Source organism: Mustelus asterias, chromosome 25, assembly GCF_964213995.1.
Source record: "Mustelus asterias chromosome 25, sMusAst1.hap1.1, whole genome shotgun sequence".
Taxonomy (NCBI): Eukaryota; Metazoa; Chordata; class Chondrichthyes; order Carcharhiniformes; family Triakidae; genus Mustelus; species Mustelus asterias.
In genome coordinates this window covers 30,352,113-30,469,041 of record NC_135825.1, presented here as the reverse complement: position 1 = coordinate 30,469,041, position 116,929 = coordinate 30,352,113, and the positions used below count along the sequence as shown (strand labels likewise).

Below are 116,929 nucleotides of genomic sequence, written 5' to 3'. Positions count from 1 at the left end.
GCTCTGAGGTAAACCCATGTAATTGGAACAATGTAGAAAGAGCATCACAGTGCATCTTCACTGCAATTCATAACCTAGAAATGCTGATACTGGCTCTGCATAGCAAAAGTGATCATAGTGCTGATACATTAAGACATAATGGAAATCTGATCGGCGACCTTCAATACCCATGACCATTTAAGCAACCAGCAGCAAAGTGACAACACAGATAGCTCCCAAACAGAGCAAGTGAGTTTATATTTACAAGTGCCAAAAGTCTATACAGTGGTTGGACAGCCTTTGCCACCAATGTGTCTTCAAAACTTCTCTTTTTTTTTCTAACACTACACTGAGGTACACCCCCAACAACCACAACTAAGGTGGAGGCAGCCTACTGACTGCAATGCCCTGTTGATTGGGATGACTTGGATGGGCATCCTCAGGTGGCCTCGGCCTAGAGATCCTTGGCCTACTAAGGTACACCTTCCTCAGCCTGAACTGCTGGAGGCAATTGAGTCACTTGCAGAGGGGAGATGGAGCAGCAGGTCTTTCTTGGATAGTCCTGGGATGAAGCCCCCAGGGTGCCTTGCATTCCACCTCCCTGTCAGTGCCTGATGGCACCTCCCTGACTCCTTTAATTAGAAGTAGCACATGGAGAGATTAAGGTGTCCTGTCCCCCTCTAGCCTAGCTACTGTTCAGCTGCACTCGTGGCTAGAGTGATGAAGTACAGGGCCAAGCACATATCTAGCTGCCATTGTGTTCTCTTCTGGGTCTCCAAGGTGGCACCACCCTTTCCACGGAGATGGCCAACTGCCCACAAGTCAGAGCCATAGCAGCAGACCAAAAATGGATGGACTCCTCCAGCGCGTTCTAACCTGTGTATGATCTCTGGCACCTTTGCCTGATATTCCCTTGCCTACCTCTGCATCTCCAACAGGTCTCACAGCTGAGTCTAGATGCTTGTCGTCACATAGAGTTCAGCAGGACCCTGGTCTCCAGCAGTCCTCCAAATGTCAGAGACTTTGTCTATCACTATCTCCGTCAGCTGCAATGTCCTCACCAGATTGCGAACCTGAGCCTAAATATCTCCGTGCTGGTGGAGGGTGTAGTTGAACGCTGTGATGATGCAATTTCTGAGGCATCCTCCTCAAAGATGGAGCTAGTGGTGGGCTACCTTAGCTTTGGCCTGCTTGCTGGTACCTGAAGTGGAGAAGAGAGATTCAGCTGATGCTTGTGCAAACTCCCTTATCTAAACAATGTCTCACTTTGTTGGTGCATCTGAGAACTACAGATTAGAGACATCCTCACTAGCTTCCTCCGAAAGTCCTATCCTTCACCACAGGCCCAGTCCTGTCTTCCCTAGCTCCCTACACTCTCCATTTCAAATGGGATGATGATCTGAATATCCAGCACTCGACTGCAAATCTGATACCGCACCCTCTTGTGCATGTTTTTGTCCTGAGGACAGACAGAAAGTTTGACTAACTTCCCAATGGATGCATGAGCAGTTTAGGAGCATGCATGCCAATGACAACTGTCTTGTCTGCTACCTACCTCCATATTAAGTTGATCTTTCTCTACATCCTAGCTATAGCTGTAACACTACACTCTGCACCGTCTCCTTTTCTTCTGTATGTATGGTTTGTATAGTGCGCAAGAAACTATTCTTTTCACTGTATACTAATACATGTGACAATAATAAATCAAATCAAATGTACACATTTTGGAATCCAACGATTTATTGAATATTCCATTGCCTTATATATCCTCTCCAAATGCATTACCTCACAGATTGAATTCCATTTGCCATTTTTGTGCTCACCTGATCAGTTATAAGAACATAAAAACTAGGAGCAGGAGTAGGTAAATTTATTTCCTGCGCTCTACACTATCAACCACATGTCTAATTTCCACATAATTTGCAAACATCTTAATCATACCCTACCCCCTACATTTAAATCAAAATAATTTACATCTAGTAAAAACAGCCAGGGACCCAGTACTGTGCTCAATGGAATCCCACTTGAAACAATTTTCCAGTCAAAAATGCCCATCAACTGTAACCATTTATTGAGTCAATTTTGGTTCTAACTTGTCACCTTTCCCTGGAACCCACAATGTTCAATTTTCTGCCTAATCTGCCATGTGAGATCTTGTCAAATGCCTTGTTAAAATCCACATGGACTACATCAAATGTGCTACCCTCATTGATCCTCCTTATTGTCTCCTGAAAACATTCATTAAAGTTAGTCAGACATGACTGTTCCTGAACAAAGCAAACTTTAATCGTTTTTATTTATTTATTATGGCTTATTAAAAATTAGCTGTGGATGAAAAAGCAAATTTGCCCATTTGTCTTCCAACTTGCATTGCACTAGTTGGCATTGAAGCAGATTAAGAGTCATTAGATGTACTATTCAGAGAAGAACAAGATGTAATGTGAAGAGTAATTCAATTAATTTAGGTGCAATAGCATTGGTTTATCCATAATACTCGCCAATATATTTATTGAATGTATTGGCGAGTAAGAATGAGAAGCATTGGGGACAAATTAAGTCTGAGGACATAGGAGAAGGAATGTCATCATTCACTCATACCTCAGGTAAACTGTTTATTACCTGCCGCAGAATGTGCTTGATATCACTTAGAAGCTACATATAAGGCTGCATCTTTCTAATAAAGCCATATATGAATTATTCAATCACCTGCAACCAGATTTACAACTGAGGAGCAACATTGATACCATGTACAAACAGCTGTAAAATTGATGCGGGAACTCAAATTCTTTCAGCTTGAATTTGATGTGGATCAGTTAGTGTTTCATCATTGAATTGCTTAGAGCAGGATGTACTGTTTCCCCATATTGATGAAAACATTGGACTTAGTACGAGAGATTGACAAGGTTTATATTTTCAAAGAAGTGCCATTCCCAGGGTATAGGGTGTTTTGGAATTTTTATACCACAGGGTGAATTTTCTGACTTTCGCTCTACTGAAGTGCATATGACAAATTCAGGTTTGCACTGCCAAGATTCTGGAACCATTCATTTAAATGGTTGGAAAATCATGTAGGATATGTTCCCACATTTCCACCGTGCAAACCCTTTTGGGGAAATTCCTCGCTCCATGCACAAAGCCAGAAAGTTATCCATTAGATATTCACGTTGGAGATTACTTGTTCACACATGCACATGATTGCAAAGATGGAAAGAATTCTTGATGCAAAGTGTCAGGTTGAAATCATTTGGTGTTTGGTATTGACAAAACGCAGTAACAATATTATCAATAGAATGCCACATCGCAGTTCAATAACTTGCCTTTGGAGATTCTCTGGTACACCGTACACATTGATGGAAGACAGTGTGCCGAAAATTGAAAAACCTGCTTCACAGATCCTGAAGTCGAAGAATTGTTCTTGAAATTCCTTTCTCAGCTCAACAACTTGCCCATTTGTGGCACTTTTACATTGAGTGGGGCTGTGTTATTTAGAATTTCATTCAGGGAAATATGGTAAATTAATCTGGTTGTTACTTCTCCCACAACTGAAAGATTCAAACAATGGCATTGTATTCTGTCACCAACTGATGGCACTCCTCCATTCTCCTGTTGAACAAACTAATGTGCCCTGCAATATCCACCCTGCAAGCGAAGTCTTAAAGTGACTCATTATCCTGCAAGTGAGTAATATTTATCCATTTCTGTTCCTGGAACAGTGAGGTCTTGTCATGCAATTCAAAAAGGCAATTGGACACGACTTCACCAAACTACAGTGTGAAATGGCAGTCCATGGTGAATGTCACATTTTTCTAACGGCTAGCTAAACTGCCAGTGGATGAGAGCGGCACTTTAAATAAAAATTACAGTTTTAATCACAACATGCATAACATAATTCATTTTCCAAGTTTTACCACACTGTGCTTCTTGATGTAAAACGCAGTAAAAATTAGAAAGCTACAGGTTTGCTTTTGAAATTTGTTTTTTTAAAAATACAGTTTAAGCTTTTTTGCTTACCTTTTTGCGTAACTAACTTTCAATGACCTTCACAGCCCCTTTTTCAATCCATGTAATTAACCCCTATGGTGATGGCAAATGGTTAATGCCATTGCTTCATATTAATGACTGCCGATAAGCATATGGTGAAGCAGTATACAGCATAGGATAACTATAATAAAATAGAAAAAGCTGAAACAATTCAGATTTCCAGAATCTGTGGTATTTTGTATTTTTTTTGGTACAGTATTTAAAAATGTACTAGAAGAGGGCAGCACTGAGTATACAGTATTGCGATAAAATGAAATCTTCCTAAATCTTGCCGGAAGTATATACAGCTGTTTACTTCTGCCACATTAATCAGACCTACATTATTGACATCATGTAACTAGACAATGAATTAAACATTGAGAATTTTTTTGCAGTCACCCTTAAAAGTATTATTTCACAATGTTTCTTCAATAATTCTTCCTCCAAAGAATAGTTTTCACTGTAAGTACCAATGTTTAAACGAGCAATAAACTGTGAATAACACAACTAGCAGCTTGATCTGTCATCTTTAATATTATTGAGAGTTTTCTGCCCTGTGAACATTGACTTTATTAGCATTAATATTCTGGCATTAATATCCTACAAATGATGAACAAATAAGCTTGTACTTAGAGTCATAGAAAGTTTATGGCACAGAAAGAAGTCATTTGGTCCATTGTGTGTGTTCTCAGCTGAAAGACGAGCTACCCACTTAATCCCACTTTGCAACATTTAGTCCGTATCCTTACAGGTTGTACCCCTGGAGGTGCAAATCCAGACACCCGTTTACTGAGTTGAGAGTTTCTGCCTCTACTACCCTTTCAGGCAGTGAGTTCCAGACCCCCTCAATCTTCTGGGGGGAAAAGTGTTTCCTCATCGCCCTCTAATCTTTCTACTTTAAATCTGTGCCCACCAGTCACTGACATATCTGCTAAAGTCCAGCTCCCCATCACATGACCATACTTGCCAATCATCCCAATGAAGCTCCACTCGGTAAAACCAACATTCTAGCCATTAGAAACAACTAGACTTCTGCTACAACAATGCAAAAGACTGGAAGACATTATGGCACCGATATAATACCAGGGACTGCTCAAAACATCCTGCAGAGAAACATGATTAAAATACATTTCTTAAAGGCACAGTGGGCAGGGCTGTGGCACAGTGGTTAGCACTGCTGCCTCATGGTTCCAGGGATCCGGGTTCAATTCCTAGCTTGGGTCATTGTCTGTGTAGAGATTGCACGTTCTTCCCACGTGTGTGGGTTTCCTCCCACAGTCTGAAAGGCGTGTTGGTTAGGTGCATTGGCCATGCTAAAATTCTCCCTCGGTGTACCCGAACAGGCGCTGGAGTGTGGCGATAAGGGGATTTTCACAGTAACTTCATTGCAGCATTAATGTAAGCCTACTTGTGACACTAATAAATAAGCATAAACTTTTAAACTTAGCAATCAAGTTTTGTCCTGGAAGTTGTTGCACTTCTTCAGTGTTTTTGAAAGTTGAGATGTTGCTCCTCAAGTTTACGTTGGGCCTATCACTGGAACACTGCAGTAGGCTAAGTACAACAAGGTGGAGAATTAAAATGATAGGCTTGCAGACTGAATGCAAGTGCTTCATAAAATGGTAATTCAAGCTGCGTTTGGTCTCCCCAATATAGAGACAACATTTTGAGCAACAAATACAACTAACTCCGCAAAAGCCACCTCCCTGAAAATAGACTGGATGTTGGAACATGCTGACAGACCTGCACACTAGCTAGTGTCAGAATATGCCAGTATGCCTGCCTCAGGGGTAAAAATTCTATCCATTGGTTTATGAAGAAAAGTCAACCACTGGCAAATTAGTTGAGAGATGTGGCCACTTTGAACTTCTCCACTTTGAAATGTTCCATTGCCCAAATAATTTTTTTGAGGTATCAAACGGCTGTACAAATATAGAACCGACTTAACATTACTGTTATCACAGCTTTTAGAAAATTGCCTCGGAGAATCAAATGAATGCTGACACAAACCTTGTTCCAAATTTACTGAATGTATTTTTTTCTAATGGTGATTTAGTGCAAGATTGTAGGAAAACAGTTGTCAAGATGTTTTGTACTGAACATTTATAAATGCACTTTTAAAAGATGTCATGAATGGGACAAGGTTGTTGGAAAGAGCAAGATTTATTTCCTACCTGTAGTTGTTTTGCTAACTGAGTGGCTTGCTCAGCCTCTTCAAAAGGGTGTTAACCACACTGCTGTGGAACTAGGTTATAAGCAGGCCACAGTGTTGACCACATTGTGACTTACAAATATAAACCTGTTAAGGAATAAAAAGTAACACATCAATGAGTTGGACAATCTAAGTATCATGTGTAACATGTATGCACAATTTGTGATGAACATGGTACTGGAAGATGTAAAGGGCAATGGAATTCCTTTTTTTTCATGAAAAACTGAACAATGGTTCATTCAAGGGAACCACGGGCAGAGGATATATATAATATGATGTGCTAGATGGGGATGGCATTCTTGGCCATTCTTAGATGAGGGTATGGACGAGAATATCATATCAGTGGTATTGGCATGACCCTTGTTGGCAAAGAATGGGAATCAAACTTGGAAAATGTATCAGCTAGTCTCTGGCAGAGGCCTGATTGGAATTCTAGCACATAGGCCCAAAACTCACACATTATGAGGACTGGCTGCTTTATCTAATTAAGAATGATGACACTTAGATTGCATTAGACATGAAGTGTTGCACTCTGAAAGGAACCATGGGGACTTGTAGATGTGACATATAAAGGCAACAAACTATTAAATCCTCCAGTTGTATGGATGATGACCCCCCACCCCCTCCCAAACCTGTAATATTGGCTTGGAATTAAAGAAAGGGAGGACAATGAACACAATGGCTGAAATTTTCTGATCTCGTCCGCAGCTGCTGTGAATGGAGATTTGGCTGAGTGCCAAATTCTCCACTCTCACTGGCAGTGGTAGTGGGGCATGCAAGTCTGGAAAACTCCAGCCAGTATGTAAAGGCAAATGAAAGAGCAGTCAGTGTGATGGTGGGTACAACTGATTGTCCCACACAAACATTACGTAGCGGGTGGGGGGAGGGGGTTGGTCGGTGGTGGCAGGGGTGAACAGGCCTTCAGCATCCCAATGTCTGGCTTCCAGTTTCAGAGTGGGTCCAGCTGCTGTGAATGGCGATTTAGCTGAGTGCCAAATTCTCCACTCACTGGCAGTGGTAGTGGAGCATGCAAGTCTGGAAAACTCCAGCCAGCACGTAAAGGCAAAGGAAAGAGCAGTCGGTGTGATGGTGAGTACAACTGATTGTCCTCCCACACGAACATGATGTAGCGGGGGGGGGGGGGGGGGGGGGGGTGAACAGGCCTTCAGCATCCCAACATCTGGCTTCCAGTTTCAGAGTGGGTCCAGAGGATGGGCCCCAATCACATTAGGGCACTTCCTGCAGGGAATTTAAGTCCCTCCCCACCAGCAGAGATTGTCGAGCTGGAAGAACACAGGGCATGGAATTCAGTCAGTCCCGGAGTTCCATTTGGAACAAAAGCCCAAGTCTTTGGCAAGCCCTAAGCCCAGAGCGTGGGTCAGTTGATGAGAGCTGGAGGCGAGACCTGAGCTGGGAGCACAGGCTGGAGGACAAGAAGAGACCAGAGGCCTCACAGAGGGAGAGAGCAGGACTACAGCCGGAAACTGGAGTCGCAACTTAAGACTGATGAATCACTGTGTTTGAGTCTGAGACCATGAATAGGGCAGGAATCTGCAGCATTGGGCATGAATATTCGCTGTACATCATTTGTTCTTTGAAGTTAAGCTTCTCCTTGAGAGCTTATACAGCTTTGATGCCAGTGGTACAGGAGTGGTCCTGGCCTAAGACAGAAAGGGAACTGCGTAGTTTTCTTGATCTGGCTGGCCATTATAGGAGGTTCGTGCAAAGCTCTGCCCAGTTGACCACCCCACTTCACAACTTGTGGAGGAAACTAAAAAAAAACAAGGTCACGGGGGTGGGGGAGAAAGGATACACAAGGCATGGTACTGCACAAACTGTCACATGGAGGTGGACCCTGGAATGTGAAGACTCCTTATGCACTCTCAAGCATAAGCTCACCTCAGCACAAGTCCTTGGCTACCTGGGTTTCTATCTCCTTTTTGTATTGGAAACCAATGCCCGTTTCCTTGTCCTCGGAGCTGGACTGTCACAGATTCAGGGGCAGAAAAAAGTTATCGTTTATGCCAGTCAGAGCCGCAAGCTGAACAAGAGAACGTGCTAACTGTTGTAGTTTAATCGAACATGCTGATCACGTGATTACATAGCAAACAGTCAGCATGTTACGTGTGTAGTTGCTGGGGAACAGCATTCAAGCAGGGAATTGTGTAGTGGGGGAGGTGAGCAAGTCTTTGACCTCCCAACCTCTAGCTTCTGACTTGAGACCAAGGCTGGAGGACGGGCCACACCCATTGCTGAGCATTCCCTGAGGCCCATGCAAGTAGAGGATGACAGTCTGGGAGGATGCCGGGTGGGGGATTTGGTCAGCACAGGACTTCCCCTTGGAAGAAAAGCCAATGTCCATGGAAAACTGGGGATGGAGCCTCTACTCAGAGTGCAGACTGAAGAGAGCTGGAGGCAGGGCCTGAGAAGAAAAGGAGGCACCAGAAGCCTTGTGGAGAGAGAGAAGAGCATGACTGCAGTCAAGAGCTGGTGCAGCAGTTCAAGGCTGGTGAGTCATTTCAGTGAGAAGATGCAACCATGAATAGGCAGAGAGCTGGACAACAGTTTGTTCCTTGAAGTTAAACTTTTCCTTGAGAGTTTATATAGCTTTGATGCCAGTTGAATAAATGAACCATATTTTATAACCTTTGTGCAGTCCTTGTGCTTGAATCTTGTGTTGCAATTGTTTTGTATACACCTTAAGAGGAAAATGGTGGTGTTGGTATACCATCACAAACTAATAGAAGTACAGAAGTCATTGCACTGGAGGGTGAAACCATGAAGGTACTACCACATATCAGGCATTATATACCTCCCTCATCAATTACTTTGAAGTTAATAATCTACAAAACAAGAAGCTTGCTCCATAATGGTAATGGGATAGAGGAAGACATTAAAATTCTAGATCATAAATAGAACCCACTAGGTATGGAATTATACCCATGAGTTAGGTTTTTTCAGATGGGATTAGTGATACCGCAAGTGCTAGAACCAGTAATTTTAAACACTGCATTATACTATGTAAGGAAGGCAATATGAAATAGGGAAAATATAAGGAAAGATAAGGAGATAGCCAGGGCACTGAAAGAACGCCAGGATTATTAATTATAAAGGGGGGTATAAATCACTCTAGTGAAAGGAAGTTTAAGTAAACAACTCAAATGTTAAAAAGTAGGGCCTATTGATGTACAGGAGGCAGTTACGGAATATGGATATTAGTCTGTGCTGCTGACTAACTAAAGCAAAAGCAGAAGAAGATGTTACCCTCTAAGCAACTATCACTTAGAGTGTGTGTGAGAGAGAAAGAGAACTCAACCTAGCAACAGCCAATGTATTTAATATTCAGCCATAGAGACAAGATTTGAAGTCTTGCCAATAAAAATATTGTCAAAATAGTAACAAAACAAGGAGATTTAGACTCAAGTGACCTGCTGACAATGTTGATGGCCATGGATGAATGTTGATCGTAGAAATATTTAAACTTGTGTGCTATTGATAAACACTTATTGAAGTTTACTCAGAATTAAACAAATGATTACCATATGAGGCAATGCCAGTTCCAATTTGATAAAAATAGTGTATAAGAGTCATTATTCTTTTGTTCGACAGGCACGAAAGGAATGCATGCCTACATTCAAGTGTGCTCTATCTTTTAACAACACTTCATTTTTAAATTGCTTTCATTGCTGTTGGAAGAATTAGAAGTATTGAACCTCTCCGGTTGTTTTGGCACGACTCATGTAAAAGGAAAATCTCCATCTTTTTAATAATAGGTTTTTAATTAGGAGTTGCAGTAGGCCAATTTGGTTCCTTGAGCCTGCCCTGTCATTTGATAAGATCATGGCTGATTTGATTGTGGCCCCTACTTTCCTGTCAACCCCTTTTACCCTTTGACTCCCTTGTCAGTCAAAAATCTATTTGACTCAGCCTTAAAAACATTCAATACCCCAACCTTCAGTACTCTCTGGGGAGGAGAGTTCCATAGATCAACACAGATTCTCTGACAGAAAAATATCTCCTCATCCCTGTCTTAAATCAGAGACCCCTTAATTTTTTAAACTGTGTCCCTCAGTCTCGCCGGTAAGGAGAAATATCCATTCAGCATTCACCCTATTGAGTCCCTCATGGTTACCATTACTGATACCAAAGCTGGGATTTCCCAGTCCCATGATGGGTGGGACCGGAAAGTCCCAGCTTAGTTTTTAACTCCAGATTTTATTTATTTAATTATTTGAATTTTAAGTTCCCCATTTTGATTTAAACTCACGACTCTGCATCATTAGTTCTGAAGATTATTAGTCTAGTAATATAGCTACTAAGCTACCATACCCCAGACAAATTGGGTGCGAGCTTCCATAACTCTGTCTACAGTAGGCTTCTTCCACTGTTTAGCTTGCATCCCATCCTGTGTTGTAGCTTTGCCATGCTGGCACTTCATTCTTAAAAACACCTGCAGCTTATCCTGGCGTGCTTTTCTACACTCTTAACAAACCAGAGTTTGTCCCCTGGTTTGATGGTCATTGTAGAGTGAAAGGTATGTCAGCCATGAGGTTACAGATTGTGGAAGAATATAATTCTGCTACTGCTTATGGGCCACAACATCTCATGGATGCTACCAGATTTGCAATGAACCTATTCCATTTTGCCTTCAATTCATTTTAATTCAATGGAGGATGTCCTCAGTGCGGAAAATCATGAAACCATTCAGCCTATCAAGTTTGTGCAGGCTCTTTAAGTTGGTCCCTTTCCCTGGTTCTTTCTCCACATCTTTGTAATTTTTTTTTCTTAAGTATTGGTCAGTACTGAAGAAGCAGTTAGGGTAGCAAGGACATAGAATCTACTTTGGGTGGGGACCTTTAAAATCCACCACTAAAAGTGCCTTGGTAGTGACACTACTGATTGAGTTGGCTGAGTACTGAAGAATGCACTACCAGATAGGGCTTGCAGCAGATAGTGAGAACCAATAAGAGGAATAGGTCTACTTGAGCTCATCATCACCAATCTACCAACTGCAGTTACATCTGTCCATGACTGTATTAGTAGGAATGATGACCACACGGTCAGTATGTAGACCAAGTTCTGTAGATTGGAGCTTTTAAAGGGAATTGGATAAATGAACAGTCAAGAAGAGTGAGGAAGAAAAGTTTACCTTTGCCATAGTCAAAGAAGATGTAATTTGTGATATTGATAAGAATCATGTCGATACTGTGCAAGGGCGAATGTGAATAGATTTGGGAGGTGACAGCACATTCAAATAATTTGAAAAAGAAAGGAAAATTGGAAATGGGGCTCAGGCTTAGGATGGTGGAATCTGTTTGGCTTCTGAAATGCAATCGTGTACTAAAGATCCTAGCTGGCTTGCCATAGTAATGAGACCTCTGCCATGAGGGAATGTCTGAGGGCAGCCATATTACATTCAGTTCAATAAAGACATTAAATTAGAAGGATTATAGTCTTTGAGTTCATAACATGGTGTCAGAAGTGGAGCTGAGATTGAGTTTTGAAAATCTGTAAGAGAAGCCACAGCTACTGAAATGTTCCAACCTACTAAAAGCTGCTGGGAAACAAAACACAGACAAGGATAAGCTGACACAAGCCAAATGTTGCAGGTTGAATATTCGGTGAGACAAAAATGGTTGTAAATTCTGCACTCCCAGCTCCTGCCAAAATGGAAGGAGATACATGGCAGAACTGGCAATTCTTCCACTTGCAATGGCAAAGCTATGAGATTGCAACAGATTAACAAGCCAGACTGATACAAGCAGCAATCCTTCTAACTTCTCAATAGAGACTGCTACAAATTGTTTTCCAGCCTAAATCTATTTGAAGAAGAGAAACAATAGCCGATAGACATTTTAAAAGCTTTGACAGCATGCTTTGAAACCCAATTGAATGTAATTTATGAATTAAATGTGTTCAACATTAGGGCTTTAGGTGAAAGAATCCATTGATCAGTATTTGACTGTAGTAACACAGCTTGCGGAATCATGTGAATTTGGGCAACTAAAAGGTCATCTCATTAAGGTATTGTCTCAGGCATAGGAGATCTGACAGTGAGACCAATTCTACTGAGAGAGGCAAAACTTACTCTCAAGGAAGTAATAGACGTGTGTAGAAAGACAAAGGTTGTAAAATGTCAGCTAGAGCACATGTATAGAGGGAACTGATTATCTTGTCATTGCAGACTACTATTGTGACAATGGGAGGCAAACCAGCTGACTTCCTTAATGACAGGATAGATAGTAGAATGCTTGAAAGCATTCTTCAGCCATTACAGCATTCCAGACTTTGTGATGAGTGACAATGATCCTTAGTTCACAAATGAAGAATTTTGCTGCTTCACAAAGGATTGGGAAATTCAACACTATATAATCATCTCCACACTATCCTCAATCAAATGGAAAGGCTGAGGCAGCAGTGAAAATCACCAAAGGAGTCATCAAGAAGTCAAGCAAATCTAGCACAGATGTATACAAAACAATCCTGAAGTGGAGAAACACACTGAATGAAGGCATGAAAAGTAGTCCAGTCTGAAGACTAATGTCATGTTGCACCCAAGCTATCCAGTAGCAAAAAAACTACTGAAGCTGTGACATTAGCGTGTCTTTAAGAAAGTTTTTTTAAAAAGTAATCATGATTTTTTGCAGCTCTCACAGCTTCAGTGGTTTCTTAGCTCACAACTTCAGTGAAGTCATTGTCGCCAGCTTGACTGGAAATGTCCTTTTATTGCTACTTAAGTGGCTTAAATGGGGTTGATTGTGTTTACTCTGGGATTCGTTTTACGATCCTGTATTGTTAGGGGGACGGTCATGTATTTTTGGACAGTTTTCTTTTCATTTCCAGTATGGAGCTGCAGGTTTGAGTTTTCATTTTAGAAGGGACAGCAAGCTAAAAAGAAGTATTTTCCCTCTCTCCCTGGTGTAATGAAAATTCTGTTGGTTAGCTGAAACAAGATCTTATTTTCCTGAAGTGTTAAAATCTGCTGTTGTTGGAGACTGGACCAGAGTCTCTCTGGTGTTTTGGGAAGCTGTTATGTCTTCAAACTGTCAGGAGTGAATCCAGAGAACTGCAGACTTCAACCAAAGGACTCAATTTCCAGTATCACATGAGCATTAGTCTATGCTGTGTTAAACCTGTGAAAACAGTCTTTTGTCTATGGGATTGGTTTGATTGGAACATTGTAGATGTCTTTGTTAAGAGTTATACATTATCATGATTGTTTCTTGTTGTAATTGATAAAATTCTTGCTAATTTTCTTACTATACATGTTAACTATATTCTTAAATAAACTTTGTTTATTTGATAAAAGCTCCCTAGTGGATCATTTGAATCATACCTGAAGTGAAACATATCATTCTTATCCTAGCCAAATTCAAGATGCAAAATTTATGATCCAGGTGGGCTCCACAGAACACTTTGGAATTTCTGAACTGAACCATAACAAAACCAAACTTAGCAACAGGTGAAATCAAGATGAAACGGCAGAAAGCCAAAGTTCATTTCACAAAACTGCCAAACCTTTGGCAGAATTGAGCATTGGAGAACCAGTCAGGATACAAAACCTTCAATGCTCTCAAGAGGGGTCAGCAACTTGGGACATGTGTAGATTAGTTGTCACCTCAATTGTACACTATAGAAAGGAATAACCAAATATACTGGCATAAATGCATAGCTAGTAAAGTTATTCCTTCACTGCAAACAGCCGATCAGGAAGATAAGGTCTCATCAGCTGCACAGGGTACAGGACAACCATCACTGCCAGAGATCCACAGCAACAGAAATGGGCTAACAACAGTTACAACAAAGCCCACAGGAACAATATTCCCTGGGGAACGAACATCGTCCAGATGAACAGCCGATGACAACATACACACTTATCATTAAGAGACCTGCACAATTTAATAACTTTGTGTGCAATGCACATATAGAGACCGATGCGAATAACAAATAGTTGGATAATGCATGTGAAAGGGTTAAACAATTTACTAAAAGCGTTAAATTATTTTAGTTGAAAAGTATCATTTAGCAAAATAAAACGGGCAAAACGGGCAAAGGCAGAATTGATTGAATTAGAAGGTGCGCTCAGAAGTTAATTGCTTTTAATAAAACCAAACAAGAAAATAATTTGTTAAAAGTGTTTCTTGGCACCAAGTGGTGAAAGGCAGAATCAATGGGTAGCAAATGTGTTTTAGTCAAGATAAGGAGTGAGACAAACCAGTTCAGCAGCACAACGTCAGGGCTTACAAGAAAGGGTGGCCTTCATTCCTGTGAATAATGCCTAAAGCATTCAATCACAAGAAACGACAATTAAGTCGGAGACATATGATTCGCATATGATTGCAAGTAAAAGATTAGCAATATGTGCACGTGACTATGTATAAAGGAGGTGACTTTAATGTAAACATCTGAGTCAGTCTTGGATGGTCTGAAATTGTCCCTCCCTTCGTACGTCAGAATAAAAGCTTTGAAATCTGATCCTGAGTCTCTCCTGGTGGTGATTGAACTGCCCCACAACAGTTGTGGCTCAGTTGGCTGGATGCTTGTATCGACTAATTGGATCGGCACTGCATATTAGTGAGTATATTTATTTATCACCCGGCCTATCCGAGTAAAGGTCTGGCCGAGTATCAAAGAATTTAAAGGAGGACTCAGGACAGGAGGCACACAGTGAGATAGAACTGGATGGGGGGAACAAACCATATGGGCATGGTGTATCACCGTGTGGGGGAAACCAACTATACAGTGGGTCACAAATTGACATGGACTAAGATGGAATTGTGTTGGGGAGTCAAACGATCGGTGGGGGAGTCTCAAATAGTCTTGAAGTAAGATAGAACTGTATTGGGGAGCGAAACCATATGGGGAGTCATGGCTATGACATGAGACAGAACCAGACGGGTCTATCAAGCCATACGGTGGGTCACATTGACAAGACTGTGATAAGTAATGTTTTGAGACAAGAAGGAGGAGGGGCAAGATACCATGGACCTTGATTGAGGGCCGGGAGCGGGGGGAGTACCATTTTGAGGTTCCTAGCATTACATCAAAAGATTAAAAGTAAAGATGTGCAAACAGCAGATGCTGCATTGGGCTAAAGTGTATGGGAGTGTGCAATGAAAAATTTCTTTGTGTGAACTTTAATCTGTTCATTGTTCCCCTATATTTCCGCACTTTGAGTTAAAACCCTCACAATGAGGATTATGAGTTGGACGAAAGGAAAGTGTATGCAAACAAAGCAATGTTTGAGTAAGAAACTAGTCTTTGTACCATTCTCTTTCTGTGAAAAGTATTTTGTGGACTTTAAACTAGGTCATTGAGAGCTGGAAAGCAGGTTGATAAGGAAAAGTACACTTCCTTCTGTGGTTACCAGGGGAAACCCAGTCCTTGGTCTGTCCTAAAACCAGTAATAGAACCCAGCACTCTCGTAGCCCCTTCAGCCATGTATTCCCCCCTTTCCATCTGAGAAGACACCAGCGCCTGTCTCCATAGTATCTGGACATTCCTGTGAAATGACACATGAGAAAACACAGACGCTGGCTGGGATTTTCCAGCCACGCTCACCCCAAGACCAGGAAATCCTGCCTGAGGAAAAATGGACATTTGCATGGTCCGCCCTCGCCTGGTACAATTCCCAGGCAAAACAGGAAAATTCCGCCCTCTTAGCCAATGGGCAGACTTGTATCACGGAGTCAGGAATAGTTCAACTCAATCACTCTTTTGAGGTGAATAAGAAATGGGAGATACATCAAGTGGAATGAAAAGATTCAAATCAAGATTGAAAAATATTGATTTTAAAAAGGACTTGGAGAGATCATGGATCAGATTCTTTACATTTGTGTTTAACTGAGATTGTTGTAATTGCTGAATCAGTTAAAGTTAAAATGTAGCAAATTAGTTGAATGTTTTCTTTTTAGGCAATTGCTAGTAAAAGTTTTATATTTGTTATGTTGAGTTCCTTAGGAAAAAATTGTAGAAATTAGAATGGGAGAGAAAAGTATAACATTTAGATCTTTAAAAATATCATACTAAGTTGCGCAACTGCGTACCTCCAAGAATATTTAGCTCTGCCCCTGCAGGTGCTGCAGGAAAGTTAACTCTTTCCGATAGCTGTCAGACTGCTGAATTATATCATTTTAAAGTGGAAAGAAAGGCACAATTTAGCAGGTAACTTTTGAGAAAATTAAAGGTTTAAGGGGAATAAGACAAAGAAACAAAGCGTGTTAGTGCCTGGAATCAAATAAAAATGTTTGATTTCAGTTTTTAAAATATCATGAGGATACTTTATGGACTGTAAAGTCTCTTCAGACAAACGGAATCAAAAAATATGGTGACTATTGCAGATTTAAAGTGGCATGAGGAAATAAGGAACATAGAAGAAAAACAGACACAACATATGAACTTTTAAGAGAACAGAATTCGATAATCTGGCTCTCACCTGAGACTTTGGAATTAGAGAATTTAAGCGAATCTTAAGATGATCATGGTTCAAGAAAATGATAAAAATTAAAGTTATCAGCAAGAGGCCAATGGCAGCAACTGTCACAACAATCGATGCTAAACAAAAAGGGCATTTGCCAAAAAACGCAGGAATGCCATAATTGTAAAAAACTGGGCCACTGCAGTCTTGATTTTTGGCTGAAGAGGAGGGATAAGGAGCACCAAGGCCCATGATCATAGGCTTAATAGAGGAACAGGTTCAAGAAATGGACTGACAGAACAACAATTCTAAGAGTTTTTCCTGGGGCTGACTCAGAAATAGTAAGGACGCCCCCCCCCCCCCCCCACTCTATGAGACCATTATTGCCAGATATTTTAATAGATCCGGGGGCATTGGTCTCAATAATGGATTTTGAACTCCAGGCCACCTCACAGAAAGAATACTCTAATGGGGAGTACCCTTGCAAATAGATAGTGATCAGGGAACACACTTTACCGGCAAGGCAATGAAAGTGGAATGCCAGTAGTTAGGGGTCAAACAAAGGTTCCATATATCCTACCATCTCCAGAGTTCACAAACGGTGGAGAGAATGAACAGAACTTTGAAAAAAGCTGTAAATAGCTAAAAATGAATGGAGGGGTGGATTGCTTTCTGCCATGTTCATGCAACTTAGAGCAATAATTAACAAGATGATGGGCATTAACCCACATGAAGGTCAGAGGCGTGAGTTGGCTAAGATAGATTGGAGAATGAATGGCATGATAGTGGATAGACAATGGCTAATTTTTAAGGAATAAATGTTGCATTGCAACAGTTATACATTCCTCTCCAGTGCAAAAACACAAGAAAAGCGGCTCAACCATGGCTTACAAAATAAATTAAGGATGGCTTTAGATTCAAAGAGGAGTCATGTAAAGTTTTTAGAAAAAGTAGCAAGCTTGAGGATTGGAAGCAGTTCAGAATTAAGCAAAGAATGACAAAGAGATTGATTAAGAAGGGGAAATAGTAAGTATGAGAGTAAACTTGCAAGTATATAGTGCTGCAGAAATTAATGGGACTGAAATCCAATGAATGCCAGGGTCTGTGTGGTGTCTGCATGTTCTCCCCATGTCTTGTGTGGGTTTTCTCCAGGTGCTCCAGTTTGTTCTGACAGTCCAGTCCAAAGATGTGCAGGGTAGATGTATTGGCAATGATAAATTCTCCCTCAGTGTACAGGCTTCGGAGTGTGGCAATTCAGGGATTTTCACAGTGGCTTCATTGCAGTGTTAATGTGGGCCTAACAGCGACACTTATGAATAAATTCAAAAGAGGCTTCAGGGTGATTTGGACAAGTACATGGCAGATGCAGTGTAAAATGGATAATTGTGAAGTTATCCACTTCAGAAGGAGAAACAGAATGTATTATTTAAATGGTAATAGATTGGGAAATGTTGATGTACAAAGGGATCTCAGTGCCCTAGTAAACAAGAAAGCAAGTATGCAGGTACAGCAAGCAGTTAAGAAGGCAAATGGTATGCTGACCTTCATTGCAAATGGACTTGAGTACAGGAGCAAGGATGTCTTATTGCGGCTGTACACAGCCTTGGTGAGGCCAAACCTGGAGTACTGTGTGCAGTTTTGATGTCCTTATCTAAGAAAGGATATACTTGCCATCGAGGGAGTGCAGCAAATGTTAACCAGACTGATTCTGGAATGTCAGGAAAGATTGGGTCGAATATAGTGTTCAATTCTGGTTGCCACACTACCAGAAGGATGTGGAGGCTTTGGAGAGGATACAGAAAAGATTTACCAGGATGTTGCCTGGTATGGAGGGCATTAGCTATGAGGAGAGGTTGGAGAAACTTGGTTTGTTCTCACTGGAGCGACGGAGGTTGAGGGGAGACCTGATAGAAGTCTACAAGATTATGAGAGGCATGGACAGAGTGGATAGTCAGAAGCTTTTTCCCAGGGTGGACGAGTCAATTACGAGGGGGCTGATGCACTATCAATTAGGCAAAAGACTACTTGTGTGCCAATACAACTGTAGGCTTTTATTCGTTACAGAACCAGGAGCACATCCCAACAGATAACCGACCCGAACTGAACAAGGGGGAGGAAACAGCCACCTTTATACTAGGTGACAAGAGGAGGAGCCGGCAGGGGATGTGTCCAGGCATGACAAACACACAACGGTGGTCCAGGCAGGACAAAGGCACAACTGAAGTCCACCACAGGGGCATAGGTTTAAGGTGCAAGGGGCAAGTTTTAAAGGAGGTGTACGAGGCAGATTTTTTACACAGAGAGTGGTGGGTGCCTGGAACTCGTTGCCGGGGGAGGTAGTGGAAGTGGATACGGTAGTGACTTTGAAGGGGCGTCTTGACAAGTACATGAATGAGATGGGAATAGAGGGATATGGTCCCTGGAAGTGTAGGGGGTTTTAGTTAAGTCAGGCAGCATGGTTGGTGCAGGCTTTGAGGGCCGAAGGGCCTGTTCCTGTGCTGTAATTTTCTTTGTTCTTTGAATGGGACTGTATTCACTGGAATTTAGAAGAATGAGGGGGAATCTAATTGAAACATATAACATTCTGACAGAGCTGGACAGACTAGATGCAGAGATGTTGTTTCCTCTGGCAGAGGTGTCTAGAACAAAGGGTCACATTCTCAGGATACTAAATAGACAATTCAGGACTGAGATGAGGAGATATTTCTTCACTCAGAGAGTAGTGAACCTGTGGAATTCTCTACCACAGAAGGCTGTAGAGGCCTAGTCACTGAATACAAGTAGGAAAGAGATAGATTTCTGGACTCTGAACGTGTCAAGGGATATGGGGAGAGTGCTGGCATGTGGAGTTGAGATAGTGGACCAGCCGTGATCATATTGAATGGTAGAGCAAGTTCAAGGAGCCAATTGGCCTACTCCTATTTGCAATTTTTATGTTTTCATGTTTCTATGTAACTGATGACCAGGAGAGCAATGCGACTCCCAGACAGAACACAGATGGGTACTGACGATATAGGATCTACTAAATTCAGGGTCAGGAAATAATGAAGGAACAATTAAAATTCCTTGAGACAAGAAGTGAAAAAACAACAGAACATAGAGGAGTACAGAACACAGAATCAAACAGCTGGGGAAAAAGAACCATAAAACCATAGAATACATAGAATCAATTCAATAAAGACATTACACTAGAAAGACTGTAGTCTCTGAGCTTGTGCCTTTAAAAACTGAATATTATTCATGATTCTTGTGCAGGATCAGTTTTTTATTACCGATGCCATTTTGTTTATATCCAGCAACCCTGTATTATTCAGCAGCATAATTGCTTCTAATTACTAGAATGTTTGTTTTAATCTGGACTAATGCTGCTCTGTTGTTTTTAATTGTTCCTTCAGGGTTTTGCAGAGTAGGACTTGATTAGGTAAGGTCATATGACTGGATGGAGCTTAGACCTACACAAAGAATTCAAGCTTAGTTGCTATTTAGATGATGCTGCTTTGAGTTGAGAGAGAGCTGTACCTTTCTTTTCCCCTCTCTGAAATCGAGTCTGCACCCACTCTCCGTTAGAGCATCCCACCCAGGCCCTCCCCTCAACCCTATCCCTGTATTCCTGTACCTTTATCATGGTCAATCCACCTAATCTACAAACCTTTGGACGCTATTGGGTAATTTACCATGGTCAATCCACCTAACCCCTGCACATCTTTGGACTATGGAAGGAAACTAGAGCACTTGGAGGAAACCAACACAGACATAGGGAGAGCATGCAAACTCCACACAGACAGTCACCTAAGGCCAGAATCAAACCTGAGTCCCTTGCGCTGTGCTAACCACCGCGCCACTGCTGCCCCAGGCAAATACTCACTGTAGGAGATAGGATGATGATTGAAATTGAACACAAGTAAAACAGTTTATTACCTGATTTCTTTACTTCACACGAGCAGCAGGGAGAACTTTGGAAACTAACTATATCATTACAGGTTAAAATATGGGCCCCGACACATGGATCATGGAATGCATTGGAGTACTGATCACATTGGTATCCGCATACACCAGATGGTTTGGGGAGGAACAGAAGACAACACAACACGGGACCTAACAGATGAACTGTGCTACCCTGCCTGAAACTGGAGCAGGTCTGGTGACCAGATTAGTGTCAGTAAGAGAAAATAAAGTCTAACAGGATAATGTACACCATGAACTGGCACCCGTAGTCCTAAATATTTAAGATATAGGCTTATCACTTTGGAGTTCAGCGCAGTTTGGTAAATGACTTGATTGGTTTGTCCAATGTGAACTACAAAGTCCATAAATTAAGTCCTCAATGTTGAAAATTATTGCATAAGGAAGAGAACATCTAGATCGGACAACTCAGTATGGACTGAGACCTGGCCAGGACAGTGCAGGCCTTGGCAACCATGTGGGAAAGTCACCCATGGAACCTTAATGAATTAATTAATATAGGACATAATGCCTCATAGAAGACAGCCCAGAATGATATGTGCAGCACCTATATATCATGGATGCTTGAGCAGACACAGGAAAACTTGAGACAAATCCATGAGGGAGAGGTGCCCCCGTGGATAACAAATGCACACTTGTTTAACCTATGGCGACACAAAATTATGGTTTGACTGATTGCTAACTCAGGGGTCTAATGGGTATGTAGAAAACTGATGCTAAGTGTATTTTCAATAATAATATGTTAATCAGCATTATTATAGCAATCCCAGTCATAACAAAATTAACACTCATTAAAGCATTATATAGAGTAGAAAATAGCGGGGTAATTAGGTGGAATTATTATGAGAAATTTAACATACCACCATATATGGTAGAATGGTGGGACGATGGTGGGACTACTTTAGATAGTTGTAGTATAGAAGCATCTGCATTTGTTTGTCCACATCTAATATTTAATTCAAGAGGCAAGGTGCAGGTTTAATACAGCAGCCACGTGCGCTATGGAAGGTTTATGGGCCACAATGGAACTAAAGTGATCCCACAACTGCCAGATTATGGTTATCCTTGAAGGGGTGCAATGAGTGCATAGAATGCACAACACATTACTGCAGCAGGTTATAACAATGATGGATGATAGCAAACAAATTGACAACACCACATGATGAGAAGACTTGTGGAATCGGGGTTGCAAGTGCACTCATGGATTAGGATCTCCCCCAAGTTTAAGTTATCGCCCAGTTGGTATTGGTTCTGTACCTAACGTACTTGGTTTATTGCACCAGAAGGTCACAGAAGAATTGGCAGAAGAAGGGGAATTTTGGCAATGTGGGGAATAAACAAAAGGGGCAAGGACCCATACTACCAGGCCAATTCATAGAGATGGTGTAACTCTTTACAACACTCGATACCTGGCCAGTATCCATAGGCAGCAGAGCCTAAGAGAAAGGACAATATGACTGAGTTGGCTACTTTGGGCTAGGCCAAGGGCGAAAAGGGAGGATTGAAAGGGTTAAATAATTTACTGAAAGGGTCAAACCGCTTTAGTTAAAAAGTAAAATTTTAAAAATAAAACAGGGGAAAAGGCAGAATTGATTGAATTAGTAGGTGTGCTAATATGCCAATTGCTTTTAATAAAATAAGAAAAGTGTTAGCCGAAAAGTGTTTCTTAGCACCAACTGGTGAAAGGCAGAATCCATGGGTAGCAGATGCACTTTTGTCGAGATAAACGCCAAAATCTTCTGGCCCTTCCCGCCAGTAGGATCTTCTGGTTCCGCTGATGGTGACCCCTGTGGCATGTACCCTGGTGGCGGGGAGTGGGGGGCACATAAAACCCCATAGACATCGGCGGGACAGGAAAATTCCACCTAAGGCGGCACAAGGTCAGGGCTTGCAAGATAGGAGGGCCTCCATTTGTGTGAACAATGCCGAATGCATTCAATCACGAGAAACAACAATTAAATCTGAGGCATATGATTCACACATGATTACCTCTCCTGGTGGTAACTGAATTGTTCTAGAACACATGAAAACAGTTGTGGGATAGTGGGTAACTCAGTGTTCGTGCACATAATAATGCATGCAAAGTTGTCTGCTGTTTGTTACAAAAAGTGGGATGTTTTGGTTTTGAAATGCAAACATGTACTAAAGATCCGACTTGGATAGCCATAGTCATGTGACCTCTACCATAAGGGGGCAGCCATGTTACATTCAGTTCAATAAAGACATGACACTAGAAAGACTGTAGTCTTTGAGCTTGTGCCTTTAAAAACTGAATTTTAGTCATGATTCTTGTGCAGGATCAGTTTTTTATTACCGATGCCATTTTGTTTATATCCAGCAGCCCTGTATTGTTACTTCAGCAGCATAATTGCTTTTAATTACTAGAATGTTTGTTTTAATCTGGACTAATGCTACTCTGTTGTTTTTAAATTGTTCCTTCAGGGTTTTGCAGAGTAGGACTTGATTAGATAAGGTCATATGACTGGATGGAGCTTAGGCCTACACAAAGAATTCAAGCTTAGTTGCTGTTTAGATGATGCTGCTTTGAGTTGAGAGAGAGCTATACCTTTCTTTTCCCCTCTCTGAAATTGGATACTGCAATCTTCTTGGAGATAAGTCTCTTTCTCGGAGATTGTGTTGTTTGAGCATGGATCTTTTTTTGAAAGTTGCTGTCTGGAAGCTGCAGAGATATTCTTTTCTGTCTCTGAGATCTGGAGACTGGGAGCTGCCAGAGACTAGGGGCCCGATTTTACCATTGCGTCGTGCTCATTTTCGGGCGCAAAAACTCGGGCGTGAGGCGATCCACACCTGCATCCACGCAGATGCCAACTTTACCAAGGCCCGAAAATGGCCGTGATCTGAACCACACCCGAAATGGGCGATTTAAATGCATTTGCATGCATTTAAATTGAATTAATTGGCTGCCCGCCCAACTTTACCAGCATTTCCCCCTTTACCATCGCGTTCGTGCATCCAGATTCGGCGTGAAACTGACATGCTCGGCAAAGGTCTGTTTCGGGCGCTCCAGCTTCTGAAGAGGTAAGTTCAGAGCTTCCAGTGGCTCTCTAACTCAGATCGGTGTGGGGGGGGGGGGGGGGGTGGGTGGGGGTTGGCGGGGAGGCGGGGGGGGGGGAGGCAGGCCAGATCATTCTCTGGTGGGAGGGGGGCCTGATCATTCTTTGGTGGGGGGGAGGAGGGAGGCCAGATCGTTCTCTGGTGGGGATGGGGGAGGGGGGGGGGGGAAGGCCTGAATGCTCTCTGGGGGGGGGGGGGGGTGGGGAGGGAGGCCAGCTGGATCTCTGGTGGGGGGAAGGGGGGGACCGCTGCCACTCTGTGGGCGATCGGTGGGGAGGAAGGGGGGAGAGGGTTGCGATCAGTCTGGATAGAGGGATGGGGAGGTGGGTGGATAAGGGGGACAGTGATTTTGTGGGGGTGGGGTAATGTCTGTGGGGGCCATCACTCCCGCTTTTTGCTCCTGGGCCGCTTTATCTGCTTTTTGCGGCCCGGGAGCAATGTGACAGGGGCGTGTTTTAAAATTTTTTTTTCACTGCGCATGCACAGTTCAAAGCTCCGCTTGGAGCTGCAGCATTTTAGGCACTATAAGCTCTGCCCACAGTGCAATTCAGACCCGCGATTATTTTTCAGGCTAAGTGCGTATGGGGGCGCCTGAGAGCAGTTTTCCAAGTCGGATCTGAGTTGCACCCAGATTCAGCACTTAGAATCAAAATAGTAAAATCGGGTCCTAGGTTTACTTCTCTGAATTTCTGCTGTTTGAAGATATATCCTTCTCTGTAAACTGCTGTCTGGATCTCTGTCCTGCAGTGTTAAAAGTCTAGAAATCTAATACCCACATAAGCACCTTTGGTTTCTGTGCTGACTGGATCTAAAGAAGCGATTTATGTCTATGGGGGATATTGCTAAATTGGAACAATAGAGAAAGCTAGCTGTTAAGAATTAGACTTTGTCATGTTTAAGTATTTTAATTGGTAAACTTTATGCCATTTCTTTTTGTTATATTCTGCATTCTTAAATAAAGTTTGTTTTAATAAAAGCTTTCTAGTGGATTTCTTGAATCATACCTGGAGTGAAACACCTTATGCTCATCCTAATGCCTAGGCTAACTGCATAATATACCTTGAAGTTTCTAGTCTGGTCCCTAACAAGATCAGTGGTTTTTGAGGAGAGGGTGATTTTAAGGAGAGAGGGACAGTACCTGAATAGAGAGAACCGTTTACAATTATCAGCTAATGTGGGAGCCAAGAGGGGAAGTTGGGTGACCACCAGTTTAGTAGGAATAGGATTGAGTGAACAGTAGATGGCTCTCATGGACAAGCTTGGCTCAGAGCGGAAATGAGGGAGTCAGAGGAACTAGAGAAAGATGCAAGTTTCAGGATTCGGGCAGGGGAGAATATTAGAGAAAATTTAATTAGGTGGGCTAGTGGAAGGGAGGGACGTGGGAGAGGTAGAGGATCAGACTTAAACTTAGGTTTTGAGTTTTATTGCACTTTCATAGAGACTCTTTTTACAAATACTTTGTAGACTACTGCAGTGCACTGTTCAAGTAGGCACTGGTTCCTGTGAAGTAAATGGATTTTGTTTGCTGTAAAGTAGATGATTTTCTGTGTGTCCTGCCCTAAGTCTTATCTTGCCTCCAGCTCATTGGCTGACATAGTGCAAATAATTGGCTGACACATGATTTCAATAAAGACACTGGCATGTTTGAACAATTCAATGAAGACAAGTTATTTAATTCCCAAACGCCTCGCCGAAAGATTGAATATCTGTGAGCAACATGATACGAAGACAAGTAACAAAACAATTTGTTTTGTATTTCACACGAGGTTCTCGCTTTCAGGGCGAACCAAACTAAATCCTTTTGGAAGCTTTTTCTGTATTAGAGCAGCAAAAGCTCCAGAAATGCTTTAAATTAATTGTAATAGATAAAGAATTCCTAACGGTGGTGTAGAAATGTTTTAGCTGTTGTAGCACAGAATATTACATTATTTTTTAGAATGTTTACATTTGAGAACATTTTCTGAAGGGGCCTCTCAGGGTAGGTACTGAAAGTTTGTGCTGAATTTTACCAGATTTTAGAGGATGGGCTTGGAGACATGAAAGCTGGTAAAAAGGAGGGTGGTGGACTGCCTTCCCTCCTTTAGTCTAATTGAGCCTCTTTAAAAGTAAAGTTTATTTATTAGTCACAAGTAGGCTTACATTCACACTGCAATTAAGTTACTGTGAAAATTCCCTAGTCACCACATTCCGGTTCCTGTTCGGGTACACTGGAGGAGAATTTAGCATAGTCAATTCACCTAACCTGCACATCTTTGGATTGTGGGAAGAAACTGTAGCACCCGGAGGAAACCCACGCAGACACAAGGAGAATGTACAAACTCCACACAGACAGTGACCCAAGCCAGGAATTGAACCTGGGTCCCTGGTGCTGTGAGGCAGCAGCGCTAACCACTGTGCCGCCCCTCTTCCTGCCTCTGCTGACATTCAACCAGCATTGTAAAGCCCTCTGCCATGTAGGAGAGACCACCAGATAAACCATGGTAGCCTCCAGGCAGGCTTCAGATGTGGGAGCCCTTCTTGTCGGGCACTCAATGGCTGCCAACATGTCAATGGCAGCACCAGCCCTTGGCGAACCCTTCCCCACTATTTCTCTGGCAGCTGCCTGGCTTGTCCGAGGATCCCCAGATCCCATTTACCTGACTTTGAATGCACACGCCCATCAATTTGTCCTCAGCCTGCAGGTGCAACACCCAGCGGGGTCAATGCTGATGGTGGTCCCTTTGAATTGGCCAGCAATCTTTGGAGGTAAGCCACCTTTCTTAATAGAGACAGCAGTCCTGGTAGCAGCCATTTAATTGGCTGCAGCTAAGAAAATACAGCCTCAGGTCTGGCTGATTATCAAAGTGTGATCACCCTCACCCAACGACCAGCTTTCGAACCCGACAGCGGGACTGCTGCCTAAATAAAATGCAACTCATTGATTACCCTGGCTGGGGAATTTGGTAAGAAGTCTCACAACACCAGGTTAAAGTCCAACAGGTTTATTTGGTAGCAAAAGCCACTAGCTTTCGGAGCGCTCGCTGCTCCTTCGTCAGGTGAGTGGGAGTTCTGTTCACAAACAGGGCACATAAAGACACAAACTCAATTTACAAAATAATGTTCACATTGTCTGTACCTTTAAGACTTGATTACCTGTAAAGACTCGCATTCCAACCATTATTTTGTAAATTGAGTTTGTGTCTTTATGTGCCCTGTTTGTGAACAGAACTCCCACTCACCTGATGAAGGAGCAGCGAGCGCTCCGAAAGCTAGTGGCTTTTGCTACCAAATAAACCTGTTGGACTTTAACCTGGTGTTGTGAGACTTCTTACTGTGTTTACCCCAGTCCAACGCCGACATCTCCACATCATGGGGAATTTGGAACATAGAATCCTTATCCTAATGCTGTGCCCTATCATTTAGGACTGAGATAAGGAGAAATTCCTTCACTCATAAATGTTTGTGGATGCTGCATCGTTGAGTAAATTGATGATGGAGGTCAATAAATGTTTCGACCTCTCCGGGAATGAAGAGATATGGGGAGGGTGCAGGAAAGTGTAATTCAAGTAGAAGATCAAGCCGTGATTGTATTGATGGTGGGTCATGCAGGCTTGAGGCGCTGAATTGTTCTACTGCTACTCCTATTTCTTACGTTCTTACATTTCTATCAACAAGCGATTTGTCGGATGATGGAGTTTCGTCTAGGTTTTGGCTTCCTACAGACATCCCAGCTCTAAAATCTGGCAAAATCTGTGCTGAGCTACAAACAGACTTTGAAAATGATTCATCAAGGCAGAGCCAAACTGGTTATTCTTGCTGACAAAGCTGTCCAGCCTTGAGAAAGTCAGAGATTGAGTACTGTGCTATGTTAGCAAAACCTGGTGCGCATCAATACAGTGGCAACAACTTTGAACTGGGTACAGTTTGTGGTAAATACTACAGAGTGTGCACACAGGCTGTTACTGACCTTGGTGATTCTGATACCATCGGGAGCATGCTGGAGCAAATCAGCGAGAAATAAAGCCAGCAACAGTGAAAATATTTTACAAATAAAATTATGCTCTAGAAAGAAAATCTGGCACCTATAGGATTGGTTTATTTGGTAGCAAATGCCATTAGCTTTCGGAGCGCTGCTCCTTCGTCAGGTGGAGTGGATATCCACTCCATCAGACGAAGGAGCAGCGCTCTGAAAGCTAATGGCATTTGCTACCAAATAAACCTGTTGGACTTTAACCTGGTGTTAAAACTCTTACTGTGTTTACCCCAGTCCAACGCCAGCCTCTCCACATCATGACCTATAGAATTCTCAGGGGGCTTGACAGGATAGATGTTGAGAGGTTGTTTCCCCTTGTGGGAGAGAGTGGAACCAAAGGGCGTAATCTCAGAGTAAGAGGTCACCCATTTAAGACAGAGATGACGAGGAATTTCTTCTCTCAGTGGGTAGTGAATCTGTGGAATTCTTTACTGTAGAGGCCGGGTCATTAAGTTCGAGGCTGAGGTAGTTAGATTTTTAATCAGTAAGGGAATCAACGGTGAAGGTTGTAAGGCAGGAAAATGGAGGTGAGAATTATATCAGATCAGTCATGATCTAATTGAATGGCAAAGCAGACCCGATGGGTCAAATGGCCTACTTCTGCTGCTACATTTTATGGTTTCACAGAAGTATGTCAAAAAATATTGTTTGTCCGGAGAACTTTTACACAAATCAGTTTCACCATATGTCGCTTGATTTCTATGTTACTTGAATTTTACTTGAGTTTTTTACACAGAGGGTGCCTGGAACTCGCTGCCGGGGGAAGTAGTGAAAGCAAATACAATAGTGACTTTTAAGGGATGTCTGGACAAATACATGAATAGGATGGGAATAGAGGGAAATGGTCCCCGGAAGGGTGGGGGGGTTTTAGTTCAGACAGGCAGCATGGTTGGTGCAGGCTTGGAGGGCCGAAAGGCCTATTCCTGTGCTGTAATTTTCTTTGTTCTTTGAGTAATTTGACTCTGATTACTTAGGTTACAAACTATCTCAAACTTAAGCCTCATTCAGATATAATCTGTAACTTTTATTTTTGTATCTGGCAGATATAAAACTATCTAACTATGATGTATGCATCAGTGCCTCAGTGCTTTGATTTGAGATTAAGGCTCTGCAATAAATCTAGTGAGTCACATGCTATTTGGATTGTGTGTTCTTTCCAAGTAACTCTAAATGCAAATGCTGATAAGGATGTAAGAGTTTGTTGGAGTACAACATTCTTTGAAAGATTTGTTTTGATACTCTGAGAGGGTTGGGGTTTTTTTTTTAAACATGTCTTCAAAGTCTAAATATTAAAATAAAATATAATTTTCTTAAAGGAATTAATTCCTTGCTTGCATTGCTGGCCGTATGACCTCAAATACTGTGGTGCTGTCAATTACCAATTGAAAAATAGAATTATTATTTTTAAAATTTGCTATGTAGAGGCACTACTATGATAGTTCCACAAGGATGATCAAGGCAAGATATAGTTGTATGTTTCCATTCATCTGGAACCTGATTTAGATTCCCCATGGGACAAAGATAAAACAGGCTCACGATCATGTTTATAATGTCTCCAGATTTGTCACTGGTTGAGTTCTAGATATGCTCATACATCTTCTAGATGGATGAGAGTATTACGAAGATTCCTTTAATCACTTATTAATATTACTATTTTGTGACACCATAACTTAAAAATAGCCTTGTTTATTATTGAAAGTCACAAGATAGATGTGATGAAGGAGGTTTTTTTTATTTATTAGAGTCACAAGTAAGCTTACATTAACACTACAATGAAGTTACTGTGAAAATCCCCTAGTCGCCACACTCCAGCACCTGCTTGGGCACACTGAGGGAGAATTTAGCATGGCCAATGCACCTAACCAGTATGTCTTTTGCACTGTGGGAGGAAATCGGAGCACCCAGAGGAAACCCGCACAGACACGGGGAGAACGTGCAGAATCAGCGCAGACTGTGAATTCCCCAAAGCCGGGAATCAAACTCAGGTCCCTGGCGCTGTGAGGCAGCAATGCCACCATGCTGCCCTGTTTGGTTCACTCATTTTAGTTCATCCACTGGAGCAAATGTATTTTTCAGGCCGATGGCTTAGAACTACTTCAACAACAATAGTCTGCATTTCTCCAGCTCCATTAACATTTTAAAAAACCCTAAATTTCCTAATGCACACATAGAAATGCAAATCTGGAGCATTTGGTCAAAGCGTGAGGTCAGCTCAATTGTCCCTTACTGTCCAAAGGTGTGTAGGTTAGGGGGATTAGTGGGGCAAATACGTGTGGTAACGGGGATAGGGCCTGGGTGGGATACTCTGTCGGAGAGTCGGTGCAGATTCAATGGGCCAAATGGCCCCCTTCTGCACTGTAGGGAATTCTATTCTATGAACTCCCTGCAATTCACATTACATACAATATTTAAAGAGCACTGATCTTAGATACACATTATCAGCCTCGTTGTTCCTAATATACATAGCTTTCTGAACTATACAAAAATAAAAGTCAAGGTCCCATTCAATCCCAATGGGAGAGATGTTTAAAACTACTGAACGTTCCTATGCTGGTCTGATGCAACTTAAACCTTAAAGATGGCAGAATAAAAGTTTCCTCAGCAGTCCCACAGGATTCCCAAATGCTGGTATTAACTTGGGCCTCGGTCTCACAGTGGAGGGATTGTGTGGCATTAGCATGGCAAATGGCTGACTTCTCCTAACATATCGTTGGCGAGTATGTGATTGAAGAGGTCAGCCATATGTTAAGTTGGTGCACTACAGCATCTTCACTGTAAGAAGGAAGTAACAGATATCCAATTACAGACCTTTGGATCTCAAGACATCATTTAAACCTGAGAGCTTATTATATAATTTACATCGCTATTCCCCGAGATACTAACTGGATACTACTGTTCACTTACGACTAGCAAAATGATTAATTTAGTTGGCATCAAACTCCCTTTCTATTTCAAGGGAAAATATTGGATGAATTCAGTAGGGAGAGCCAATATTTTTAGATGAATGTGGGAAGCCATTGAGAAATATGTAGAGGATTCCAACTGCTGGAGAGAATTCCCAGCAAAATAAAACTGGGGTGATTTTCCATTATGTGTTTTGCTAATTCAAATGGAAACAACAAACTAAACAATCACATTGTTTTTGTCGTTAATTACTTAAGTAAAATTAAAGACAATAAATAAACCATGTAGAATATTATCTGGAATAAAAAGAGATTTCTATTTAACAAAAAGGCAAAATACGACACCTATGTGCCTCAAATTAAATTTGATTACCACTAGATTTCATAATAAAGGTTTACACATAATGCCATATCTTGTTAATACAACTAATTAAAAAGCTCTCTTTACCATGGCTCTCTATGAAATATGGAGTAATATTGAAAAGGAGTAATGGCCGAGATATTCATTCATGTCAACCTTGAATTGGGAGTGGGAACTGATCACCTAAATGGATAGGCCCGAGGCACAATGAATATTGAGCCTTGGGCCTCATTGTCACTGGACTGGTGAGCTATAGATATCTAATAGGCATTCCCAGGCAGCATGCTGAGAAAGAGGCCTCAAAGATTGAGCCACTGTATTGCTGGCAGCAGCCCGCGAGTAAGTCCTTAAAATGAAATGGGAAGATGGAACTGGGAAGGTGGGATGAAGGACAATTGATGAAAAGCACAACCAAGAAGAGGGTGATCAGAAAAGGTGTTAACCAGGAGAGAAGGAGAGGCAATGGACTAATGGTATTATTGCTAGACTATTAATCCAGAAACTATGCTAATGTTCTGGGGACTTGGGTTCAAATCCCGCCATGGCAGATGGTGAAATTTGTTGTTTGAATGTGGAGTTTGCACATTCTCCTCGTGTCTGCGTGGGTTTCCTCCGGGTGCTCCGGTTTCCTCCCACAGTCCAAAGATGTGCGGGTTAGGTTGATTGGCCAGGTTAAAAATTGCCCCTTAGAGTCCTGAGATGTGTAGGTTAGCGGGATTAGCGGGTAAATATGTGGGGGTAGGGCCTGGGTGGGATTGTGGTCGGTGCAGACTCGATGGGCCGAATGGCCTCCTTCTGCACTGTAGGGCTTCTATGATTTCTATGATTTCTATGAAATTTGAATTCAATAAAAAATAGCTGGAATTAAGAATCTACTGATGACATTGAAACCATTGGCGATTATCAGAAAAAACCCATCTGGTTCACTAATGTCTTTTAAGGAAGGAAATCTGACCCTGTCTACACTTCCCGTTGCCTTGGCAAAGCACCCAGCATAATTAAGGACCCCACAATCCCGGACATTCTCTCTTCCACCTTCTTTCATCGGGAAAAAGATACAAAAGTCTGAGGTCACGTACCAACCGACTCAAGAATAGCTTTTTCCTTGCTGCTGTCAGACTTTTGAATGGACCTACCTTGCATTAAGTTGATCTTTCTGTACATTCTTGCTATGACTGTAACACTACATTCTGCAATCTCTTGTTTCCTTCTCTATGAACGGTATACTTTGTCTGTATAGCATGCAAGAAACAATACTTTTCACTGTATACTAATACACGTGACAATAATAAATCAAATCAAAATCCTTACCTGGTCTAGCCTATATGTGACTCCTGACCCACAGCAATGTGGTTGACTCTCAACGAGGGATGGGCAATAAATGCTGGCAAACCGGCAATGCTCTTGTCGCTAAATAAATAAATGAATTAATTTTTAAAAAGAGAAGGACGCAATCGGGAAGGAGGGTAGCTGAAATAACTCCTCAGAGGTTGGCGTTCCTTCACTAGATTCCCTTTATTTTCAAACTTAATCCACTCCTAAAAGTGCTTCAGGTACAAAATCAGAATCCAGAGTGTCAGTAGACATGACAATCCTCATTATATACACAGGTCTCTGATTGGGCATGCAATCATTATCTCAATCAGGGATATTTCTTTCGATACCAACCAAGTAAACGAACTCAAATTAACTTAGGGACAAAGTAAAATGGGCAGTTCCCCAAAAGGAAGGGGGGAACAGCCCGAACCAAAAACAAAGTCGAAAGGAAACTTAAAACGTCAAACCAAAAGGTGATTATCGGGGTCGATAATACACCCCAGCCCCTGCGGCGCCCAGCGGTCGCGGAAGGCGTCAACCGCGCCTGTGGACACCGCATGCTCCCTCTCTTGGGACACCTGGCTGTGAATATAGCCGCGGTAGAGGGGCAGACAGTCAGGATGGACGACCCCATCGATTGCCCGCTGTCTGGACCTGTTGATGGCTCGCCTTGCCAGGCCCAGGAGCAGGTTCATGAGGAGGTCCTCCCTCTGACCCGCACCCCCCTCCGCACCAGGTGCCCGTAGATCAGGAGCATGGGACCGAAGTGCAAACAAAACATCAATAAAAGGTTTTTCAGGACACTGAAAAGGGTGTGCAACGATAACACAAAACATAGACATGGTCCACGGACTCCACAAGATTGCAAAAAGTCTTGGGAGCCTGTGAACCGGAAAAACCACGGTTGTACAGTACTGCTGCGTGCAGCACCCTCCACCCCAGGTCCCCAAGATAGTGGGGGGAGATCCCTCCGTAGAGGGACCTCCACTGGGGACCTCCGCCGCCCGGCGGCAACAAGACCCGCCAAGATGTATCCAGGTCACGGACGACGATGCGGTAGTGGAGGGTGAGCAGCTGCAGCCCGTACAGGAAACGCCTCCGTGCGGTGGAAAAAGGCATGGAGGGCATTTCCATGAGGTAGCTCATGTTGTGGGGCGGCTGACCCGAGGAGGGGGGGGGAGGGGTCTAGACTTGGGGCCAATGTGAAATTCCGTCCGAGCAGGGGCACGTTCGGATGGGATCTCACCGTACGCTTGCACCACCTCGAGACCGCGTGTGCACTTGGGTCTGAGTACGACCGTCCTAAGATCTTGGATGGCTTTGGCCGTGTGCCAGACGGCCACCCCCGCGCGTTCAGCCAGCTCATGGGGCTCATCCAGCCCGCTCGTCCCCGATCCTGGTCACCCCGGCATCCACGGCCCTCCTCTCCGCCAGCCACCTGAAGTTATACGGCTGGAGGAGCGGATTCCTGAGCAGTGGCTCTCGCACGAGGGCCACTACTTCTGACGGAGGAGAGCTACGTCGCGAGGCGACCGTGTTCCAGACCGTGAGGAGGTCCTGGTAAAAGACGGGCAATGCCTGCAAGGAGGTCGGAAGACTCCTCAGATTTATGTACAGGAGCTGCATGTCATAATTCAGGCCATGCAACTGGCAGAAGAAATATGTCGCCAGGGCACACCATAGTGGAGGAGGCTCAGCGTAAAAGTATCTCTGCAGGGGCTGGAGGAAGAAAGTTGCTATTTGGGTGCGAAGGCACATCAGTCTCTGACCGCCCTCCCTAAGCGTGAGGTGCAGAAGCTCAGCAGAGACCCAGTGCAGTCTGTTGTCCCAGAAGAACCGGACGAGAGTTCTCTGGATATTGGTGACAAAGTAAGAAGTTTAACAACACCAGGTTAAAGTCCAACAGGTTTATTTGGTAGCAAAAGCCACACAAGCTTTCGGAGCTGCAAGCCCCTTCTTCAGGTGAGTGGGAATTCTGTTCACAAACAGAGCATATAAAGACACAAACTCAATTTACATGAATAATGGTTGGAATGCGAATACTTACAACTAATCAAGTCTTTAAGAAACAAAACAGCATGAGTGGAGAGAGCATCAAGATAGGCTAAAAAGATGTGTATTGTCTCCAGACAAGACAGCTAGTGAAACTCTGTGGGGGCTACAAATAGTGGGACATGAACCCAATATCCCGGTTGAGGCCGTCCTCGTGTGTGCGGAACTTGGCTATCAGTTTCTGCTCAGCGACTCTGCGCCATCGTGTGTCGCGAAGGCCGCCTTGGAGAACGCTTACCCGAATATCAGAGGCCGAATGCCCGTGACCGCTGAAGTGCTCCCCAACAGGAAGAGAACAGTCTTGCCTGGTGATTGTCGAGCGGTGTTCATTCATCTGTTGTCGCAGCGTCTGCATAGTTTCCCCAATGTACCATGCCTCGGGACATCCTTTCTTGCAGCGTATCAGGTAGACAACGTTGGCCGAGTTGCAAGAGTATGTACCGTGTACCTGGTGGATGGTGTTCTCACGTGAGATGATGGCATCTGTGTCGATGATCCGGCACGTCTTGCAGAGGTTGCTGTGGCAGGGTTGTGTGGTGTCATGGTCACTGTTCTCCTGAAGGCTGGGTAGTTTGCTGCGGACAATGGTCTGTTTGAGATTGTGTGGTTGTTTGAAGGCAAGAAGTGGGGGGGTGGGGATGGCCTTGGCGAGAAAGTTGGTGACAAAGTCAGGGGGAGAGGTCAAAGTGACCAGCCAGTACCACAACATGGAGGCGATCAGCTGATTTATGATGAGAACTCATGCTCTGTAAGACAGCACTCAGAGAAGTCCTGTCCAGCGACTCAGGTGAGCAGAGACTTTGGCCTCCAACTCCTGCCAGTTCACCGGCCAGGATTCCTCGGCTGGGCAGAGATGGACCCCCAGGTAGAGGAGGTTGGTTCTACTTCAGGTGAATGACCTGAGCTCCTCCGGAAGGGGGTCTGTCTCCCACGGACTGACCAAAAGTCCAGAGCACTTGGCCCAGTTGATCCTGGTGGAGGACACGGCGGAGTACACCGCCTGGCATTCTCGCATCCTCCGCAGGTCAGCCGGGTCCATGAACATGAGGAGCATGTCATCGGCGTAAGGACCACCCCAATGCCCGGACCGCGCAGAGCCAAACCCGACAACCTCCTCCGCAAGAGGAGCTGGAATGGCTCCACGCAAATTGAATACAGTTGGCCGGACAAGGGGCATCCCTGCCGCACTCCTCTCCCAAAGTGAAGGGGCCCGTTAACTTCAATAAGACACTCTGCGGCAGAGTACAGTAATCAGATCCGGACGACAAAGTGCGTCCCGAACCCGAATGCCCGCAGAGTTCCGAGTATGTACTCGTGCTCCACCCTGTTGAACGCCTTCTCCTGATCGAGAGACAAGAAGGCGCTCAACAGATGAGCCCTCTGGGAGTGATGGATTAGGTCCCGGACCAGATGGAGGTTGTCGTGGATCGAACGGCCCGGGACCTTGTAGGGCTGGTCAGGGTGGATCATGTGGTCCAGCACGGAGCCAAGGCATGATTCCATTGCCCTGGCAAAGATTTTGTAGTCTGTGCTGAGGAGGGAGACCAGGCACCAGTTACCTCAATCAGGAAGCTCATACTCCAAGAGGCCCACGTCATGGGCATCGTTAGGTCATTACAGTAGCGATAATTGGGAGGGTGCTGTAGGAAAACTGATTAACAACTCATAACACATTCTGGCACAGTTCTGGTGCTCAGGTGTATTCTTCCCAACAAAGAGAACTTCAGACATATAATGAAATGAAAATGTTTACTATTCCTCATGAGAAAGGAGATCTATAGTTTTGTCCACTTCACAAATTCGCCAAGTTCTATGTCAGTCACACAGAACTTCAAACTAGAAACTGGTGTAAAAGTTCGGAATATTTTATGTTATTGAAACTATTCTTTTTTTTCACTGGTTATACCTGAAGAAAGAGGTATTTAGTTTTAAGACCAGGAATTACTGTTAATGGAAAATTGTTTCAAATATTGTCATGATACTTCCTTTCTGCTATTTTACTCAAGATACTAAGTTGTTTAACACGGAGGTGTTAATGCCTGCATTATAAGTAAAGGCATGAATATACTCAGATGTCACTTGTTAATTTCACAAGAATAATCACTAGACAGTAACGTTTTGTACAAATCATTGTTTGCATTGTTATAGAGGCAGATTTTTGATTTTGCTTTACTGTTCTGTATCTGAATTAGCTTACAGGCAGAAAGGAATTTTGAAAATAAAATCAGACAAATCAACATCAACTGCTGTTAGAATTACTTAAATCTGATTATAAATAGGAAGCCTTCAGGAATGAAACTGAGAGAGTCTTTCCCCTGGTTGGAGAATCTTGAGCTTGGGGGCAAACTCTCAGGAGAAGGGTACAACTGTTTAAAACTGAGATGAGGAAGGATTTCTTCACTTAGAGAATCTTTGGAATTCTCTATCCCAAGGGGCTGTGGATACTGTCATTGGTAAAATAAAGGCGAAGATAGATAAATTTCTGGACTGCAAGGGAATCAAGGGATATCTGGATCGGGTTGCAAGGTGGAATTGAAATCAAAGATTAGCTAGCTATACATGAGGTTGGGAGGTGGGGGGGGGGGGGGGGGCGGGGGCGGCGATGGGTAGTCACCACCCCTTCACCTCACCCCCTCAATGGACTCCCATTTTCTGGAGCTGCCAGTATATCCAATTGGCCATCAGCACCATCAGTCCTGGCAGTGCCAGGAAGGCGTCAATGGCTTCCTATTCCCACCCTGCTGTCTGCACCCAATGTTTTATGGCATGGGCAGCATATTATCAGGCTCAATAGGCTTGATAATAAGCCTAATTGACCCTTAATTGTTCATTTAAATATCGCAGGTGGGCTGCTGATTTTGGCACCCGCCCGCTCCCCTCCCCTGATTATGGAGCAGGGCTCAGGGGTGAGTGTGAAGGGGGTGGAATAGCCAAACCAAACCCCACCCCCCAATGGGAAATACACCCAATGTAGAATTCACTCATTCACCAAAGTCTTGCAGGCGTTCACGCCAGTGAGATTTTACAATGCCACTGGCGATGCACCCCTGCCTCAGGTTTTCAACTGGAAAGCCCGTTGACAAAGGCAGGACCATAAGATCCCGCCGCCAGTGAGTGGCTCAGCTCCTCCCGCCATCACGAAACACACCGTGGGGGTGGGGTTGGAAATCCCACCCATTGAGTTTGAACAGACTCGAGGGGCTATGTGGCCTACTTCTGCTTCCATTTTTTTATGTTCCTATGCTCTTAACTGGTGCTTAATAAGCCCTTGGGGTTCACATTCCCAATGAAAGTGTAAATCCCACAGCTGCTTAGAGGTGCTTAAAATCTCAAAGATCTGCCGCCCGTTAGAAGAAAATAAGACGGTTGACACTTTTGTCTGAGAAATTATGCTTCTCACAAATCCTAGTGTGGTTGTTACTGGGAGGAGGGAAGGGTTTGCATTCCAAATCTTATGAGTGCCTGGTAGTGTTCTAATGTATTTGTATTTACTATCTCCTTGTGACCAAGCTAGAAGAATCCATGCTGATGCTTTTAGTTTGCAGAAGATGAACATTGCCCTGAGAACTGGAGGAGGAGATGCAGCTGCTTTCTAATTAAACACCTCCAGATTTATGATTGTTGCCACTTAACCATTTTTCTTTGCAAGGCCGATTAATTTCCATCAGTTGCTGACTGAAATGAAATCATTGGTACAAAATGTCAAAGCAGCGTCTGGGAGGAAAGTAGAAGCTGCTTTGTAGAGTGCAAGCTGGTTGGAAAATTTGTTTCATTGAAATCTATGTGGATGAAAGCAAGCAGGTTATTAATAAAGGCTTTGATAATGTGGTGCATCCTTAAAAGGGAAAGGAAACCATCAAAGTAAAATTCCTGCTTCTGAACCAAATATTGCTATGGCTCCAAAAGTGGCAAGATATATTTCTTAGAAGAGAATCTTAGAATCTTAGAATCCCTACAGCACAGAAAGAGGCAATTCGGCCCATCGGGTCTGCACCGACCACAATCCCACCCAGGCCTTACCCCCATATCCCAACATATTTACCCACTAATCCCTCCAACCTATGCATCCCAGGACACTAAGGGCAATTTTAGCTTGGCCAATCAACCTAACCCGCACATCTTTGGACTGTGGGAGGAAACCGGAGCACCCGGAGGAAACCCACGCAGACACGAGGAGAATGTGCAAACTCCACACAGACAGTGACCCAAGCCGGGAATTGAACCCAGGTCCCTGGAGCTGTGAAGCAGCAGTGCTAACCGCTGTGCTACCGTGCCGCCCATCTTGCAAGTACAGGTGCAGCAAGGAAGCCTTTCCCCTTTATTTAGAGAGTATGTCCAGCTCAAATTCACAAATTTTAACCAAGGCAATGGCTCTTAAAGAATAGGTGTACACCCTTAAAAAAGAAACGTGTGTTTATAGTCCACATAAAGCCGCTGTTATGGAGACATATGGCTGCAAGGAAAAATGGAAGGTTAAAATAACAGAGGGTGTTGTTGTAATTGCTGGAGGTCCATTCAGCTGCCAGAGATCAAATCTGCCCCATCCTCAATCCTGTCCCCAGTGGGATGGATCAGTGATGGGTCATTTCTCAATCATGTTCAGCTGCTTTGAGATTGGCTATCAAAGTCATCACCATCTTTTTGACCTCAAGCTCATTCAAAGCTACTGGGAATGTCAGCCACTCCTCCAGTCTGCACTGCACAGCTCCATCAAGCAGGACACTAAGGTCGTCTTGTCTTCATTAAGACCTTACATTACCTTTGTGCACATCAGCAGCAAGGCTGAGTGAGCTCTGGAATTTGCAGCAATGACTGGTTTCCCTTATGCCCAGGGCATAACAGACCTCAACCATATGCACCAGAAACAGGAGCATCTGTGAAGAGGAAGGACATTCATTCCCTCTTTGCTCAATGGTTGGACGTTTATTACTGAAGAATAATGCTGCTATACAATGCTGATTTCCATGGCATTTCATCTTGTGGCATTCATCCATCCACATTTTCATCCATCCAGCAATGTCAAAAAAATGCACAGTTGGATGCTGTCACTTCACCACAGTCGTAGGGTATGTTCAAGACTGCAATCGATAGATGTTAAAAACATCCAGGGATACAACGATGGTGCAGGAAAATGGTGTTGAAGTAAAAGAGGAACTATGGTCAAGCAGATCGGAGGGCCTATTTCTTATATCCTTATAAATCTTTTAAAAGGGTGAAAAGTCAGTAACAGTGCGGTTCCAAACAGCTTTAGGGGTCCATGTACACAGACTCTAAAATGTAGTTAGCTACACAAAGTGCTCAGAAGGGATAGTGGAATGGTAGCCTTTATGACTATAATACAAAGAGGATACTTAATGCAAAACTCTGTTTAGACCACATCCAGAGGGGCGATTCTCCCAAAACATTCGCAGTGCTGAAATCACATGAAAAGTGGAGTGACTCCAGCCGATTTTTTAGTGGGAATTTCAGAATGAATCTTCCACACTCTGAGCACTGCAGAGTGCCCTAGCATGATTCACTCTGAAAATCAGGGGGTGTGGCCTATACCCGCTGGAGAGGCCGGTAGCATTGTGCTGAGTGGACCACTGTGCATGCGCTGATCTCTGTGCTGACAGATCGGCGCATGTGCAGTGGCCCTGCATTGCCGGCCTCCTGATCGCTGGCCAGCTCGATCGCTGGTCAGCCCTGTGACCCCACATTGTTGCCCCTCCAACATCCCCTCCCAACCGCCAATCACTGGCCTCCCGGACTTCTCTGGGTAAGCACTGGTGTTCACAACGCCCCCCCCCCCCCCCCCCAGCTTGGCCAGCCCCGATTTCTCCAACAACACCCCTCCCACCCCCAGCTGCACCGACCCCCAACCACCCGGATGGCTAGTCCCAATCATCCCCTTCCCTTCCTCTCGCAGTGATCCTCTGGCTGAGTGGTAGTGGGACCCCTCTTCCCCCCCCCCCCCCCCACCCCTCCCCCATAGGCCCTGGATTTCCCCACTGACAGGGACTCTCGGTCCCACTGAAGGTGATCCTGCAAGGTGGATTTCCCAGCAGCCAGAGGGACTAATCATACAAAATGCCATAGACATCGATGGGACTTGGAGATCCCACCCCACGTTTTTCATTACAAATCCCGGCACTTTGTTCAAAATGGCTCAACTGATTTACAGCTTTTCCCCCTTTACGTCAGCGTATCAGAGATTTCTGTCAGCATTTCACCTTTTCGCACAAAATCAGCGTCTCCACCCTTCACTTCTTCGCCCCTCTCTTTCACCTTGCACTGCATTTACAGTCAGCAAACCATAAAAATCCCTTTTGGCTGCACCCTGTGAATTGGAATGTTGCTAATTCATCGCCCAATAAGTGTGCACCCTGTGTCAGGATGCAGAAATCCTTCTTACCAGCACCCAGAGGCGGCACTGGTGATGAACCATTTATTCCAAAAATGGACTGATTTGCAATGGGACAGCTTTTCGCTGCCCCGGTTAGTTTACTTTTCAGTGCCCTGATTGGTCATTCTGTCAAAACATTCCAATTGGCCAATCAGGGATTCCATGGACGGGGTGATGGACACTGGGGCGGCGGAGAGGAAGCCAGAGGCCAGCAGGGGAGAGCAGGAGGCAGTGGGGGAGAGGGGAAGCCAGCGTGGAAGAACAGTGGGAGGCAATGATTTACAGGAGGCATTTGGGTGATTTATAAAGAGTTATTTGGGGTAATATGTAGGAGGTCATGGAGCCGAAAAGGAATTGGCCCTTGGGTGACAACAGAAGGTTGACAACAGTGTCTGTCAACTGCAAGCCACACTTGAAGAGGTAGTCGCAGGCTGAAAAGAGAAATCATGGGCCCTGGTACATCTCCTATTTCTGTACCCATTATTCAAACACTGTCCCCTTTTAACTGTCCCCTCAATCATGCATGATGTTTTTTCCTCTTTCCTTTTAAAGATTTATCAATTACTTCACCAAACAATCATAGAAAGGTCCCAGTAAAAAGATAACGGCCATTGTTGGCATCTGGTTACAAATAGCGTCTGAAATAAATGCAGCATGCGTCATTAATGTTACGAGCAGCAATGATATAATGCAGTGTTAGTTTGTGTGCCTATGGGTGATCTCACCATCATTATTTAACAGACCAGAGAGTACAATTTTTACTTTAACAGCATTGTGCAATTATTGTTAATTTGACAGAAAAATACTCCATTAGATATTTATAACACTGTGCAGATAATAACACTGATTTTAGTGACTGGCTCAACTCTCATTAATATGTTCTGCACATTGCACCAAATGGTTGCGGCGACAATAAATTCATATTTGGGAGGAAGATTCAATACTTGCAACCCAGATAAACTGCATGAGGTCTTTTTCAATCTGTGGAAGAAATAGAAGACTTTCTCCTACCTGAGTGCATGATAGTATTCAATAAAATTATTTGATTATCAGTAATCTTACAGGGTAAAAAGGGTCAAATAACTCCTGAGTAACAAAGTGGAATGAACATGGGTCTTTACTGTCAGTGAGAAGTGTTGGAGCCTTCAGATGTCTCCGTGTGGCACAACTTTTAATGGGTCAGAGGACAAAGACTGAATGGTTCGAAACTATAGCTTGAGCAGTCTCTATAGGAGGCATTGGGGTGATTTATAAAGAGTTACTTGGGGTAATATGTAGGAGGTCATGGGAGCCGAACGTGACTACCTCTTCAAGTGTGGCTTGCAGTTGACAGACACGGTTGTTTTCTTGATCAGCCAACCTGAAGACTCTACTGATTGCTGCTTCTTACAACAATATATTTTAAATATGCGTTTTGTAACACAACTTTATTACAGTATTTAAATACCTCAAAAAACTAATAAAAATGCCAAGGTGGAATGGGATAATAAGAAAGTAGATAAAAGTTCAAATCTGAAGTCATTGGAAATGGCTCTTGAGAATCATGTGCAGTATAAAACAGTTTACTGATTCATTATGAGCCCATTACACACTCTTGGCTTGGCAATTTCATCTCACAAAGCCTGCTCAGTAAACTTCCATTCAGCAACAAAACAAACAAATCTCCAGCCATGATTCCACTCTCTGTTTGCAAGATAATTATTGATGACAAAGGCCATCTAACTCAGCTCATTCTTCCAAATGACATACAAGCATACATATTAGGAGTAGGATTAAGCCAGTTGAGTCCCTACCCACCCCAACCCTCAGGGTGCCCAATCCTTCCTATTTATTGGTTGTCCAGGATCCATTGCTCTTTTTGTCATGGGACTTCTCACATCCATGCAATGCCCAGAAAGGATTTCTGGCACAACTGTACTGATAGAGAGGGCAGGACTTCCTCCTATTGAAGGGCAGAACGTTATCACTGCGGACCGGTCTTTTTTTGAAGTTGATTGGTTTGCAAACTACTTTTGTAAAATTCAACCTCATTCCACCTTTCTACCACCCACTGTGTGTAGACGTGTCGCCAAACTTTGCTCCTGAATGGCCTTGTTCTGATTTTAAGATCATGCTTTATTGTCTTAGACTCCCCAGTTGCTGCAAAAATCTAGGTTAATGATTCAGATGTTTTATCCTTAGAGAAACAGCATTGGGCCTCCAATGAGACTGCTCAGCCATTCGATAGCATTGCCTTTTTAAACCAATGACTCGGAACATAGGAGTAGGCCATTTGGCCCATTGAGCCTGCTCCACCATCGAATTAGATTATGGCTGACTACAACTCAAAAATATTTAATTGGCTGTAAAACGATTTGGGACATTTTGAAAGGTGATGTATAAATGTGGGTTTTGTCTTTCTTTTATTACAACTGCATGCAGAGTGACTTTGGCAATAGCGAAATTGGCGGCCCAATGCTGATTCTCTAAGGATAAACCATCTAAATCATTAGCCTAGAGTTTTGTAGCAACTGGGGAGTCTAAGACAATAAAGCATGATCTTAAAATCAGAACAAGGCCATTCAGGAGCAAAGTTAGGTGACACTTCTACACACAATGGGTGATAGAAAGGTGGAATGAAGTTGAATTTTACAGAAGTAGCTCGCAAACCAACCAACTTCAAATAAAGACCGCCCCGCAGTGATAACGTTCTGCCCTTCAGAAGGAGGAAGTCCTGCCCTCTCTATCAAAGCAGTTGTGCCAGAAATCCTTTCCAGAAATCCTTTCTGGGCATTGCATGGATGTGAGAAGTCCCATGACGAAAAGAGCAATGGATCCTGGACAACCAATAAATAGGAAGAATTGGGCACCCTGAGGGTTGGGGTGGGTAGGGGTTGGGCACAAGCCGGTGGTGGAGAAAGGCATCATCTTGTTGGGGGAGGAGGAGGGGGGGATATTCCCAATGCGTACAAGGCACCCCACCCAGAAGATGTACCCCCCTCCGCTTCCCATTTTTTCACCTCAGATGGTGCAGTGTGATGGCCAACCATATTATGGAATGAGCAGAATAATATCCGAGTCAATTGGGTTGCTAACAAGCTCAATTGCCCATTTTTTTAAAAACAGCAACCTGACATCATCATCATGGATTATACACATGCGTGGGATGGCATCAGTCTTGATTTACAAACATAAAATCCTGGCCATACAAAAAAACAACAGATATTAACTCAATTCATAAGCCTAAATCTGAGGTTAATGGATTTTTGATAGTCAAGAATATAAAGGGCTGAGGAGCCAATATGAGTGGATGATACAGATCAGAAATGATTTCTATCAAGGAGATACAATAATGAGGTTTATGAGATTGTTATATTTTCCAACTTTGTCATTAACTTAATATAAAATGGAGGGGGCCATGTAACCTTTTCTGAAGTCTGTCTGACAGCAAGTTTTGGTGGTTTGATTCTTAGAAATGAAAGGGAACTCAAATTGTTTTACTAGGAAGAAGTTGCAAGACGCTTGCGCTGGGAGATAAAGACAGCAGCCTGTGTACTATCAGTGGATCGACTGAGAGTCTATAAAGTCCCAGAAAAATGTTGAGAATGTTGGATTGTAAACAGTTGTTCTTTAAACAGTCCATTCACTTCCAAGATAATAGACAGTTGAGGTCTCAGAATAGCTAATCAGAATTTTTACTTGTATACAAGGCCCATGTAATTTATGGTGCCATGATGCTGGGCTTTGAGCAGGGAACAGTACATAAGAAGCCATTGTGATATTGGGTTATCGGCTTTCCCAAAATATCACTGAATATCACAGATAAGTTAGTGGACCAGGATCTGGGAGAAGGAGAGCAGCAATTGGCAGCAAGATGCCATGGTTCATCATGCAGGAATGTGATGGATGCTTATCCGCAGATTAGAAAAACCTAATTTGCTGGGAGTTATAACAAGGCTGGAAGATTTACCTAGCCTTTGGTAGAGGGAGAAGTTTCCAAGAAAACTCACAATGAAAGACAGTCAAAAGTTGTCAGGTTGGGAAATCTTCAGGAGTTAAGAATCATTTGGACTGATTTTGGGAGAATTGAATCTCTACTAAAGAGCACTATAAAGTATATTTGCAAAGTGTGCTTTTTTGGTTGTACTAAAAGTAAACTAAAGTTCTGTTCTGTGGTTTAAAGAATAAGTTGCCTGCAACAATAGTGTTTAGTTAATAGTGCTTATAATTTGGTGTTATGCAAAAGTCTTACAACAGAGTATAAAAGTTGGGGTCTGATGTTGCAGATGTATAGAACGTTGGTTCGGCCGCATTTGGAATACTGCGTCCAGTTCTGGTCGCCACACTACCAGAAGGACGTGGAGGCTTTGGAGAGAGTACAGAGGAGGTTTACCAGGATGTTGCCTGGTATGGAGGGGCTTGGTTATGAGGAGAGATTGGGGAAACTGGGGTTGTTCTCCTTGGAAAGACGGAGGATGAGGGGAGACTTAATAGAGGTGTATAAAATTATGGAAGGCATAGATAGGGTGAACGGTGGGAAGCTTTTCCCCGGGTCGGTGGTGACGTTCACGAGGGGTCATAGGTTCAAGGTGAAGGGGGGGAGGTTTAACACAGATATCAGAAGGACATATTTTACACAGAGGGTCGTGGGGGCCTGGAATGGGTTGCCGGGCAAGGTGGTGGAGGCGGACACACTGGGAACGTTTAAGACTTATCTAGACAGCTATATGAACGGAGTGGGAATGGAGGGATACAAAAGAGTGGTCTAGTTTGGACCAGGGAGCGGCGCGGGCTAATTGTTCTTTGTTCTCGTTTCAAGGCTTCATTCTATGATCATCTTGCTGGTGCCAGTACAGAGCGAGACTGCGGATAGTTGGGAACCTGTCTCGGGGGCAGGGAATTCATATGGTGTTCGTGGAAGTGGAAATGAATAGGGTTGGGAAGCATTTTCCGATCAGGGCCAGTGTGATCTCCTGGACTCGTTTCGATCGCCTCAGGGGGTCGGAGAGGAATTTCCCAGATTTTTTTTCCCCATATTGGCCCTGGGGTTTTCACTCTGGGTTTTCGCCTCTCCCTGGAGATCACATGGTCTGGAATGGGGGGGTGGGGGTGAGTTAATAGGTTGTGATGAACAAAGCATCATAGCTGTGAGGGACAGCTCGGTGGATAGGATATTGGTATGTAGATAGGCTGGAAAATTGGGCGGGGATCCTGGATTCAGGATTCAATCCTGGACCGGGGAGCGGCGCGGGCTTGGAGGGCCGAAGGGCCTGTTCCTGTGCTGTATTGTTCTTTGTTCTTTGTTATTAAATCTTGTGTTGTACTTTCATTTTTAAACTCCAAAATGCTTCTTTTAACAATTATTGGTCTCTATGGAGATCATAACACTGTTCCTATCTTCTTGAGTGTTCCATTCCTGAAGCATACGACCTCTTTTACCTCTCCCCATGCCTGATGCACATCATGTTTGTGAACCCACTTGCTGTGACCGGGATCCATTCTTTAAACCTCAAAAATAATTCAAGTTTTTTTTTAACTGTCACCTAATAAACCATGCTGTCCACTGAGATTGTCTGAGTTTTACAGAACACAAACAAATTGGGTGCGACAACATGGTTGGAAAGTTGATTAAAGTATAGATAGCACATTGTAGTTAACAGGTGTTTTTTGAGTTGGAAGGATGTAACCAATAGAGTTGTCCAGGAGTCAGTTTTGAGATCACTATTCTTCACCACAGATATAAATTAAATGGACTTTAAATGGGGCCGCGTCCAAAATAAGCAAACGCTGAACAGCAAAATTATCAAAATGAACTAACCACATCCTGTCCTGCGATACTCCAGCAGGGTCAGCAGAAGAGGTCTGTGGCACATTGGCATTCCTGCTCATACATACTTACAGTGACGGAACTGGTCTGAAGATTTCCGGCCTCCTTAAGAATTACAAATTGAATGAGTTTAAAGGCCACCAAGCCAAAACCAGGACATTTTGAATCCGATCTCTTCGTGACCAGGTTAACTTGTGGCTGCCACAATTTTGCAAGAACGGTGATTGGATATTTAGACCAGCATGCATAAGCTTTCCGAATAAAGCATTCCAGATCATTTTAAAATATTGCAAACATTCGAGTAGCAGCTGTTTATAATATCACATTCCAATCGAGTGGTTTCTATCTCTAACATGTTAAAAACAGTACATCACACTCCAGATGTCACATGTTTACAGATGACAAACAACCTTAAGATATCTCATCTGCAGTTGGAAATTCATAATCACTTTGTAGTCGGCACAGTTCCCTGACTAAACATCAATTATGAATGACCTTTAAACCTGCAATAACTTAATAACAATCAACACGAGACATTAGCTACATTGTAGTTTTGGGACTATCAATGCTAGTTTAGAAGAAAAATGTCACCTGCATTGCTCCCGACCACTTCCGGCACACCTTGTACTGAGTGCCATAATGTTGAGGGTTGTGAGCATTGGTGTTATGTGTGCACATTGTCACTATGTAGAGTAAGAGTTTTAATTAAAACTCTTACTGTGTTCACCCCAGTCCAACGCCGGCATCTCCACAGTATGTAGAGTAGGCAGATCATGAAATTAGCCAGATAAGTTGACTCCCAACCTGACATTTTTGGCATTGCCATTCAAATTAACAACCTCCCTAGAAATTATTCTAAAGCAGATCCTTTCAAGCTGGAAGAGATGAAATAGCAATTCGTCATTCATCATTTCCACCAGGAGGTCACATAGCCTCTGTACACAAGGAGAGGAGACTTCATTGTCTTCTCAACAGAAGCAGGAACAAGTGCAAAACTGGCTTTGCCAGGCTATCTGGACTTCCCCAGGGAATAGGGTGTCATCAACTGCATGCATGTAGCTTTGTAGGTGTTGCATCTCAATGGTGAGATGTAACAAAACTGCAAAGGCTATCACTCACTCAGTGCAGTTGATGTATGACCACTCCTGGCGAAGCCCATTATCTTGGTAGCAATCATGACTTGGTCACCCTGTGCCAGTCTACTGTTTACCAATCTTCCAGTCACTACAACAAACCTGAGGGTGGTCGCCCACTCCAAAGGGCTATCCATTCTAAAGCCTTCCTGTCTGATGACTCATCTCTGCATCACCAACAAATGTAGCTAACACTCATACTGTCACAAGGAATGCCACTGAGCAGACTATCAGTGTGCTAAAGTAATGGTTTTGATGCCTCAGGACTTGTTGTAGCAGCTATCCTGATTCTTGGTGGTCTGCTGTATCCTCTACAACATGGACCACCTCAGCAAAATGAAGAAAAGGAAGAGGAGGAGAAAGAGACAAGGTAGCTGGCACATCCGTGTTATGGTTGGGCTGTCTGCGAGTGAATCATCAGACTCCAGTTCCCTAAATGAAACTTCAGATCCCCATAATTCAATTGTTCCCCACCTTACCATTGCTCTGTGACAGATCATCACAGTTTCCTCAACCAAAACCTTCAGCAAAAGTCACAAAACAATCTTGTCAGTACAACATTATCCAACAACACATCCAATACTCCACACGACACTCAACTAATCAGCCTTGTGCATTCCCTTAGTGCCTGTCTTGAGAGTGCCTTTTTCTGACCTAGCATTTTGACATAGTGCCATCCCTATTTTGTACCCCTGCTGCCAATGGAAAACTGCTGACTTTCAATGGGGGAGACCACAGATGTTCTTGCAGGACACTCTTGTGCAGCTCTGGTCCTTGAATACCTAGCTCTTACTGCAACATTTCAGCATAGGCAGTAGCAGTCTGGCCTGGCTGGCTGATGGGAAACAGCAAGGGCACTGGCAGAGTGACAAGGGTGTGGGCACAAAGCATTGATATCCTGAGAGAGGACAGCAGTGTTATGCAACCATCATTCCTCCCGGACAGTACCTCAATAACTCAGTTAGTGCAAGGCCTCACAGGCGAATGATGGACACTGCACGACTCTGCTCCAGCAGGACAAGACCACAGAAGAAAAGGTAACAGCCTCTAGGTGGGAACCTTAGCCAGTCAAAGGAGCAAACCCATGAGGAAGTCCTCTGGCTGGTTCATCAGCCCCTTCACACTAGGTGGCAAAAGATCAGGTGCAATATGCTAGTATAAGTCCAGTACATTCATGATACTTCAGGTAGAGATGCCACTTTGAATCAAATATCAACTAAATAACCACAAAAGAATATTTTTTGCATACAGCTATAAAAAGAAACCCACACATTCATACCTATCGTTTCCTAATGTCAAATTAACCTGAGCTGTCTCCAAGGAAATAAATCAAAGAGCTCCTAATTTGAAAAAATTTCCTTTTGTAACAGCAATTAGCCTCGAACTTACACAACAATGTTCTAATTTAGGCTGCTTTCCCCACAGGAAGAAGTTCATCAGTGACTGTAAAGCAAGCAGACTAAATTTACGATCTCTGTCTAATTAGATAAATCTTACCATACCACTGCACACTTTAAGTAATATTACAGGAAAATAGCTATTATAATAATATTCATTTATAAAGCAGCTTATTACATTGAAATATCTCACAATGAATCACTGTTTAAGTACAGTACTGTTGCTGCAGCAAATTCTGCTGGTTTCCAGCAGAAGTAGAAAGGGTCGAGTAGAAAGGGTCAGGGATGAAGTAGAAAAGGTCAAGGGCTTCAAATTTTTATGTGTCCAGATCATCAACAACCTGTCCTGGTCCCCCCATGCTGACACTATAGTTAAGAAAGCCCACCAACGTCTCTACTTTCTCAGAAGACTAAGGAAATTTGGCATGTCAGCTACCACTCTCACCAACTTTTACAGATGCACCATAGAAAGCATTCTTTCGGGTTGTATGGGGTCCTTGGTATGGCTCCTGCTCTGCTCAAGACCGCAAGGAACTACAAAAGGTCGTGAACGTAGCTCAATCCATCACACAAACCAGCCTCCCATCCATTGACTCTGTCTACAGTTCCTGCTGCCTCAGCAAAGCAGCCAGCATAATTAAGGACCCCATGCACCCCGGACATTCTCTCTTCCACCTTCCTCCGTCGGGAAAAGTCTGAGGTCACATACTAACTGACTCAAGAACAGCTTCTTCCCTGCTGCTGTCAGACTTTTGAATGGACTTACCTCGCATTAAGTTGGTCTTTCACTACACCCTAGCTATGTCTGTAACACTACATTCTGCACTCTCTCCTTTCCTTCTCTATAAACGGTATGTTTTGTCTGTATAGCACGCAAGAAACAATACTTTACACTGTATGTTAATACATGTGACAATAATAAATCAAATCAAATCAAAACCATCGCGGCACGGTGGCCTAGTAGTTAGCATTGCTGCCTCACAGCGCCAGGGACCCAGGTTCGATTCCGAGACATGGGTCCAACATTTTGACAGGATGCTGGCGACTGACCCCTCTTGTATAACAATTCATATTTGATTCAACAGTGAATCGTCTGTGTGGAATTTGCATGTTCTCCCCATGTTTGCATGGGTTTCCTCCGGGTGCTCCGGTTTCCTCCCACACTCCAAAGATGTGTGGGTTAGGTTGATTGGCCATGCTAAATTGACCCCAGTGTCAGGGGGATTAGCATGGTAAATATGTGGGGTTACAGGGATAGGGCCTGGGTGGATTGTGGTCGGTGCAGACTCGATGGGCTGAATGCCCTCCTTCTGCACTGTAGGGATTCTATGGATATCTACACACACTAACAGCAGGTAGACAAATCAATAATCAATTAATCTATTACTGGTTGTTTTCATTGACAGAAATGTGGACCTGGTCAGGGAGAAAACCCCTGTTAGTCCACTAGAGAATCTTTTACATTCACCTGTGCAGGCAGATAAGCCTTCAATTTAAAGTTTCAACCAAAAGGCCACAGCCTGAATTCTCCCCTGAATTATCTAATTCGATGGGGTTGCAGCAGGACATGGAGGAGGAACCATTCTTAAAAACTACTGTCTCAAATGCACCACAAAAATCTTTCTAAATATGGCCTCAAACGAAACTGCCAGTTCCCTCAGCTGCACCAAATTTTCTGAATCCATGGTTTCAGGAGGACCTTTTTAAAGTTTATTTATTAGTGTCACAAGTAGGCTTACATTAACACTGCAATTAAGTTACTGTGAAAATCCTCTAATCGCCACACTCCGGTCCTTGTTCGGGTACACCGAGGGAGAATTTAGCATGGCCAATGCACCTTACCAGCACGTCTTTCAGACTGTGGGAGGAAACCAGAGCATCCAGAAGAAACCCATGCAGATACGGGGAGAAAGTGCAAACTCCTCACAAACAGTGACCCAAGCTGGGAATCGAACCCAGGTCCCTGGCACTGTGAGGCAGCAGTGCTAACCACTGTGCTACAACCTTCTCCAAATAATTAGGTCTGGGGTGGTAAGAGCTTCTGCCAGGTGTCACTGAGGCATTGCATCAGTACATCCATGTGTTGCCACTGATGTTCCTTTTCCTGTTGGGGTTGAGGTGGGACTTTTTGCTGCTGTTTTTATTTTGCTCTCCTCAAAGTACAATTTTGCATTTTAACCATGGGTATCTCAATGAAAGCTATGAAGAAGGGAAGGATGAACATGCAGAAGAAGTTAATTTGGAGGCTTGCATAGTCAGATGTCACTGAAGATAGCTCCTTCCTTTCATGTACATACTCTCTCACTCACCAAGATATTAATTACGGCCCCAAAGCACAAAAAATGACAGGGAGTGAAACATAAGGGGCAGTAACCAGCTCCCAGAGCAAGGGGAACCTTGAGAGCCAGAATTTGTAATTCATAAAGGTTGACTCACCCAACATAAAGTACTTCACACGTGCCTCTTCACCTTCACAATCTCACAACTTCTCCCTTTCTAAGACTTCTCCTAAGTTCTCAGAAGGCAAAAATCTCAATTTCCTCAGCTATTATCCAACATTGAATAATTGAAAGCAGACACAGACTTAACCTACAACACTACACAATCAAGTGTATTTACTTTAACCAATAATGTTTACCAGGGACAATCAGAAGAATCCATTTTGCTTATTTACAGCTATGCCTTAAGATTGTGACTGCATTTTGCCAGATTCTTCCTTCATTCTAGTTTCTAATCTACTATTTCTACAAAATAGCAATGAGTGGTATGAGGTTGGGATATTCCCCCAGAACCTTAGAAACCTGAGTTAATCCTTGTCTCAGGTAGCTGTTGTACAAGAGGGGTCAGTTTCCAGCAGCCTGACGATCCTGTCAAGGTGTTGGACCCATGTCTGAAACATTCTCATAAAAGCATGGTACTTTGGGGGCTTTAAAGAAGCAAACGCATTGCAACTCGCTGGACAGTGACATCTGCACCCAGACCTTGAGCCCCTTGATCCCGGGCACAGGCTTAGGTACACAATTTGTCAGTGTCATCATAGATCTAATACTCCAAAAAAGTTATTGGAATCCTTATAAAAGTGCTCTGTTCCAAGTATCTACTGAAGGATTGGTGACAGCCATTCTGAAAACCACAAATGCCACAAAAGATCAGCTACTGTTAAAAACTCTTCACAGCATCTTGATTTTGCAACAATTTTCTGGGCTATCACAGACCCCAGGGTGTTACATAAGAACATAAGAAATAGGAGCAGGAGTAGGCCATCTAGCCCCTCGAGCCTGCCCCGCCATTCAATAAGATCATGGCTGATCTGACGTGGATCAGTACCACTTACCCGCCTGATCCCCATAACCCTTAATTCCCTTACCGCTCAGGAATCCATCCATCCGCGCTTTAAACATATTCAGCGAGGTAGCCTCCACCACCTCAGTGGGCAGAGAATTCCAGAGATTCACCACCCTCTGGGAGAAGAAGTTCCTCCTCAACTCTGTCTTAAACCGACCCCCCTTTATTTTGAGGCTGTGTCCTCTAGTTTTATCTTCCTTACTAAGTGGAAAGAATCTCTCCGCCTCCACCCTATCCAGCCCCCGCATTATCTTATAAGTCTCCATAAGATCCCCCCTCATCCTTCTAAACTCCAACGAGTACAAACCCAATCTCCTCATAATCCAAACCCCTCATCTCCGGTATCAACCTGGTGAACCTTCTCTGCACTCCCTCCAATGCCAATATATCCTTCCTCATATAAGGGGACCAATACTGCACACAGTATTCCAGCTGCGGCCTCACCAATGCCCTGTACAGGTGCATCAAGACATCCCTGCTTTTATATTCTATCCCCCTCGCAATATAGGCCAACATCCCATTTGCCTTCTTGATCACCTGTTGTACCTGCAGACTGGGCTTTTGCGTCTCATGCACAAGGACCCCCAGGTCCCTTTGCACGGTAGCATGTTTTAATTTGTTTCCATTGAGATAGTAATCCCATTTGTTATTATTTCCTCCAAAGTGTATAACCTCGCATTTATCAACGTTATACTCCATTTGCCATATCCTCGCCCACTCACTCAGCCTGTCCAAATCTCTCTGCAGATCTTCTCCGTCCTCCACACGATTCACTTTTCCACTTATCTTTGTGTCGTCTGCAAACTTCGTTACCCTACACTCCGTCCCCTCCTCCAGATCATCTATATAAATGGTAAACAGTTGCGGCCCGAGTACCGATCCCTGCGGCACGCCACTAGTTACCTTCCTCCAACCGGAAAAACACCCATTTATTCCGACTCTTTGCTTCCTGTCGGATAGCCAGTCCCCAATCCACTACCCCCAACTCCGTGTGCCCTAATCTTCTTCAGCAGCCTTTTATGGGGCATCTTATCAAACGCCTTTTGGAAATCCAAAAACACCGCATCCACCGGTTCTCCTCCATCAACCGCCCTCGTCACATCTTCATAAAAATCCAACATGTTCGTCAAGCACGACTTTCCCCTCATGAATCCATTTGCACATTGTGCAAAAACTTCCTGTAATGTATTGCTGATGTGAGTAGCAAACTTTTTCCACTTGTCCATTATCGCAACTGCATGTGTTGAAACTGTCTTCACTGGCTGCAGATCAATGCTCTGCAATTATTGCACTTTTGAAACCCTGAGGTCTGCCAAAGACAATAATTTCTTCCCTTTAAGATCCTTATTCTCGACAGTGTTCAGTGACTCCCTTAACAGTTAGCATGTCTCTTGTGCTGATTCTTTTAGAAATGAAAGGCTTGGATAAATGCAAGAGACAGAAATTGCTGACTCGTTCTTCCTCAGGATTTCAAAAATTTCTAACTGTTTATCTTCCTTGATCATCTCTTCTGACAATGATGGGTCTTTTAAAAATAAGAGACCACTACTTCTTGTTTCTGCCTTTCACCTTTTTTCCTTTATAAAATCAGTTTGACAATGTGTTCTTCTGCTTCCTCTTATGGATCTAAATTTTTTGTAGGTGTATTTCGAACTATTTCCATGGTCCTCCTTTCTTTGAGACTCAATTATCAAAACCTTTGTGTGTGCAATATGTTGTTTGCAAGTGGCGCAATGTTTTGCTGATTACTCAGTGGGAATCTTTTAATGAGAATTTGCATTGCTGACTGGCAAAAGGACAGAGAAACCAGAGACAAGGTGAACTAGTCCGTGAAATTTAAGAATGTTCATGGGTTGCTGCCCTGGCTGGATGGTAGTGGTAGAGTGGGGGATATTCTGGACTGCTGCTGATGGCCTACAGAACTTCGCAGGTGCAGTTTTCGTTTGGTACATTGGTAATCACACACAACACAATCAAGGCAATCTTCAATGTGAAGACAGGACATTGTCTCGACAAGCACTGTGGTGTGGTCATTCCCCTCATACTAGTATGGACAGATGCATCTACAACAGTTAAATTGGTGAGGAACAGGTCAAGTATGTTTTTTCCTCATGTTTGTTCTCTTACCACCTGTTGGAGACCCAGTGTAGTAGTTATATCCTTTAGGAATCTGCCAGCTTGATCAGCAAGCCACTCTTGGTGATGGATATTGAAGTCCGTCTTTGGAGTGTGGGAGGAAACAGGTCCATAAATAAATGAATTAAGGCAGCACCTGCTGAAAGTCTGAATCATTTTCTGGGAGATATTTAAAAATATATATAAATTTAGAATTTCCAGCAGCATTTTTTTGTCCAAAGAGGTGCAGATTCATTGGCTTGGCTATGCTAAATTGCCTCTTTGTGTCCCAAGGTGTACGTTAGATGGATGGTGAATGTGTGGAGTTGTGAGGAAAGGCAGGGGAGGATAAGATACTCTGTCAGAAAGTCGGTACACACTCGATGGGCCGAATGGCCTCCTTCTGCACTGTCGTGATTCTATGAACAGGGTCAAGGGCAAAGCTCGTGATCATGCGCTCTGGTGGCTTGGAGAGCGAGCGAGCCGACGCTACGCGTGCGCATTGCCGGGCCCGTTTCGTCTATGCTCGCTCGCTCATCCTACGCAGGCGCACTCCCCAGGCCCGTGTCGCTTTCTCTCTCTCTCGCCCGTTTTACATCTGCGCCGGGGCTGGTCCCGTCCCCGTGTGCCCGCTCGCCCTTTTTACGCAGGCGTACTGCCGGGGCCTGTCTCCTGTGCGCTCTCTTTCTCTCGTCCGTACAGCGTAGGCGCACTGCCGGGCAACGTCTCGTGTACTCAGTCGCTCGCCGCACGCAGGCGCACTCCCCGGGCCCGTCCTCGTTCGTACAACGCAGAGGCCGTTTTGCCGGGCCCGTCTCGCATGCGCGGTGTGCACCCGAGGGAGCCGAGAGGGAGCTCAATGCCGGGAAGCATGACGCAATGGTCGAACAACGCGCGCTGTGGGCGGGGGTGATGACGTCAGTGCTGCTGGAGGAGTCTCACTCCCCCACCCCGCGGGTGTCGGATGTCAATCGGGAGTCGCTGCTGCCCCTCCTCCACCCCCTCAGTAGAGACTGCCCCTCGCATGGGTATCACCTTCACATCGTGACTGGAAAAGAGGCGACAACTGCCACCCCTCCACCCCCCCCTGCAGCCATTCAAGTTGGCCGTGTGTTTTTTTTTACACCTCTATATCTTAACTCCATCTGAATAGATAAGGGGCGGTTTCTTGTCAAATTTTGAATTTTTTGCAGCAGCTCCCTTTCCCCCACCCCCCTTCCCTCCTGCCCTCCCCACTCCTCCGCCTCCTCTTGCAGGAGGGAGAGAGCAGCCTCTCTCCCAGTGTGTGGTGCACAATGTCAGAAGTCAGGCCGCACTTTTACAAACAGGAGTTGAACAAGACAATCTGGGAAGTGCCGGAGCGATACCAGAACCTCTCCCCTGTTGGCTCGGGGGCTTACGGCTCAGTCTGGTAGGTGCCTCGATCACCGCTTTATTTTTGTGTGTGTTTGTTTATTGATTTTTAGGTGGAGCCGCCAACGGGGTTTGTGCACAAGTTGTGAGAAAGTTAGTTGCTGTGTGTGTGCGCGCGTGAGTGAGAGGGAGAGGCTTGCAAGCTCTTGTCTGCTTTGCAGCTCCTCTCGCAGGCCTCGCTAGGCCCGGACTGGCGAGTGACTGGGGCTCTTGTGCATCGCCCCGATGCACAGAATGCACCCTCATTTTTTTCTTAATTATTGCAAAATTTCCAATCTTTAAAAAAAATCATGCTGGTCAAAAATAGCTCGCTCAATAACTTGTTGGCGTGGTGCATTTGTTTTTTGTCTTACGTACCCTGTGCAACAATAGGGTGAATCAACTGTGAAAGTTTATTGGGCACAGTCCTTCCTCCTGTTTTCTAATATCACCAATGTTGGATTGAAAGGTTTGGCAGCATCTGTAGACCCATCTTGGACTTTGATCCACCAGAGTTTCTTTGCCTTGTGGTTTTGCTTTAAAATCTTTGGAATATTGAAAGTTTGCTTCGTGCTCTCTGGTTGCATTTGTTAACACAAATGCAGTTTGTTTCGTTAGGCACGAGATTTTGTTTTAGTTATTGCATTTATGATTGCGAGTTTCATTTTCATTGACACACTTTAAGTGAGCAAATTGCGGAGTCTTACTGTATGGGAATCAGCCGTAACCTGTTGAGTGGCGTTGATTTCACCTGCTGGGAGTTACTTCCCAAGTTGGAAAAAGCACCCGGATCATTGGATGAGTGGCATGGCAGAATTTTAGAACTTGCTGGTTTGAACAATTTTTGGTAGGTCTGTCTCATTTTTGTGTAGTATGTGAATTTCGGGGTCATGCTCCAGCTGGCATGAGCCTCATTCACATTCATCGCAAACCTACAGAATTCCCTCCATTAAGTAAGACTGAGCACTGCCATAAATGGAAAAGTGTGAAATGAATTGGAGGCTAAAGTTGCAGTATTGAAGCCTGGAATGTACCACTGGAGGTTGTTTACAAAGATAGGGTGGGGTAAAGCTGCCAAGGGACTTGTAAATGAGCCTGAGGAATTTGATGTTTTGAGATATGGAACCAATTGAAAGGATGAGGAAATATGAGTGGCAGAATGTTGGTCAAGTTTTGGAGGCCGGCGAACAGAAGCACAAATGGATAGCACAGAAAATGTGCATTGTATATAAAAATTCAACGGGTCGTGTGATACAAGCATGGGAATAGCTGTATTTCTGAGAGCTCTGGCTACTCAGTCAGTAATCCTTACACTTATTGCTTTTATATAGCTCATACTCACCTGATCCAGGAATGAAAACTCCATATGAAGTCCCTGGAGGATTTCTGGTTAAAAGTTGGTGACAAAATGCCAAGAAATATTAAAATTGACAGCAAAAGAGAGTAGTCAGAAGTAACTTGAGGTGCAGCCAACTCCTCAACATGGCGACATGGTGAACGAATAGGCTCTCTGACATAGTCAAAGGCACTACACCTGATGACTGCTAATGCTATTGAGTTCATTAATGAGAAATTTGGTTATTCGTGCAAAATATCAGTGCTCATACTATAGAATAATAGCAAACGGCTTGATGAAGTGGGGGAGAGAATTGTTGCTGTCAAAAACGCAAATTCCTTGGTTGAGGCCCGCTTACTACCCTTGGAAAAGCAGCTGCGTGGTATGTCAGAATTTCTTGATGATCTGGAGAACTGAAGCTGGTCAGGATTGTTGGTTTGTCAGAAGGAACTGAGGGTAAGCTCCCAGTTAAATTCTTGGAGAGCTGGCTGCCACATTTCCTCAATTTAGCAAGGGCACATAACATATCCTGTATCTGAGGCCTAGGGGCAATCAACAACATCTGCCTGTATTTATGGATAAAGTTCCCATAACTAGGAATCCTCCCACTCAACAGGCAAAGGCATTGCATCTGTATGGGAGGAAGTGGGGTACTTGGGTATTTGGAGAACACTGCATCCTAAAGATAGAATTCACCTTCTCCGCTCCCCACCAATATAGTACTATAATTTATTTTATTCATGCCTTCCCACTCAAGGTAGTATTGTGACCTCTGATAATGTTCTTGTCTTCCTGGAATTTTTATTAAAGAGGATTTATCCTCGGTCTTGATCTTAAAGATTTAGTGCAACTCTGCTTAAGGGTCATAACTTTCTTTCCTACTCTGAGGCCAAATTTCTACACAGTCAAATCTCTCTCTGAACTAAGCCCCTCAATCTTGTGGGAAATCTGCAAGGCTTTTGCAAGGGTTTTGGTCATTTTGTTTATGGCCAACAAAAAGAGTAAAGTGTTGGAACAGCAGCGCCAGTTTCAAGTGAAATTGGCAGAAGCAGAGGGGGAGTATGATAACCCTAGCCACTCAATGGTGAGAGAAATTAATGCAATACAATGGCACTAGACTCCTTGCTGACTCAATGTGCTGAGAGGAGTATGAAGTTTGCCAACCAAAAACTGAGCTGGGAGACAAACTGAGTAGTTCCCAGGGTGGAAGAGTCAATTACTAGGGGGCACAGGTTTAAGGTGCGAGGGGCAAGGTTTAAAGGAGATATGTACGAGGCAGATTTTTTACAGAGTAGTGGGTGCCTGGAACTCGTTGCCGGGGGGAGACAGTGGAAGCGGATACGGTAGTGGCTTTTAAGGGGCGTCTTGACAAATACATGAATAGGATGGGAATAGAGGGATATGGTCCCTGGAAGGGTAGGGGGTTTTAGTTAAGTCGGGCAGCATGGTTGGTGCAGGCTTGGAGGGCTGAAGGGCCTGTTCCTGTGCTGTAATTTTCTTTGTTCTTATTTGGCTCTCCTTGCTAAGGTAGATCTCTGTGCTAAATTCCAAGGATAATAAGATGGTTAAGTTGGAGGACATTAATGAGGCATCTAAAAGTTTCTATACTGATTTATATAAAACAGATCAGACTGGAGATGCACTCGTACATTTGGGTGTTTTTTTTCCTTTGATCTCCCAACAATTTCTGAAGACCAAAGGTCAACCCTAAATGTCCCCATTTCTAAGGAGGGAGTGGTTGCCCCTTGGGATCGTCAGTCTGGTAAGGCTCCAGGGCCTGATGGTTTTGGGAGTGAATTTTATAAGGAATTTAAAGACTTGCAAATAGATTCTCTGATCGGTATTTATGACCATTCATTCGAAGCAGTTCTGCTGTCTAGGTCACTTCGAGAAGCGAATATCTCCTTAATATTGAAGGCAGGCAAAAATCCTGAGGAATGTATACCTATTGGCTAATTTCATGCTTGAACGTAGATTTTAGATTGTCTAAAATAATGGTGTTGCGTTAAGTGGATGGTGTCAGTTACTAAAGGTTGTAGATCTGATTTTAGTCTTCAGTAAGGTACAGGCAGGGTTACCCATTATCCCCGTTATTTGTGGTAGTTATTCGGCCCCAGTGGAGGCAAATAGACATAATCCTTCAGTATTGGGTTGTCTAGTGGTGGAAAGCAACATAACATGTTATACGCTGATGATGTGTTACTATTTGTGTATAAGCTGGATGTCTCTGTTCCAGTTATTATTGATATTGTGGGTAGATTTGGCTCCTATTGGTGCTATAAGATTAATTTAGCAAAGTCCTAGGCTATGCCTTTGGGAACACTTGGAGGGTGACCTGCCCCCCTCCTTCCCCTTTAGATGGTTCACCCTTAGGGTTTACTTAGTTGGATATTTCTATTTGCCCTCATTTTGGCAGTTATGCAAGACAAACTTCCTCTCCTTACTTGCATCTATTAAACAGAACCTACATTATTGGTCACTGATTACGATGAATGTGCTACTTAGGTTGTTGTATCCTTTACAGATGCTACCAATTTTACTTTCAGCTAAGGTCCTGAAGCAAATTAGTGAGGTGGTTAGATCCTTTATGTGGAATAAAATGTGACCTCGCTTAAATTTGGCCAAATTGCAGCTTCCTACTTCAAGGAGGAAGGAAAGGGGGGGGGGGGGGGGGTGCAGTCTAGGGGTGCCAAATATTGAGATGGATCAATTTGCCCCTCGTGTTAGATTTATATGAGAGTGAGTAAGAGAGGGTCTCGCCACCATTTGGCTTGATATTGAAGCTGGCCAGTCTGACTGGTCCTTGCAAGCTCTGTTGATCAAGATTCTGCCTGACAAATGTCAGAATCCAATAATCATTAACTCTCGGAGCGTGGCGGAGGCCAGTGAGTTGGACGGAAGATTTAACTTTAATTCTGCTCGCTCTCATTCAGGTTAGGTGGATTGGCCAGGTAAATTGCCCCTTGTGTTCCAAGATGTGAGGGTTAAATGGATTAGCCATGGTGTGTGGTTACAGGACCTGGGTAAGATACTCCATCAGGGAGTCGGTGCAAATGCGATAGGCCGAATGGCCTCTTCTGCACTGTAGGAATTCTATACTCCAATCCCTTCTGGGAAGTATGGGCCCTTATATTTGGCAGGTTTTGTAACGCCTGACTTAGCCTACAGAAAGCCTTATAGAAGCATGTAGCACTGCTTCTAATACACTATACGTGAAGATGTGCACCAATTTGCCATGTTTCCATGGCTTTATCCTCTCCTGCCTCCCTGCGGCCACCCCCCCTGTCCCAATCTTGTTACTTGTCGTCTATTTTTTCTATATATGGAAGCGCCAGGTATGCTAATCAACTGTTAGTTTCCTCCTGTTTTTTTTCTATATTTATATCTGGAGAAATGATTAAGTTGTACCTGAGGATGTGTTGTGTTATTTGTAAAAATGGAAAAATTCTAATTTATTTTAAAAATAAAATTCCAGAAGTATGGAGCAGCACAGATATTGATTCCACTATGCTTCCAATGGGTATCCTTTTGCCTACAATATGACTGAACGTGGAAGCAGAGAAATATCTCTGCTCCCAGGCGGAGTGGCTGGACTGCTGCTCCTCCACTGATTTGAAAGGTAAAAGTTAAATATTGCAGATGCTGGAAATCTGAAATAAAAACAAAACCCAGCAGGCCTGGCAGCAAATTTTGAAAGAGAAATGGTTTCAGGTTTTGAGTCCATGTGGCTCTGAAGAAGTCATTTGACTCAACATTAACTCTGTTTCTCTCTCCACATTTGCTGCCAGAACTGAGTTTTTCCGGCAAATACTGATTTGAGAAATTTGGGTGCCAATAAAAAGTTCTTTAAACTCTCAAGTAGCTGTGCAGAAACATCACTGCTGCTTACGTTTTGGAGATATTATGAAAAGTTAAACGATTATTTGCTTGGTCTTGAGTAACTTGCCACATTATTGGGAAGTTATTTGTAGGCAAGTAATGAATTTCTTCGCCCCACTGAACTGGACGGTGTGACAGATTAGTTTCCAAAGTTCCTGCAAAAGAGAGATTTTTAAAAATCTGTTTGTGACATCAATCTAATTTACAATAGTCATGCACTCCATTTTCTTTGCAGAATTGACTACAATGAGGGGACAATGCTGTTGAAAGAACAAAATCAATTTTGGGAGGGTATTTCACATGGCATACCATGTGCCAGCGGTGACTCAGGTCACATGGCACAGTGGTTAGCATTGCTGCCTCTCAGCGCCAGGGACCCAGGTTCGATTCCCGGCTCAGGTCACTTTCTGTGCAGAGTCTGTACGTTTTTCCCTATGTCTGCGTGGGTTTTCTCTGGGTGCTCTGGTTTCTTCCCACAGTTCAAAAGACCTGCTGGTTAGGTGCATTGGCCGTGCTAAATTCTCCCTCCGTGTACCCGAACAGGTACTGGAGTGTGACGACTAGGGGATTTTCACAGTAACTTCATTGCAGTGTTAAAGTAAGCCATTTGTGACATGAATAAATAAGCTGTAAAACATCACCAGGAAAATGGGTTTAGCTGCAGGCAAACTAATTTCTTGGCTCACCTCTACAGTCCAGCAATGTTGTTTCACCATTAGCAATCTTCTCTTGCTGCCCAGGAATGCTATGATCAGTGTTCTATACTCGCAATACAAAGAATACATTTGCCAATACAACAACTCAATTTAAATATTTAATAAAGGTACGCTATAAAATTCACAATTGGAATGATAGATTTGTGTTAAAACCTATGATTTCTGAACCTTTGCAGCTCTGCTTTAAGATAACTTGTTAGTGCAAAGTGCAAACTAGAAGGAGAGAAGAAACTTAAATTGGCAGAATAAATTTGAGGGATGTACCAGTCTTAGTTTTGTACTGTTTGAATTTTAGTTTCTGCTAATTTTGAAAAACAATTTTTTTGAAATAGAAGTAATGCAATGTTGAATCAGTGCTTCAGCCCTTGATTGTTCATCAGTCTTTGAGGAGACTGATGAACTGCAGTGTATTAAACACAATCAATTAAGCAATTTCCTTTCAGTTTATTATGTAATGGTCATTGGCTAGTTTCCTATGGATGCTAAACTGTTGCAACACATTTTCAAAGCCACTTCAGAAAAATTCACACTAACGTTAGAGGGAATGTTGCAGTAGGACTCTATTTAAGCATCCAAACAGCTGCCCAGAATTACGATCTCTGCATCTGCATTAGACTGCCCAAACAAATGTTGAAAGTAATGAACATAATGGTCATGTCCAAAAAAATAAGAATTTTGAAAATGAACTTGCATAATGTTAAATTCACCATTGTGAAATTTGCATGTTTTTGGATCATACATCTTTCCTGTTGCACGTTAATCAGCAAACACACTTATTGTGCCTATCCTGTAAAATATAATATATTTTTGTGTAATTCTAAAATCCCAATGTGGTAATAATGCACTTCTGCTACTACGGCCTGCTATGCTACGATGCGGAAAGTTTGAGTAGACTGACTAGGCCCGTATTCCCTGGAGTTTAGAAGAGCAAGGGGTGATCTAATTGAAACATGTAAATTCTTAAGGGACTTGAAAGGCTGGGAAAATATTTTCCCTGGCTGGGTTATCTAGAACACACAGCCGCAGTCTCCAGATAAGGGACCATTTGGGGCAGTTGAGAAATGCCTCCATGCAAAAGGTTGTGAATCTTTGGAATTTCCTACCTCAGAGAGCTGTGGCTGCTCAGTTGTTGAGTATATTCAAGACAATTAACATTTTGGGTATTAAGGGATATGGGGACAATAAAATTTAGGTTGAATAATGGAGCAGGCCACTCAGCTCCTGATCTCATTACTGCCTTGGTTCAAGCATGGACTAAAGAGCAGAACTCCAGAGATGAGGTGCGAATGACTCTAACTCTCTGCTGGTTGGAGTCATACCAAGCACAAAGGAATAGGGTTGTTAAAGGTCATTCTTAGGCCCAGAACATCACTGCAGGAGTTCCTCAGGGGAGTGTCCTAGCCCCAACCATCTTCAGTTTCTTCATCAATGATCTTCCTTCCATAATGTCAGAAGTGAGGATATTACCTGATGATGGCACAATGCTCTCAGCACCATTCATGACTCCTCAGATACTGAGGCAGTACATGTCCAAATGCAGCAAGACCTGTACATTATCCAGGATTGGGCAACAAGTGGCAAGTAACAGCCTGGCCTTATTAATACTGGCTACAAGAGGTCAAAGGCTAGGAATCCTGTGATGAGCAACTCTGCTTCTGTCCACAGGAAGAGTTTTAACAACACCAGGTTAAAGTCCAACAGGTTTATTTGGTAGCAAATGCCATTAGCTTTCAGAGCCCTTCTCCTTCGTCAGATGGAGTGGATATCTGCTCCCAAACAAGGCACACAGAGACACAAAATCAGTTTACAGAATACTGATTAGAATGCGAATCTTTACAGCTAATCAAGTCTTAAAGGTACAGACAATGTGAGTGTAGGGAGCATTAGGCACAGGTTAAAGAGATGTGTATTGTCTCCAGACAGGACAGCCAGTGAGATTCTGCAAGTCCAGGAGGCAAGCTGTGGGGGTTACCGATAGTGTGACATGAACCCAAGATCCTGGTTTAGGCCGTCCTCATGTGTGCAGAACTTGGCTATCAGTTTCTGCTCAGCGACTCTGCGCTGAATGCATTCAGCCTCTGATCTCCAGGTAAGCGTTCTCCAAGGAGGCCTTCACGACACACGACAACGCAGAGTCGCTGAGCAGAAACTGGTATCAAACCCAATAAACTTTTATTCTAAATACATTTCTAATATTCAATTTATTTTTGAAAGTTTGTTTTCTTGGTTGATATTAGAATTGGGAAAACAGAACTTATAATTGTCACACGAGTGACAAAATACCAAGTGTCAGGATTTCAGAAAAAGTAACTTAAATTTAGTTGTTGAACTACTTATAGGCGACATGGTGTCACAGTGGTTAGCACTGCTGCCTCACAGTGGCTTCAATTCCAGCCTCGGGTGACTGTGTGGTCTATCTCTCAGTTCCAATTCAAGCAATATTTCTCTTATAGACTTGAACTCCTCTTCAAAATCAGTTAGTGCCACACAGGTTTACGTGTTTGTACTTGTTAACAACCCTGGAGCTTTTGAACACCCTTGGGGAGAAAGAGAGAGAGACCTCTTGCTTCTTTCAGAACCCAGCAGTAACTGCTTGGCTTTCCCCTGTAAGCTTAGCTCCTCCCCATAACCACATGACTGTTAATCAATCTCATCAAAACCCTCCTCTGAAACCACAAGGGAAATGAAACAAAAATGCATCAACTCAGATTAAAACAACACATCCCTAGCTCAGATCAAGCATTAGCCTGCATTCTCAGCATGAGAACTGCCTGGTGTCCAGATGGTTGTTTTGATGCAACCTTCCTAGTGTGTCAATAGAATCTCACACCTGGAGTGAAACACCTTATCCTCACACAAATGCCCAACAGAAAAACTGTTGGGGTCTAGTCGAGCTACATAACATACTTTGGTATCTTAACACTTTAAGAAGTCTCACAACACCAGGTAAAATTCCAACAGGTTTATTTGATAGCACAAGTCACAAACTTTCGAAGTGCTGCTCCATCAGGTCACTCACCTGGTGATGTGAGACTTCTTAGTGTGCTTACCCCAGTCCAACGCAGGCATCTCCACATCTTAACACTTGGCAGGAAGAATGCTATCACTGAGCCAAGATTAAGACTTTTATGCAAGTACAAAAGGAACAAGTGTGTTTCGAATCATTCTACCCAAAACCTAGTTTGAGAAAATGTTTCTATGTGGCCTGATTTTATAGAGGAAAAGATAAAGGAGAATATTTAATTATCTAGCTCTGCATTAACGTCTTAGTTTTGACTCCTCCTTCATTATACTTTCATCATCTTTCCAGACTTTTTCCCCTCTTCCCTTGACTGGGTGTTAACTCGCATTCACTGCCCAGTAAAATACTCTTGAGCTGACTTTGAATGTAGTAATTAGTTGCTATAGAAATCCAAGTTGTATCTTCATGGTATCTTTGCTTTTCAGTGCTGATAATAGTAGCTCTGGCTGTAACTTGGAAGTGTTAGTACTCCTCTGCCCCCCACCCCCGGCACTTCCAAACAGACAATGTTATAGCATTCTTCTCTGTCCTGGTTAGCTTTGAGGGCGTGATATGTTCTTAATGACCAATCATCTGGCTTTCCCATTGCAACCAACTCTGACCTTAAGAACATAATTTAAGAACGAGAAGCAGGAGTAGGCCATCTGGCCCCTCGAGCCTGCTCCGCCATTAAATAAGATCATGGCTGGTCTTTTTGTGGACTCAGCTCCACTTACCCACCAGCTCACCATAACACTTAATTCCTTTACTGTTCAAAAATTTATCTATCCTTGCCGTAAAAACGCCAATGAGGTAGCCTCAACTGCTTCACTGGACAGGGAATTCCACAGATTCACAACCCTTTGTGTGAAGAAGTTTCTCCTCAACTCAGTCCTAAGTCTGCTTCCCCTTATTTTGAGGCTATGCCCCCTAGTTCTAGTTTCAGCCGCCAGTGGAAACAACCTTCCTGCTTCTATCTTATCTATTCCCTTCATAATCTTATATGTTTCTATAAGATCTCCCCTCATTCTTCTGAATTCCAATGAGTATAGCCCCAGTCTACTCAGTCTCTCCTCATAAGCCAACCCTCTCAACTCTGGAATCATCCTAGTGAATCTCCTCTGCACCCCCTCCAGTGCCAGTATATCCATCCTCAAGTAAGGAGATCAAAACTGTACACAGTACTCCAGTTGTGGCCTCACTAGCACCTTATACAGCTGCAACATAATCTCGCTGTTTTTAAACTCCATCCCTCTAGCAATGAAGGACAAAATTACATTTGCCTTCTTAATTACCTGCTGCACCTGCAAACCAACTCCTTGAGATTCCTGCACAAGGACACCCAGGTCCCTCTGCACAGCAGCATGATGCAATTTTTTATCATTTAAATAATAGTCCATTTTGCTGTTATTCCTACCAAAATGGATGACCTCACATTTACCAACATTGTACTCCATCTGCCAAACCCTCGCCCACTCACTTAGATTATCTATATCCCTTTGCAGACTTTCAGCGTCCTCTGCACACTTTGCTCTTCCACCCGTCTTAGTGTCATCTGCAAATTTTGACACACTACGCTTGGTCCCCAACTCCAAATCATCTATGTAAATCGTAAACTATTGGCGTCCCAACGCTGATCCCTGAGGCACACTACTAGTCACTGATCGCCAACCAGAAAAACACCCATTTACCCCCACTTTTTGCTTTCTGTTAGTTAACCAAACCTTCCCTGGTCATTGGGAATGGATTGGTGTCCAGAAAACATATTCAATCTTCACTTCAAGCAACTGTGCCTATAAGTGCAATGGGAAATGACAATGGTATAAGAGTGATTCTTGCAGTCCCGAGCTAAAGGAAACACTAGTCAAGGCTTTCTGCTTTTTGATGTCCAGTTACTACTGCAAAACAAGTGTGTGGACATTGAATTGGGTGTGGCACAATACAGCTGTTGTCCATTTGAAGAGTGGCAATAATTAGCATCTCCGTGAGAGGGGGAAAGGTAATCAAAGTGGTGCAAATAATCCTTGGTGGGATTGAAATTTCAGAGAGGCAACTCTTTCTCCAGGTACCATGCTCTAGAGGGTGTTTGCGACCATGAACTTTACATATGTTGGTTCATGGTTATGCTTGGCAGATAGGTAACTACATTTTTATAATGAGCTATATAACCCAACTTAGTCTATGGATAGAATAAAGAAACACAATTTTGATAAGGGTAATAAATTAATACTAAATCAAAATCATAATACAAATAATGGTACCTCGTTTGCAAACCCTGAATTAAAAATTTCAATTCCCTTTGTGCTTGCAAGTATGTGTATTCAAATTTGGACGTAAACTAGATTAGACTCCACCATGTCAAAATGCCTATTAGATTTGCAATTTTCCTCTGATTATCTGTATGCAGTAATTAGTATGTCTGTGGGTTACAAACGGGTGTGCTTAAATACCCGTCACTCCCCTAGATGGGTAAGCTGCAAGCACACTTGGATTGATTTCATTGAGAGAGCAGTTTCCTTGATTGGCACATCTGCCCCTTGACTCACCCTACTCTCTCCAGTACAATATTCCTTCACACTTCCTGTCTATTGGATGACTTTCAATCACTGTCAGTATAGTGTGTTTCACTTGGGTTGAATCCGTATTCTGTTGTTTCTCTCAATATTTATGCCAGCAGAGTTACCATTGGTCTCTTTTTAATATCTTTACCTGCCTGCACCTGCATTTAAAGAGATTGTGAACTTGCCTACTTGTGTGTCTAACCCTCCAAAGCACACTTATTTGTATCTACACACCCAAACATTTCACCTTTTCACTCTTCAGCTTGGATTTATATGGTGCATTTAATGTAGAAAATGTACCAAGGTCTATACAGGATCATTATTGACACCAAGGTTAGAACAGGGGAGGTAGAATTTAAAGAATGCCTCAAAAGAAGTGGTAGAGAAGCTGAAACAATTAAGTAAAGAATTATACAGAATATGGGTTTTGGTCGGACAGCACGGTGGTTAGCACTGGCTGCCTCGGTGCCAGGGACCCAGGTTCAATTCTGGCCTGGGTCACTGTCTGTGTGGAGTTTGTGCACGTTTTTCCTGGGAACCTCCTGGTGCTCCAATTTCCTTCCACAGTCCAAAGATGTGTTGGTTAGGTGGATTGGCCATGCTAAATTGTCCCAAGATCTGTCGGTTCGGGGAATTAACAGGGTAAATGTGTGGGGTTAAAGATGAGATTGCAGAGTACTTGGAAGTGCATGATAAAGTGGGACTGAGTCAGCACGGCTTTGTCAAGGGGAGGTCATGTCTGACAAATCTGTCAGAGTTCTTTGAGGAGGAAACAAGGAAGTCAGATAAAGAAGAGCCAATGGATGCGATTTATTTTGATTTCCACAAGGCCTTTGACAAGGTGCCGCATAGGAGACTGTTAAATAAGTTAAGAACCCGTGGTGTTAAGGGTAAGATCCTGACATGGATAGAGGATTGGCTGACTGGTAGAAGGCAGAGAGTGGGCATAAAGGGGTCTTTCTCAGGATGGCAGCCGGTGACTAGTGGTGTGCCTCAGGATCAGTGCTGGGACCACAACTTTTCACAATATACATTGACGATTTGAAGGAAGGAATTGAAGGCACTGTTGCTAAGTTTGCAGATGATACAAAAATATGTAGAGGGACAGGTAGTATTGAGGAAGCGGGGGGTTGCAGAAGGACGTGGACAGGTTAGGAGAGTGGGCAAAGAAGTGACAGATGGAATACAATGTGGAAAGGTGCGAGGTTATGCACTTTGGAAGGAGGAATGGAGGCATAGACTATTTTCTAAATGAGAAAATGCTTAGGAAATCAGAAACAAAGGGACTTGGGAGTCCTTGTTCAAGATTCTTTTAAGGTTAACTTGCAAGTTCAGTCGGCAGTTAGGAAGGCAAATGCAATGTTAGCATTCATGTCGAGAGGGCTAGAATACAAGAGCAGGGATGTACTTCTGAGGCTGTATAAAGCTCTGGTCAGACCCCATTTGGAGTACTGTGAGCAGTTTTGGGCTCCATATCTAAGGACGGATGTGCTGGCCTTGGAAAGGGTCCAGAGGAGGTTCACAAGAATGATCACAGGAATGAAGAGCTTGTCGTATGAGGAATGGTTGAGGACTCTGGGTCTGTACTTGTTGGAGTTTAGAAGGATGAGGGGGGATCTTATTGAAACTTACAGGATACTGCGAGGCCCGGATAGAGTGGACGTGGAGAGGATGTTTCCACTGATAGGAAAAACTAGAACCAGAGGGCAAAACCTCAGGCTAAAGGGACAATCCTTTAAAACAGAGATGAGGAGGAATTTCTTCAACCAGAGAGTGGTGAATCTGTGGAACCCTTTGCTGCAGAAGGCTGTGGAGGCCAGGTCATTGAGTGTCTTTAAGACAGAGATAGATAGGTTCTTGATTGATAAGGGGTTATGGGGAATGGGGATGAGAAAAAAAATCAACCATGATTGAATGGTGGAGCAGACTCGATGGGCTGAGTGGCCTAATTCTGCTCCTATGTCTTATGGTTAGAGGTAAAGGCGGGCGGTGAGCCTGGGAAAGATGCTCTACTCAAAGGACTGAATGGCCGCTTCCTGCACAGTAGGGATTCTATGATTTGTTGACATTCCTAATTACTCATCAAAGGGTGGTGATCGCTCATCTAAAAATGCTGATGATTTGGTACAACTAAGGGAGTGAGTCAATCATGATATGTTACTGGAATCACATTGGACTGAGATGGGTAAAGACACCCAATTTCCTTCCCTAAAAAAGATGGATATTTTTATGAAAATCTGACAGTTTTCAGAACTGAAATGTGATTCTTAAACTGTTGTGATAATTTGAAATTGCATGCTCTGGATAACTGGTCCAGCAACATTGCCAGTGAATGAACATGTCCTGTTGTGTTGCTATAAAACATTTCCTTAATTTTTGCATGAGATGAACAATGCTTTGTGTTATTGTTGAGTAATTTGGACAGCAACTTCCAGAGTATGCATGTGCACTTAATTGTGAAAAGCCTTAAATTGCTAGCCCCTCCACATGCTGCAGTACTTGATAATTTAGTATGCATTGAAATCAATGTAAAGGTGTGAAGCTGAGACACTTAACTACTAAACATGGCAACAGAAAACATGGAGGCTCTGCATACAGGCGTAAGTGAGTTCTCATTGGTGTGATCAGTCAAAATTCCTGCGTTAAGAACTCGCTGCTGTCTTGTGTGTGCCCTCCCCCAGCCTTGATTGTGAGAGAGAGTGCTTTCATTCACAAACTAAATCTGTTCCTCACTTTTTAAACAAAACCTGCAGCTATTTTTATAATTTGCTCAAATCTTAAATTTGAAAGAGTATACATTTTAATGAATACACAGAATGATCAGCTGTGGCAGCCTTCTGATGTCTACATAATTTTTCTCCTGATATGCTGTGAAGTTGCCTAATTTAGAGTTCATATTTGAAATACTTCAGGAAAACCAATGCTATTTTTCATTGTTTTTGTTTAGTGGGTGAGAAGAAAAAGGAATAAAAGACTTGATGCTAATGTTGCTAGTTAATTAAACTGCTAATTACTTATTGTACTTGGAAGCTTCCTATAACTGCTTTAATGCTTTATAAAATAAAGGAATTATGTGGTAAGTTATGTCTGTATAGATAGATTCATCTGTAGCATGTCTTTATGTTGTCACTTTTGGGGCCTTGTGTGCATTTTGATATTAACACACAACATGAAATTACTATAGGGAGAAACTTAATGATTGACAATTATTGGTTGATATTATTCCTGTCAATCCCGTGCCAAAATGACCAAATGTAAATGATACAAAGAAAAAAATTGCATATATATATAGTTTTCAAAATTAATTTATTCAGAAAGTTTGTAAAAATACATTATGTAACAGTTCAAAATTGTCAACACACTGCAGTAGAGTTCCATTTTCTTTCCCATTGCAGTTTGTGACATTACTCCATATAGATGTACAGGTTCTATTTGCAGTACTCATATAGTGTACTATGGCAAGCAGCCCTTAGACTGTGGTGTTGCTCCATTGAGTCATTTGCGGCAGCTCCTCCAAGCTTTAGTGTGTCCCTCAACGTGCAGTCCTGTACCTTGGAATGTGCTAGTCTGCAGCATTTAGTCGTAGACAGATTTTTGCATCGGAAAACCAGTAGAGTTTTGGACAGACCAAAAGAGTGTCTTTTCGATCATCTTTGCAAATGCACTTTCCAGGAGGAGGTAGGAGGTGGTCTCTTCCCTATGTCCTTCTCACTAGCAGGCAAGTTACGTACTGGTGCTTGCTTCAAAATTCTGGCGATAATGACTTTGACAATGTGCTCAGAGAATCATCCAACAGGATCCATCATCTCCCTGCAGGGCCACAAGGACAGAATGGCACAAGGGACATATGGCAAGACTCAACTGAATGGAGCAGTTTGCCACAACATGAACTATCCTTTTCAACACCTGGGATGAAGAGAACCTTGGCATTTATATAATGCTATTGACCTGCTCTAAATGTGTTCAAGCAAATAAATTATGTCGATGTTTTGTAGCTAGGACTCATGAACTATAAATAAATTAGTTAATCTTTTTAGGTGGCTTTTGTTGAAGGTATAATGTTGGCTGCAGGACTGACAAGTTCCCTGCTTTTAATAGTATCACAGGATCTTTTACTTTTGATCTAAAGAGGCAGGTGGCATCTTGGATTAAAGGCTTGTCTGAAAGTGCAACACTGATGAAGTGATCTATTTGTTGAATCTAAGTGTCAACCTAGATTTTGTGCTCCGATCCTGGAGTAGGGCTTAATTCTTCTGTCTGAGCAGCGACTGTGTAATTCCTTTAATGCATCAGTCTAGTCAATGAAATGCATTGTATTTCAATGTTACCACCAATAAATCTGATGACAGAGTTTTACTGGTTTGAAACCTCTGGTATTTATATCAATATGGCTCTCTACAGTTAAATAGATCAATCAATTTGATTTAGGAATAAATTGTTCAACCAATCTTTGAGTGCAGTAACAATCTGCACTTGTGGGTAATCTTCCGTTCCTGTTGACTTGACAGTGACCTGTGATGCATGGTGTATTTATGTTCTGTTTTCTGATTGCGAATGCAAGCTTTATAGAGGTAGCATAGTCAGCATTAATTTTAAACATCCGTTCCAAGATTGGATGTGAGCTGTTGCAATTGTACTGAAGGATATTGAACTCGCTGAGCTCAGATGTGGAGACACTGAATGTGGGATAGATGATCTTTTAAGGAAGACATCTTTCATTTTACAGTTTTCCATAGCTATTTTGTTAAAATATAATGTACTTATTTTCTAAAATATTTTTTGAGGATATTAAATTGATTTTATTTTTTTGAGGGAGAGAAACCAGCTTGATTGCGAAAAAGCTAATGCTGAGTATCGCACACAACTTGGAAGTGTCTGAGTGGTTAAATGGTTAATGGCCTAACCTTCAGTTTCGTTTTTGAGCTCAGAGCAATGCAATTATATTGATGATAGTGATAGCTGAACATTAATGAGCTCTCCTTGTGTTTTGTAGCTCTGCTTTTGACACAAAATCAACTGCACGTGTGGCAGTAAAAAAACTTTCCAGACCGTTTCAATCTATCATTCATGCAAAACGAACATACAGAGAGCTACGATTGTTGAAACATATGAAACATGAAAATGTAAGTACTCTGTGTAATTGAGGTTGAGTTATTCAAAACAACTGTTGAAGTTAAAATATTTTTTAGGTGTTGAAAATTACATTTTTCAGTGCAGTGTGGAATTTCATTCCCAAAATAACATTGCGACCACTTTTTTAAAAAATGGAATAGAATACTGTGCTAGTGGATATGAAAATTTTCATTTTTTTAAAAAGTAGGCCCTTTTTATCTGATTCACTTAACATTCTCGCAGCAATGCTGACATATAAATTAATAGGAATTATGTGAATTTGCTATAACTCAAAACTCTGGCTTAGAGCAGGGAAGTGTCTAGGTGATGCTATTGTAATAGCACTTCTCATCTTAAAGCGTTTGTTTAAATTTTGTCCTGATTTATTATAAAATCATCCATCACAGAATTCGCCATATTGTTTGTGCTGGCTCTGAGAGTTATCCCACTTTGTTCCTTATCCCTGCAGATGTTTCCTTTCGAGTATATATCCCATTCCCTTTTTAAAATCACCGTTGAACCAACACCCTTTTAAGACATTGGATTCCAGATTGTAGTTACGATTTTAATAAATCTCCTCCATTCCTCCCTGATCCCTTTGTCAATTATCTTAAATCTGTGTCCTTTGGTTACCAATCCACCTACCTATTTCTATTTATCAATCAAAATTCTTTTCCAGTTATTGTGGTGTCCAAGTATTCTGTCATCCCATATTTCCTTTCCTGGGAACACTTCCCTAGCAACATAAGGTGTTGTATACACATGGCGCTATGCTGTGCCTGACACACTCTTCAATCCCAAAACTGCACTCTCATTCTCCAACGTAGTGAAACAACTTTTGCTAGTCCTAAATCTCACTCTCACTTTAACCACTTTCAAATCCTATAAACACCCCTCACCAATATCTCATCCTCAATCACCACTCTCACTGTTCTCCAACCACAGTATACACCACCAACTGCAAGTTTGGAAACCCTCTACACCACTTTCCTATTCCTCTGGAGCACTTTTCTTCAATTTTTGCATTACCTTAATACCCTATCTTTTGAATTGCAATGCACAAAGGTCCACCTCTGGCTCTTGTGGAAAGTTAATTATAAAATCAATTAAGTAAGAGATTTTTAAAAACAGTTTTTAGGTATTGTACAAATAGGGTGGCACAGTAGTTAGCACTGCTGCCTCACAGCGCCAGGGACCCGGGTTCAATTCTGGCCTTGGGTGGAGTTTGCACATTCTCCCCGTCTCTGCGTGGGTTTCCTCCTGATCCTCTGGTTTCCTTCCACATTCCAAAGATGATCAGGTTAGGTTGATTGACCAGGGTAAATTGCCCTTTAGTGTCAGGAGGGTTAGCAGGGTAAATATGTGGGGTTATGAGCATAGGGCCTGGGTGGGATTGTTGTCAATGCAAGCTTGATGGCCCAAATGGCCGTCTCCTGCACTGTAGGGATTCTGTAAAATTGAAGCCTCTTTTCCTATATTTGGACCCTGTGAATGGTTCCCAATGCCATCTTGTAGTTGAAGAACATTGTGGTCTTTCAAAGAAAGACCTATTTTGTTCTGTCTTAGCAAGTGAATCAGAAGGCCATACTGTTTTTTTAGACTTGCTTAACAATTCCTGTTTGCTTTTTGCCCTTGTTTGAGAATTTTTGGTTCACAGCCTCAAGATTAAAGACTAGCTGGCAGATGTGGTGACTTTCTATTTGGAAATTTTGCTTCCATATGTACAGAGTTGCCTCATGTTTATTCAGCTAAGCTTGATTTAAAGGTATTCCAGCATTTCTCTCAAAGTTTAAATCCAACTTGAGTTATGTAATTGCAAGTTGCTGAATAGTCCATTAACCCATGCTGGTCTTAAGAACCGTTTGCTTTTCTTTTGGGGTGGAGAAAACTAAAGTTGCATAATCTTTTTATTTGCTCTGCTCCATGGATCCTACCTGTCAAGGGTTTAGAGGGAGAACTAGAGTGATGCTCAGCAAAGGGATTGGCCTCTCATTACAATTTAACCATATTTGCTTTACAGCATCGTTGTGGATGGAAAAGGTCAGTTTATATTTGTAATCTCCAGAAGATTTTGCTAAAAAGATGTCTCTGGTGCCTGAATAATTAGCAGAAAAAATAGGATTGATCCCAACTGAAGGTGCAGAGGGGTTATAAAATTGAGATTTTTCATTTTAAATAAAACCTCTATGTTTTGAATGTTACCCCTTGACTTAGATTTTTATTTTCATAGGTAATTGGCCTATTGGATGTTTTCACGCCAGCAACAACTTTGGAAGATTTTACAGATGTGTAAGTATGCCACTTTATAAATTAGTGGTGCTTTTTTTGAAGTTTTTTTTGCAGAGCCAGGACTTTGGGCATAACGGCAATTTTCTACTAAAGCTCCTTCCTTGTCCTAAAAAAATGGATTGGTTATTTCCTAACTTTTTTAAATCAGCCACCTTTCCCTTAAATTAAAGCGGCTTCCTGTGTGGACGTAGCATTTTGTAAATTAACACGAGGAAATCAAAGAGGACATGACTAAGTAATGCATGCATTTTTTATCTGTAGCTGTTTGTAGCCTTGTAAGCTGTATTCTTTTCACTGTTGAAGCGTTTTTCAAACATTTGTTGTACCAATTCTAGTTAGTTAACAATTGGATATTAATATTTTAAAAATGACCAATAAATGATTAATGATTTTGATTGTTGGATAGAAATCAGAAATCACAGAAAACCTACAGTGCAGAAGGAGGCTATTCGGCCCATCAAGTCTGCACCGACCACAATCCCACCCAGGCCCTACCCCCACATATTTACCCGCTAATCTACACATCTCAGGACTCTAAGGGGCAATTTTTTTTTTTTAACCTGGCCAATCAACCTAACTCGCACATCTTTGGACTGTGGGGGGAAACCGGAGCACCCGGAGGAAACCCACGCAGACACGAGGAGAATGTGCAAACTCCACACAGACAGTGGACCCAAGCCGGGAATCGAACCCAGGTCCCTGGAGCTGTGAAGCAGCAGTGCTAACCACTGTGCTAACGTGCCGCCCCACTGTGCTAACGTGCCGATAGGGTGAGCTATTTTGAATCACTACATGTGGAGACATTTTAAGAGAATGGAATCAAAAGGGCCAGCAATAACAGACTCCTAAAAATGCATTGTACATCAGTTTGTAGTTAACATTTCCATCTAACAGCTGTCAAGGCATTTTGAAGATGATTCAACTCCTCAGCCAAGTGCAGCTCATGGAAAATGTTCACTTATTCACATGTTGACCATTGCAGATTCAATACTGGGGGAAACAGTCTGCAAAAACAATAAATCCATCATGGAAATTAAGAAAAAATCATATTTATAGTATGTTATTGGGGGGGCGATTTATTCAAACAGCCCTAGATTTTCCCCTCATCGCTCATCTGTAAATAAGTGTTTATTTTGAATAAGCGGTGGTCTATTTCCCAACCCCTCAAATTTTGTGTGATCCAATTTCTGCTAATCACCCCACAGCAAACTTAAGGTAGGATGAACTCTTAAAGGATTAGTTTATTGCACACATTCAAAACGTGAAAATGATTTGCAACTTCCCATCGCGCTCATAGAGTAAAGATAGGGATAGAGGAGAGAAGGTTTTATAGTCCAGAGACCACAGAGAAAATATTGATTCACGTGTGTTCAAGAGGGCAGAATCAAAGTTCAATGTGATATTCTTCCACGGAGGTCAGCAGGCTGAAAGCTGATGTTGTAAAATTCACGTTTCCAGTGGTGTTGACTTCAAAAGATGAGGTAGGCAGACAGAGATAATCAGTTTTGTGGTGATGATGCAGCATTTCCAGCAGAAGTAGAGTAAATGGGGCTTGATGTCCAACCTGGGCAGAGCTCCTTCCATGTGGCCTGGCAGTTGGATGTTAAAACAGCAAACTGGGCTATGCAACTCAGCAAGGCCATATTAACTTCAACAAAACAGAGGCTTGTGTCACGTGACCTTAACTCTCCACAAGTTCTTCAATAAAGCATGCAAATCCATTGTCTGGAATAGGTTGGGTCTCCAGGACTGCTATACATCCCTGCTCTTTTGGGTTAAAAGGGATGTTTCTTAGACTTTGTCTCCGCTGGTAGGCCTGGGTTATCAAAGGCAAAAGATCATCAATGTGGATCCCTTTGAAGTTAGGCTGGCAGTCTCCAGGTGATTGCCAGGAGGTCCTCTGAGATAATTTGACAATTTCTGAAACTGTAAAGTGGTTTCTTTTGTCCCGGGGTCGCAAACAAATATCCAGGGGGGTGGGGGGGGGGCAGCTTTTTTTCAGCCAAGGTCCAGTTGAAATAGGCATGAGGATATAAAAACATACAATGAAGATCTGTTCTGCCACACGTAACCAACAGGGGCAGAAAAGGAAAAGTTCTGGGAGATGAGAGTAAATAATTTGTTTGCATTTGGACTACTTTACACCTCAAAGCTTAAACCCCTCATTTGTACACTCCATCAGCAGTTTTACATTTGATGTGAAAAGCGATACGAGTGTTATCTATTGGTGTCTACTGTTTCTGGATTTTTTTTTAACAATCTCGTTTTGTTTTTGAATGCCACAGAGTTCAAACAGTTAAAACCAAAATAAGGGAAATAAGCACTCTTCCTCTTAAATTGGTTTCCCTATGTCTAAATTGCCACTTTTATTTATCCCATTAATCCATGCACTTTACAAGTTCTCATCATCCTTGATCGAGCTTTCACTTTTAAAAAACAAAAATAAATTGTGCATCAGGAGCAGAATACTCCTATTCTTAACATTGGATGTTATTATTAAATGATTTGTTGAGGAAAGCATGAGTGATGTATGTGGGGAAATATTGGCGTACCCTTTAGTTAAATGCACAAATGTATAATTTATATTTTTTAATGGTCATCCTTGGTGTCGTTCCACAATATATATATATTGGGTATGACTAATAATTTCGGGCTGGATTATAGTCCGCTTTATGACATGAATTTGCATCCAGTGAGGTAGCCAAATGGATACAAAATTGGCTTGATGACAGAAGACAGAGTGGTTGTGGAGGGTTGTTTTTCAAACTGGAGGCCTGTGACCAGCAGTGTGCCTCAAGGATTGGTGCTGGGTCCACTGTCACTTGTCATTTATATTAATAATTTGGATGAGAATATAGGAGGCATGGTTAGTAAGTTTGCAGATGACACCAAGATTGGTGGCATAGTGGACTGTGAAGAAGGTTATCTAGGATTGCAGCGGGATCTTGATCAATTGGGCCAGTGGGCTGACGAATGACAGATGGAATTTAATTTAGATAAATGTGATAAATTTTGGTAGATCGAACCAGAGCAGGACTTACTCAGTTAATGGTAGGGTGTTGGGGGGAGTTATAGAACAGAGATATCTAGGAGTACATGGTCATAGCTCCTTAAAAGTGGAGTCACAGGTGGACAGAGTGGTGAAGCAGGCATTCGGCATGCTTGGTTTCATCGGTCAGAACATTGAATACAGGAGTTGGGACGTCTTGTTGAAGTTGTACAAGACGTTGATAAGGCCACACTTGGAATACTGGGTACAGTTCTGGTCACCCTATTATAGAAAGGATATTATTAAACTAGAAAGAGTGCAGAAAAGATTTACTATGATGCTACTGGGACTTGATGGTTTGAGTTATAAGGGGAGGCTGGATAGACTCGGACTTCTTTCTCTGGAGCTAAGAGGCTTTGGGGTGATTTTATAGAGGTCTATAAAATAATGAGGGGCATAGATCAGCTAGATAGTCAATATCTTTTCCCAAAGGTACGGGGGTATAAAACTGCATTTAAGGTGAGCGGGGAGAGAGATAAAAGGATCCAGAGGGGCAATATTTTCACAGAGGGTGGCGAGCGTCTGGAACAAGTCGCCAGCGATAATAGTAGAGGCAGGTACAATTTTGTCTTTTAAAAAGTGTTTAGAGAGTGACATGGGTAAAATGGGTAGAGGGGGATATGGGCCAATTGGGACTAGTTTAAGGGTTAAAAAAGGGGTGGCATGGACAAGTTGGGCCGAAGGGCTGTTTCCATGCTGTAAACCTCTGTGATTCTATTACTCTATAACTAGAAACCATTGAAAATGCAAGATGAATCAAACTTGACTTTTGCAGTTGGCATCACTCTGGGCTAGATTTAAGGTATCGGGTGTCAAAATTGTTGTTTCCGTGCCATCCATTTCCCAACCATTCCAATTTAATTGCATTTTATTTGTTGAAGTACAGAATTTCACTTTTTAAAGTTAGTTTTGACAAAGAAACAATGCTGAAAATGTGCTTTGTAATCCGGTATATTCATTATAAAGTAGCTCCTAAACTCTAAATGAATACGTCGGTGTTTAGCATTAAACTTCACACCTTTTCTTAATGTTATAAAGTGCTTGGAGGACATGAGCATAATCTAAACAAATGGAGGAAAAGCAGTGACAATCTCAACTATGCTATTCAATTTCTAATGAGTGAGTTACTCGAACCTGAAAAATCTTGGCATTTTTACCTTTGTAATTTTATGAGATTATATGTTCTCAAGATGGTTTCATACAGTACTAGACATATAGTCCTTGTTTGTAAATGCAATAAGTGTCCCACAAAACTAGAGAACCCTGTATGTTGGGGTACAAACCGCTCCCATCCCCTTCAGAGCATTGAAACTACATGTTATTTATAGGGGAATTCTCTTTGTGCCTTTGTAGGGAACAAAATCTGTGTAATCAGGTCTGCTATGCTGTTAATAGGCCAAGTAAGAAGTCTCTCAAAACCAGGTTAAAGTCCAACAGGTTTATTTGGTAACATGAGCTTTTGGAGTGCTGGCCCTTCATCAGGTGAGTCACCTGATGAAGGGGCAGCGTTCCGAAAGCTTGTGCTACCAAATAAATCCGTTGGACTTTAATCTGGTGTTGTGAGACGTCTTACTGTGCCTACCCCAGTTAAACACCGGCATCTGCACATTGTTAATAGGCCAAGAATGCATGGTCTTGGATTTCTGTTTAAATGTCTCATGTGATCTTGAGACTTCTGAACAGAAGATTGCAACAGACCTAGAATGTGTGCAGAAGCATGCTGTATAGTCATAGTTCTGTTGCCGCTCATCTACCTGGTCTGCTTGGATGTATGGTGGAATTGGGTCGCTTTCTCATTCTGATGAGTTACAGGTGGAGGGCCAATCCTCTTGCTAATTTAGCTACAGTGAAGTGCTAATTTTTGAAAAATTTATTTCCATGTTAAATTCTGCTTTTTTAAATTTAATATAAACTGAGGAAAATAATTTTTAACAATGCGGTATATCGTGCTGGAGTTTATTTTGGAATGAAGTTGGACATGACATGTTTGGCGTACTATTACCACAGGCATGTAAATTTATCCGAAACTGCTTTTATAGTGATGGTGTTATAATTCAAATTTAAGAGAATAATACCTGAGAGTTGCTCCTGAGCTTTACAATGATGAATGTGTTTCCCTCATCCCAGCAATGGATTCTGGTTAAGAGACAGAGTTTGCTGTTGTGAGTACTGTATGTTGCCTTGTCAATAGTGGTATCCCAGAATTCAACTAGGCACGGCACAGACTGAGGGTATTTACTTAAATATGTTTTATTTTTGCAGAGGAGGTGACCACTGCATGGTGTAATGTACTTTTCGTTGTATAACTAATTTGAATTTGATGTTTTCTACACAGGTATTTGGTGACAAACCTAATGGGAGCAGACCTAAACAATATAGTTAAATGTCAGAAGCTCACGGATGACCATGTACAGTTCCTAATTTATCAGATACTTCGGGGCCTTAAGGTGAAAATTTTCTCTCCCCTCGTTTCTCCAATTTTCCCTTTCTGGATCTAAATCACTGTTGAGGGCACTGACTGATTTGATGAAGTTGACAGGAGTCTAATATGTGTACATTTATGAGCAAAACGAATGGAATTATGCAACACAGAAGAATACCATTCGGTCTTTGAAAGAGTTGAATCCAACAGTCTGACTATCTTTCCCCATAGTTCTGTAATTATTTCCTTCTTTAACAATATATCCACATCCTTTTGAAAGTTGTTATTGAATGCACTAAACTTCTAGACAGTGCATTCCAGATCATAACTTGCTACGTATGATTAAAATCGCTTCTTCAGCTTCCCTCTGGGTTCATTTGCCAAATATCTTCAATCTAAATTGTCGATTTTCTGACCTACCAGCTATCAGAACCAATTTCACCTATTTACTTTATTAAAATCCTTCAATTCCGAGCACTCCTGTTAATTATTTCTGCTTTAAGAAAACTATTTCAACTCCAGTCCCACATCACTGGTACCATTCCAGTATATTTCCCCATCAACATGTCCAAAGTCTTCCTAAAGTGTGGTGCCCAGAATTGGACATAGCCTTCTATCTGAGGCATAACCAATCTTTTATAAAGATTTAGTATAGCTTTTTAAACTTTAGTATGGAACACCCTTCTCTCTCTCTCTCTCTCTCTCTCTCTCTCTCTCTCTCTCTCTCTCTCTCCCCCCCCCCCCCCCCCCCCCAGCCTTTTTTTCCTAAACTTTAGTTTATATCATTGTTGCTTCATTACTTCAAACTTCTCTGCATAAAACTATCTGTCATGTAATTGCCCATTTCACCAATCTTTCTGAGGCTGCTACTATCATCACTTGATACTATAATTACAAATTTGATGTTACCTGCATAATTTGAAATTATGCCATCTATACCCAAGTCCAAATAATTAATATGTATCAAAGCAGTAATTCTAGTATTGAGGGACACCACTATTTACTTTCATCCAGTCTGAAAAGCAGTCATTCACTACTAATCATTTTATTTTGTCATTTTTTCTATAAATCCATGCTGCCTTTCTTTCTTTAATCCCACAGGGCTCAATTTTATTAACCAGTCCATTATGTGGTACTTTATTAAACACTTCTTGAAAATCCATATTCACAATCCAAATACACTCTTCCTCAACCCTCTTTTTTTCCCCTCAAACCTTGAAATAAAGCAGTTTGTATTCTAGAATATATTATGTTAAAACTATCCGTTTTATTATGGCTTAGCTTGCTTGAATGCAGTCCTGAATTGGACAATATATATCTTGTCTATCCTTTTTCTAATAATTTGTCTATTATGGTTTGATAAGATAATTTTGCAGGGCATGCAAGATTCTTAAACAGAGGATTTCACTACCCTCTAAGGTGTGGACCCCATATCAATGAAACAACAACTTTGGGTGCAATTTCCACTTTGTGGAGAACCTTTCTTAACCCACTAAGCAATAGTATAATCACCAACACCAGTTGCTCAGTAACACCGGCACGCAGAAGTTCATTCCCAGGTGATCAGTTGGCTGAAGGCGTTATTTTGGGTAACATCCCATGACTGACTTTTCATACTTCCTGGCTGCAGCAACAATATCCTTGAGAGCTGTGACTTTATACCCCTCTCTGATCCTGGTCCCTCAATATATAAGGTCATGTCTTAAATCACATTATCCAATTGGATTATTAGTCCCACCCTGGCCATGCAAGGACCACCTGCATGCAGTTGTTTCCTGCTCTCAGCAGTAGATGTCTTCAGGTACCTGGCAGCAATGGATATGATTTCTGTATCTTTGTAAAGGAAGAAGAAAGCCATTCAAACGTGCTTCAGAAGCCATTGTCTAGGTTAATTTCTGTAGCCAATGCCCCAGTGACATGTCTTGACATGGGTGTGTATGTGTCCCTGTTTAGTTGAGACAGCCTTTATTTTTAAGTCAGTTCAATATCCGCCTCAGCGATTATGTCTTCAATCAGACCTCTTCCTTCATCTTGATGTCCTCTGCACTCCATGTTCTTACCACCTGGTGTTGAGCTCTGAATGCTGGTCCAGGCCGCAACTGGTTACATTTTACTCAAACAGAAATACAAGACATTAAAAAAATTTTGCTGCATAACAAAAATACCTGAGATATCATGTCTTACAGGCACCATTTATGTTGAATGAATACTGTCTTAGATATACTAATTCTCAGCTAATGCATGTCCTTATTTAGTTATGGATCCCCAATAGCAAGTGCAAAAGCAGATCAAAGGATTGTACCACATCAACACTTTGCTCACAAGCCAAGTAATTGATTTAGTATTTTCAGTTCAGTAACTTTAATAGCCTTATAGACCCATGTTATGTTAACATGGGTTCCTTCATTAGAAATTACATTTTGTATATGTCATTGCAATTAGGTATTAATTAAAATGAATATCTAATTTGTAGAACTATGTTGACTTAAAACTGCAACAGTATCTAATTTTGCTCTCTTCTTGACAGTATATTCATTCAGCTGGAATCATACATAGAGTAAGTATTTCATGCTGTGAATTTTATTCTATTGTTTTTATTAGCTGCTATCTATAGAAGCATTGAAAGGACAGTAGTTATTGATCCTTTTCAAATCTATGTAGACAGTATCAGATTCCTTTGACCGTTGTAACATTTAGTTGACACTTAAATGCTATAATTAGTTTTATTTGTGTAGGTGAGGGTAGTTGCAAATAAGTTAATTTCAATTTAAGACCTGATGATGGTTGCTCATTGTATCAAGTATTTGCATGTGACCTGTATTTTTCACCAAATCAATAACAATGCAGCTTTGCTTCTGCAAGTTTTGTTGTGATCCTTCTGAGGAAGGTTGGTGGAGGGGGGGGCGGGGTGGAAAGAGACTTCAGCGGGACAGTTGCTGAGCTGACTTTGCATAGGATGGCTGCAATGCCATTTTGTTTCTTGATTTTAAACCAAGAATCGCCATCTTTTTTGTTAATGTGTCTGGTGGCCAAGGCAGTTTGTTTTGACAGATACCCAATTCCTTTTTCTTGTGGTCTACATGAACATCTGTGAAGCATGTTCATGTGCGTGAAAGAGGAAAGAAAAGCTGAAACGCCTTAGTTTTCCTTCTGCATACTGTTAGTATGAGAATGAATTAAGATAAAAAATATGGAACCACTGTGAAGGCCTGTGTTCATTGTCTGTATGTAGATCTAGTTTACAAAGCAATTATTGTTGTCCTACTTCTGGTGGAGCATTCAGGGACCCTAGCTTTTAATTTTGTATTAGTTAGGTGTCTGGCATACATTTGAAACCCTTCAATTTAAGCTGTCCAAAAGTTTGCATCTATGGGTATGATTTCTGTTTGATTGTGGAGTGCACATTCTTTCTCTGAGGGATATGAATAAGCAAGCTAAGAAGTGCAGGTGGAAAAGATTTGGGTAAACATCAGCAGTGATCAAATGGATAGTGTCTGTGGCCAAGATGAATGAGGCATAGGAAAGGGGATAGGAAACATTTTGGGTAGTGAAAATAAGTTGGGTCTTGTCTTTGCTTTGTGATGTCTTGAGACGTAGGTATTCTTCAGGAGACCAAGGCCTGAAGGGTTGGGTTGGATCTCAGAGTGGAAGGTTAAGTCAGTATGCTAGATATTAAATTACTAGCTTTAGCAGGTAATGAGTGAATGGGAAAGAATAAATACTTACTGGAAACCAGGATTTCCAAAGCGAAGTTGACGGTAAGGTTGGACAAATTGTAGATAGAACTTTAATTTAATGAGTGTCTGTTGGAGAGGATTCAGGTGAAAGAAGATTTAGAATTTTAAGATAAGTTGAGACAGGAAACTAGTGTAACAATTTGGGCAAAGACAAGTAGAATGGGATAGGAAGGGGTGGAGTTTAATAGTGCATGAGCAAATAAGATCAATGTAAATAATAGTTGAAAAAAGTGTCTGAATGCACAAAGTATTTGAATAAGATAAATTGACTCGTGACACAAATTGGAGAGAAATGGTTAGATCTAATTCTCAGGATTAAGAAACATTTCAGAGTATACAAGATTTCAGAGAGCCGGACAGAATGGAAAAGGAGGCAAGGTAGTGAGATGGGATCATGGCTCAGATCAGAAAATAAATCATATGGGTATAAATTAGGAAATAACAAGGTTCATAAAATGCTGGTGAGTAGTTTTCAGCTTCTTAACAGGCCAGGAATTAAGCAAGGAGTTATTGGAGGGTTTACAAAAGCAATGTAATAATTGTGTGGAAAAGGCTAAACCAATCAAATTATTAAGGGTGGCCTCATAAATGAGTTTATTGAATGCTTACAATACAATTTCCTGGACCAAAATATTGTGGAACTGATTAGGGATTAATCTATTTTAAATCTTGTCTTGTGCAGTGAGGCAAGTTGGTTAGGTTAAAAGAAGAGCAGTATAATATAAGGAATAGCGGTAAACCTGAGGATTAGAAATTTGCAAAGGGCCACAATAAAATTGGTAATTTTAAAAAATTAGTACAAAAACTGATTAAGTCCTTTTTCAAGTGCAGGCTGAGTATCCTTTATCCGCAAATCCAAAATCCAAACACACCCAAAAATTGCACCTTTTTTAACCTCATCGACCTTCAGCATTGGTAGTCCACTTGTTTCTCTGCATTGTTTACTTTGATATTTTTGTGGTAAACGTATCAAAAATAAACATTTTCAGGTACCCTGTATTTATTATTCGGTGGTACATCCTTTCTACTCATTTTATTTATTTTAGACTATAGCAAGACTAAACTTAGATAATTGGAATCTAAGTTTATGTGCTGTATCCTAAAATCATCTGAAATCCAAAATGCAATCAGCCATGAGCATTTGGATAAAGGATACTCGACCTGTATATAAAAAGGAGAGTAGCTAAAGTAAACATTAGTTCCTTAAAGGCAGAGAGAGAAGAATTATCATGGGGAATGAGGGTATGGTCGAGACATTGAATAAATATTTTGCCTGTCTTCACAATAGAAAATGCAAATTACATGCTAGTAGTCATAGAGGTTTACAGCATGGAAACAGGCCCTTTGGCCCAACTTGTCCATGCCACCCTTTTTTTTTTAAACCCCTAAGCTAATCCCAATTGCCCACATTTGGCCCATATCCCTCTAAACCCATGTAACTATCTAAATGCTTTGTAAAAGATAAAATTGTACCCGCCTCTACTACTACCTCTGGCAGCTTGTTCCAGATACTCACCACCCTCTGTGGAAAAAATTGCCCTTTTGTATCTCTCCCCTCTCACCTTAAATTTATGCCCTCCAGTTTTAGACTCCCCTACCTTTGGGAAAAGATATTGACTATCTAGCTGATCTGTGCCCCTCATTATTTTATAGACCTCTACAAAATCACCCCTCAGCCTCTTACGTTCCAGAGAAAAAAGTCCCAGTCTATCCAGCCTCTCCTTATAACTCAATCCATCAAGTCCCGGTAGCATCCTAGTAAATCTTTCCTGCACTCTTTCTAGTTTAATAATATCCTTTCTATAATAGGGTGACCAGAATTGCACACAGTATTCCAAATGTGGCTGTACCAATGTCTTGTACAACTTCAACAAGACGTTCCAACTCCTGTATTCAATGTTCTGACCGATGGAACCAAGCATGCCGAATGCCGCCTTCACCACTCTGTCCACCCGCGATTCCACTTTCAAGGAGCTATGAACATGTACCCCTAGATCTCTTTGTTCTGTAACTCTCCCCACGCCCTACCATTAACTGAGTAAGTCCTGCCCTGGTTCAATCTACCAAAATGCATCACCTCGCATTTGTCTAAATTAAACTCCATCTGCCATTTGTCAGCCCAATGTCTCAATTGATCAAGATCCCGTTGCAATTGGAGATTACTTTCTTCACTGTCCACTATGCCACCAATCTTAGTGTCATCTGGGAGGGAGTACTTGCTTGAGATAATATCAGTAGAGAAAAAGTATTCGTGAAACTTGAGTAAAATTCGACAAATGTTTTAAAAGTGGTAACTGCAGGGATAGTGGATGCATGGTTATAATTTTCCAAAATTCTCTAGATTCTGGAACATTCCCAGTGGATTTAAGTTGGCAAATGTAACACCACTATTCAAGAAAGGATAAGAGAGAAAATGAGGAACTACATGCCAGTTAGCCTGATATCAGTCATTGGGAAAGTACTAACATCTGCTATTAAGGAAGTCTGAATGCGCCTAAAATGTCCTAATATGATCAGGCAATGTCAACATTGTTTTACAAAAGGGAAATGGTGTTTAACAAATCTATTAGTTTGTTTCAGGATTCAGCTAGTAGGTTAGATAAAAAAAGGCCAGTATATATAGTATACTTGGATTTTAAAAAGGTATTCAATAAGGTGCCACACAAAAGGTTAATATGGAAGATTGAGTTTTGGGTGGATGGGGGTTGGTTAATGGGTTGGAAGCAAAGAATAGTGATAAACAAGGTATTTTCAAGTTGACAGTCTATGACTAGTGGAGTGCCACAGAGATCAATGCTGGGGCCTCAGCTATTTGCCATCTATATTAATGTATCTAAGTTTGCTGAGGTGGGATAGAAGAATGTGGATAGGCATGTGGATGGTAAGAGACCATGGGCATCACGAGATAGACTAGATGTCCAGGAATGTGGCTAGGTGAATTTACATGGAGGAGGAGAGGCTGTCGATGTTGTTGGTAAGGAAGCAGCAAACTAGTTGGGTGAGGTGAAGATAATAGCTACAACTTGAGGTTGTATTGAGATGTCTTCCTTTTTGGAGGAACCTGTGATTTAACATTTTATCCTCATTGGCACTTTTGGGAAAGAAACTGTAATTGAGAGCAGTTTGGTTAACCTTGCAACAGTTTCTACTTGGCGAGTTTTTAAAAATATTCTTCCTGGGATGTGGGCATTGCTGGCAAGGTCAGCATTTGTTGCACATCCCTAATTACCCTTGATTCGAGTGACTTGCTAGGCCATTTCAGAGGGGAGCATAGGGTCAACCACATTGCTGTGCGTCTAGAGTCAAATGTAGGCCACATTAGGTAAGAATGTCAGATTTCCCTTCCCTAAACATTGATGAATCGGATGGGTTTTTAGAAGAATCAATAACAGTTTCATAGTCACTATTATGGTGACTCACTTTTAATTCAGATTCCACCAGCTCCCATGATGGGATTTGAACCCATGTCCCCAGAACATTGACCTGGGCCCTTGCATATCTTCCCCCTAATTATTTGAAGATGTTTAAATTTCAAACAAAATTATTTAGTCAAGAGTCAATTGTTTTAATAATGAGCATTAGGGAATCCAGTTGTCTGAAAGCTTGTTGCTCTTTGGTCAAGGAATAGGGCCAACTGGAAATTTGTAATATGCAACATAACAGGAACTTGCAAATATTTTGACTAATGAGCATCTCCAGTGATTCTTATCTTTTTGTTATGCTTGTATCATAGTACATGAAAGATTGCTACATTTTAAAGATTATGCCCTAAATAAAATGAGCTTTGAAAATTTTTGTAAATGTTGGGTCAGACAATCTATTTGGAAATGTGGGATAGAAGCAGTATTGGTTACTTGGGCCCATCAGCTTGGAGACCACCATATTTAATGTAAAGCTGTCAGTATGGGCGAAAAAGGCAGGATATTGTCTTGACCCTCATTTATGCAGGTTCTTCTTTTACCATTGGAATTTAGCTTATAGTTAACGGAATGGTTCAGAATATGTTTCATTCACTTGCGCTAAAAGCATCCTAGCAAGGTCATTTGAAAAAAGTTATTCCTTCTTGCAGGATTTGAAACCCAGCAATCTAGCAGTGAATGAAGATTGTGAGCTAAAGGTAAGGAGACAGAATATTCTAAACAGTTAAATTGTTGGTCAGTTGCTTTGTGGACCAGGATGTAAGAATAGCTAGCTATCTGTTCTTAAATGGGTAACTTGAGATAGTAAAATCTTGGAAAAAAATAAACTAATATTGAAATGTATTTAGTTTGATTAAGTGGAATCATTAACAAAGGAGGTATGTCTGAGCTAAATTGCTTCTGGACCTGCAGATGATGTAGTGCATATGTAAATACAGTCTTCAAAACAACTCTTCAAAAAAAAATTCTTCTCACCCCAAAGTTAGATCACAATTAAATTGCAATTAAATCATCACTGGTGGTAATAACTTACAATGTTATGTTATAATTGCACAAACAACTTTCTACAATAAATGTGAACTTCTCCAAGTGGAAATGCTGTATAAAATGTTATTAATTTTCATATTCTTTATATAAAGCAAAGGACAGGAACAATTTAGTTGGTTCATTGAGACTTTTTTAACTGATAGTGTAAGTTATGTGTTAGAAACTCATCCACAAAAACCCCCAGAAAAACCCTTGGTATAGAAATAATACTCCGGGTAATTCTTCTCCAGCTCCTAAAAGCAATTAAATGTTTCAAAATACCATAGTGATGTGCAGAAAATACCCCATAATAACTAACTATATTTAATTGTCAACCACATTCAAGAAACCCTTCAAGTTTCTCTCTTTTTTTTCAACAAATCTGTATTCACCAGTTGAACCATAAGTCAGCTACTGAAAAAAAAACACCTCCAATCATCTGACCTAGTTCCATGCTTGTAATATTTATACTCTGGCCCCTCTAACCTAACTCAAAACACCTATCTACTTTGTTAAAAATCTCAATCGTCTCTTTAAAATCAATATTTCTCCAGAGTAATAGATCTAGTTTTGTTAGCTATTTGTTGTAGTTAATAACCTTTGTATTAATTATCTGACAGTTGCTCTTCTCTGAACCTTCTCCAAAACCTGTATGCCACCTACCATGTGAGCGGTAAAACTGGATTTCTAAATGAGGCCTAATCAGTGTCTTGTTTCAAGTCCGAGGATGAAAGACGGGAAAAGTTAACAGTTTCTCACTCCTCAGATGCTGCCATGCCTGCCTAATATTTGCAGAATTTTTAAATTTCAGATTCCCAGCATGTACAGTATTTTGCTTTTTTAAGAAGCCTTCATTTAAGCATCCTACCCAAGGCATTGAAGTCTTCCAAGGAAATGTTATCACTGAGTGCACTTTGTTACCTTACCTTGACCTCTGGTGCTTAACGGGGATGCCAATGCCATCCTTCTTCACAACTTCCTTTGATCCATCTGCATGACATAAACCTTGTACACTTCGATTCCTTTCTGTCACCAGACAGTTAGCACATCTCATTGCAATGTTTTTCTCTGCTAATGCAACAAGGTAATATTTACAAGTTTACTTGTATATCCCCAAGATTGGATCTTGAAAATTTAAGCATAATATGGAAACAATTGTGGACTGTAGATTCGTAATTATCTTTGGAGCTAGAGGTTGAGTGGTCTGTCCATCACTTGCTTTTTACTGAGAAGCAGAATGCAAAATTAAGGACCCCACACACCCCGGACATTCTCTCTCCCACCTTCTTCCTTCGGGAAAAAGATACAAAAGTTTGAAGTCTTGTACCAACCAACTCAAGAACTTCTTCCCTGCTGCTGTCAGACTTTTGAATGGACTTACCTTGCATTAAGTTGATTGATCTCTGCACCCTAGCTATGACTGTAACACTACATTCTGCACTCTCTCATTTCCTTCTCTATGAGCAGTATTTTTTGTCTGTATAGCGTGCAAGAAACAATACTTTTCACTTTAATACATGTGACGATGATAAAATCAAATCAAAAACTAATAGCCAAATTTACACGAGTTATAATTACAAAGAAGGGAAACAAAAGTGATTCATTAATTGACTTGTGCAATACGTTGAATTATCCTGAAAATAAAAATCCAGAACCTTATTCTTCTCAAATTCAGTCTTTGGATGTAACAATGGTGTTCATTTCTATTCAACTCTTTCCCCCCGTGACACATGGAAACTGACAGATGACACAGCACTGAATGTCCCAGATCAGTTGTGAAGAGATATTCCAGGATTTCTTCTAAGTGGGAGTAGACTTGGACAACAGTTCAGATCAAAGCAGTCATTTCCGACAAGACATGCAGTCATATAATCAGTTTCACCATTCTGATGCTGTGACCATATTTTTGGATGTTGTAGATTTTAACTTTACAACGTGTGACTTCTATATTAAATAGCATGGCTTGAAACAACCATTGTTTAAAGACATTGGACAGGATTCTCTGGCCACGTGCATCCCAAGACCGGAAATTCCTGATCCAGCTCAATGGACCTTTAAGTGGTCCGCCACAGTTTCTGTGTCTCCTGCTATAATTTCCACAGTGGGCAAGATGAGAGAATTTTAGCCATGAGGGACTGACTCCTGCAATTAACTTGTATATATGTAAAGACTTCCTTACAGGATGCTGGCTGTCCTAGATAGGTAACGTGGAGATATAACAAGTATTCATTTTTTTTAACAAAATGACAAAATATCTTGAATACTGTTGATGAAAGCACATTGAACACTTCAAATATTCTGGTCTATCGGCAGAGGTAGACGGGTGTAATCAGGGAAGTGAAGTTGAGCTCACAATTGTATCAGCCATGATCTCATTGAATGGCAGAACAGGGTCAAAGGGTCGTGTGGCCTACTCCCCATTAATTTGTATACTTGTGGCATGTAAATCTATCCTCCTCTTATGTATTCTCTGCCCCACCCATTACCCACAATGAAAACAGATGCTTGTCAGTGCTCACAAGAACCTGTCTAACCTTTGTTTTCATCGATGACCAATGCTAACTTTCCATTTCAAGCTCCTGATGGGAAATGTGAATCTCCATACAGTAGCCATGCGCCTTGGCAATTCTTGTCTCATGCATTATGTTGGTCACGGTCTTGCGTTTAGCAAGGGCCTGGAGACTTGCTGCCCTCATGATGTTGGATGAAATGTATCAAATAGCAGTTCTTGGCAACAAATCACCAGAAAGCTTTGCAAACTTCTTTGCGGCCTGTTTTCCCTGCTGATTAGTATCATAGAAACCCTACAGTGCAGAAGGAGGCCATTCGGCCCATCGAGTCTGCACCGACCACAATCCCACCCAGGCCCTACCTATCCCCACATATTTACCCGCTAATCACTCTAACCTACACATCCCAGGACTCTAAGGGGCAATTTTTTTAACCTGGCCAATCAACCTAACCCGCACATCTTTGGACTGTGGGAGGAAACCGGAGCACCCGGAGGAAACCCACGCAGACACGAGGAGAATGTGCAAACTCCACACAGACAGTGACCCGAGCCGGGAATCGAACCCGGGACCCTGGAGCTGTGAAGCAGCAGTGCTAACCACTGTGCTACCGTGCCGCCCCGGTAGGTAGAATAATCAACTTTTTTCTCCCATTTTCTCTCTCTTGTGCTCGCCCACCTGCCTGCCACCTACCTCCCTATCAATACTCCAATTATATGACTCAGCTTGGCAATTTGGGTGGGAATTTGTACCTCAACCTTGCTGTTCTAAGGCATTGGATGTTAAGACCATAAGACATAGGAGCAGAATTAGGCCACTCGGCCCATGGAATCTGCTCCGCCATTCAATCATGGCTGATATTTTTCTCATCCCCAAACCCCTGATCCCCTTATTAATCATGAACCTATCTATCTCTGTCGTAAAGACACTCAATGACCTGGCCTCCACAGCCTTCTGCGGCAAAGAGTTCCACAGATTCACCACTCTCTCTGGCTGAAGAAATTCCTCCTCATCTTTGTTTTAAAGGATTGTCCCTTTAGCCTGAGGTTGTGCCCTCTGGTTCTCGTTTTTCCTACTAGTGGAAACATCCTCTCCATGTCCACTCTATCCAGGCCTCGCAGTATCCTGCAAGTTTCAATAAGATCCCCCCCTCATCCTTCTAAACTCCCAACGAGTACAGATCCAGAGTCCTCAATCGTTCCTCATACAACAAGCTCTTAATTCCAGAGATCATTCTTGCGAATCTCTCTGGACCCTTTCCAAGTAATAAGTCTCACAACACCAGGTTAAAGTCCAACAGGTTTATTGGCAGCACTAGCTTTCGGAGTCTCAGGCTCCTTCATCAGGTGAGTGAGGAGTTGTGTTCACAAACAGGTCATATACAGACACAAACTCAATTTACAAGATAATGGTTGGAATGCGAGTCTTTACAGGTAATCAAGTCTTAAAGGTACAGACAATGTGAGTGGAGAGAGGGCCAAGCACAGGTTAAAGAGGTGTGTATTGTCTCCAGCCAGGACAGTTAGTGAGATTTTGCAAGCCCAGGAAAGTCGTGGGGGTTACAGATAGTGTGACATGAACCCATGATCCCAATTGAGGCCGTCCTCATGTATGTGGAACTTGCTATCAGTTTCTGCTCAGTGATTCTGCATTGTCATGTGTTGTGAAGGCCCCTTGGAGAACGCTTACCCGAAGATCAGAGGCTGAATGCCCATGACTTCTATCAGCTATCTGTAACCCCCACGACTTGCCTGGGCTTGCAAAATCTCACTAACTGTCCTGGCTGGAGGCAATACACACACCTCTTTAACCTGTGCATGGCCCTCTCGCCACTCGCATTGCCTGTACCTTTAAGACTTGATTATCTGTAAAGACTTGCATTCCAACCGTTATCTTGTAAATTGAGTTTGTGTCTGTATATTACCCGTTTGTGAACACAACTCCTCACTCACCTGATGAAGGAGCGAGACTCCAAAAGCTAGTGCTGCCAAATAAACCTGTTGGACTTTAACCTGGTGTTGTGAGACTTCTTACTGTGCTTACCCCAGTCCAACACCGGCATCTCCACATCACCCTTTCCAAGGCCAGCACATCCTTCCTTAGATATGGGGCCCAAAACTGCTCTCAGTACTCCAAATAGGGTCTGACCCGAGCCTTATACAGCCTCAGAAGTACATCCCTGCTTTTGTATTCTAGCCCTCTCGACATGAATGCTAACATTGCATTGCCCTCCTAACTGCCGACTGAACCTGCACGTTAACCATAAAAGAATCTTGAACAAGGACTCCCAAGTCCCTTTGTGCTTCTGATTTCCTAACCATTTCCCCATTTAGAAAATAGTCTCTGCCTCCATTCCTCCTTCCAAAGTGCATAACCTCTCACTTTTCCACATTGTATTCCATCTGCCACTTCTTTGCCCACTCTCCTAACCTGTCCGAGTCTTTCTGCAGCCCCCCTGTTTGCTCAATATTACCTGTCCCTCTATATATCTTTGTATCATCTGCAAACTTAGTGATAGTGCCTTCAGTTCCTTCTTCCAAATCGTTAATGTATATTGTGAAAAGTTGTGGTCCCAGCACCGACCCATGAGGCACACCACTAGTCACTGGCTGCCATCCTGAAAAAGATCCCTTTATGCCCACTCTCTGCCTTCTGCCAGTCAGCCAATCCTCTATCCATGTCAGGATCTTACCCGTAACACCATGGGCTCTTAACTTATTTAACAGTCTCCGATGTGGCACCTTGTCAAAGGCCTTCTGGAAATCCAAATAAATCACATCCACTGATTCTCCTTTTATCTGACTTTCTTGTTATTTCCTCAAAGAACTCTGACAGATTTGTCAGACATGACCTCTCCTTGACAAAGCCGTGCTGACTCAGTCCTACTTTATCATGCACTTCCAAGTAATCCGCGATCTCATCTTTAATAATGGACTCTCAAATCTTGCCAATGACTGAAGTCAGGCTAACTGGCCTATAATTTCCCATCTGCTGCCTCCCTCCCTTCTTAAACACAAAGTGTTTCCCTTCCCTACTTTCCAGTCCTCTGGGACCCTCCCTGCCTCCAGTGATTCCTGAAAGATCACCACCATGCCTCCACAATTCCCTCAGCTATCTCTTTTAGAACCCTGGGGTGTAGTCCATCCGGTCCAGGTGATTTATCCACCTTCAGACCCTTCAGTTTCCCCAGAACCTTTTCCTTAGTGATGGCCACTGCATTCACCTGTGCGCCACTGCATTCACCTGTGCCTGCTGATTCTCCTGGAACTCTGGTATCCCACTGGTGACTTCCACCGTGAAGACTGATACAAAGTAACTATTCAGTTCCTCTGCCATTTCTTTGTTTCCTATTATTACTTCTCCAGCCTCATGTTCCAATGGTCCAGTGTCTATTTTTGCCTCTTACCTTTTTACATATTGAAAAAAACTCTTCCTATCTTTTATTTTACTAGCTAACTTAAACTCTTTCTTCTTCTCCCCCCTTATTACTTTTTTAGTTGTCCTCTGCTCGCTTTTAAAGGCTTCCCAATCCTCTGGCTTCCCACTAATCCTTGCCATTTTGTATGCTTTTTCTTTTGCTTTTATGCTGTCCTTTACTTCCCTCGTCAGCCATGGATGCCTCGTCCTCCCCTTAGCATATTTGCTCCTTGGGATGAATTTCTGTTGTGCCTCCCGAATAACCCCCAAAAACTCCTGTCATTGCTGTTCCACTGTCTTCCTGCTAGACTCCCTTTCCAATCAACTCTGGCCAGCTCCTCTCTCATGTCTTTGTAGTTACCTTTATTTAATTGTAATACCGTTAGATCTGATTCCAGCTTTTCCCCCTGAAACTGCAGGGGTAAATTCTATCATATTGTGGTCACTACTCCCTAAGGGCTACTTCAACTTAAGTTCCCTAATCAAGTCTGCCAATGTTAAGATGACGCTTGTGTTCTTCAAAGTGATAGTAGATCTGTCTAGAAGATAAAATATGAATTAATGATGCACAACTTTGCAATGTACACTTTACAGAAACTTCAGATGTTTTGTATAGGGTGGAAATAGTTCTCGAATAGTATTTTCTTTAGTTGCTATCTATTGAACTGAGCAGGCATACTTGAATAGTGCAGCAAGAATGCTGGGCCATTTCAGAGGGCTGTTAAGAGTCAACCACATTGCTGTGGTTCTGGAGTCACATGATCAAGTACAGATGGCAGATTTCCTTCCCCAAAGGACAGCAGTGAACCAATGACTTCTTAAGATGATCGGTGATAACTACAGTTCACATTACTGAGACTAGACATTTATTTCAGATTTTTACAAATTGGATTTAAATTCCATGCTGAGATTTGAACCCATTCCCAGAGCATTAGCCTGGATTATTAGTCGAGTGACAGTACCACTACACCACCATCTCCTCATTGTGTACCTGTTATTTTGCTGCCTAAATGTAATGAAAACTGGGATAAATGTAACATGTAATATTTTGTCAGTATAATGATTGGATTTCCAGATCATCCTATTTATCATTGAACTGTTCCCTCCCTATATCTCTGCTAAATAAAGGGATCTCCTATGAACTGGATGTAATTTTGACCTTTTAATTTTCAATTTTTAAATTCCATGATCATAATTGTCTTATGATTATAGATCTTGGACTTCGGATTGGCTCGTCATACTGATGATGAGATGACTGGATACGTAGCCACTAGATGGTACAGAGCTCCAGAGATAATGCTAAATTGGATGCATTACAATCAAACAGGTGAATTATAGTGATAGACAAGTCATTTTCTGTGTTTTAAAATCTGGGCAATAATTACTCTAATGTTTATATTAATTTAGCTGACAAGGTTTTGTCCCTGGCATGAGGAAAGAGATTTTTGAATTTTGCATAATTTAATTTGCTGATCACAGCCTTCTCCTTCTACATCATGGAAAACCACTGCATTGTTTTGTTTTCTCTCCACTCTTTCCCTGCTAAAATTCCTCTTATTGCTGCATTGGGGTAAATAGTTAGTCTTCCCACAGGTTTGGGTTAGTCATTTATGTTTTTGTAAATTTCAACCTGACTAATGCATGTTTTCACAAGTACATGCTGACAATTTTCCCAGTGTTTTAAATACAGCTGTTCCAAGTTGTAGTCTGCTACCTTTTTAGGTCTGTTTTGAACTGACCAAGTTATAGCACTGCAAACCTAATGAAAATAGGTTTTGGTGATCTTGCCATAGACTTGCTTCGCAAGATGTTATTAGACAAATATTAAACACAGGAAATATTTGAATTGTTTTCCTCGCCTTTTTATTGGATTATGTTGACTCCTCTCACTCTTATTTCCGTATGTTCTTGGTAATTCCTTCAGCAGTTTCTCCATTTACTGTGCTCTGGTTTGATTCACGTAGGTAAAGAAATAATTACATAAATCTCATTGCGTACAAATGTTTTCTTTAGATGCCCTGTGCCAAAGCAAAAAAAGTGAGCTTCAAGTCTGTCTTAGTTGCCAGAATCATTATCATTAACTTGGGAAACTAGAGCTAGCACACTTACACTTGCAGGTTACAGCATGCAGGTGTGACTATAACTGCTTTCATAATTTGAATTTTCAGTACAAGTTAATTAAAGCCAGAAATTGCTAAATTTCCAAAAAAGTGAAATCTTTATATTTTGTATTGTTTGAAGTTACATTTGTCGACGTGAAACTATTGTGCACCTGTTCAAGATGTGACTTTTATAATAAAAGCTAAGAAATATATAATTTAATCTTACATTTTCATTTTTACCAGATTTCTTTGTGGTAGTTTTGTTCATTCAAGCAGAACCTTTTGATTATTTTAAACTTGGTCCTTATATTCAGAACCTTGTTTCAACTCAATTGTACAGACTTCTGCAAGTTACTATCTGCTTGGTTAAATGAAGTCATTGTTTTTGCATTCTCATTTTTCTAGAAGTTGATGGTACAGGTCTATGTTGTAACCTGCTAGCGCATGTCTCTTCAACGGTGATTAGTTTGGAAATATGCATGAATTTGAGGTTAAGACTTCTCACATAGGTACAGAGCTGCCATGGAAAACATAGGCTTTTTAAACAATGTTTTGCACAGACAAGTTTAAAGCATTTTTTGTAACAGTCCGTTTTACAAATTTTATTTTAGTGGCGAACCCAAGTTGATACCAGAGATTCTTTCTTTTTAAAATTGGAACAAATTGCTTTGTTCATCTTGTTAAAATTAGTAACAATTGCTTAATGTCCTTTTTTTCCCATATGTTGCTTTTTGAATTTTGTTTTTTCTTCATTCCCACTTTTGTAGGCGGAACGGTGGCACAATGGTTAGCACTGCTGCCTCGCAGCACCAGGGACCCAGGTTCGATTCCCGACTTGGGTGACTGTCTGTCTGTGTGGCGTTTGCACATTCTTCCTGTGTCTGCGTAGGTTTCCTCCGAGTGCTCCGGTTTCCTCCCACAGTCCAAAAATGAGCAGGTTAGGTGCATTGGCTATGCTAAATTCTCCCTCAGTGTACCCGAACAGGCACCGGAGTGTGGTGACTAGGGGATTTTCACAGTAACTTCATTTGTGGTGTTAATGTAAGCCTACTTGTGACTAACAAATAAACTTTACTTTTTACTTTACTTTATTGATGTGCTACCCACATATTCAGTAGTGACTTATTGCTGTTTAAATTCTATAAAATTTAATTCAACCTGAGTTGTAAGCAAAGGAATTTACAGTGCCTTGGACAGAAATATAGTAGATATCATATTTTTGTGTGTTTAGTGCACATCAATTGTAAATCAGATGTCCTACATCAAGATGGAAAATGATATTTAAAACATAAGAAAAGACTAGTCATTGACTGCCACTTACAAGCAGATACAACTGTTCTCTGACTTGCCAACTTAGAGCTGTCTTCAAAAATTAACTGTCGTATAGCAATTGGCAGCCTGATGACTGTAATGTTGGTTCAACTGAAATTGACAGCTATCATTGATATTTCATACAGTAGAGAGAGAACACATCTAAAACTGTAATTATAGGACACTGACTTCAACTGTTTTTTTTAAAAATCCCTTTTTTGATTTGTACAAGTAAATGAAAATTTTAAGTTGTAATTTTTTTCATTCCTAAATAGCCCATGCAGGATTAAATTAAAATACTAATTTCTGTTTTTCTTTTCTATTTCCAGTTGATATTTGGTCTGTTGGCTGCATTATGGCAGAACTACTGACAGGAAAGACTCTATTTCCAGGCACTGACCGTATCCTTGATTGCTTTTTAAAAAAAAAAAATCTTAGCACCACTTTTCTTGTTTGAGCAGGGGGAAAAAGATGTTCACTAATATAGTAATTTCACCTCAAGCTAAACACTATTACATTTTTTGAATTAAATTGACTTATCTGAACAAACTATCGCCTTATGAATCAGTCCTCTTGAATCTAAAATCATTTCACATTTTAACAGATTTCATAACGTTTTCATGATTTTATTTAAGGCAAGATTTCTTTTCAAAATGGGTACCTTGGGAACTGAGCTTCGTGCTGTTTTGTTGCTAATTATTTGCACACAGCTCTACTTAATTCTACAAATGCCTTTGCAGTAAATTACATCTTCATTTCAAAATGTATTTTTATAAAACCAATTCTTCCTTGTCAGAGGTACAAAACACTTCTCAGCGATTATTCTGGAAAATCATTTGCCTGTTTTTTATATTTTATCTCCATTTAGTCCAGAACTCAGTCACCTTCATCCTATTCTACAGGAAATGCTGAGTTCCTAGGAACCTGGTTCTTACCTACATTGACTCATTAGTTCGCAGTAAATTGATCTATGTTCATCCTTAATTTCAAATTCCCCTACTGTGGCTGTAAATCTACATCTGAGCATCCTCTGCTCCTCAAAACTGTGGGTCTACTACCTGTTGTCCATGCTCTCCCCCCTTATCTGAATCTTGGCTGGTGGCATAGCATTGGCTATCATGCTCCTGTTCTCTGGAATTCCCTACTTCAACAACTTTGCTCCACCTTTCTCCACCTTCAGTAGGCTTCCTAAGACCTACCTCATTGTGCTTCTGGATACATCCCCAATTTTCGTCAGCCCTATTTCTCTCCACGTCCCATTCCAACCTGCTTTAAAGGACCTGGAATGTTTGGCCAAAGGTATTGTAAATACTAATTTGGTAAATATACTCTCAAACTTGGTAAATAAAGACTTTTCCAACTTAAGTCAGCGGGCAGTTCATTGAAACAATATCATGGTAATGTGTGTTCAGCTTGTATTAAAAATCCCATATGCATATTGCCAAACATGAACTGGTTAATTAAAAGAGTTGAATAATTACATTTGTAATGAATTGCCCTTCTGCGACTGGTTGCTTTCAAAACTAACTTTATAGCACCAGTTCAAAATGCTACATTAGATTATTCGGTACTATATTTCTTCCTACAAAACAAAACATTCATATTTAAGGGTGTGCTATTGCACCTCTTGACAAATCGCCTGACCAAGTTCATTTATTACCAATTGCATTCTTGCTTTTTATTTTAGTTTACCCTGACACACACTAACCTGAGCTAAAACAAACATTTGTAAAGCTTTAAGCAAAGCAAAATGTGTAAAACTGGTTAGTTTGGGCTTTTTTTTCATCTTTTAGATGCCTAACTTTGAAGTTGGCAAATATTTACGCAAAAACAGTTAACATCTTGGCACACTACTTATTAGCATAGTGACTGAATAGTAAACTCTGAGTGCATTTCTATCACAATAGGTCTGAAATGGAGTTGCTTCAACCCACAAATAGAATTGGTCCTCTTTAGTTAGATCCCTTTGGTAGTCAAATCACAGAATTTCTCTTTGCATAATGCTTTTCCGAGCTCTTGTTGCTTTACACTTCTGACTGTAATGTTTCCCTCTGTTACCCTTTATCTATCTCTCATAACAATCCATTTTTTTCAGATGGAAATTGTTTTTCTGCTTCCACTAATTGTGTAGAACTTAACTGGGTCAGATTTTGAGTTTGCAACCAAGTTTGCTTTGTGATCAGTGAAACTGAATCTGTTCAGTAGCTTGCCTGTGGCCTGATATTGTTTCCAAGCAAAACTATTTTCTTTTCCAAACCTGTTCTTGGCTCTGACCCTGCCAACTACACACTGAATGACACTAGTAACAATTATTTTCATCATGACTGCATTCTGCCAAAATGTAAGTGATTTCTGTCAGTGAATATTTCAAAAGCTACCTACCCACAATATAGGAATGAATATTATGTTCCCTTCATAATTTTTAATACCTCTCATGTCAATATCATTTTTGATGTTTTGTGCTTGAATTTCTTTACAAAGTTATTGTACTGATCGATGTGCTGATGAACATTTCCACCATGGAAACATAAAGACATCACCAATATTTTTTAGCAGATATGTCTTTCATCCAAGCACAGTATATTTAACATGTTTTGTGATTTTGTTTTTAGTACAGTGGAATACTGAATTGAATAACCTATGGATCATCAGTGCTGTTATATTTGCATTGTTCTATAATTACATTTATCTTGCCTTTTTGAGTCACTCGCTAACTTACCTGAGAGTAGTACTTTTTTGAGCTGTGCTCATTTTCCTGTCGATTGCTAACTTAAGTGTGCCAGATCTGTAAGATAATTTACAAACATAATTCGATCATAAAATTGTTCACAGGTTTTTTAGCACTCTATGCATGGATTAATGCTTTATGTTACTGTGGAATGTTTTGCAATTAACCTATTTTTTCAATGCTTACATTCTCTCCTGCTTCAGTTATTTTGCTTAGAAAGAAGACCACAGCTATGACCTCAACTGTGCATGTCACATAATTGATTATGGAAAAGTGACCCAGTATTTCCTAACACTGGTTACTTGAAATCTGCATGAACCATAGTTTCATGTGTTTACACTCGTTCTTTGTTTTGTCTTTACTAACCCCAATCCTGCTCAGACAAACATTTTAATTACTTGTTGGACCTCTTAAAGCTTGTCACAAGAAAATTTAACTGTGGGTTACCTTTGCATGCAGTCTTAACCAAGCTTATACACTGAATATTGTATTGAGGGGCCAAATTCAAGTTTGAAAATTCCTAATGAAGTAAGGATTTGACTTTTTCATGTAATGACATCAAGTATATGTCAATTGAAATGACCAATACCTATAGTTATTGAATAAATTTATAAAGGTGTTATTGTTCTATTGGTAAGTAATACATTAAATAATTTGATTCAAAAGACCCAGCGACTTCTGACACCTAGTGAGTAAAGACACCTAACAGCCCTGAGCTCTTCAAACCTGAAGCTTCCAATTTTGATTTTTGATCTGTGATGAGTGAACTGTTGTGGCATGTTGGGTACCACATTTGTTCTCGGGAGTTGGGGGGCAGGCATTATGGTTGTAATAATTGGTGTACCTGTTATTAATAACCATCCAGAAACTATTGCTAGAAAATTAGTTTGTAGGGATAGTGGCTGAGGAAAAGATCAGAGTGCTTCTGATTGTACTGATGATTGAAAAGCATGTCAAAACTTCCTGACTCTTCATGAACAAACATTTTGAGTGACGTACTAGGTGACTTATCAGTGCCGGTGGAATTGTATACCGACGTGAGTAAACACCTCAGGAAAGGGGCAGAGTTTATGACATTTAATCTAACACTCAATTGATGCTGAATCTGATCATTGTCACCGAATGTAAATTTGGATTTTTAAAATTAATATTAGCAATCCTAACCCATAAAATGGCACTAATAGCATTGCAAGTGTTTGAATTTCTTTCCTATCAATGGAATGCAGTTAGAGTTACCATGCATCAGGCGTGTTGATTTTAAATTGTAAAGCGTTTTAAAATTGATGTGGAGCTTCCTGTGATAAATCTTTTGCTTTCACTCTGCTTTTATGTTTAGTGAAAATTTGGATTGAGTCCTTGAATTGGCTGCTTCACCAGAATGCTATTTTGTTATCTCTTGCTGGAGTACATAAATCAAAAAATATTGATTGACTTCAAATAGCCATAAAAAATATACTGTACTTTCAGGAATTCTGAAATTTATTTTCTATAGATCATTGTATTGACATTTGGGGAATACTTGCATAAATGTCATTATGTACTATACTAAAGTATATCTAGAATCAATATACTGCACTGGTCTGTATGGAAGTCTATTTTATTGTTCAGAAATTTATTTTAGTTGGAGCATAAAGATTAAGTTAAGTGTGTTTACCTTAAATTCTATGTGAGATTCTGATTTTCAAGTGCAATGAATTTCATCCGTGCCACCAGATTGGGCATCATGAATGGAAAATGTTAATTGTTGTTATCTAGTCCCTTCTAGTGGTTGGTTTTGACGTTTAACTGCCATCCTGGTTGTGGTGAATGGAAAAGTAGAAGGCTCCCCAGATAGTAGGTGATGGAAATGCAGGAAATTAAAGAATAATGTAAAATGTGTGTCTGAATAGGGTATTTTTATTTTGGCAGTGGTTTAGAGTTGTATCGGTAATATGACAGCCTTCTGAATCTTGCAAATGTTAACAAAGTTACATCAGCAAAATTAAGACAAAAATATCCACAAATAATTTAAAGCATTGAAAAAAAAACCCAGGAAATTCTTTGCCTAAAAGTTACACGTTTCTTGGTTTTCCACTCATTCGTTCAGCATGTCTTCACTTGTTCTGAAAAGGTTTCTATGTTTAAATTGTATGTATATCAGAAGAGGCTTTGAAGAGATGACTGAAAATTTTAACCAATTTTTTTTACATGTAGCAGTACGTTAATGCTGCTGATTGACAACATTTGAAATTTGCACATTGTCAGGCTAAAATAGCCTAAACTGATCATTTCTATATTTTAATTCTTTAGTCACTTAAAGTCACGAGAATAAGTACGAGCTGAACTGTGTTGCTGAGTAAAATAGATTTTCTCTTACTGTCTCAATAATCACCACTACAATTTATGAAGCTGCAATCCTTAGTTATCAGAAGTTAACTGAAGCCATTCATCACTTATATCCTGAATATTGGCTCATGGTTCCTCTGAACTCCATTATCGTTACAACTCTAAAATGCATTGGCCGTTTTCGTTATAACCTGTCCCCTATGTTTTCCTTTATGTTACAATGTTAGATATTGATCAGTTGAAGCTAATAATGCAGCTCGTCGGAACACCAGGGCCAGAACTTTTGATGAAAATATCATCTGATTCTGTGAGTTTATGTATTGCCTGTACTTTCCGCTGATAGTTATTGACCATTCTAGTAAGTCACTTGCAACACTGCAGATTAAAGCACAAATTTAATTGGCACGATTTGGTTATCTATTAGAAATGTTTTTTTCATTGCTGTAGTAATTTTGGTTAATACAGAAATAGTATCGTCGGTAATGTTTTACCCTAATCCATAACAAGTCTAAAATAACACAAGTACCTCAGCTTACCTGATTTTAAAAGTTTTTACGTGTGAGGTTTGACAACATTAAAAATTGAATGTTTGTAGTTTGCTTGTTTTAAGTGCTCTGTATTAAAACAAAGTAACATCCATTTGGTACTAACCGATCTAACCCCATAGCATGCTGTCATTGATCATGGCCTTCCCCTCCTCTGCATGTTTGTGTCTTTTTATTTTCCACTGAATCCTGCTATCTTTTTCTAACATAACAACCAGCAACACAAGAATTTCATTAGAATGGTTACGACAGTTGAAAATTCTTTTTTCAAATCTTTTGAATACCCATTGGAAAATTGGATAAACGCCTTGACCTGGGCGTTTAAGATATTAACCAGCTTCAGCAGATCATGAGATTGACAGGAACCCCTCCTGCTTCCTTAATTAACAGGATGCCCAGCCACGAGGTGAGACAGACAGGCTACCAATGAACTCCTCGTAGGGAAGACTTCTGTTACTACTCATGTCTTTTCTGTATATTTCGATCAGTGGACCACCTAACTGATGGTGTCAATTTTTCAGCTATCTATCTTAGCTGCCAGCTATTGTGTAGGATAAATTGTTTTCAGATTCCTTTTTTTTGGTGGGCAAAATTCAAATTTGAACTAATAAGTAAAATTTCAATGTAACAACTTAATGTGAGTTGTTTGTGGGTCAACACATCTATATAGGGTTTCTAAGATCTGTACAGTGTTCTAATGTTAAACTAATGTTTCTTAGAAATATATCACATAGAAAACCCACTTCTAAATCAGGACAATTATCTGAATGAATCATCTATAGGTCAAAACTGCAAGCAATAATTTGAGGTATTTGGGTGTTTCAGATTCCTGTGTTTATTTTACAGCCTTGGAAACATGGATAGTTCTCTCAATTTTTGCAGATAATTTGTGTTTCATATAGCCTAGAATGGAGGATTGTTTAAGTCTTTTTATGAACTTGAATTCTTTCATTTTTTTTTTACAATCAAAGAAACTAGTTTTAAGAAAATGGGCTGTTGCTTTCACGTTTTTCTTGGGCACTCTGAAGGTTTCCTGAAATTGAGGGGAGTAAATTTTCTAATCACTGTGAAACAGTTTATTATACAGGATCTCCATATTCGCATTCAATTGTATAGTGTTTAAGCAGGCAATCTATGGTGTCAAAAATATTTTAAATTCCAAGTTGGAAAGTTCCTTAATTACCAAAACCACACCCTGCTAATGGCACACGGCTATTGCAATGACCATTAACCCAAAAACTCATGGAAAGCATAATTAATGTAGCAGAGAAAAATGAAACTCTTGCCCATGATGTATCATAATGTTTTTTTTCTGTATTAGCACACTGGAAAGTTAAAAGCCAGTTTTGGTCTTAGAAATGCTCAACTTGTTACCTCTCCAGAGGTAATTCTCCCTCCGTGTACCCGATCAGGCGCCGGAGTGTGGTGACTAGGGGATTTTCACAGTAACTTCGTTGCAATGTTAATGTAAGCCTACTTGTGACTAATAAATAAACTTTAGGGCAGCACAGTGGTTAGCACTGCTGCATCACACCGCCAGGGACCCCGGTTCGATTCCCAGCTTGGGTCACTGTCTGAGTGGAGTTTGCACATTCTCCCCGTGTCTGCATGGGTTTCCTCCTACAGTCCAAAGATGTGCGGGTTAGGTGGATTGGCTATGCTAAATTGCCTCTTGGTGTCAGGGGGATTATTAGCCAGGGTAAATGCATGGGGTTATGTGGCTAGGACCTGGCTGGGTGAGATTGTGGTCGGTGCAGACTTGATGGGCCGAATGGCCTCCTTCTGCACTATAGGATTCAATGCTTCTAGGTGGGGGCTAAGTTGATTTTACAAATAGGCATGTCTGAATTTTGTTTGATATATGTGCCATTAGCAACTCTTTAAATTAGGAAATACATATTTAAATTTCTCTCATCCTGTTTAAAATTTTTGGCCAGTATTTCTCAGTTTTATTTTTTTCTGCAATCTGTTTAAAAACCACTGGGGACAAATCAGGGATTCTTTTATGAAGAAAGATCAGCAAGGTTAATGTATTCTGAATTTGTGCTGTATCAAATTCATATCAATGTACAGAACTGGTGGATAGGAAAAAGACCAGTTGGTTCATCAAGCCTTCCTCCACATCTCATGAAGATTTGAGCATCTGTTGAAAGTATTTAATTGGCTGAAAAGCATGTTGGGTTATCCTGAGATTTATTGCTTATTTTCTACACGCCATACTTCTGCCCCTTCATAGACACCCCTTCCCTACCAGTAAGCCAAAGCCTAAGATAAATAAAAGTTAAAAATAAGGACTGGTCCTTTCTACCCCTGCACCAAGTTCAAGATATCATCTGCACCAAGTATTATCTATACAGGTACCTCTGTATAATGCGTTCCTGTCCCAAAACACCTATCTTATCTAAAACAGAACTCCTAATTGTAGTTTCCACTTAATTTGTGATCTCAAATCCTGTTTTGTCAGTTTTTACAATTGGCCAAAGTATATGTAATGCAGGCATCAGGATAAGAAATATGCCACCAGAGGTTTACTGAATACCTGGTTAAGATGTTTAAAATTGGGTTCTTAGCAGCAGCTTTTATTTCTCTCCTTGGAACTTCTAACTTGCCTGCAGTCATATACATTGAATCATTAAGTTAGCTTAATACAAATGATTTTTCAATGTCGTCTTGTTTCCTTTTGAGCCTTGAATTAAAAATTTTCCTTGTGCTGTACACCAAGAAATGATCAATGGTTAATTCGTTCCACTAAATGCAAAATGATGAGTTAATGATTTTGTTGGCTGTCTTCATTATCTCATTCAGTTTGTATGCATTTAATTCTGAAGAATACCCTTATCTGTCCTTGGCCTGATGTGATGTCTGTTGCGCAGACATCTGCGAGTGACGAGAATTTTCTAAGATTCGTAATCTTTAATTTCAGTTCTGTTTCACTTTGTAGCAGATTACTTGGTTTAGTTTGTTTTTTCTTGTCCAATGAAATTTTGATATTCAAAATTTACTAGGAAGGTTTTATTTATTCTGCAAAATTACTTTATTCTGAACAGAGTAAGTGAGATTTTGTGGTCAAACACAGGTATGTAAGAATTTTGAGTATATTGTCAAATACCTTCAAATTCTACAAATTGCTTATCCAGCTGGAACTTTGCAACAAATTGGACATGGTAAAATTATTTTAGTGGATAATCAAAATAAAAAGTTTTACCTGACAATCATTTTTGTAAGTCTTGATTGAGTTTTTATTGTTGTGTTGGGAGAGAACTTCAGGTTATATAAATACTTTGTGAAAAATTGTCCATAAAATCATATGCATCAGATGAATCTCACTATTGCCAATTTTGCAGAAATTTGACAAAAAATATTTTCTAATCTTCAGTCTATAACCTGTATCATGTCCAGGTAGGGAAGTGTTGTGGTTGTTTTCTTAAGACTGCATTGTGGCATGTCTAATCTTATCACTTACAAAAGTTTTCCTTTTCTTGAATATTGGCTTGTGGTATTACTTTTCAAGTGATTTTTAAATTTATCTTTCACATTCAAAAGGAGAAGAACAAAATAATAATTGGACTTGTAGCAAGATCTTTCTGATCTTGAAATAGATTTTGCTAGGCACCCATGAACTAAAATTGTTTTCAAAAATATAAATACTACCTACTTATGTCAGAAACTGGAAATTCAGCTCAATTGATCTGTGCTGGTGTTTATGCTTCAAATTTGCTATAGTATTCAGTATGCCTCCAGAAAATACCTAGGAAAAGTGATACAGCAGCTTGGATTGAGAGGATAAATTATTTCTGCTTCTTAGTAGAAGATGAATAATCCATATAAACTATTTATGCAGGCTAGAAACTACATACAATCCTTACAGCATATGCCAAAGCAGAGCTTTGAAGATGTATTCATTGGAGCTAATCCTCAAGGTAATGCCATTATTAATATGTGTATTCTTTTATGTCTTTATAAATCAGCTTAGCTTTGTATTCCATGATTTTAATAGATAACATCTTATTGCAGTTTGGAACTGGAAGAGAAGTGTAAAGGACTGGCGTAAGCTTGTCTAGTGTTTGTATTTTCCTTTTTGTAGAAAAGTAATCAGTTTTTTAAAAAAAAGTTGATATCCAAATTAATTGTTAGGGATTGCAGGCGTAAACAAGTTTCCACCAGTTGAACCATGCTTCTAACAGGCAGCTACTTTTAATTGGGGGGGGGGGGGGGGGAAGTCAAACTATTATTAGCAAACAGGAGTCAATCTCTCAGTCATCACTTGTTCAGCATGTTGGCTATTTTGAACAGGTAAGCATGTTGGCTATTTAGGCAGATCATTCAGTCATATTTATCAATATGATCATGTATGATTTGATACAGGAGTGTCAGAATATTCAAAAGTGGGTCATAGACAATTTTGAAACAATTTATTAAGAAGCAGCAGTTTGGATGTGCACCATCAGCTAAATTGGCAGGAAAGACGTACAACATATCAGGCAAGAATGATTTACTGGTCCCAGATCAGACGTGACAGGCAGATGACACGAAACAGAAAATGCTGGAAAATCTCAGCAGGTCTGACAGCATCTGTGGAGAGAAAATAGAGCTAGTGTCTCAAGTCTGGATGATCCTTCATCAGACTTGAGATGCTTACTCTCTCTCTCCACAGATGCTGTCAGACCTGCTGAGATTTTCCAGCATTTTCTGTTTTGTTTTTGATTTCAGCATCCGCAGTAATTTGCTTTTATAAAGAGGCAGATGAAGCTGACCTCTGTCACTGGAGGTCGCAGCCTCTCCTGCTCTCGGTTATCTTGAGCTGGCCATAACCACCCCACATTGAGAGCCCGTTTAGATACCTTTACTTTTTCCATGTCTGTCACTTACAGTTTCATTGCCCATTTGCAAGAGACAGATATTCAAGGTAATCCCCTTGAAGTCCATGCTTATTGCTTGATAGGATATCCTGCTAAACCTGAAATCAGACAGTTGATTTAGGTATTGATCATGAGATCTAACTTTATTGGGTTTAGGAATATATTGTTTCGGAGTCTGCAATAGAATCATGTCCTAAGCAGAAATAACCGACTTGCGCTGTCCTGTTTGTCAGCTCAGCAGGGTGTTGTGGAATATTCTTTTTTATAAGGAGAGAGAGAGAGCTGTTTCTACAATCAATAAATTTATTGAGATTTTGTAAGGCTTTAACAGTGATTTCTTCCAATAATAAATTTCCTGTTTTTCCTTCTGTCACAGCAGATCCTTTCTCAAAACTTGCATCGACACACTGGTGTCATGCTTTCAAGAATCCAAAGTCATTTTAGGGATATAAATGTCCCCCAAGTATTGAAGCCCGTGGCTGCTTTTGTTTAATAGCTTGCAAGATGGTTAATAGGATATGGTTAATAAGTAATATAAATTAGTTCCAATTTCCCCACCCCCACAGTGTACAAAACCCAATCAATCGTTCACACTTTAAATCCTCTGTAGGATGTCTGTGGTTACGTTTCATTCTTAAAGATCATAATTTTACGGTCCATTGCTTATAATGGGCATATTACGCTAATAATATCATGCCTGCTATAAGCAGGTGCAAACTGGATTTATATTAGTGTATTCTTTTGCCTAATTAATTGTTTTTGTGGTGAAAGGGTAGGGGAATGAGAAGAGACAAAAGCAGGTGTATCTCTCTTTTTTGTAACCATCTGCTGACTTAGTTCTGTCAGCTAAATGTTTTATGTTAATGTATGAAACTTCACTGCAAAGAAGACCCCTTCTCAATTTTGTATCAACCATTTTTATTACCTCCATTGTGTAGCTGTTGACCTTTTGGAGAAAATGCTTGTGCTGGACACAGATAAGAGGATCACAGCGGCAGAAGCTTTGGCCCATTCATATTTCTCTCAGTATCATGATCCTGATGATGAACCTGAAGCAGATCCTTATGATCAGTCGTTTGAAAGCCGAGAGCTTGAAATAGAAGAATGGAAAAGTGAGTGTTAAGAACCCCGCTGGCGTTAGCTGCGAGGGTGTCTCAAAACCCAAAAGGATCATTTGAAACACGGATTCTCAGTGGTGTATATTTGGAATAACGTGAAGAACCGGTCCAGTCGTTACATAAACAATTAATTTAAAAAGTATTTATTAAAGAAAAACATATGACAAAAAAGACCAATATGGACGATGATGCATCGTTTTATCTGAAATTACCTCTTCCCAAAACATACCCACGTTCCCTGAACTCAGAAATCCCCCTTTTCCCAAACAATTTCAATTTTGTAACTGTTAAACTAAATCCAGCTAATAGTTACCACACAATACAGCTTAGATGGCCAAGTCTGGGAAAACATCTTTTCCTAGTTCAGCAAAGAGACAAAACTGTGTCCTTTAGAGTAGATCTGCAAACTGTCGTGGCTCTGGATGTTAGATGCAACAGGCCTCTGTGGCTATGATCATAGATGGAACTAGCCTGTCTGGGGATGGAAAGCTAGCCTCCTTCCCCAATGAGAGTGCTAGCAGTTATACTATTCAGTCTCTTTGATATCCACCCTCGATTCGATTGTCTACATCTCTTGGCAAATTCCTTGCCTTTAGAAGTTATCATTTGTACAGCTCAACTGATCTCTGGTAAACAGTTCTTCTGATATGGCAACTTGCACCTCAGTTTCTCTAAAAGCCTGCTATTCTTGTTATTGGGCAAATCACATCTCATTATTCTTCTAGACACCTGTTAATCCTGTTACATGGCAGTTTGCAGGTATTCTCTAAAGGTGTTTTCCCAGATTTGGTCATTTAAGCTGAATTGTAAAAATTAGCCTGATTTAGCTTAAGAGTTACGAAATTGGATCTTATTGGGGGGAAAAGGGAGATCTTTGAGTTCAGGGAACGTGGGTGTATTTTGAGAAGAGGCAATTTCAGATAAAAGTTAAGTATCATCGTGTATATATTTTTTTGTTATCACAAATTCAACTGTGAACATTTAACTTCCTAATATAAGTGAAGCTATTCTTACATGTGTAGTAATTCTGGAATTGTGCTCCGATCAAAGACGTTTATACAATGTTGTCCTTCTTATTCCTTTTCCTGTCATTGCTCATCAGGCTGAGTTAGTAATTTTCACTGCTAAAATAGAGAGACAATGTTGCTCTATTTTGGATGGAATTGGATTCATTCTATTATAGTGGGTGTTGAAAGTAGGAATACTGTGCTGCTTTAATTCACTGCACTCCACTAATGCAAAATTGCCTTGTTCATCCAGGAACATTTTTGTGCAGTTCAGCTAAATAGTACACCATCTATATTTTTAACTGGCGGACCTGAAAGATTATCAAACTGAGCAAAGACTATTGCTCTTCTTGGTGGAAGAGTAGCCCCTCTCCCCATAATTAAGAAATTTACTCATTTTAAAAAAAACTATTAGTGGCTCGTACGGTTGTTGTTCAGCTTGTCACATATACATTGTGATGTTCTATCGGGTAATGGAGCAGTTACAAAGGTACCATTAGGATTTTACACTTGTTATTGATTTTCATAAGACTTTCAATGTTCTAACTCATGCAGTCCTCCCGATGAACTGGTATATTTTTAAAGTCTGCACTCCATTTTCATGATCTTGAATCTATAGTTAATCTCTCAGGATATAATACAGATTCAGTCAATTTACCCAAAGACTGGTGATGCAAGTGTTGTCAACTGTTGCCCATCCTGTTTGAAGTCAGTCTTTATTAATAAACTGCTTTGATGAGACTGTTCTGAAAATATTGTCACATTCCTCCTTGCCGGATAAGTAAGAGGAAGTGGCTTTGGTAAGCTATGAAATTTTTTCTGATTAAATCTGAGTGTATCTGATTACACACAATTCTTAGCTCTACCAATTGCCCTAAGGGGTCTAAATTTGGGTAAGTATATCCTATGTGTTCTCTGTACTTGCAAACAGAAATCCTGCAGGCTAATAATGTAGGGTGATGGATTTCCACACATGTCAGCCCACCCAACTGACTAAAACAAATGTTAGTTATTTCTCCTATGATAGTTAAAGCACATATATACAGCTGGTAACCCTTCTAAGTTAGACAAAAACATTATTTTATAGCTTTAAAATGTAAAATTTGCAGACTCGCTTTAGGACCTACTGTCGTGTTGAATTTGCAAATTGTTCTAGTGCATGTTGACATATTCAACAGAGACTTTTGAGGGTAATGTAAAATGTGCTAAAAACAGCAGCCAACCACAAGCATGACCATGGAATATTGGCAGATATTTTTTCTCAGATGACCTAATACCAAGTTGTTGCTGTGTCCAAGGAGTCTGAAATTCTGCATGAACGTAGTGGTGGTGGGGAAGGAAGGGGTGATACCTTTTTTGAGCTCCTGATTCAAATCCTGGTGAGCTATAAATGTAGGTGAATGTTGAGCTGTATTTTTATTTGTCCTTTTTAAAATTCCAAACTGTTTGCAATTTATGTTAATAGATTTCTAAGCACATCAACAAGAAGGTTTGTTTTAAGAAATGCCATTGCAAATTTTCCACTGTTGCCAGATTTTTGAAATGATTTTATGATCAGTGGATGACATGTCAAACCTGTTCACTGGCACAGTTAAAATCTGGCTCATTGTATCAAAAAGGATTTTTGAAGGGCTGTATATTCAGGTGGAATGAATGCTGAAGTTAATTTTTTCCAATCTGTCAAAAGCAATTTTGTATTGCTGGCTCGGCCAGAATTTATTGCCCATCCCTCATTGCCCTCAAGATCGCTGAATAAAGGGAAAACACAATGATAAGGACATTAAGGGAATTGTTCAAAATATTACAGGATTAATAGCGCAAGAAATAAGCTTTTAAGTGCAGATTTGTTTATTACTGAAGGCAAAAAACTGCAGCTTTGTTTAATATGGAACTGCAGTTGACTAAGTATAATTGTACCTGTCCAGGCTGAGAGGGCATTATTTTGTAGGTTTATTAGTGAAATAATTGGCAGTTTTGGATAGTAAATGTACACCACCAGAACCCACCTGAAGTGCTCAGCAGTTTAACCAATATTTCAGGATATTCAAAGTTACATGATTGAAGATGCTGAATTTCTTGGGTGCTAATTCGATTTTCAGTACATTGGAGCATTTTTCAATCCCATTAATGTGCAGCCAGGCTATGACCAGGCTATTCTGTGGTAACTTTAAAAAAAAAGCCCAAAAATTAATTGAGAGCCAATCAGGCCAAAAATCACCTGTTCAAAATTGTTCTTAAACTCTCTCACCTTTCAAACCATTCCAATTCTGCAAGGAAACTAACTTCAGTGCGCTCCTTAATTCTTATAATGTGATATTTTTCCAGCAAAGCTATTTGCATTCATCAGAGCCCTCAGAATCATGGAATCCCTCAGTGTAGAAGGAGACCATTTGGCCCATCAAGTCTGCATCGACAACAATCCCACCCAGCCCTAATCCCACATACTCGCTCTGCTAATCCCCCTGACATTAGGGGACAATTTTCCATGGCCAATCAAACTAACCCGCACATCTTTGGAGTATGGGAAGAAACTGGAGCACCCAGAGGGGCTGTGTATATAATATAATTGTATATGTACAAACTAGTGTAAACGCTTTTTAAAATCAATCTTTTTGAGGATGAGTTATTGATTAGAGTGAGTGTGTAAGCTTTGTGAAGGTAGCTTTGCGAAACTAGCTTGAAGGAGTCCTTTGACTCAAATTGATCAGGACTCTTGTGCATTCCCTGTCTTTTTAAGTTTATTTATTAGTGACACAAGTAGGCTTACATTAACATTGCAATAAAGTGAAAATCCCCATGTCACTCCACTTCGGTGCCTGTTCGGGTACACTGAGGGAGAATTTAGCCTGGCCATGCACCTAACCAGCACGTTTTTTGGACTGTGGGAGGAAACTGGAGCACCCGGAGGAGAAACACGCAGACACAGAGAACGTGCAAACTCCACACAGCCAGTCACCCAAGGCCGGAATTGAACCCGAGTCCCTGGCACTGTGAGGCAGCAGTGCTAACCACTGTGTCACTGTGCTACCGATGATTCTAGGTTTATTTAGTTGTAAAAAGAACTTGAAAAATAAAAGCAGTAAGTATTCTTAATCTTTGGAGTACCCTTCGATTATGATAGAAATATGCAACAATGTACACTTGTAGAAAATAATGACGTTAATTTCCATTACATTTTGCGTGTTTGCAGAACAAGATTGAATTTGCTTTAATGTTTGGTGCAAGTATTTGAATCTTTGTGTAAGGGGACTCATTTTCATTCAATGTTTTTATCCAGACGTAATAATACAAAGATGTTTAAGATGTTGCTCTTTTGTGTTCAGGATTAACCTATGAAGAAGTACTCAGCTTTGTGCCGCCAGAGCTACAAGCCGAGAGTATGGACTTGGAGCCATGAAAACCTTACTTCTGTATTGAGATCTTTTATATCGCATCACTGTGAGGACTTAACCAGTTCGACTGATGGTTCTTTCCAATATTATCAAGTGCCTATCATGGTCTTGATGACGGATTGTTTGTGGGTGAGGGCAAAATAGAACTTTTATAACAATTCTTCTACATCCTGCATGTTTTGCTAAATCCTGGGCAATTGCCAGCTTTTTGTATATTGCCGTTATCATCCACTGTGAACTGTTAACTAAATCCCTTGCAAGCACTTGTATTCGAACTGGTAAACTTTGTGTATTTGTATGCCTTATTTTCAAAATTGCATACTATTTTAAATGTTCAATGACATGTACAAAAGCCACCCAAACCTAAAAACGCAGGCAGTAATTGTTACTTTTATAAAAAGTACAAATGGGATGTACATTAATTTATAGATGTATTTGCTGTTTACAGCATAAAGGGGTGATTGTTTTTATTGTAATTTCATTTTTAAAACCTACTTGACTGTTCAGCAATACTACAAACTAAAAGAACGCACGTCTTTGTTTATAAGATATTGGAACGGGAATGTTATAGCACAAATTCAAAGATTTAGGTAAATTTACTTTGTATTAAAATGCTTCACTCGTGTAAGATTAAGTAGAATTATGAAAAATATTTTCCATATACTGTAATAACTACTCCAGCTGTCCAATATACCTGTAGAGTTCTTTGTTGTAATTGTGACTTACCAGGTGTGACATTGTAGTAAGACCATACAATAAACTATTCTGAAATAAATTCAAATGCTTTTTCAAAAACCAAGTCGTTGTTGTGCCTGGCAAATTGTGATGAGGTTTTCTGTAAACAGCTTTGAATAAAACATTAAATTTTGGCCTAGGTATTGGATGGGAGGGAAAACTGTTGTATAAGTTCCAAAACACTTCTGCTTTCATACAAGTGGTCTGAGTTCAATTAAGGCAAATTTGGAGACCGTTTTATATGGAAATAGTTCAAGACAATTTTAGGCCTTACCAATGTTGAGTTCCCAATTTTTTCCTTCTTTCAAGACCACTCTTTTAAAACAAAAACAATAGATCAAACACAGAAAATAAAGGCTGAACATATACCTTAATTTGGATTATCACGCAATCAAAACCATCCTCTATACCATGCATCATGAGATTTCCTCTTTAGTCACCCACGTCTCTAATTCATCCTGTAAGTTTGAATTAATTGTGAATAGTGTGTACTTTGAATTCAAACCTTTCTTTAATTACCAGTTAAAAGTCAAAATATTGATCACGTCACAAGCAGTACTCCTTTACAGACATATTTTTGCTTTGGAGTCCCTGATTAAATTTATAATTAAAAGCCAATGTGTTGTCTGCTGTCTAGGGCCAAGGCCCAAAGTGCAGTGTGCGAACAAGGTTGAAAGAAAGAAACGAGGAGAATCAAAAAATCGTGGTTGAATGACATCAATTTTTTGAGTTTTTAAAGACCTGTGGCTTGCTTGAGGAGCCAGTGCAATTTTGTGGCTAACACAGCAACTCAATTTATTTGCTTGTGCTGCTTGACCACAGTCATGAAGGGAAAACCAGAGAAGTAGCTAATGATGAGTTGTGGTTTGGGTACAACTCATTCACCAGTATTAGATTCTTTGAGCTTATTAATACTGAAGATCACATCAGGTAAGCCACTAAGGGAAGGAAACTGCTCAATCTAACCTAGAACTTCTTGCTTAATAGCATTGCAACATGTGCCTGACCACCAAGATGGATGCAATCCACTTTTCATTTCATGGTGGATTGAAAATTACCTGTAATGTAGAGGTGACAGTGGCATTACATCTAGCTGACAGAAATGGTCGCCAGGAAAATACTGATAATAAATAAAATCAGATGTTTGAAATCCAGTTGTATATAAAAAGTGGTTTAACCTGAAGTTTAAAGCTTGTATATTAGTGTCACAAGTAGGCTTACATTAACACCGCAATGAAGTTACTGTGAAAATCCCCTTGTTGACACACTCTGACGCTTGTTCAGGTACAAGAGAGAAATGCACCTAACTAGCATGCCTTTCGGACTGTGGGAGGAAACTGGAGCACCCGGAGGAAACCCACGCAGACACGGGGAGAATGTGCAGACTCTGCACAGACAGCGACCCAAGCTGGGAATTGAACCTGGGTCCCTGGTACCATGAGGCAGCAGTGCTAACCACTGTTTTTGAACAGAAGCGATCACTGATTCATCTAGCCTATCCCACCCTCAGCTTAGATGATTCTAGAATTACATTACCCTGTATCCTGTTTAAATTCAAGTCTTTCCTATTTTCCTGCTCCACTTTGCTAATCTGTTTCACAATACTATCACCCTTTCATTGAAGAATTGATGCTTAAACTTACTATTTTCCTTTGAGATCCTTAACTTTAAACTATTATTAGTCATTGAACTTTGTTTCCAAGAAGAACTTTCTGAAATCTAATTTTCCTATACATTTGAAAATTGAAGTTCCTCCTTGTGTTCTTTCTCAAGAATAAAGTACAAGAATGGGCAATGTTTTCTTGTGACGAATCTTAAATTTAGCAGTTAACTCCATAAACCGGCTCTGGATTCTCACTGATATGCAGATGAAACAGTGTGGTCTCTCAAAAGCTAGGTACAATACCACCTCCACTATTATTAATTCCTATATTTTATATGCTGTCTTGCTATCCTGTTTTAATACCTTCAAAAGAGCCCGATTCCATTCCTTTGTTACCTCAGGCATGTGACCACATAACTTGCACTCCCCATTCTTGTTTTTCTACCCTAAGCAAGTTCTCGACTTAATGGTCTTAAGTTATCTACCGTGAAACTCCAGCTCCCTCTAGATTATTGCATAACGCAAGTGATAAAACCGGTCAATTTGGTGCAATTTACCATGCAAAATATTCTGCCTTCGTTTATAAAAAATAGCAGTGTCAAAATTGAGTGCCGTGGCATGCCACTAGCGGACCAGTTTTCACAATGACAGTATTCTGAGCACTACTGCTCTTCAGTCTACTGCACCTTGTTAACCTATTAGGTGGGTCATTGTTAAATGTTTCCCTGAAATGCAAGTCTGTAACATCTGCTGTCTCTCCTTTATGCACCAGATCAGCCTCAGTTGCCTCAAAGTAATCCTATACAGTGATCAGGTAGGACCAACCTAAACTGAAAATAAAGTGGC

At 41.2% G+C, this 116,929-nt stretch overlaps 1 protein-coding gene across 2 annotated transcripts; it reads left to right on the top strand.

Annotated features, from left to right (window-relative positions):
* Positions 1-55,050: 55,050 nt before the first annotated feature.
* LOC144511877 (mitogen-activated protein kinase 14) lies at positions 55,051-114,544 on the top strand. Of its 2 annotated transcripts, none has more exons than XM_078242300.1 (12): positions 55,051-55,903; positions 72,371-72,500; positions 74,720-74,778; positions 80,163-80,274; positions 82,777-82,806; positions 88,056-88,103; positions 95,571-95,685; positions 98,101-98,172; positions 103,696-103,775; positions 107,211-107,289; positions 109,167-109,340; positions 113,677-114,544. In XM_078242300.1, exons 1-12 carry the CDS (start codon positions 55,788-55,790, stop codon positions 113,748-113,750), a joined length of 1,089 nt encoding a protein of 362 aa, XP_078098426.1. In that variant the 5' UTR covers positions 55,051-55,787; the 3' UTR covers positions 113,751-114,544. The 2 variants fall into 2 exon arrangements, with proteins under 2 accessions (XP_078098426.1, XP_078098425.1); XM_078242299.1 differs by lacking the exon at positions 103,696-103,775 and adding an exon at positions 103,052-103,131 and having other exon boundaries at positions 55,389-55,903.
* The last annotated feature ends 2,385 nt before the right edge of the window (positions 114,545-116,929 follow it).

Excerpts from the sequence above, each read along its gene's own strand:
- LOC144511877 (XM_078242300.1), top strand. The coding sequence starts at position 55,788 with ATGTCAGAAGTCAGGCCGCACTTTTACAAACAGGAGTTGAACAAGACA. Across the intron at positions 82,807-88,055 it reads CAGCTGGAATCATACATAGA|GATTTGAAACCCAGCAATCT; the intron begins GTAAGTATTTCA and ends TCCTTCTTGCAG. Across the intron at positions 88,104-95,570 it reads ATGAAGATTGTGAGCTAAAG|ATCTTGGACTTCGGATTGGC; the intron begins GTAAGGAGACAG and ends TTATGATTATAG.